This window comes from Strigops habroptila, chromosome 1 (genome assembly GCF_004027225.2).
Source record: "Strigops habroptila isolate Jane chromosome 1, bStrHab1.2.pri, whole genome shotgun sequence".
Classification (NCBI taxonomy): Eukaryota; Metazoa; Chordata; class Aves; order Psittaciformes; family Psittacidae; genus Strigops; species Strigops habroptila.
In genome coordinates, this window is record NC_044277.2 from 82,787,723 (window position 1) to 82,931,901 (window position 144,179).

The window sequence follows — 144,179 nt, forward strand, 5'->3', positions numbered from 1 at the left end:
GTTTCGGGCATGGGAAGAGAAATGTATCAGACTTTCAAAGAGAAAAAGATCCTTAATCCACAGAGTAAGACATCTACTGGATGAGGCATCATTGCCCTACCACAGACCTCTTGAGGCCTAGACCCAAGTGACAATTTTGTCTTTGTTTTTGTCTCTCAGCAATAGAATAAGTAGTCCCTTATTCCCTTCACACAGGTGCTGTGAGGAGCAACTGAATCACATGCTTCAGGCATTTAGATATGATTGTATTGGTAAGTCACAGGTATATAATTTAGATCCTGTTGTGGTTACTATTCATGAAAGATTTTAGAATCCTTTTGAGGAATGCAGTGAGAATTTAGACAAAGGGAAATATACCTAATTAGTGAGGTTTTGGGTGTAATTTGGTTCTCCCTTTGTTATCTGTAGCAAGCAGGTGAAGAAAAGGGCCCCTGAGGTAAACCCGCTCCCCACTGGATAGGGAAACCCAAATGGCTGGAGCACTATTTCATCTTAGGATCCCAGAAATAACCTGTGAAATTTCAGGGTACCTGAAAAACCAGGCGTGGAAACAGTTGGAGAAGACTATCACTCTCTGTCTTTGAGCAGCCCTTCTCTTTGGACTTTTTAAAAATCGGGGAGGTATTTCCTTTAATTTCTCTTCACAGACTCAGCATACCTGTTCTGGCCAATACACTCAGCTGCAGCTGCAGGGTCAGCCTCTCTGACTGCACTGCTTTCATGACTCTCTGACAGATCTTCCAGCATGTTGATACCAATGCACTCGTCAGCAACGCTCCTTACTGCCTGCTTGTGACCTTTCACATCAAGAATGTGCCTCTGAGCAGAAAGCACAGATGCAAGAACCAGGGACGACGTTCTCTTCCGCAAGCTTTGGAGCACTGCAACAGCAAAAAGGTAGGCTACCATGAAGATTAAAAAACAAGGAAAATGAAACAAGTCCAGTGCAAAGTTACTGACTTTTACTTCCTTCTACAGACACAGAACTGTTTCAAAAGGGGAATCCAGAGAAACGCTAAGCAGATGTGATAGATAGTCTTACCTAATGTTTCATTGCTAGGTAGGTATAGTATATCCATAAACATGAACAATTTGCTAAGAAACACACCATATAGGAACACATATCAGAATATGAGGGAAGAAAAAGTAACAAAATACTTTAAAAAGGCCATTCTCACTAAAATAAAAATCTCCAGCTTGCCTATAATTTGAAGTGATCAGTACACCTCCAGATTTGCAATCCCTTTTAATTGGCATCTTTACATGAAGATAAATTATGTCTTCAAAATACAAGGAACTAACCTATTTTCCAGTGGTAGATGGCCTATTGAGCACCTCTGCAATAATAATAAATGGTACTGAGATGTGTCCATGGCAGATGAGAGATCTGATTCCCTGCTCCACCCGCCATATTGTTATGGCAACTTTTTTTTGTTATTCTAATAAGTAAGTGCAAGTTCATTACGCGACCACCAGTTTATTTAGCAGCTCCTCTTCAGGTTATTCACTGTATTTGCTTAAATATGAAAAAACAGATAACAGAAACCAGAACACCTGTCCCCTGACACCATGGCTTACTGGCCAAGAATCATTACCAGCAACCAATGATGAGATGTGTTACATTTCATTTCTGAGCCTATTCGCAGTAAGACACCAACCATTCCAAGAGCTAAACATTTAGGCTCGCAGGCAACAGAAGACAGCAGAGCACCCTTCAACTGCAAGTTTTCACTACACTTCAAAATAGGAACCATTTTCTGGTTATTATTCCCCATTTAGGCAAAACTATTTCAAATGCTCAGTAACAATTATATAACCCAGGCAGGGGTGGTAAGGGAGAGAAGCAGGGTGGGATGTATGAGTCACAGAAATTTCTATCCCCATCAAAGTCCATGCACAAGTACAATGTATACAACCAACTCCCTAAGCTCTTACAGTGCTTTACAAGCTACCACCAAATAGAAACTTTTTACATAGCTTGTATAATCAGAGTCTTTGAAGTAGGGAGACAGATGATCAGGATTTGCCTTTTGATTTTTCCAAATTGTTTTAGCAAGTAACAACTATGCCTGGAGTCTTTTCTGGAAAACTTTATTAGCAACAGTGTTTACAGCAGTCATGGAGACCAAGGTTATCTTAGTATCACTGTTAAAATAATCTTCCAGAAACTGAAATCTTACAAAGCAAACTTAGGCTCTGCAAATAACAATGATGAATTTTATGTAAATTCAATAAAAATTCCTAATCAAAAGACCTACAATTCAATGTTCTGTACATACACACATTTAGAAGAAAAAAAAAAAAAGGAAAAAATAAATACATGCTTTCACAGGGTCTGCTGGATCCACACAGATCTTGGTCTTATTCTTCATTCATCTACTTGTACCCAAATCAAGAATCTTGCATGAAAACTTCTAGATGAGAACAGAGCACACTCTGGAGCAATCAAAAAAGGACCTTACAGCCCTTAAGCCAGACACACCTTCACATTTCCAAAAAAGCAGCCGAAATTGCCTAGTTATGAACTACAGCTGTTCCACTGATTAGCATGAGCTCAGTAATAATTTTTGCAAAATTTAAGGCAACTTATAAAAACTTTTCTCTCCTTAGTGTGTATTCTGAAGTACTGTACTCACATTATACATTCTCTGCATCTCCTCAAATTATCAGAAACATTGACACTCACTGTTTTTAGACAGTGCATACACAGAAAGACAACTCAGTTTTGACATAGAAAAGGAAATACGACTTTCTTTGCCTGAAGAAATTTTGTTCTCCTTTTCTTGAGGGCAGAAAACAAAATAAAAGGGAATCTTCCTAGCCCATGCTTATACAGTGAAAAAAAAAAAAGGGAAAATAGCCTACTCATGAAAAAATGGTTATAATCTACATTTTATTGAGAAAGACCTAAAATTCATTAACTGTAGTAGTGGAATGCAGAAATAATTTTAAGTTTTTTCATTTTCAAGCAATTCCTGGGTCAAAGAAGAAAAGAGAACAGTTCTGGATTCCTCCCCCCAAACAACATATCTGATAAATTCAATCTATTTTTATGCAAATGTTTATGAATAAGCTCACAGTTGTCTTAAGGCTGAAAAGTGAAATGATGTATAGGAAGCATTAAAGAAATGTTAAACTGTGAGCTAACAACTCCACTGGAGTACTCCGGTGATATACGACATGATGAGAGAAATTTGCACAGCAACCATACACCTGAAAATGGAGTCACTGCAAGTTCTACTTGTTAAACACACGAATCTGCTCTCAGTTAAGAGGGAAAAGTAAAATAATGATGTACACATTTACCCTTAATCCTCTGCCAATGCACCATTTCAACTTATTGCTAGGAGCAGATGGGCAATTATACAAAAAAATTTGAAATACAAAAGCCTTGAGGGCAGGGGAGTTGTTACTGGTTGCTTTTCAAGCCTGCTGCTGTTCAGAGGCATTTCCGCATTTTATTTACAGACTGAAGCTATAAGGAGTTACAATCACTTTTCAAAAGTCAAAGAACAGCAGCATCCAACAGAGAGCAGCTCCTTGCCTTTATCTTGTTGTTGTTTTAAATTCCCTCCTTTATGTTTTAATGGTTTATTATCACTTTCTAAATTACAGAATTTGTTTGTTGTTTTGTTTTTTTTTTTTTTCCCCTCTCATCCTCAGAAACGGATTTAAAAAGCATCAAACCACTAAGAAAAGGCAATCATAGAAGCTGGAAGAAGTGAGGTAGTGCTGTGGGGTCAAGGTTTAAAAAAAACATATTTAAGTGCATCTCACATTGCATGCGTACAAAAATGTGCTTATGAAAATACACTTGATTAGCTCAGAAGTGAAACTTTGGGAAGACATTGGGGTAGTCTGAACTTTTCAGCTACACTTGTGTCTACTTTGGCACCTGCAATAAAGTGCTTTCATGGATGCCCATCGCACACCTACAGAGAGGTGTTTCAGACAACCATTAAACTAGTTGCTCAGTGCAGTGTGGCCATTGGGCAAAAGTTTTCTTTCAGGAGTCTGCACGAATTCTTTGGGCTAGACCCATGTATCCAAGCTCATGAAGCTGCCTGGTATTTTACCACATACATCTTTTTTGCTTACGTCAGAAAAGACGCATAAATGACTCACCAAAAAGGATATGAAGCAGGAAGAAAATGTGCAGTTAAGGAAAATAAGAGTTGTATCTGTTTCATTTATCAGAAAAGAGAGAGAAATTACTATACCATATGTACTAAGGGATTGTTTTAACTCAGAACTCAGCATAACCGAAATGAATGGCTTGAAGCAGGCAAATTAAAAGTACAAACACCAACATCTACACTGAAACTGGTAGTCAGTGGGAAACACCACCAACAGACACAGTGGATGCTCCACTTCTGGTACCATTATGAGCTTTTATAGAAGTAACATCTGTCTGTAATACAAGCCACAGATATCAAAAATCAAGGAAACTAGGTGACTTAAAACTATGCCACCTTTGAACTATACATTGGGACAAATTCTGCCCTCCTTTGGATACAAACAGTTTTCAGTGAACCTATCTGGAACAGCACCTGTATAGAGTTTCTAATACACCATTTGACTATTATGGTCGTAGTTGTATCTTCTGGACAAAGACACCAGTTTGATAAAGCAAGAAGTTAAGAATAAAACTAAATTTGTAAACTCAGTACATTCTCTATGAAAACAGTTGTCATTTTCTTGCTTCTAATTACTTTTTTTTTTTCTCCTTAAGAGTTTCATAATACTTAAAGACAAAAAAACCCTAACCTTCCACACACACCTGTGTCACATTCCAGATGTGGTCCATTGTTTAAAACAAAAATGAGTATCTCCTTTGCTTAAATTACTGTACCAGTTTCTATAAAGGGCCAGAAGTTTATGGCTCTGGTTTAACAGATTCAAGAAGTACATTTAGCTGCAAAACTTAAGGTAGGTACATGCTTAAGTGCTCTGCTGAATTAGTTTCTCGTAACACTTTCCTCTTTCACAGCAGAGTTTATGCATTAACTTTGCTGGTCACTGGCAAAACAGTATTTGGACATAGAAGACAGTAGTTAATCAGGTTTTCCTCCTACAGGCTTTTGAAATTAATACTTTATTACTTCATACAAGACAGTAAAAATAATAAAAATAATCCCACAACTTCTCATAAAAATTGAAAGGATTTAAAACCATATCTTATTAAAAAGCCAAACATACTTTGCACTTAAAACTAAACTAAAGAAATACTATATATATACACACATTTTTTTAGAGATTATGATTTTCTATTTGATATCAACAGGCACTCTTCATTTATCATCTGCAAGAAACTAGGTTAGGTCTCCATAGGCCACAGTCAGAGTTATTAAGTAAGTAAATATGCCACTGCTTCTGTGCCCTCCTTTTATTTCCTTGCTTCTTCAGTCTCCTCTGGCTCTCTTTCTTGATGCTCTTTTTCCCACCTCATTTCTTTCAACTCTTGTCTGTACTTTCGTTCAATGAACCGTTTCTGGTGGGCCATCTGAGGAAAGTTATCTGACACAAGAAGAAAGATTTTACATTAATAAACAAACTGGTAACACAGAAATCCTTAGGTTTTTTTTTGGGTTTTTTTTTCTTTTTTTTTTTTTAACCTTTGATAAGATTAGGGGTAGGGGTGAATAATGTTATTACCATTTTTACTCTTTTATATCTAAAAATCCACAGTAAACCAGGGCTGTGTGTCATAAGACTTTGATTTCTTTACTATTTCCACATCTGTTTTTCCTGCTACAAAGCACTGATAAATCTAATACACTCACAAAAATAAAATATAAAATCCTGGTATAGCAACATGGGCAGGTATTACCTGGATTTTACATTCTGTTCCCTTAGCAACAGGTGGTCGATACTGAAAAATGAATGTGAGACTACTGTCAATGCTGTCAGGGTTTTTGTCTTGTTCTCACTCCAAAAAATATAAACCACTGGTTCCAAGCATTGTACAGATGTTTCCATAATTATTACTTTAGACCACACAGAATCCACTAGATACGCCATATTATGGCAGGGTTCCTAATGGGAAAGTAATAGTGTTGCAAAATGGAATGCAGTAAAATCTGTTCCTGAGAAAGCTAATGATTGGCTATGTACCAGAATACAGCCTTAAGAGTAGTCTAAGAGCATGGATGAGTGAAGGACTGGCTAAAACAGACTGGATGAGGCTTTAGTGATGGAGAAATAGCTAGAGGGACAGATGCTTCTGATTTCAGTCATTTTTCCACTGGCTGGTACATCTATACACTAGTTAGAACTGAAGCTATAAAACCAGCTTATGTAATCGATCAGAATTGCTCTCAATTTAGTGCACAGCTGACAAGAGTATGACATTTTCTGCATGACCAAGGTGCTGACATTCATCTGTGTGTCTGTGCTGCAGACCTACACCCTCCAGAAAACAAAGAGGTGGTGGAGTACATGGCAGCCTGCAGTTGGTGGTAAATCCTGCTGGGATCACAGAGAGCTCTGGGATCAGCACTGGCTACCTATCTGTGTCTGAGATGAATGCAAAAGGTTACTACACTGACCTTTAAAGACATAAAAAAAAATTGGAAGATGTCTCGGCAAAGGACTACTGTCTCTCTAGTTGGCTACCGAGAGAGAATTCAGCTGAGGCTCCTCAGGGAGGAGGCCCTTGGCACACCAAGCATTCTCCTCCTCTTTCTGGGTCCCTGAGAACAGATTTGTTCAGCCAGACAACACTGTGCAGAACACCCATAATCTGCAGGAGTTTGTGGTAGAGCAGAATGACTTTCTACTGCTTTGCATTATTGGCCAGTGAAATTTGTGCTTTCCATTATATACTACAGGAATAAAAGGTTTATTCATCAGTTATTTACAACTCAGGCACAGATGGGCATATTTATTTAAACCAGAAAGCAATCTAAACAAAACAAAAATGTTTTTAAATTGTTCTTGTTTTTTAAAAACACTAGTTCTTTGTTTAATGCAGTTCTGACATATCTTGTTGCTTATGTGCACCATACAATGAAAATCTGGTTTTCAGCACTGTGCCTGTAACATGATTCTTTAAGAACTCTGAAGAACTCAGCTTAGTAGCAATCTGTTTGTTTACAATGTGTTTAAGATGTTGAGAAAGACATTTATGTAATAAAGTCATCATGGCTATCATATACATAAACAAGTACATGAAAATTATTTGTAGTTAACTATTTATGCATTAAAAAAACCTCAACTAAACCAAAAAAATTCCACAAACATATACATAATAGAACAGGTGCCCATAGGGACTGCGGAGCCTCCATCCTTAAAGACAGTCAAAACTTGACTGGTAAGGCACTGAGAAACAGGACCTAACTTGAAAGTTGGCTCTGTTTTGAGGGTGGTTGGAGCAAAGACCTCTAGAGATCTGTGGTGTTCAAACAAATACGCCATGGATGTTAACTGTACATTATTTTCTTTGTTGCCCAATTATCTTACATTTTTCAAGTGCGTCCATTGCAGCTCCCATTTCCGCTTGCTGAATACTGTGAAAATCAAAACAAAACCTTGTTACATGAGATCTGTGTTGTACAGTATAAACTAAAGTTCCTGACAAAGTGAAACACTAGCTACTTTTTTTTTGTAATAAAACTCTTTGGATAACCAGTAGCTAGTAATTCCCAGAGTGTATGATATATAAGCCTTTCCATAAATATGCGAGCAATAGCACTACAGCTCCTGTAGAATATTTTTAAACTTAGATCAATAACACTAACAGAATATTCTAGTCCATTCTTCACTGAAGCATTTGCTTTTTCTTGAGACAAAAAGAAGGGAACAAAATCACAGAGGTGTGAACGCTATAAAACCAATGATATTTTAATAATCACCATCAGATTTGACAGCAGAAAGTAAGATGAGGTCTTTGTGGTTCATGGTCGAAGTCTCTGCAACTTTAGAAACCATTCTAAAATGCCAAGAACTAATAACATCAGAAAAAACCCCTGAGAGCCTTGCATCCTTAACTTGCCAGGTTAAGCTGGACTGTAATTCAGTAGCACAGCCAATGATAAAGTCGCTATTTACTAGAAGCTGTTCTGCAGTTTCTAGTCTGAGAGCCACAAAATGGTTAGCACTGCTAGCCACATTGTAGGCAAGTTCACCAAAAAAGCTTAAGACCCAAAACTATACAGATATTAAACCCTTCAGGTATTCCTGAGGCAGAAACTCAGAATAGCTTGAAAAAGGCTCTATAACTTTTCTTTTCTAAGGCCAATCACACACTTGTCTATCTCCACGGCTAGTCATTTTGGACACTGCCATACTCAAACTTTAAAACCACATGATTAATTTTTCACTATACCTTGGGCCTTTACCGCATCCTATTCTTTCTCCTTTGAAGTAAACAGCTACTGTGTATGTCCTAGCATGAGATGGTCCTACTGTCTGCAAAGTCCTGAAATAAGAAGATATGATTTATTCAAGCAGGAAGTATTAAAAACCAGAATCTGCTTGTGGCACATACATCACCAAGCTTTCAGTCTGGTCAATACATATATTTGAATTAGTGCAAAGCATAGAGCAAGGGTTGAAAGACATCTGCATAAATCACATTAACCCAGAGACTACCAGTGCGCAATAAGAAAGAGAAATTTACATAAAACACACCTAAATTTTAATGGATATATATATTCCTCCAAGTTCATTCAGGAGCACCACACGAAAATTAAAACTTTAACCTTAAACACTGTGAAAACACTCGTAAAAAAGTCATATAAACTGTGCACAGCTATGCAATTGCAACTAATCACACCAATATGACTATTGGGTGCACAAAAATTTTAGTCCCTGAGAGTTGTACAGTTACCAAGGTTTTAAAAGGATTTTATATTGGACATGATAGCTCTCTATATACTGAATGATCACAGCACAAAGAAATTTTCCATCAGCTTTGAAAAGTTACAGTATGTCACAAAAAAAAACTTTCCATTTGGGATAAAGTCTAGGACATGCATCAACAACTACCTGAAGGGGGAAAAGAAGGTAATTCCCTAGACATGTAATGAATTGCTGCTTCTGCTGTTTCTTCTTGCTGTCCCAAATCTCTCCCCACTGTCAGCTTGAGTTCTGTACACTTCCTTGCTTCTTTTTGGAAGGAGCACCAATCTCACATAAATTTTTAAAGTATCTAACTATAGTGCTCCGTCTCCATGTGCTATGACAAGCGCAAATAAAACCCACTCCAAATTTAAAAGCAACAGTACTGACTGCAGGGAAACAGATAACCCCAAGAAAAGGAATTTAACAAGTAATAGGAAGATAACAGCATATCACTAGCTCTAAGCTGTACTATAAAAATCAATTTATCATCACAGCAAAACAAAACAAACATTTGGTACTTGATACTCAGTGGGTTTTACAAGAATCAGGAATTGGTTTTATTGTGTTCATCTCCCTCACACAAGACGAAGCTGCGAGCCCTTGTATGAGACACTGAGGAGTCAGATTTGCAGAACATCAGTTGCAGTGTTAAAGCAACCATATCTCTGAAGTGCACTGTTTGTCACTGTAACTGAACTGCTACATTTCATTGAAAACTTCACTTCAGTAAATGTGACGAATGCACTTAGACTTTCATTCTTCATACCTTTTTGATATAATAATCCCAACAAGATGAGCCCTCAACTTTCATAGCCTTTATCTCTTCTTTTGGGGGCTAATATTGCACCGATTCCCACCTTAATGGAATGGATATAGATACAATATACAATTTTAAGTTTACTACAGACTCTTTGAAGCAGCTATTACGCTATTTTACAACTGAGAGAAGGGAGATCCTTCCCATCCAGCTTCAGGTATCTAACTGAGGTGTACAAGTTAAGAGGTTCATTGCCCTGAATTCTTCTATGACTAAACAGGAGGACACACATGGGCTGAATTGCGCAGCAAAAATGTCCAAAACTTGTGTTGCCCTCCAGTGCCTGGCTCTGTGGATTAGAAAAGGAGCCTACAATCAAGATGTGTAATACAAAGCATTTAGTATGTCTGAATAATAATGTAGAATGTAGAGAAGCTTTATACTATTACTGAAAATAGATGGGAAGTATGTTGACTTCATACCCAAACAGCCACTGTTCCATTCACTTCATTTATAATAAAATGAGAATAAATATAGAATTATGCCAATTTCATACTCCATGCAGACATAAAAATTTTATTTTCTCTTACAAGGTAAAATGCTTGCTAATTCTTCCATGTGATGGCTTAACACACCTAAAGCTTGGAAAACACTGGTTCAACATTTTCCATCTTCAAAGAGAGTCTGGAGGGCTTGCATAACTACAGCAAAATTAAACTACGGTAAAAATTTAAGATGTCAGATCACATCTTCCTCCATATACAGGACAGGCTGATAATTAGATCATACTATGCCAGTTCTTACTTGTAAAGAGGAATGTCTGGCTCTTTTCCTTCTGTCCTGAGAGTCAAGCAGCACTGTTGAAGCTGAGATTTAGGATCATTCCAATCTTGATTTAAAATAAACTCCTGTAAGAAGTTCACAAAGATGCTTGTATGATTGAGAGAGTGTTGTAAGAGTCTAAAACACAATAAATTGGTAAGATTCCCAAATGCATGAATGTATTAAAACATAGTGGCAGGAAAGTAGGAACCTGACTAATCTTACCTTTAGCCGTGGAAAAAAGCATACATTCATGAAAGTGTGAACATATTCCAAATCTTTATCAATGTACAGGGCAGCAATAAAGGCTGGGGAAACAAACAAACAAACAAAAAAAGGTGCTGTCGCTCATCCAAGGAGAATGTTAATGGCTTGCACATTTAGAAACAAGTACCCCCGAGTACTCTAAAGCCATATTCAATTATATTTCACAGCAGTGATCTGATGAGGGTATTATTACCCTGCATACACAGGAAAAAATGAAGTCGATCAAGAGATTAAGTGATTTACCAAAATCCACTCATTTAAAGAGCTAGAAACCACATTCATCTCCTAATCTCACATTTTAACCAGGAGATGATGGATACTTACCAATAAATCACTACCGGGTACCATAAAAAAAAAAATTTTTATATAAATCAGTCTGGTTTGTGTGCTATTCCCATTTGTTTAGAGGATTTGGCAAAAGCCAAGGGATCTAAAAGGCTCACAAAATATACCAAAATATACAAGATACAGATTAACTCTTTGCAGAATATTTATCACTGTTTCCACTTTATTCGGAAATAAATTAGCACAAACTTCCATAAATGGACCAAAAATAATTTCATTTTCATGTAGCTTTCCCTCTTGTGGAATGGCCATTTTGAAACCTCCTAAGAAACAGTCAAATGAACCCTAGAAATAGTCACCTGTTGAAGGAACTACTTTATCTTCCAACAGTAACAAGAACATATTAATGAAACACTGAAACTGCTGCTAAATAGCTCAGATTACAAACCTTAGCTTTCTGTCATGCTTTTGACCCTGGTCATGGTGACCCCCTCAATTTCTAAGCCTCTACAACTGTTGCAACTTTGTATCTGCAACTAGACTTCCTTTCATGCTTTCATACAGACTTCAAAAACGTAGGCTAGCATTCAAAAATCTGGCTTTCTGGCTTTCAGAGGTACATGCATAATTCATCTGAAAACCTGGACATACATTTTTAATAGTTATTTGGGGGATTTCTAATGGCTTTCTTAAACAAGCCCTGAGGAAAAAGAAATTGCATAAATTGCATAAGTTGGCTGTTACAACCAAATTAACTCACATTCCAAGAGATCAGCCAAAGTCTTAGTTCGAAGAGCTACAGGTCTTTTTGTCTTGTCATTAGTGATGGCAAATTCTTGCATACCCAGCTCTTCAGCCACCTTGGCCTGTGTCCTGTTGTTCACCAAAGAACTTCTCAACAACTGCAACAGAAAAACGTTCCACTCAATGGTAACGATTAGCAATACCAAACTATGCAAGGTTGGGAGAGACAGGGAGAAAAAATTGCTTTTATCCCTGTAGCCTCTCATTTCTCAGCTTATTGACATTTTGTTTCAGCCCACCTCAAGCAATTTACATAAATACACAACACACTTCTTTCTACTGTTGATTTTTCCTTCTGTTTCAATTCTTCTCACCAAATGTCATTTATTTTATGGACACATCACTTCCGTAGATGTGTCTTGCATTTAAAATGCTTGTTTGTGAGCTTCTTTGTAATCCTACACCATGGCTTAATCAGTCCTGTACTTTTTCAGCTAATCTGCATTTTTCTAGTTTAAGTAACACACAGTTACAGACATTTTTCCACAGGAAGTATAAACATACAACATTCTGGAGTCAGTAGAGCAGTCCCTAGTAAGAAATACATAGGCAGTTATTAAAAAAAATGCGCATTAAAGCAAGACAGTCTAGTGTTTCAGAACAAGCAGATGAGGAAGCTGCTCCATTCATTTTTGGCCAGAGAAGAAAATGCATAGCTGGGCAGCCTGTATGTACTTTTTGCTCTATGAAGGCAGTATAGCTGAGCCATTGCATCCCTGACAAAGACTTGGCTCTAACATTTTCAGTGTATGACAATGTCCAGGACACTTGGTTCTCCAGCAGAGTTCTCCAAAATGCTTAACCCTGGCTCTAGGCAGATTACTTAAATAAACATAGAGCTCTATCAACAATACAATCGCATACAGTTTAAAGGAGTATTCTGGAATTTTACAGTTCCATACAATTTTCTGAACCACTGGCTAAGGTGAGAATTTTTTCCTGTTCCTTTTTGCTTTAAATAAAACAACATTAATCTAAGAAGTCAGGGATATTATAGGAGGTGGGGGTGGGAGGTAAAGAATGTCCCTCCTTCCCACTGTTTATGTGTAATCTAGACTTGAGAAGCTGCATGCACATTTTTTCTCTGTCTTCCATATCACATTTGCTCAGCTTATTAGATACAAGTTATATGCTACCTGGCTCCAGCATGTCAACCGAGCTTATGAAAAATCAAGATTTATTCGCTGCACTTGATACTTCATCTCTGACAACAGATAAATAAAGAACAATATGTTCATAATTTGTTTGGCAATGATGTATGAAGCCAATAGTCACAACTTGATCTTCATAAACTAGGCAGACTGCAGATAGGATTATTACCTGCCTCCCTAAGCTCTGGTTAAACTCATTTTCTACTTGTTCCTTTCCAAAACTCTTCCCTTTTATGTCCTTAAGATAAAAAAAACAACACCTTCCCCAACAAAATCCTAACCAGATATGCAACCTATGAGACATAAGTGCAGTATCACATGACAAAAATCAGTTATTTGTAACAGGAGAAGAAGGATCTCTTCTGAGGTGTTGTTTGCAGAGTATTCATTCTGACGGGACCCCCAATCATGATTAGTAGTATCATAAAACAAAGAGCAATGTAAACACTACACAGTGAATTAAAGATGGAAAGAAAAAAACTCCACCAAACCAGCTATATTTATAGTACTGTGGTTATCAAGTTGATATCAATTTGACTCCCCTACAAGTGTGTTCTCTACTGCGGGAAACTCAGTTCCCCTTACTGATACATTGAAGACACAGTATGTATGCCTTTCCAGCAACCTAGTCTCCATTCTGACAACACACAGCCTGCATCACTGCAGATGCTATAACGTGAAGGATGCTCAACTGGAACTTAAAACTAATTACAACACAATTTTTTTTTTTTTTTTAAATTATTCTTCCATCATCACACAACTTACTACTACCCATGACTGTAGCATAAGCCAGTACTGGGGATGCTGTATCTTCCAACAGCTAACAAAATTTCATCCTCTTTTTTAGCAGATTACTTGACTATCTCAAAATGTGTAGGCAAGACTACATTCTCCTTTCTTTTTTTAAAATACACTTAGTTTACAGGCATTTCTCAACATGTAATCACAGCACACTGGTAAGCCACTGCATTGCTAGTCAAATCTTCCTATCCTTAGCCAAAATTGTCCTCAATACTACCGATACCATTCAGGTGATGCTCTGTTACCACTTCAAATGTAACTACATTCCCAGATGACAGGAGAAAAAGAGCTCAGTGTTTACTGTTTCTCTTCAGATCCCACATCATTGGTCTCCTCTATCACAAATGTCTTTTAATTTAAAAACATTCTATGACAATTTTCTTTTTCACTGCATGCACATCCCCAGAATTGAACTGGTTTTTTTCTAGGCATTGCCTACTGCCTAAATTAGTATCTTTACGTGTTTTCAGCATTCATTCCACTGTAGCTTTGTAGTTTCCCCTAAGAACGTGGACTGTGCAACTCGTTCTACATGCCCTAATCATTAAATTCAGCAAAACGGAGATGATCTGCTCATTGTTCTGAGTATTTGCACCCATTAATAGCAACACTTCATATCTTTCCTGCCTAATAGTTCTTGAAAGATTACCTTAGTGTAACAACATTGATGCCTAGATTCTTAAAAGGACCCTATAAAACAAAAAACCCCACTAGTCTTGGATTTCTGCCTTATGCTTTTGTTCCTGTGAAGAATACGACAAGGTTCTTCCCCTGTTAACTTTTACTTCAAAAGCTCAGGCTTTATCTACTCTATCTCCTGAATGGTGTAGAAGAATCCATACAAAGCTAAATTAAATTTAAGAACTGGTGAAGAAAAATTAAAATTACTTTTAGTCAGAGCATGTACCTTTCTCTTGTAAACAGCTTTACCCCAAACAACCCAAGCAGCATATTCTTGAAAACACATTGCCTACTAGAGACTTGGCATCACCATCCCTTTATTGATTTGAGAAAAACATTCCAAATAGCTAAGAAACCTCCAGTGCTACTTCCTAATTTTAACTAGGAGACGATTCATATTCCTGATACCTGCATTAGTTTTTTATTTTAGTCAAGACTTGATAACTAAGGAAAATTTAGTAAAGCTAAGAAAAATTTCTAACTCACAAAGCCACAGCTGTCTAGCTGGAGTACTAAATGAATCAATCAGGAAAAAAACTACATATAATACCACCCTATGTTTGAAGTACTGTAAATTGCTGAAAGATCCCCAAACTGGGTTTTTCAGAGTCCAGATAAGAGAGGCAGAAAGGCTACAGTAATCAACAGTAAAATTAAATTCAAAAGCTACCAGAGGAGCTCCAGATTGAAGACAACAGGAAAAAAAGACTAAAATAGATTGCAAAAGCTTCTTAATCAGGAAACATAACCCTGCCTGGTTGCAGGTTCAACAGACTAGAACTCATGAACAAAAAAATGGCATGTCATGTGCCTATTTTAAATAAATGGTTTAAGACACCCATCTTTAAACAAGAACTAGTCTTCTCTCCCAATTTAATCACTGATACCCTTAAAATTATTGATCCATTTCACAGACAGAACAAAAATTATTGCACTGGGCTCATAAGTCACTGTTTCCTATTCATTGCAGTGCTCATGACTTAAAATTAACAAAGCCTTATTAAGAGCAGTGGTTGCTGAGGCTTCTTTTGTTAATCAAATCCAGAATAATTCACTAGCAGCTCCCATAATTTCAGTCTCCATCCCACTCATGCTCTTCTGGAAAGCATGATTGATGGCAGTCTCACCGTTAAGTGCCCTTCATGATGATCGGGGAAATGTATGAATAAATATTCTGTGGCTACCAACTGCATTATGGAGTCACCCAGGAATTCCATCCTCTGGTTGTGGCCTCTGAAAAATGAGACATCAATGCAGCAAAATCGATAAGCACTCAGGGAGGAAAAAACAAAACCAGCATGCACACGCAAATTAAAATAGTGATGTGAAAGTGAGTATAGCTCATTTCCAAATGCATTTAAGACAATTTTCCAGTGTTAACCAGGTGAGATGAAAACACAGTTCATTACTGTTGTAACACCAACTTCCAAGGAGAAAGCAAATCAGGGTAGCTACACATAAACACAATTATTAGATCACAGATCTGGGACTAACTGAAGGAAAAGAGCAGCTGACATCAAGTTTGTAATTAGATAAGATCTCTACCTGCAGCTTAGAAAAATGCAATAACTTCAAAAGAGAAAAATGTCTGTCCATTCACGAGAAATAACAGGATCAGGGTTTAAACTCATGTGAGATCCTGAACTGGGTAACCACTGGTATGGCTCTACTGTTTGCTTTAAAATGGGGCCTGGCAGCTCTACACACCACAGAACACAAGGGCTGCACTTGGACCAAAGGGCATGATTTTACTTATTTCCCCTATCCAAATGTACCTCCAAGTATGTTTTGCTAGTGTCTCAGGAGTGATGTGCAAATATCAATGATGCAGGAAGCTCAGAAGAAACAACAGGATGGCTCTCTAACATTCTCTATAGTCTTTCCCAAGGTATCCACTACTGACTACTGTCAGAGATGGGATACTGAGCTAGGCAGGCTCTACTGAGCCATAGCTGCTCTATTCTCTATATAATCTACAGTTTGTTTACAAATAAAGCCATTTGGGATATTAACAGAAGGACCAACAGAGCTACATGAGGACTCTTGCTGCAAACTCACAGAGTCAGATGGTTAAAGCCTACTGTCCTCAGAGTGAACGCACGTGCTAGAAGCCGAACATGAGTAAAGATGACTCCAATTGCGTCCTCAAACTCTGTAAGCTTTTGAAGAACTGGAGACGTCTCAATGAGTTGCCTGTCAGTGTTGGACTCCTGCAGCTGCAAATAAAACGAAGTGCAAATAATTACAAACTGACACTGTTTCAGAACTTTTCAGAGAAGAGCAAGCCTTCTGTAAACCAAGGGCAAAGAATACAGTGAACATATCATTCTGTGGACAGGAAACTGAGTTTCCTTTGAGTTTCCAAGTTTCCTTTGGCTTTCTGTCTTGGATAATTACTACTCAAATATATTACTACTCAAATATGTTACTACTCTGATATATGCTTTTTTAACATTTAAGACATTTATAACGTATGGCTTATATGGCCCTGTCTCTACATGTGGATAGCAAGGGCTACTTACTTTCACAAAACATGTACAATTGTATGTGTCTGAGTTTTCTAATATTATCACATTGCTGGCAACTGAGCAAGATTCAAAAATTTTAAGAATAGGGCTGGCAGACTGACAGTATGTCAAGATGAGACAGAACTCAAATCTATTTCTCCCACTTTCCTTTAGTATCAAAAAATCAAGAATAAATACTTATTATATGAAATTCAAAAGGGCACAATAACATGAGAAAATTAAACTTGTCGCTTTGGGTCAGTATCTTATCAGTTTCTTGTCTGATGCCCTTGATGTGGTGACACTTAAATGGCTTTCTGGATCTGGGAAATGGCTTAAGCATTTCCTCCAGCCACTCTGGGCATCTCTCTTTTATAGCAATGCGTTATAGGAGCAATCATCCAGATGAGGATGCCTAAAGGAAAAATAAGAATAGCCACAGCTTTTTCAAGTGGCATTAAGATCTATTTTCGTTTGTTGTCTGCCCCTTTTCTATTAATTGATTATGTTCAATTTGTCTTTTTCCTTAGAAACCACTGAGCTTTCAGCTGATGTTTTCACAGAATTACATATCCCGGTGTCTTGGGTTCAGCATCAAAATCCCACGCTTGGGTCAGTTTGGAGTTCAGTTGTATGTGGAGCTGAGACTGCTTTTTTGCTTCCTCGTGCAGTCGTTTATGTTTACCTACATAGAATTTCATATGTTTTTTTACTCCACAGTTAGGCACTCCTGCATTCTTGCAATCAGACTGCAATTCTTCAGCCTGCTACTGTCCCTGCTAGCCTGAATAATTTGGTATTGTCAATAAACTGCTACCTCATTGTTCATCCTCCTCCCTAAGCTGTTGATGCGAACAGCCTGCACTTCAGCAGAGATCCCTGGGGAAATCTGCCAGTGACCTCCATCCCTTGTAAGATGTGTCATTTCACTCCTGTTCTCCATTTCTTATGTTTCAGCCATTCCTTTAAATCTTGTAAGCACTGACAGTATTAGCTAGGGTTGCTTCTTTTTAATTATTCTTTGCTTTTTAAAAAAAAAAAACAAACCACATTTTTTAAAAGCTTTTTGTGAGTGCCTTTCCAACAGCCTCTTAGGAAACCCAGCACACAGTATCACCTGCAACATTACATGCGTTTTTGTATCCTCTAAAATCTCCTATTCATTTGTGAGGTAGGACTTGTCTTTGCATGCAGGATAGCTAGTGCCGAATCTCAGAAGTTTATTTTCCCATTAAGACTCTTTTCTATTTACACTCAAGAGAGTTGGTCATAAAAATGCTTCATGTGCACTGATTTGTGGCTGAAGATTTGGTCTATGTAGCCATTGCAAAATTCATACAAATATATACGACATTTCAGATGGAGGCCTCAAAGTGTCCTTCTGCTGAAAGGGTGTGCTCATAAAAAGTTTCAGAGTGAAACTGACTGAACAAAATATTAGAGATTTGGTTGTACAAAAGAAACCTCTCAGATGTTCATATGACCCTAAAAACCTTACTGACTGGATGACGATTTGAATACAGCTATTCTTGCAGCAGCCCTGCACACCTGGAAAATACTACCATGTTTGCTGTGAAAACAAGGAGCTACAGTGCAGAGGGCCTCTGTGATTTACTCTGGGTCTACCCCAGAATTCAGTCAGGCAAAAAGGACTGGAAAACCACCCTCTCAACTTCTAGCCTTGTAAACTTGCATCCTTCAATACATGGAGCACAAATCAGCCTTCAGATACCTTCATAATTTCAGTGTTTGCTTGGTAATAAAGCTACTGGAATCACCAAAACCATGCTATCATAGGACACACACTCAAAAATAAAAATCAGAATCACACTCTTATTCCATTCAACTAATGTGCCTTCCTACTATTAAGATTTTAGTCTTAATTTCAGGTTAAAAAAAATACATGTGCAGACTGATTTTGTACTCATTTCCCCAAACTTCAAGAAGATGAAGAAGCCAACAAGAAGCCACCAAAACATTACCTCTCACTAGATTTGTTGCATAAGTACAGTTATATATCAAACACGAGTCAAGAGAAGGTGAATGATTAATCCTCAGAGAGGCACACACTCATGACTTATAACACTACCCCCCTCCCAGAAAAAAACAAAACACAAAGGCAAATATATATATATTCCTTTGGCTACTTTTTAGCAAAATTTCTGAGATGTCATTACAATGGAAACCTATGGAAAAGCATCCCAGAAAATAAAACTGAGCTATAAAATTTGCTACAAAAAAGGATACACTTACTTGGAGTGGATGTAGTGGATAATTAAGCCATACATCCCGCAGGTCCTGCAAACACAGAGAAATGCCTTCAATGCTCAAGGGAGTCATTTAACAAATTCCACAGTACTAAATAAAATGTCATTACTTGAAATACTGAACTATTTCAGATGCTGACTCTGCTTATTGCAAATTCAATAGTGCTGGCAAACTAATTTTTAAAATCGTGTATTTGCTGTTCAAATCGCCTGTAGTTTTCCCAATTAGCTTGTGTCAAAGAGGTGGAAAAAACCTTGAACCAAATAAAAAGTGGTTAAAGGAAGAAAAAGATCTGTTTAAGCCTCAGGACTAACTTTATTTGCAAGTACTCTTCAGTAGCAAGTTAGACTTCACCAAAGGCAAGGACTAAAAGAGAAAAAAATCCCCACTCATTTTCTTCTATTTCACATAGGCTTTTTCACTACACTGAGCAGCAAATAAGCATAGAGTTACAATAGGCTTCAAAATGTTTTCATCTCTAATAAGGTTTGTCATTTCACTGACTCTCAGACTTTCAAGAGGAAAATACTGTATAATTCATCCTATCACCACTGTCACGTGTATTGTCCCAGCAATATGTACTGGTTACTTCCCTTAGGTTAAATTCCAACTAACAGTGATCTAAGATAGAGGATGCAAGAATGGATCAGACTTTAATTACGCAAGAATAAACTGGATGAAATCCCCTGCATTTTTTTTTTCAAAGATATGTTTAAAACTTTTAGTGGTGGGATGATTTAACTGATGAAACAAGAACAGTTGCTCTACATGCGCACCCTTTCCCAAAGCATGCCTCCTGGATGCACAGTACCCATCTCTGTTGTTAGATCAGAATGTTGAATGGAAGCCTGCAGGTTTCCCATGCCACCCGTCCACTCCTACCTAAGCCAACCAATAAACAACACACCTGAGGAAACACTAATATTTTTGCCTGAACTAGTGCAGCTTGCTGTCCCAAGCATGTTATGCTACATTCAGTTTCCAGGAACTAAGTACAAAAGGTTTATGTATACCTGTTTATTTGTGATTCTCAAGTAAAACAACAGACAAGAAAGCATGTCTTCAGTTATTTTTTAAATGGAAATAAAATCATATAAATACATAAATACCTTGTCATTGAAGAGTAAACGTCCAAATAATTGTTTTGCTTCTTCTAGGCTCCCCTCTAGATAAACAGCTCCTGCATGAGGGGACCAATACATCAAAGGTCAATAAGGAATTAATACTTAGAAAATTATTAAGTGCAAGGAAGTCAAAGATCTCTGCCTTCTTCGTCTCCAATACATTTCTTTTTTAAAAGCATACTTTCTGTAGTATAACCTGATTTTTTGAGAAATTTAAAGCATGTTAAATACTGACATAAATCAATGGTCATAAGGTGCACAGAAAAAACTGAAATAGTTGAATTGGTGATAGAAAATGATACATCCAAAGGGTGAAGTTAACAAATTGGGCTAGAAGTAATCTGTTTCTAAAAGTAGTTCCTAGTAATCAGCTAACTATATCATATATATAGACAGTAAAAGCCATGAAATACATGTTGATAGCTAGCAAATAATTTCCATTTATTCTGTGCTTTCAACATTATATTTTGCATACAAATGATGTGTCAGGACTATTCCAAACCTCAATGTCTTCACAATATCACAATAATATATTGTCTGATGATGTGTCAGGACTATTCCAGACCTCAATGTCTGCCCAATATCACAAGAATACATTGTCTGAAGTGGAAACTCTGCCTCTCAAGAGGCACCTTACTGCTGCCTTGTTTGGTAACTGTGGTCAGGCAGTCCTGGTTTCTCCTCCAACATAAATTTATCAACTAGCACAGCCAGTCACTAATCAGCATCTTCATGTCCAACAGCAAATTTGACACAACTCCCCTTCATCCTCAGCTAGAGAGTTTCGGTAGCTTTATTACACCAGCTGTGGTGTACTGCCTTACTTTTTGTTTGTAAGGAGAATGCAAAGTATTCACTTGGCAAATGTCACATTTGACTCACAGGAGGTTAGCAGGGCAGAGAGGAAGCAGGTTGGTGACTTGGTTGGGAGTGCCTGGTGCATTCAGAAAGCAAGCTGCAGTTTAAAATGCAGGGCTCAAATGCGACTCTGCATTTTGGAGTTCTGTGCAAGTACTATTGGAAGCAGTGAACCTGCCCTTTTCTTGCCAGGCCATGGTGACTGAACTACTCCCCTCAGACAACTGCGGGCGGCAGGCCATGGTGGCGCATGAGAGGTGGAGTTCTGTGGTGGTGGACAGCAGTGCTGCACCACAACTGCATGAAATTGGCACATCTTCAGTGCATGGGAGGCAGGGTTTGGAAGATGAGATTTCCTTAGTAATACTTCACACTTATGTTACACACTCAGCATATGTGCATGAAAGAGACAAAAAAGATTTAAGAAACTTTACTATTGCCTCTCCTTACTAACACTACTCAACACAGACCCATGTCTCCTCCACCACAGTCAACATGGCATGTAAAGATATTAAAACAATAACTCTGCACACACAAATACACATGCTTTACCTATTAGGGCTTCAAAGCAGTTGGCCATAGCATGGCGGAGATCTGATTCCCTGCAAAGGTCTGGCCCATGAGCATAAAGCATAAATCGATCTAGCTCCAGCTTCTGCAGAATATGTGGAAAGAGTTAAAACCATGGTTTTAGAAGTACAAGAGTACCAGTTCTAGTCACCAGAGTTCATTACTCTATTATGCAGCTACTGGGTTTGAGGGAACTTTGAAGCTTTTCTTCATAGTTTCAATTCAGACATACACTAAAATTAGAAGACTTCATACCTATCAGAGACAAGCAACTAGACTGTGATAGCATGGGAACACTAGGAATTATCAAACCAAATTGTCAAGGGAAGCTAGATCAAAACACTTTACTAGTGAGATTTAGGAATGAGTTCAAGAAGAGCGCTGAAGGTGTGACAGGAAAATAGGCTGATACCAACTGGGTGGTACAATGCGCTTTGTTTCTTGCTGGTAGTTTGCCCTCATGTAATTTCCCTTCATAAATACCAAAGGGACATTCAAAGGGAGGGGAGTTAACACCGAGGAAAAAGATTTTGCCTACAAGAATAAGATAAAGTAGAATAGTGAGGAACAAGAACTCTGCTGGACACAATCCACTGAACATCTGGCTTTTCCTTTAAGAGTGTCAACAGGTGGCAGTAACAAAGGCCTCTGGGCACTGCAAGCAGAAGACTTGATATTTTAATCCACAGTGCCACCTAGCTTCCTTACCTCTTTCAAATGCGTATCAGTAACATTCATCTGTTGCCTACATCATAGTAGTTCTTGCCAGTCAGAATATCAGGTAGTGAGTCAGATATCCTACATATTATATGATAATTCTGCTACAGAAATGCAGGCAAGAGCTACTAGATTCTCTTTACACAGTCATCTTTTTAACACAAAATCATTATTGAGATTTTTAATGAAGAGATTTGTCCATCTTGCAAAGTTTTAAAGGTTCTTCCCAACTGGGTGTAAGTTTCTACTGACTAATTTCTCATTAACTTTCAACTGCATCCTCCTGGAGTATATTTAAGAAGTAAAAAGGAAGATTAAGTTGTTTGAGGTGCATGGTTCAGACACGCTGCAATTGGAAAAAAGGAGTCTTCCATTTTCAATGAATGAGAGCCTATTCACTGCTCCAGAACACAGGACATTACTTCTTACTCTGTTCCACTGCACTTTACATAGAGTGAGGAGCACTCATTAGAGTCAACATGAAAATGGAACATTAACTGGTTTATATCAAATTTAAATTTCTCACAGATTATTGTCATTTGTTCATGTTAACAGGTGTTGTTTGGGAGTTGGTTTGTCTCCCCCACCTCCAGTGACTTATTTCTATTTTCAGAGTTTCCATTCAGCTTTTTTTGCTTCTCATTTTTTGATCACAACATGTTTCAGATTACTTTTAAAATTTCTGCTACAATGCCCCTTAGAAGCTACAGAAATGTATCATTTGATCCTCAGTTAAAACAGCATTCCACACACAAGAGAAGTTGAGGAGTTGAGGATTATACTGAGTAAGTAAACCGAACACAGCATGATACTGCAGGGAATAATTAAAGGGGATGAAACCAGGAACATTGTATAAGATATACAAGAGGAAAAAGGGTAAGTTGAGAAATCAGGAATATACGGATATCTAATATTTATAGTTGCATCTAATGTAAATAAATACAATTTAAAAAATGTTGCAAAAAATTTCAAGAATTGTCCATGTACAATGATAAAAGCTGTGAACAGACCAAGAATATATGAGCTTTCCGGATGCAGGTTTTTCAATAGTAGCATGAATTCAAATGTCAGGTGGTTCAGTATCATATTTGTAGGCAAAACCTCAATTTGAAAATTTTAATCGATTCATGCTTATCTAAAAGAAAGCTTTGGAAGAAAATTATTGTGTTCGCTCCCCTACCCTGTGCCTCTCCTGAGAATTAAGCAAAGAGATGACATGTTAGAAATCGTGCAGTTTTTTCCCCAAAATCTCAAGATTGGATATGCTTGTTTAAATTACTGAGTGAACATGAACAGAGAAGATTAAAAGAGCACTTGAAAACTATTAGCAGTGGACATGTGTACGTGCATGCACAGCTTAATACATGACATGAGTAAGTCTCAGACTTTTTTTTTTTAAAAACACGCCAACAAAATCAAGTACGAATGAGGGAATACCAGATTATCTACAAATAGAGACTTAATAAACTTTCTACATCATACTCACACCCCCCTGTATCAAGTAGAAATGAAAAAAGTTCCATCATTCACAGAATTAAATGAAATAAAATTCTGAGGCATCTCAATTTTCCCCATGAGATAATACAAGTTTTCACCGAAAGCCTAACATATTTCTCTTTCGTAGTTCACAGTGAATCTGAAAATGACTGTGGTTAGGGAGCAGGCAAAATTATTATTTCCCTACTTTCTCTACCAACTGCTGCCATGTTTTCCCTGTGTTTTCTAGCAGGAAGTCCTTTTATAGAACAACCAGCTTGGTTCTTTTTCTTCACTAAATTTCTACTATCAGCTTCATTACCTGTGCAATATGAAGGTAAATATAGACACACTTTCAACATAAGCATCCTAAAAACTTATCCTTCTGCCTTTGAAGAAAACTCTAAGTCCTACTTCGTCTTTAGAATCTACTTTCAAAAGGAAAAGAGTTCCCATATCCCATATCTTGTACACAAAACATGCTAAAGACTCTGATGTTCAAAGCAGATAGATCCCTAGTGCAATCCATAGTATCCTACGTCTGGGTGTCAAATACAGAGACATATAAAACTGTACCTTAGCCAACATGGCCAGGTGTTGGTTCTGTACGATGGCAGTGCGGTATGTTGCTAATCCTCCTTCCTCCAGAGTGGGAAACAGGTAGTACAAATGGACACTGGCAAAACAAAAATCAGATCAGGTGCTGTCAGCATTTGGTTAAATATGCATCATGTGTGCTTCTAGTGAACAGTGCTTTTCCCTCAGATCCTAGTTGGTATCACAGGTCCCTTCCTAAGGTGGCAACTCAGCTTCTAAGAAGGTAAATGAACAAACATTAAAACAATGCTCAAGAATATTTGACCGGATAGCACTGGCAGCAGGGGAGGAAGAGTGCTGTTTCTCTACTGGCCAGCACATATTCTCCAAATCCCTGCAATAACAATGCAGTTCCCTCATTAGAAAGCATCTACACAGCAGCAGCAGTGGGTTCAGCAAGAATTCAGCAAGAAGCAGGTGGGTTCATTCACCTAGGGAATGCTGAAGAATAAAGCACAAGAGAACCATCAGCCTTGAGAAACTCCTTGTTGCAGGTACACAATGCTTTAAGATGATACTACTGATTCAGGCTGAATGGAGTGAAAAGAACAGAACTCAACAACCTCCTGTATTTATCAAATGTGTGAAGTCATTAATACCACGGGAGGTGGGGAAGGAAGGGCGGGAGTAAAAATCACAGGCCTTTTACTGCCTTTAATGATATTTGTCATCATGCAAGTAAGATACTTCATAAAACAGAAACGAACCAAAAAAAGTAATTCAGTGACCCAAATAAGATCTGAGTAACAGATAAATGATTCTGAATATCTTCGTATATGACTATCTAATCTACGTCAAAAAGAAGTTAACACAGAGAAGGTTTTCAACATCCCACAAGTAAGGCAGTAGATGGCACTAATAATTAAAATATTATATTAACGCAGTACACAGGAAGAAAAGTGCAGATAAATGCAAGATTATTTAAGGACAAAAACTGCTATAAAACTTGGAGGCAATCTATTCAAATATCACAATTCACAAAAGCAGAGACCTGAAGACTTAAATAGGTGCTTACATGCTCTACTGAATAGAAATGTAGCTCAGGGTTTTTTCTGAATTGAGACAAAAGTTAGCTCAGAAAGTCAACTGATGGTTGATGAACAATGAAAAATGCAAGACATTTTAATCAGCAAGTCTTCTATCTTATCAGCCTGTACTGTTGTATGAGAGAAAAGGCCATGGGTTTTAAGGGCAGTGGAGACCTTTCTAGACTAATAGCTTTTAATAATGAGCAGCTAATGGCTAACAAAGGCTAGTAGAGAATCGAGATATAAGGGCAGTTCATACAACAAACTTGCTTTAAGAGAAGATTTACAGTAAACAAGACTACTCCCCTATTAAAAACAGTAGAACAAGCAGCTCAAAATGGATTAGAATCTTTTTTTGTGTAAACTGCCTGCCTCCAGTACTGGGGTAAAAGAGGCCCATGGAGGTAACTGATAATATCCCTGTATTTTTCATCAATTTCAGAATACTCAAACCAGATCAAAACTGGAACAATTTTTGACGAACTATAGCTTTTTGTTATTACTTCTAAATAAATTACATTTGTGTTTAACTATTTTCTTTACATACAGACATTACAGCCTGCTTATAGACTACAGCTCTAATAACTGGAAATATAAGAACTCCAACACATTCAATATTACCACTAACTGCTTTTTACTTGCAACTAGGGAAAAAGAACCCATGGAGACAAAATGGCATGCCAGGAAAAATATCTTTCCTTTAAAAAAAAAAGGGTACAAAGTTCAACTTGTCTGTAGCCGAATAATCTCTAACTCCAATCAACTTAAAATTGCACTCCATGAAACAAACTCTAGATTTTTCGTTTGTAATCTTCCTTGTACCGTCAGCAGTGAAGTAATTTTGAAGAGAGCTATGTGCAGCTCCAACCATCAGGCAGGATTGCAAACATACACAGTCATAAAGCAGACCCTGCAAAGCTTAATAAGCCCAGTGATATGACAATACCACACAAAGGTGAAAACTGTTAAAGAATTCCCTATTTACCTTGTTAAGAACTCCACCACAGCATCTCCCAGAAATTCTAAACGCTCGTTGTGGTTAATCCTGAAAAAGGCATTTCAAGGTTTACTATCAGCTAAGTAACACATGCTGGTTATTTACACAATACAATTAAAAGAGACCAAATCAGAGCTGATTGCTAATCAGGCATGATAGACATTCTTGCAGCCTCCCCCACCCTCTCTGGATTACAATCCTTTCCAAAACAGAACAACCACTACATAAATCTTGAAACTCAGGACTGACATCACCACCTTTCAAATTTCCATATGTTCTTTTCTGAGCTGTTGTCAAAGCTTAAATGAAGAAAGGAAACAGTACCGTTGACTGGCACTGAGGTCGGGTTTCTTTTGTCCATCCGAGGGCATCAGGTGATTGAAACAAACAGCTTGGCTTCAGTCTTGTACATGCAAATAGGGTGGTGTATGCAATTAATATCAACATCTACAGAGTGTGATGACTCTGCAACTGATTCATTGGTATGGCAAAGCTAAAAAGGAGTATTTTCATTTTTCAGCATAGCACCTTTAAATGCCCTGTTTTCTGCAACTTCCTTTGAGATCAAAAGCAAAAAATGGCTGTACAAGAAGATGCATTCAAAGATGCCATTAAGCTAATAGAATTGTGTATTTCCTTTGTTTTCCTTTTCTTCTATCACTGCTCCTGATTTTCCTTTGTTTTGCATAAAGTTTCATTTCCTCCAAGCTGTCTGCTTACCTAACAAAGGACTAACAGGACACAGCAGCTGAAAAAGAACGTGAGTTTGTCTTCGAATATATGCAAATCTCTGCTCTACACATCAAAGCATTTAAGTAGAAACATTTTGACTTCACACCTGATTGTAAAAGAACCAAGGCCATTGCAACAAGATTTTTTATTTTTTTTTTTTATATTCAGAAGATCCTTCTCAAGTGTTTGACAGCTTTTATTTTAATATGCAGTCCCCCAGCACTTATACAGTAAATCTAATTTCTGAAATAGCAGGCCTTTGTAAGGGGCTGAAAGAATTCAAGTACCTCTGCTGTGTAAAACAATAAAGTGTGAGCAAAACTACAGCTCCTACACAGATCTCAGAAGCGGGATTTTATATTTTTGTGTTATTTTGTGAGAATTGATGCAATTTAGCATTATCTCATGTTATCTTAAGAGGGCTGAAATAAGCTTGAAGCTGACTCTTGAAGAAAAGGACATCGTCTACCTCAAACAGCATTTGGGGAACACTGCAACAATAATTTATTCAGAATTAAAGTTCTCCCCTTCCCAAGCTTCCTTCAAAATGATCACTTAAAAGGCCCAGTTACAACACTAGTTAACTGAAATACACTCTGCCCTCCAGTTCATGCATTGAGATTTCACATACAACTCCTTCCTGCATTAGTCCTATGAGCTTTGTTTATTCGCTTTGGATAAATATGGTGCCTGTGGCTATAAACCACATCTTAAACATTATTTATTCACAAGAATTCTTAGTGGTCATTTAAGGATTATTACATTACATCATTAATGGTTTTTGCATGTGTCTCTAAACTGGACCAGTAAATCAGCGAAGCTCACATTCAGTATCACACTCATGTTAACAAGATGCCATGCCAGGAAGGTACTACAATGAGGAAACATGATGGACAATCCAATTTATAGCAATGATAACAATAACAAAAAAAAATGTATTTTTTATTCTGCAGAAAGCTAAAAGGTAGCTTTTTAGTCCTCCTCATTTCAAGCATAAACAAAAATGATAGAATTATCTGTGAAATCCTTCCTCAGGAGTTTTCTGCAGGCATGACTAAACATTTACTATGTCACTGCTAATGGAGGTTCAGCACATCTTCATAACATAAAGTCAATTCAAAATGACTTTTCATTTCAACTATTTGCAAAAGCTATTGCTGACAGTAAGTTGGTTATTTCTATTAAACATCTCTCTCTGCAACAGCTTCCGTACTTGCAAACATTATTTTCATTACCTGGAAGGAGCTGGATCATCCTGTCCCAAACGGGACATAATATTTATCAGGGTGTTTATCCCTAGAAATATAAACAATACACTATTAAACAAACAACCTAAATCAATTTGAATAGGCTTAGAAAATAATTACTCAAAATGTTACTTTGTAACTGCTGTACACAGATCATCCTGTTTTTCACAGGGTTTACTTAAAGCAAGTATAATCCTTACAGATGATCTCTGCCTAACTGATAGTAGTCCCATTACTATTGTATTTTTGCATTCAAAGAACCAGATAAAAATACCCCCTTTGCATAAAAACAGACATTCCAAACATTACATAAACAATAAAAAAAAGAATGAAAAAAAATTACTTCATTACAGCTGAGAATACTTTTAAGGAATATATTCTGGGAATCAAGGTGAATATTCTGCAGCAGACAGACCACATTAATAAGACATTTTTACAAAATACCCTCAAGTTTGGTCACCATGCCAAGCACCAAATTAAGAAAACAATATTTGCCAAAAATCAAAGAAAATACATCCTCCCATTTATTACCCTTGCTTTTTCTCAGCTTTTTACTTATTGATTCATTTGCAAAATAAATTTTTTCTCTTTAGAAGGGTCTCACTGGTGTCTGTGCATAATCATTGAAATCTTCCACTGAGGAGATCTCTCAGAAGAAGAATGGCCAAATAAATAATAATGAACAAAGGTTTTCTTACTGATTAAGTGCTAGGTGAGAGAAAAACAGTAGTGGTGTAATAGCATACCTTTTTTCCTCATGTGCATGTGGTGAACTTTTCTATCTCCATACTTTGGCTGTCGAATCCCACAGTTGGATAAAGAATTTCTGGCATGATCCGGATTCATTCCAAAGTTTAAGTGATGGCTTGGATGAGTCATGGCAAGCTATAATGAGGCACAAACAGGAAAAAGAAGTCTTAGATATATTTTTGCAAATAAAAGGAAAAAAAAAAATCTTACACTGGTAGATATTAATTGTTATTTTTTAGTTTGAAGTGATGTCGTCAATCAATAGCTTGGTTCCAGCAATTTAAATGTAGGATGTACTATTTCAGATGTCAGAAAGAAGCAATAGTTATGCTCAATCATCAGTTTAACTAATTAACTTTCAACAAGTTTTCTTCTTTAAAGAAAAATTAGTTTGGAAGAGAAAAAGCATGAACTGTCAATTTGCCCTAAGAGTTTTGCTTACCAGCTTTGCTGACCTGATTTTAATACATTTGCTTATTTAAACATATATTCGCTCTAACATTGCAGCATAAATATTCATATTAAAACTATGAACAACTAAGAGATTCTCAATCATTCATATACTTGATTTAGGTTACTTAAATATCTATAAAACTTCCCTACTGCAAACAAACAAACAACAGACAAGTATGTCTAGCATGGTTATTCACAGAAGAACTTTCATGACTGTACATGACCACTCTTCAACTGAACCGAACAGAAATGGCAGGACTGATCTTCTGTTTTGTAGAATCATAGAACGGTTTGGGTTGGAAGGGACCTTTAAAGCTCATCTAGTTCCAATCCCCTGCCATGGACAGGGACACCTTCCACTAGACCAGGTTGCTCAAAGCCCCATCCCTGGTCTTGAACACTTCCAGGGATGGGACATTCACAACTTCTCTGGGCAACCTGTTCCCATTTGTATCATTCTTCCATTTGTTTCCATTTGTACCATCTAGCATTACCGAAGCTAACTCTGATGCTGACTCCACCACTACAAAAATGGCAGCAGTAGACACAACTACAGCTAGCTTTTATGACTCCATCCTGCAAACTCATGCATTTTCTCTTTTACACATACACACCTAAAAATAACATGCATCTATAAATGTGTACACACACCTTATATATAAAACAAGAGATACACTGGCAAATTCAAGCTCCAGAAAGTTACTTCTGAAACAACTGAAGGACTAGTGATCCTGGCTGTGAGCAAAGACACTCCAATAGTTCATTCAAACATTGTCTATGGCTTTCCAAACACAATACTTAGGGAAACTTATTTTAATTTTGTTAGAGAGTAAAATTATATTTAATCAACAATAAGAACTTTCTTCAAGTCCTTTTTAATTTCTTGCTAATATTAATAAGTTTGTCATAATTGTACATTCTCAGCTTCTGCTTCATCTGAAGTGGATGATACATTACGTTTCCCTGAATAGTTAAGTGTTATCTTTGTTGCTCAGTCTGTACTTTAGAAAGCATATATCATGATGAAACTGTAAAGGTAAAAAGGTAAAGGTAAAAATCAATGCAAAATTATCAAATAATCTAATATTGCCTATGCTTAAGTAGGTGACTTGTGCTATATACATTTTAAAAGGTTCATTCTCTTCTTGAACATGTTTCTAGGTTTTAAATAAATTTGCACAGGGATCAAGCATTAAAAACTACTTTTGTTATAACTAAATATTAATATTACTAACACTGGCACACTTGATTTTATGCTTTCTTCCATTTTCGATTGCAATTTGCTTTTTGGTTTGTATGTTTGGTCTCAATTTCCACCATTGCATTTTTATCTTTCACATTAAAACTATGACAGCCTGCAGACAACCAAATCCTACTAGATGCTCAATGTTTAATGTAATTTGCAGTAGGACAAACCCTGTAAACCAACTTCTAGAAAACAGAGAAGCTATGAGAACACATTTTCCCCTAAACTTCTGCTCAATGTAGCTCAGGAGTAAAGTTTCCATATATAGAAACTGCATGTTTTTAACTTAGAGAAAATTCACCTTTCTCAGCCCCAGTCAGCAGAGAGATCTGATGCTTAGTTGAGAGGGAAATCCTGAAAAGAAGTCTCCATTTTCCTTCAGTAATTCCAGAAAAACACATAAGGGAAAGTGGCCACTATGCCAAGAGTCAGCCTTTAGAGCTGATCATTTACAAATAAGCACTTAGATAAATGACTGATCGTGGAACATGGATGCATTTAAACAAGAAATTCTCCCCTCTCCGGTTCCTGCCCTTGTTTGTAAATGCAAAAATTTCATCACATACTTGTAGAAATCAAGAGCTGAAGTTTGCAAATTCCTTTTCACTAGCTATACATGCAAAATAAAAGACAATGATAAAGTTATTCTTTTTTTGAAACAGCAGATTGTACCTGACAATCTTTTCAGTAAGCATACTTTTGTCTTTCTACACATTACAAGCAAATCCAGACCTGCCAGTGGAGCAAAGCTAGTTGTATGCCTACGTGCACAACAGATGTCTCTAAATAGAAGTCTCTTGGGATAACTGAAACTATTGAAAAATTGCAATGCAATCAAGTACATCCAAGCTGTGGCAATGCAATGCATTTCTTAAGTTTGCACAGCAGTCAGGATTATGGATAAACTTTATAATATTAGGAGGACAAACCAGCAAGTAGTTTCTTTTTTTGTATCTTACCTGCAGCAAGCACCTATCTCGAAAAGTATAGCCTATCAATTTGTCCAAATGCATCAGACACTGATGGTAGCGGACATGGTGGGTGAGGACAGGAAGCATCATCGCGTGCTAAAAAGAAAATAGCAATAAGGAAAAAGCATTCAACTTTACTATACAGAGTAGTCAGTTTTGCCTAACCTACAAACATTCTCCGTTTGTCACAACACTAAGATTTACTGGCTTGTTTAAATGAGAAAACCTCCACACACCATTTCCCAACCTTCATCATCAGAGCACTTAATCAAATCACGTTTGTCCATCTGCATAATCATAATGGTGACACCACCCCACTCAGTCTAAATAAATAAATAGAATCACAAAACAGTTTATGGAAGGGACCTTAAAGATCACCTAGTTCCAATCCTGCTGCCATGGGCAGGGACACCCTCCACTAGACCAGACTGCCCAAAGCCCCATCCAAATAGATAAAATCCAATACATAAAGCCCCATCCAAATACATAAAACCAGTCCTCTACTGAAGTATTTTGAAAGAGGTAAAAAATATCTGGTCACCACTAACGTCAAAGTTCAATAAGCCACGACTGACATCAATGCTATACGTTTGTACCTTCTCATTTAACGCCCTGTGGTTTTAGGTTAGTACCAAAGATGAAGAATGAACATTTCCCCTCTGCCTCATAACATTAGGGAAGAAGCATTACTTTAACCAGCTTTCACCAAACAACAGTAGCTACTTGATTTTCAAGCACAGTTATTAGTGCCTTGCTTCATTTCCTTCTGAGGAAGAATTAAGGGCTTTCTGAAATGCTGTAGTCTGGCATTTCCAAGCTTAATGTGCAAAAAAAAAAAAAAAAATATCAGAAAGGTTGCTGTTTGATCATCTAGGAAACAGATAATGTTTTCCTGTTCGGGAAATTTTCATAAAAATTTAACTAAGTCTATGTTGCAACAACAAAAGTCTCCCTTTTTCTGTGTTTTAAAGCAGGAATATTACACTAATATTGACTTCAAATGCATCTGGGTTGAAATAAGCAAGTACTACAGTTTATCAGTACAGCAGTACAGCAAGTATGATATCAACATCAAAAATATTGCATAAGAGTGAAAAGTAAGAGCTACAGGAAAAATGTCAGTATTTAAACAATTTCATGCATGTGACCATTTTTGTGATATTGACATCAAGTTGAAGTTCTTCTTATTGATCCTACTAGTGACATGACAGGAATATATTGAAAAGAATGACATGTCCTAAGGCAATCAAAATCTGAGGGCTATCACTATTAATTGCAGAAAAAAGAATGTGTATGATTACAGAAGATGAATGTCCATTGTGGACAGAATCAAGAAAAGCAAGCATACAATGCAGATTATGTATAATTTACGGAATAAATGATGTTGCTGATTTCTGCATGTCATTAAAGAAAATACAATCTGGTGATTGTTACAGGATTGAGAAATTAAGAATAAACAATGGCAATACTTTCTGCTTAAGGACTGCAAAATTCTTGAGAACTGAACGCATAGTTGGAAAGTAATCACAGAATCGTTTATGTTGGAAAAGACCTTTTTGAGAAAAGATTTGAGTCCAACCATTAACCTAATACTGCCAACTTCACTACTATACCATGTCCCCACGTGCCACATTTACATGTCTTTTAAATATCTCCAAGGATGGTGACTCCGCCACTTCCCTGGGCAGCCTGGTCCAGTGCTTGACAACCCTCTCCAATCTAAACTTCCCCTAGCACAGCTTGAGGCTCCTCTTCTCCTATCACTTGCTACCTGGGAGAAGAGGCTAACCCCCAGCTCACTACAACATCTTTTCAGGTAGTTGTAGAGAGCAACAAGGACCCACCGCTGAGTTTTCTCTTCTCCAGACTAAACAACCTCAGTTCCCTCAGCTGTTCCTCATAAGACTTGTTCTCCAGACCTTTCACCAGCTTCATTGCCCTTCTCTGGACCTGCTCCAGCACCTCAATGTCTTTCTTGTAGTGAGGGGCCCAGAACTGAACACAGTATTCGAGGTACAGCCTCACCAGTGCCCAGTACAGGGGGATGATCATTTCCCTTGCCCTGCTAGCCACACTATTGCTGATACAGGCCAGGATGCTGTTGGCCTTCTTGACCACCTGGCACACTTGCTGGCTCATACTCAGCTGGCTGTCAGCCAGCACCCCAGGTCCTTTTCTGCCAGATGGAACTAACTAATGAGCAGCAAGACAAAAAAAAAACCAAAAAACTAAACAAAACAAAACACTTTTCTGGATCTCTGAATGGCAGAAAAAATGCAAAAACACTCCAAGCAAAGAAATTTTATTGTGTTACCATGTCACTCATTTAGAGTTTTCTTGGAGTAATTTATAAGCTAGGGAACATTCCTCTTAACTCCATATAAACTATACAGGTATGCTTCCTATGCTTTCCTTCATTGAAGCAATTCAGGAGGCTGGAGATGGGACACAGCCAACAAAAAAGCCAACCCAAAACTTGTTTCATGGGACAACTCTGCTTCTCTGCCTGTTTGTATGTTCCACTACACTAGGCAGAAAGTGTCCCTCAAGCAAAATTTAATATTATTTATACCAATACATGTGGCCCTAAATTTGATGATTGAAACACAAAGTTTTAGATTTTTATCAGCTGTCGTGTATTGAATGAAGAATTGACATGTCTCTGGGAGCACACAAAGGGCCTTTAATTTGGTTATTGCAGTTATATTGACCAAGTGCTGCTTTCATGGCACTAAATACTTTGATTGAGTCAATTAATGTGCATCAAATTTGATTACAACTATTTGATGTTTCTGATGTTTTATTTATTTATCACTTTATAAGAAAACAAAATACATGCTTTAAAATTCCAATAGGCTAAAGAATGGCTAGTGATTAAAAAAAAAGTCTCCTGAAACCATATGGCCACATCCCATACCCTTAGTACTTGCATTTGGTTATAAACATACAAGTAACTTCTTTCTTTTGTTGTTGTTTTTAAACATATGTAATTTTAACTATTCTGCATGTTCTTTTCTTGCTGCAGCTGGCATGGCAAGGCAGGGATTCTCTCAGGTGCCCCAGCTAATACCACCATCCCCCTGGGCTGGCAGACAATCCTGACCTGAAGCTACTAAGAACCAGGTGAGCTGAAATATTTTGAAATGCATAATTTCTCTCCTCACTTGAACACTTAACACTGCTGTTGAGAGCACACCAGCAACAATACTGGCAACAACGGGTATGGGGGGATGTGTGTGTGCGTGTGTGTGTGTGTGTGAAGTTTATCTTCTCAACATTGCCCTATCCTGCCAGACTGCATAGTAAGTGATGCCCAGCTTAGTGGCCAAGTAGTGCACTTCATCTGCTGGATAACTTCAAGTGAGCCTGGCAGATAACAATGATTTTACATTTTTGGAACATTTCACTCACCCTGTTTCCTCACCCTGCAAGTGGTTCACTTCTGAGACTGCAAAGACCAATGTCATTACTGCTATGTGGAACTTAGAGTAACTATAAGCTGTTAGAGTGACTTGAAAGAGTTTCAATCTTCTAAACTGCAATGCTTTTGAAAAGCATTAATTTTAAATTACTGCGCTTTAGCTCTGCCCACAGAGTTGATTTATGCGTATTTAGTTTTCTTTAATCTGGAAGAAAGCATGTAGCAACAGCAGCAATCTTTAATTTTACAGATACATAGTTTGCCTACTCTTGGTCTCTCTAAGAAATCAAATCAAAGAACCTTCATACCAGAACTGGCTGATTTAGATGTTATGCTGCAGATGGGCACAAAAATGTGAAATAGCTTCACTTTCATTGTTCTTTCATGTTTTGCTGTCCTTCAACAACAAAACGAATCGAAGAAGACATTAAGAGATGAATCACGGAAGATATTATGAATAACACAGAACTGTTTCAAAGCTTCTAAATTAGAAATTTACACTGCTTACTTAACCTGTAAAAAAAGATAGAGTTCATGATAAAAATTAGCAAAGGGCTGTAATTTTCCTCAGCAATGTGAGAAGATACTGTTCCACTATTCTCTTTCTTCAACTTCAGAAGCAATAGCAGAATCACAAGAAATGTTTCAGATAGAAGAAATGCAATTTTAGTTATTAGCATTTCTCTCCTGTAAGAATTTCCCCTTGGCCTTACCAGATTTTGAAGTTAACTGTTGTAACTACTTGAATTTTATTAATAAAATATAATGTTAAAAATGGACTTATTTTTATCATATCACAAAGCTGGTGGCTGTCAACTGCTTCACAATATGATCTGCCAGAGATCTGTACCTTGGAGATGTCATGCATATGAGGAGTATCTGAAAGGTGACCTTCCTACTGATGGTCACCTGTTTTAATCCAGAAGTTAGTTATTGTGGAGTTTTTTCTTTCTTTTCTTTCAAGTAAAAAGATACTTCTTCATGTTTCAATGGAAAATTTGTTTTTTAAAAAACATCTAAATATAAAAATATATTAAAATAAAAATATTTAAAACTAACCCAACTGATGGATGAAGACGCCCCAGGAGCTCCACATAAGACTCAACATTTGGCTAATGCCCAGCATCCAGCTGGCCATTCCTATCCTCTCTTCCTTGTTCTGATCAACCAGTGGCAAGAAATCTAATATTTTTAAATAATTTTTTCTGTGCATGGCAGGGGTGGATAGAAGACTAGAATAGTTCCTTAAATTAACACATCTTGAGGCAAAGGCATTAATTCCATTCTTCAGCCTAGAATCATAGCAAACCCTTTTAAGAGGTAAATAGCTATCAAGAACGAAAATACATCACACATCTCTGTGGTTTAGTCACCTGGCAGACGTCAGAACGTATCCCTGTTTTCCAGAACCCCTGGCTACTCAACTCAACGGTCACTTCACGTCTCATTGTGTTCTTCTGACGAATTTTCTGCAGTGCTTCCTAAACAGGGAGAGAACGGAGCTTTTGTGAAGGACTTTCTACAACAAAGCAGTATCAGCACACACGAGTGCACCCACAATATCCCTTTAAGGTTCGATTTTGGTGAGCAGTTTCTAAGACTAGTCCAAGTCTTGTAATTGCTAGCCACAGACTGTGGTGGATGTGCTGGAACACAGCGTAGACAGCAGTTTTGGTAGACCAAGAAGTGAACAGAAGTGACTAGTTTTTTTACCGCACATGACAGAACAAACCAGCCCAACTCATACATCCAAGATGAAACGTAAGGTAACAAATTAAGGTCCTTATAATGAAAGCACTTTCTTTACCCCTGTGTACAAACCAACCTCCTCATTCAAGTCCATCACCATGAGTACTCCTGGTTTGAAGAATTCAATAGGAGTAAAACAGACTAAGAAATGCTTTGCTTTGTGATCTCAGCTACTTCATAATAGTTCCCATTCAACATTGACAGTACTCCCAGTCTGGAAAAGGGGTCAGCATTCACTAGTCCTGGAGCCTATAACGATGAAATCTACTAATCTTATTTCAATTCAAAAAATAAAATAAAAATCTGTTTTGCCTTGACCGCTGGCTGTTTGGTATTGTGTAAAAAGTTTATTTGCCTCTAGAAATTACGAAAGGGACAGAATCATTAAAAGATTTTAACAGAATTATTAAAAGAAAATATTTTCTGTAAAAATGGAATGAAAGAAAAACAGCTAAAATAAATCATCCCTGGATCATGATCTGGTTCCAATACTATAAAGCCTCCCGGGTATGCAAGCTCCCCACACAGCATGCACTAATGGTAAAGACTCCCTTAGAGCTCTTCCTTCTTCAGAACACAAAACTTTTCAAAGCTGAATCCTTCCTCTCCTCCTCCTTTTCACCACAGGTCATTTGCTCAAAGCTGTCCCTTCCAAGCTTAAAATCTGAAGCCTGTGAGCACCTCTGGGCAGGAACGGGCTCTGTCTTCTGTTCTGTAGAGACTCAGAGTGGTTCCAGGAGGCGCATCTATCCAGATGCAGACTCATCAAATCTCAGACACCTCAATACTAAGACATCTAGGGTAGGACACTAGTTAGCCGTGGCTCCTTTTATATTCAATTAGGGGGTAAATGGCTTTAAAAAAAAAATGCATTTCTCTTCATTGACTTCAAAGTGAGCCTTCAGATCCCGATTTATGCACCTGCTGTAAATGCTCAAAGTTAGGTTAGAGGAACAAAGCCCCCAGCACGACCCTGTCACAAATAATAACATCATACAATCTCACAGTAATGAATGACTGATGGCAGAGGGAACAGAGATGCTTACAACTCTGCAGCCCTAGTGCACTGTCTAAAATTTGCATTTCAAGGCTGTGTCACTGGGTATTTTCTGAGACATATACTACAATGTTTGCTAAGACATAGCTGTACTTTCGGGCTGACCAGCTCAGGAGCACTCCAGTTACTCATAATATATGATTCATAATCTTTAAAAGCCCATATACCAGTCAGGTGCAGCCCTACAGCTCCTTCTAAGTTACTGGCACCTCCACTAGCAAAATGCATAGGTTATCTTCACATAAAGCTTCTGCTTCAGGCTGATACGACTGATCACAAACTACTTGATAAACTCATTATCCTAGACAATATGGTCTAGAAACAAAAATCAACACACCACACAGTAAGTGATAAATACCAAAGCAGCATGTTATCTTTTGAACCAAAACATCATCACCCTCCTACATCCAATCCACTACAATTTTACAAATAGCCATTAGTCCCCTAATGAAAAGATGTCCATAAAACAATGGTTTTCCCTTCTACTTGCTCTGAGTGTAGAAAGCTGTAGCAGACAAAATAGTCTCCTATGTGGATAAAATTTTTTTTTGTTACAACTGTGGCACAGTTACGTCACACCAGTGTGCTTTTTCCCTTGCTTACAAGTAAGGAAGCTAATGGCTTATTTAATATCAGCATAAATAAAATGTTAACTAAGATGCTTGCTCATGCAACAGCATACTATGCTTTGCAGTAGTAATAAAAATCAGGTGCAATGCCAAATGTATCAAACTTTTGCTGCAACCAAAGCTACACAATTAGCAAACAGGGGAAGACTCAATGATCCTCATGGGTCCCTTCCAACTCAGAATATTCTATGATTCTATGAATCATCAGGGTTTCTAATCATTAGATGAATATACACCACCATTTAATTTAATTCCGTTCGGTACTAAAGAAGTTCATTTCTCTTCTATGTATTCTTTATGTAAGTTGTCCAATTAAGAGTGCCCGGTAGATAAGCACGAGACAAATTCAAAGTTTCAGTCCAAATAGATACCCAAGAGCAGGCTGCTTTATTCTATATTTAGATTATTTTTCTGATTTTAATTCCCAATTGGTTGAGCATCTGCACTTCAGAAATGCTTTTTGCTCATCACTTTGGGGAAGGGAAGGGAAGTAGAGGGGAGAGAGGTATGAAAGAAATTCAACAAATACCTCATTTTTCATTAAACACTGTTGAACATAACAACAACCAGATGATTTTTCCTCAAAGATCTTAAGGAATGTCACTAAGATTGCCTAATAATTTACAGTTTAAAACCATGCACAAGCATGGCAGTTTTTATCTCAGCAGAGAAATGTTTAAAATTATGAGCCAGTTAAAAGTGCACTCAGAAATAAGTGCTTCTTATTTCTGTGCTTCTCTGTGCTAATTCTTGAAACCATTAACGGCAATGGCTATAAAGAAGTTACGGTTCTATAATGATCATTTCTATAATAGGGTAAAAAACTTGCAGTAGTTTGACAACTAAAAAAGGGAAATGAAAAAAATTCATTCACTAACAAGAAAAGATAAAAATAAAATCAGTGTTAACAGCCTGAAAAGGAAATCTTTTGTGAAGGATTTCTATTGTTTCCATAAACAGGGCAGTCATATGGCTTTATTCCATCTTGAATTACCGTGCTTCATTATCAGTTATAGGAAGGCCCACCATACCTCTCTTTGTGACAATTTCTGTTTATCAGCCTGTTTGACTTTGGGACTATTAGCCAGCAGGTGACGCAGCTTCACATAACTCTTCCACAGCTTTTGGTACCTGAAGGACAAAACCAGAAAACAAATACTTTGGTCAATAAGACAGTCTCTCACTGTTTGTCCTTATGAACACACCAGCTGTTAATAACGCACCCATATACATTGCCTACAAGTAACTTTTTGCTCCAGAAAAAAATCTCAAAGCATTTGCCAAGAAAATTGGCAGTGTCTCTGCAGTTGTTCCAGTGGGGCAGACACAGAAGCAGACAGGAGGCATTAGTGTGCAGTGAGGTGAACAGCAAAACTCAGAGCACTACCTAGGTCTCCTAGACACCCACTCATCCTCTCCAAAGGGCCACCTCTACATGTTAATAAGACTTGCCCATGTTCCAGGTGAAATCTCTCTCTTCTCTAAACAAGGTTTACTTATCATTCATTGAAAAGCAGTAGTAACCTTTCCCAGGAAGCGTCTGTCTGTACACTAGCTGAAACATTTCAGTGAAGCACATGAGGAAGAGCTCTACAAGTCACGTGCAACACGAAGTAATTCTGTGAACTGTGAAATAAAAGCTTCATCCCCTATTGGTTTGTGCTAAATGGAAACAGCGAGTCAAGTTTCCTCTGTGGTTAGAATATACTTAAGGTTTCTGGTTTTCTCCAACTGTCTAGCCTTTTCTTATTTTGTGGGTATCTAATTACACATGAATCCCAGTAACAGAACTTTTTCCTCGGCAGTAGTTTCTCTGTGATCTAGCACGGATTGTCACAAAACTTGTAAGAACTTACTCCATTGTAATTATACACAACATCCCACCTTTACATTCAGCTGCAAATAACCAACAGGTTCAAAGGTTGTTATGGGAGGAGCAACCAAGAGGATCATGACATTCCCAAGGACTTTGTGTCCTTTGGAAACAGTGCTATCTTCAAAATACTATAACCTCTGTAGAGTTTTTTCGAGAAACCACATAAACCCAGACTTTTAAGAGGAAGCAGGGAATTAGAGGACAGAGGGAGTAAGTTTACCCAAGTAACTTATTTTCCATTTACATTGTACAAGATGATCCTCCTCAGCACCACCTTAGAGCAGTGGTTTTAGTAGGAAGTTACAACTGCAAAGCAGTAAATGAAGGAGCAGCTCTCTTATTTCATAATCTTCTCAGCATCCCACATTCTCAGGCACACAAACAGATCTTTTCTTATTGGCATTTTTTCCATAGCTATTTCTCTGAAGCATTATTAAATGCATACTCTCTGCCTCCAGAGATTCTGGTATTTTTTTAGTCTATAGACACATCTGAAATGATCAAGCAATAGATTTTTCTTATGCTCTGTTCTCCACATTTCTGCAATGTGCAGAACAGCACATCTATTTCTGACAAATTACCATCCAAAGAAGAAAAATGAGTTAATGAACGAATCAACTACACAGAAGACAAATAAATGCCATGAGGAGGTTTCAACCCAAACCAAAAAACCTGAAATTATTATCTACAATCTATGTTTTACTACTAGTACTAATGTGGGTAGAACAAACTCTGTTATTACAGTTAAATTTGAGAATTAATAATCAGATTATAATAACAAAAACTTTGTCTTTGAACTTCATAAAAAAATACACACTGGAGGAATATCTTTTCTTGGTACTACCTATTTCATATATACACCAGAGTTCAGCCTGAGATTTACGATAGCACCACAGAGGTCTTTCACAAAAACTACTTTGTTACTTTGATAGAAAGCAGCACACCTAAATTATGTAAGCAGCTCTGGGGAAAAAAAAAAAAAAAGGAAATTTTAAAGAAAGTTAAAATAAAGTGTGGGAAGAATAATTCTTGTTTTTTGATACTGTTTTCAATGCAAGGCACTACAAGTTTACCGGTATTGAGAAATTTAGCATCAAAATAGAGGTGGTTCTTATGTTCTTTAATTATTTTCTTTTTATGGATAAGACAAGTAAAAGATGAGGAGGATTAAAAGTCATTATCAAAACCAAAAGAAAATATGTTGTTTTCTGGATAAGTACTCACTCTTCTCACTTCCCACAATATTAAGCTTAAAATTCTCAGCAAGCAGTTGTAGAAGAATATGTCTGTCATACATGCACATTATAACTGTTAGGGCCTCAAAACTACAGGTGAAATTCAATGTCCTTGAAAGACACTGGAGGAAGATACATGAGGAAAAAAAGACAACCTTAACTATACATGCATGAGAGAGAAGTTCTATACTGTTATTCAGATCTCCAAATCACTGGAAAAGTCCTCTGAAATGCTAGAAACTAAGAAAAGAATTGCGAACAAAATCCAGCAATCACTTTTATGCCACTACACAAATCCACAGTGAAACAGTATTTCTTGCTCTGCCTGAAGTTTCGATTCCATTTTCACCCCTTCACTACATTCCTCCCAATCTCTATATATGATCGGTACAGAGAAAAGCAGAATGGATGTAACAGCTTCCAAGCTAGGAAACAGTTACATAGACTCAATTGTTCAAGGCATAAGAAGAGACACCCAAATAAGATATGGCAGGGTGCAAGAAACAAATTTCATTAAGAAAGCAAACATTTTCTTCCTTAGTAGATGTAAGACCTGAAAAGCATTGAATTAAATGATCAAGTAGCAGCTCTGAAACAAAAATGAGTCCTTTTTCATATGATTCACAATGGTACTGGGAAAGTGATTACCCTGTCAGTAGCATAAAAAGATTCAAACAGTGATTTGTGAAATTTTGAAAAGGAAGGTCCATTCAGGGCTGTTAAAATGACCTAAATACATCCTCTAGCACAGAAGCCCATATATTTTGGAAGCCTGGGTAAGTATTTCTCCCCCTCTGCCTTCCTGTTACACTATTCTATTTGAGCAACTAGCCTTTCAGAGAAATAACAGGGAGCTTGAGGAACCTTTGGTCTGACTTAGAAAAGCTTTTTTCTGGTTAGGAAATATCATACTGCACATGCATGCATTTACTTCAGCAGATCCTAAATGATGCCAGGAAAAAAGAAGTTATACCTTATATTCTCTAATTTACAAGAGCTTGTGTCCAATGTCATAAGCACTAAGCTGTATATTGGACTCAATTAGGCACACAAACAAGCCCTATTTAAGCCACAAATGACAGCAGTAATGAGCTTCTGAATGAAAGATGGAAGGAAAAGCATCTTACTGAGGATCTCCAGCATAACTGAGTTGAGCAGGTCGTATCCCGAAGTGGACAATAATGGGGAAAGTAATTACATCAGAATTGAACTGTTCGCGGTCCAGTTGATCAATACGAACTGAGCTGGGTTTCTAGGAGAAAAAACAAAACACACCTAATTGACAATAGCTCCATGGAAAATGTATTGCCTCTAGCTGACACCATCCAGGAACCACGAAGCAACAATATTCCAAGCTTATTAAAATACACATAAAACTAATCATTAATATTATATGTTTGGCAATGACAATGTCTGAAATGAAGTTAATCAACTTAACACTTTCAGTGAAAAAAGGAAGTATTTTTATTTTACAAGTCAGGAAATTTACAGTTAGATTATTTCCAAGAACTTAAAGCAACTTTCTTCAGTCAAATATCACACAGGAAATAAAATCAGGATTAGCATTCTGGCATCCAAGCTCCCACATGCCTAAGTAGTTCACTAAGATCAGGTTGATCAGGTTACCCTCTAATTTTAGTTCTGTTCCTGATTTCCAGAGCAAGTGAAGCCATTATTAGATCCATTCAATCACACCAACTAAACAGAATTTAACAAATCTGTCATGCTACTCTTAGAAAGGGTTCTTGGCTAATTTGTACAAAGAGGAATACAGTCTTGTATGATGAGGAGACTTCTGTCCTTTTTGCACTTCAAAACAAAAGTTCTTTTTTTATAGCAAGAAAGGACAGTGTAGGAGGTAGTAACTTTTGCTTCACCTCTAAACATGCAGAAAATGAGTAACTGCACATCACTGTAGAAGACATGCTCCTTATAGAGCTCTTGATCATTTATCTAACATTTTTTAGAACTCAGCTGAAGCTGCACGGTTTGTCTCCAAGTAAACATTATCTCCATTACCTGGCAAGCTGCTTTGTTATGTGCCTGCTTACTCCTCACTTTGCAATCAGCTAGATGAGGCCATTATTTTCTGCTTGCCTAAAGTTTCAGAAAAAGGCCATTACTTCTAGTTACCTGAATCTCAAAACTTCTAATTTAGCATTGTGAATTTCTCAAAGATGAGTTTCAGAGTTACAGAAACAGCTCCCACCATTCTCTTCACAAAACAATAAGAACTGTGTCAGGAACAAAGCTTTCACCTTTCAAACCATCTTGGTAGAATTGTTCACAGGAATAATTTTCTGCATGGATAAGCAAAGCCAATTCTATAAACAAAAGTAAGCCTCATCAGGTGGCCACATTTCCAATATATTCTAGAAAAACAAAAACTTACTTAAAACTTTGACATTCAGATAGAGAAACATTTTCCAAGGGAAAAATGCATATTAGCTTCCCTCTGGACATGATGACTGAACATAAAGTTATATCTTCCCAGCCAAAAAACAAGAGAGGGGAGGAAAAAAAAAAAGTTAGTTAACTCATGCTGCCAGGTTTAAAAAACATATAAAAAAAGAAAATGCTTTCCCCACAGCATTTCCAATAAAAGGGATTGGGACAACAAAATTTAATGAAACACATGGGGAGGATTTTGTACCAAGCGGAATGATGTTCTCTAAACCAGAGCTTAAAGTCCTGAAATTTAAGTTTATCTGGTTTTGTGGGGTTTGCACAAAGCCAATTTCAGAAATTTTTATCTTCACAAAAGTTGTTCATTGGTTCTCCCCTCTTTTAACATTAACAATGAGGAACTTCTCCCATCCCTGCTCCCCTCAAAAGAGAAGCCTTCCTACACAACTACTCTATGAAACAAGGTGGCAAAATATAATTAGCAGAATATGAAACAATAATTATACTCAATATATCAATTACATATTTTTTAAAAATACAGGCAATATTCTCCTATTCAAATGTTTTATATTTTAGATACTTAAATAGAAGTAAACTGATCCTCAAGAGTGTGAAACGGAGAAGAGCTTTCAATATGCCTATAGCAGGGTCTGTGTGAAATATGTGGCTTCAGGATCACTCAAAACCAGACTATTTATGACACTGCCTTGGAGTTTTGCCACCCACAGATACCTGATAACAACCAGGAAAAAGAACTCCTTTAAAACTTAATCACAATTGTTCCTTCGCTGATGATTAAGACAGCGGTGTAGCTAGGCTATGCTTTTTTCCTTTAGCAGGGTGAACACTAGCTTCCTGTCTGGTGTTGCTTCTGCAGCTGCTTAAATGAACAAACAGCACCATACAGAAACATACAGTATAAATCACGCACCAGCAAAGAGGATGCAAGGAAATTTACCCCTGCATTCTTTTAAATGTGCTGTGAGAGACCATCTAGTAATTACAACCTTGCTTTTAAAAATCTCATCAAAATCAAAGAAATTCTAACAGAACAGAGGCCCATTACCTTTCTTTCCTACTCTAAACCTCATCAATCAAGGCTTTGCTGATATTAGAAGACATGATGAGATTGCATGCAGATGTAGTACAAAAGATTATAAAATACCTATGTATTTGAACCACTGAGAAAAGCAGCAATATTTTAGAAAGAGTGAAGTATTAAAGAGGATTAAAATTTGTGAATCTTTAAATCTATTCCAACACAGGTTTCATGGAACTAATGAAACACCATGAGTAACTTAAATAATGCTGAACTATTGTTAGTTGTTTAAGCACATGAGATTTATATGCCTACAAAAGTTTTTTTCCCTTCTCCATCATGCATATATACACCTTGTTGGTTTGGCTGTTTTGCTTTTTCTTTTAACTAAAATACATATATAAAGCCGAGATCTGCTCACAAGAGGAATTATTATTTCTGAAGCGATGTTGTGGAGGAAAGCAGCAAAATAAAATTTAGTTGGTTTACTTTGTTGTGTCAAGTGGATGAAATTGAATTGAAGAGCTGTCATTTTCTCACAGTTTCACATTGTCTCTATAACAGAACTGTTTTATCTTCTAACACTGTAAAATGCACAGAAAATGCTTTCATACTGAGTAGAATATGCTGCAACGAACAAAAAAATCCACAAACTAAGAAGTCATTGCAATCTTCTTGAGAAAAAACATGTTCTAATGATGGCATTATAACATGACAATGCTTCAAAGTGCTGTAGATTTCTTTTATGCTTACATATTTTGATGTCCACACGCATCTCTAAAAACATTGTCTTGTAGAATGCAAAGTTTGTCAGTAAAAATACACAAAATCTCAAAATTAACACTACCACTCACAAATTGCACAGCCTTGTGCATACAGACATTTACGGCTCAGTGACACAAGGAACAAGCACTTATGTGTTGCTTCATAGAATCATAGAATAGTTAGGATTGGAAAGGACCTTAAGATCATCTAGCTCCAACCCCCTGCTATAAGCAGCAACACACTAAACCGTGTTACCCTTAGACTCCATCCAGCCTGGCCTTGAACACTGCCAGGGACCGAGCATCCAATGCTAAACAAAAAAAGCAAGTTTTCAGCTAGATGAAATCAGCCTATCTTCAGCAAGATCACTGAAGTTATGTCAGCATATACCGTTTATATGCTGACAACTGGTGCACTAGCATGTACCTTGAATCACAGAAACCATAGGCAATGTTAAACAGTTAAGGCTGTCTAACAATTTCTATTATGAGATTCTGGTTTAGCCCTCAGTTTTAATCAGCTCAGATAGAACTTTCCATAGCAAGAGTTCATGTATATTCTGTATTTCATGTTCCAGCAGATGATCTTGTTTTCCTTTTGGTTTAGGAAGTTTTAGCCAGTGCAAAACTGCTCAGAATCAAATAAAGAGAAAAATAAATTATCCCACCGAAGTTATGATCAGCTTATAAAGCAGTTTACTGAACATAATGTTGCCATACTTAAAAATACGAACTTGAAAAATATATTTAGGAAGTCATCATGGCTGCAGTTTGGGGACAGATTTATCAGTCAGCAAGCTATATTTCCCCATAGGCATGATACCAAGTCACACTTCTTCTGCTGGAGCTAAGAAGTTAAGCTATAAGCAAAGAAGGAAAATTAAGTCAAAGGAAGAAATGCGTTACAACAAAGAAAGCAGCCTAAAATATAAGGTCCAAAACATGCCTCTAGTGCTGAGATACCACTGCAATACTGATGAAACCACACAGAGAGAACCCTGCAGCTTTTGGTGGACATCATCTATTCTTGTGACCCACATTTCTTAAGTGTGAAAGTTAGAAAAATGGGCTAAATTCACATAACACTGGAGTTGAAAGGAGCTGTGTTCAGACAATTTATGTTTTAAAATACTAATTTTAATTGTTTCACAAATAATAAGGCCATAGGGGTTTCAAGCTTGGCACTGAAAATTAATGGATGCATTCATTAACGTACACATAATTTCTCAGTGCGAGCGAGAACAACATAGAAATAATGTGGAAAAAAACCACATAGGCAGAAAACACCTTTTCCATATTCAGGGCAAAGTCTGGATAGAGTACTCTATCTAAATCTAGAGGGTCAAAAGAGAAAGATGAAAGAGAATAACAAATAGTTACTAATTCTCCAGTTCTGTGTCAAGAAAAAGAAAATGAGATCACACAAGCAAAGGCAGTCTGAGAAAATAAGACAGCAGAGGAGAAAACTACAGTTTGAAATACATAAAATTCCACCATTCCTTTTAACATGCACGTTGAAACAGTGCTCATCTGGAAATCTGCCCTTCAGCAGAGCGTGCAATTTTTCCCAGGGTTGGAACAAGTCAATGGAGTGTTCCTATAGCAATCTGCAACTGTCACTGGTCATCTTTTCCCTTTCCAATCCAGCCTGCAGGAATCTCTCTGAAACAAGACATGTACATGTCATCGGGCTGGTCACAAAACAGAATTATTTGCTCTACCATGCCAGGGCTGGTAACAATCATCCCTTTGCATTCTTCTGCGTATTTCTGCCATTCCAGTTCTTCCCACTGAAGCATGTTGGCAATCTCCTCTTCAGGCACCAGAGCTTTACTGCATCGTAACAAGTAGAGAAGAATCTGATGCATTGAGAGTACTTCTTTCCCTCCATCTTAAAAACATAAAAAAAACCAAAACAAAACAACCCACATTTCAGGTATTTACTTCTAAAGCATGAGCAAAAGAGAAAATATGCAGAACACATGAAATATTTGGATGAGCAAAATAAAATGCAAAATGCTTAAGCAATTTGACAAATATGAAGGCAAATGTTTTATTGATGAATACCACACATGCATAAACACTTAGCTAAACTGGAAGCAGTAATGGTAATGGTAGCGAAAGTAACAGTTTCATCATACCGTAAAGCTGAAGTTTCTAACTTGCCTGAAAAAACTTTAAAATGAGTAGGCAGAACAATCAGTTACACTGTCCAGTTATATCTTCCTTTTCACACTTTTATCATTCTTTTTACAACAATAGTTAAAAAGCCTTTAGGCATTTCTGCAGCTTTTTTAAAGAACACTCAAAATTTTATGGGATACTTCTGGATTGATGTAAGAAGTTATCCTTACATTTTAAACTCATCTGTAGTGCTTACATGCTGTACCTGCAGTAATGAAGACTAAAGAGCCACATGCTGTCTTCTGTCACTAAATGAATCAAGGGCATGTGAAAACTACTAAATATGTCTGAGACCCCAGGAAACATGCACAGCAAATGGTGCTTGTAACAAAGGAAGACAGTATAATAAACATCTCACTGGCTCCAGGTAGCCAATTACAGATATGAAAATGCAAACAGGGAAGATGAGTGACAGTCCTGACAGACCGCCACTCACTGACTATTCGAATTCAGTATGTCTGCTCATATGAGTAAAAAGATAGACACGTTACTGCAGTGCTTTAATTCTGACACACATCTCTCTGACCCCCACCTTCACCAACAGGATATTAATCTGTAGGTATGGAGGCATCTTGAAGTTTCATCCCCACCGAGCACAAATGTTGATTTCCCTACCCCAGGAAGCAGGAGCAATCTGATCCCTGTCCCCGAGAACATTCTATCACTACATACACAAAAAAAGTAACGGAGGAAAAAGACAGAAGTAAAGACTTAGAGCAATATTGAAGATGATGCCACAGCACAGGGAATGTGACCACAGGCACATAGGAAAAGCCTCACAGAACTGCTGCGTAACGGCTGTGCTGTGTAAGGTGATGTCCTCTACAAGACACGCAAGGGAACAAGCACTTCTCTTATTTCAGCTGGGATTACAGCACTATGGTACAGAAAAGATGAAAGGGAATGATATAACTTGGCCTCTCAGAACAATTAACCTCATTCAAATTCCAAGAGGCAATCTTAAATGGGGAAAACACATCCCAAACCTCACAGGAAACAGAAAATACTTCTAAATAGCTACAGGGGCAAATTTTTAAATACGCAAAGTTTTCCTTCAGATTAAAGGGGGACTCAGTTTACAAGACCTTTGTCTTTGTCAACAGCAAAATCATACTGTTACACAAGAGGTAACCCATCTCCACCAATCACACACACACACACACACAAAAAAAAGTGTAGCCTTACTGAAGGCCATGTACAGGAAGGGTACAGGTCACTACAGATAGTGTGCTAAATAGCAGTTAGAGACCTGACCTTTCGTGGGTCAGAACATGCAGTGTTTGGGACCTCAGATTTATTATTTTTTTTTCCTAGTCTTTTACTCTCAGTATATTTATCATCATAAAAGTCTACAACTATGAATACAACACATCAACTATTCTGCGTGCTACACATCTCTGACACTCAGTAAACCTGGTATGATTAGCTCAAAGCTCAGAGCTACCGCAAGGCCTGTCTCTAAGTAATCCACATAGAAAACCTGACATCCCAAACCTCTTATTTTCAGACCACATTAGAAAAATAAGAAAGAAAAGCAAAGGGGATAGGAAAACAGCAATTCATTTTTATCTTTAAATAGACAGTTGATGGATGTGTGGAGACCTATTGCACCAATGTCTCCTTTGATTAGACATAGATAGTGTCTGTAAACATACCTGAAAGTAATAGATTCCCACTCTCTGGAAATTAAAAATCTCTAAGGATATCTCAAAAAATAATCAATACAAAATGCAAACTTGATTAAAAAAAAAAAATCTGTAAATAAATATGCTAAAAGGCAACTATATATGCAGTAATATATTAAAAAAAAGACATTTTTACAAAGAGTTAGAAGGCTGGGAACTCAAAGTGAAAGCACACAGGAATACAGAGACTCATCTCTCCCTACAACAATCCAAAAGCACAGAAAGAGCTGACTTCTAAACTAAACTAAACTAAATCCTAGTATAAAACCCTCAAACTAACAGGAAAACACCCTCAAGCTACACAAACCAGGCAGGTCAAACTTGTTCTCCTTTTGTGATGAGGTCAAGTTAATCAGCCACATGTGGCTTGATGGCTTATTTTGTAAATTGCTTCAGCAGGAGCAAATCAATGTTTGCTAGCAAGCCTCAGAGCTCTGCTTCTGATTGAACAGTGTTGTGTATCCAGGAAGCAACAACAATTAGAAATATAGTCATCTAGCTATCAGTGCTCTCCACAGTAACGAGCCAAACCTCATTTAGCTACAGCTATAATTAATATCTCAACTAAGTTTCAAAGCCCAGAGCAGAGAGCACCTCCAGGCCACAGCCCTCTTGACAAAGACTGTTCCATGTCTCATCTGCACCCTCAGTCCAGCAGCTGAAATGCATCCTCCTGCCCACACAACACAGTGCAATCACTGGCAAGATCTCAGCAGGACACATTTTCAACGGAGCCATGACATTTGTATCAACTGAATGACTGCCCTAGTATCTTAGGGATGTGTTAAACGCCTGTGTAAGCTGTTCACTCAAAATAAGCGTAATGCTCCACACTAAAGTTTGTCCTTGGCTGGCAGGCTAGGGTTGAATTGCACTGAATGGTGTTTTTATGTCTTTCACCATTTGCTGCAAGGTCTCAGTTTGCATTAAGAAACAAACAAACAGAACATGTGCTCAGGAACATCAATCATGCTGACCCCCAAAACTGCACATCAAGAATTTTTATATAATCACATGGTATCCTGAAGAGCTGAGGGGACATGAAAATCAGTGTCATGTGACTTTAGGCAATAGCACTCCTCAAACGTCACAGCTCCATTGCAAGGCAAGTCAAGGATGACTCAGCACTGCCTAAAATTACCATTTAGGTAATTTTAAGACAAAAGCTGAGACTTGGCCTGCCCGTCTGATCCTAGTTCTGAGTAAACTATCCACACTGCCCGCAAGCACTACAGACTTCAGGTGAAAGCACTAGATCTCTCACTGACTGAACCATTTGCAGTAAGTTGTTTGGGGGATTTTTTGGGGAGTAGGGAGGTAGGGTGTGCTTTGGGAGGGATTTGTGGTTTGGGTTGTTTTGGGGTTTTTTTTGTGTTTATTTTTAGATCTAATTACCATAAAGCTACATAATACAAACGTTACCTGGAAGAAATCTCACAAATCGTGGCATGAAGTGAAATCTGGGACAGGAAACAGAATCATTTTCAAGTAAAGGACCTTAAATATGAAAAAAAAAAAAAAGGAAAATTTATGAACAGCAAAATATTTGCAAAAGAAGAAAAAAAAAGAATGCAACCCTGCATAAACAGAATCAGAAAACGGTGATTACATTTGAAAGGGGCTACATTTCAATCAGAAAAATAACAAAATGCACAGTAGAGAGGAACAGAATAACAACTTCTAGTGAAAGCTTTTACATGCACGATTTCAAAGAAAGCTACAATAACTTAAAAATAAAAAGAATCTAACAAAAACACAGCAGTTTTAATTAAAACAGCGATAAAACACTTTTATATAATTTGCTTACTCTTTACAGACACAAGCAGTAGTTTATTAGTCCCTCCCTATTAGGGGGGTGTCTTTTGGTTACATTAACAAAATATAACATCATAGAAATTTCCTTGTTATTTCATGATTTTTTTTTTTTTTTTTGTTTCCTATTTCATCATACAAAGCTTTTCATGAAAAGAAAAACAAAACCAGTAAGTACCTGGTGTTAAAAAAGAAAGAACAATCGGAATCAGTGATACAAAAGACAATACTGATATTAGTATCAAACCAAAGAAGGCTACACAAGATGTATGTAACCTGTATGCTGCTTAGTTTAACTGCACTAAGTGCAGAGTACATCTCCATAGACAAAGTCAAGACACCAAAACACACCTACAGATTCTGAAATGAAATTCCTTTGATATTCTCTGTTTTCTTTTAGACCAAGGGAAGTATCATCCCTGAAATTCCTTTGTTGCAGTCTTCACAGAAACATGTATTTTCATCTTGTCAAGTCAAAACCATGCAGCTATAATGACACGTTATCCCTCTACAGCTGTCTGTATGACACTGCCTTGTATGTTGACTGTAGAGAAATAGTGTACAAGTAACTTGTTTGTTAGCTCATAAAACCAGAAAGAATAGTCTACCTGACACCTTGGCTTTCAAAAGACCATGCACAGGATACTATGCAATATTAACATACAATAATATTTACTGTTTGATTAAAAATATCAGGCTTGGATTAAGAAAGAAATTTAGTTTATATGCAAGAATACAGTGCTAAGTTTGCGTGTTTTAATTGCTCCAGCCCACACTAATGAACTCTAAAAGTTTTCATCTTCTTGGAGAAGAAAGGGGAAGTTTGTCCCTCTCTTATAAAACAGCATATGACTTTTTTCTTTTGAGGCCTCTCTCCACTTTTTTTACTTTTTACACCAAAGAACCTAATAAAGCAATCTTATTTACAACAGCTACAATTAATTGGGGTTTGGGTATGTTGGTTTGTTGGGTTTTTTTCCCCTAAATAAGTTACCGTTAAGATTCCAGTCATACAGCTCCAAAATATCTTTGAATAGATATGAAGAGAACAGCTCAAGACCTCTCACACAAAAATTCTGGGGAAAGAAATAAACCAGAATTATAATTATATAATACTATAATACATATAGTGCCACTCACATATGAAATGAAAAAAAGAATGAATGAAAATGAAATGAAAAAAAAAAAAAAGAGGGGGAGAAAAAAAAAGAAAAAAGAAAATTAAAACCCCTGGCATCTTCTTAGTTGCCAACACTAGACACTGGGCTTTGGAAACAATATTGAGATATCTGTAATCATCTACTGCAACATAACACAGTGGTCTCTTCAGAAAGCACTGTAATTAAGACTCTTTATTCAATGTCCAAATCAACATATTATAGGCAGGAGGGAGATTCTCATCAAGTGGCAAAGCAGCTCCTCCAAAGCAAGGAGCTTTCATTCAGCAATGAAGTAATTTAAAAAGCTTTCCTGAACAACAACAACAACAACAACAACAAAGTCAGGATATAAATTCTACATGTATTATACTGGCCACGTATAACCCAAAACACAATCTCCTTTGCAATCCATCACTAGTAAAGACAGTCTGCAAATAACACTGTAGCCAACTGCTGTAGCCATTTAACCAGAAGTCCAAAAAATGTCCTGTTTCCTATTTTGCTTGATGGCCATTTGTTGTTTTAGAACAAGATTTGGAGTCAACGCAGTAGATTCACTAACAAGCAATGAATTGCTTTGATCACATTAAAGTTGCTGAGGAATTTCAGGGCTTTTGCATATGTTTAGATGCTGTTGAGTCACAAAAGAGAGATAGCTAGAAAGAAAAATGCAAATATATGTGACTAAATTAAACACTGATCCTATCTTTGTAGTTAATATGCAGGGGTGTTTCTGTACCTACACATGCTGTTCCACTGCAACAATTTACTTCACAAGCTGGTTTCACCAGGGATTAATTTCTATTATTAACTGAATGGGCTTTTTTTGTATCCACAGGAAATTTGTTTTGGCAACAGCTTATATTAAGTACTGATAAGCAATCTTCAGACCTTCAAATTTATCATTAAGTTTCAGCTCTGCCATTGACTTATGTGGTCCTGGCAAACAAGTACCTCCATTTGCCTTTTTTTTGTCATCCGTAAGAGAAGGATAATCCCTAACTCAGCAGTAGCGATAAGAGTACCTGATATATATTGTATATAACTTAAAATGAAAAGAAGCTATGGACATAAGCACTTCTTACTATTTGATTTTAATATATAATAACATAGAGTAAGGGCCACAAAAATTATCAGAGCGGTGGAGCACCTCTCCTGTGACGAAAGGCTGAGTGAGTTGGGGTTGTTTGGCCTGAAGAAGAGCAGGCTCCAGGGAGACCTTACTGCTGCCTTTCAGTTCTTAAATGGGCCTATAAGAAAGACAGGGAGACACTTCTCAGCAGGGCCTGCTGCAATAGGATGAGGCGTGATGGTTTTAAACTAAAAGAGGGGAGATTCAGGCTGGACATGAGAAAAAAAATCTTTACAATGAGGGTGGTAAAATACTGACACAGGTTGCCCAGAGAGGTGGTGGATGCACTATCCCTAGAGACATTCAAGGCCAGGCTGGATGTGGTTCTGGGCAACCTTATCTAGTTGAAGATGTCCCTGCTCATTGCAGGGGGGTTGGACTAGATGACCTTTGAAGGTCCCTTCCTACCCAATCTACTCTATGATTCTATCATTCTATAATATTAATATAATACTATATTAATAATCTAGGTAGATGGAGTACCTGTGAGTGCAAGTTCCTATTCAGCTATTCATTCAGAACACAGCCTGTCTCTCTTAGAGATTTCACAAGACGGGATTCTAAAGAGTTTAATCCATAAAGCATATTAACAACTCATAACCCACCCTGACTTTTTGACTAACTATCCTTCTTACCTCAGGCATCATCTCCTCAATGAAATGAATTGTATAGTCAATGTTAAATCTGATTACTTTACATAGCGGAATCTGAAAGGAAAATAGAAATTCAGCATGAAAAACTATACTGCATAAAATGTATAGTTAATACAATATTGTATGCAAGGGTATTACTGTCTAGTGAAAAGGGCACTTAATAAAACAGCTGCTCTGGGGAATCATGCAAAGATGGGGGAACACAAGCACATGCAACAGAAGCAATGGTTCTAACCTCCACCTCTGTAATAACACAGGGCTGACAGGAGGGATGGTAAAGGAAGATTAAATAATGCCATCTACTGGAGATAAAATTTTCTTTAGAAGAAAAAGAGAAGCTTAGGAAACCTGTATCTTCTCTCCCTTGTATATTTGGAAGTGAATTTATTGTTGGTGACATATGTCAGATTGATACTGTGACCTGAAGGCAAGGTGTTTTTGGCACACTGCCAATTCTGTTAGCTATACTATCTTAAAAAAACAGTTTTAAGCCATAGCAGCACAACCTAAGAACATCAGGATAAATCTATAGCTTTATACTAATTTCATCCAATAAATGTTCTCAGAAGTTCACTCAACTAACTAGTAAGACAAACATCCAATTCCCTTTTTTCTCCTTAGGGAAAAGGTCCCTTCATTTGCAAAGCCCACATACTGCTGAAGGTGTGTATGTTTGTTCAAATGGTATGTTTTAAAGCAAAAAAGCTAAATTTCTAATAGACTACAGAAACGTCTCTCAAACAGCAGGTTTTATGCTGCCAAAAATCATCTCAGGACACCAAGAGATTCCAAAGGGCTTTATACACGTTAGTAACAGGAACTGACAATACAGCATTGCTTTCTATTTCCAACTCTGTAAAAATTATGCTGATCGCTTCCCCAATTTGGAATGAGAAGAAACATATGTACTTTACAGTAAGAGTAAGCTCAATGGCTTCACTAACTATTTGTGTCAGACAAGAAGAGTTTTCTTTGTTTTCTGTATATTAAAAATTTCCATACCTCTCTGCCTTCCTGTCATGCAGCAGACACACAGATTATAAAGTGTTCCCTCTGTCCTTTTAATGGGAGTAAGCCAAAACTGTTCCTTTTCACTCATTTGCACAGCAAAAATGTAAAGCCTTGAGACAAACCTGCCTTGAATCCCAAGGCTGAGTTAATGCTACTGGACAGGAGTGCTTCACACTGCCATGCCACAGGCTGAATTCCATTCTCTCCCTGACTTTCTGTCAACAAAAGACCCTTCCCCTGCTCTCCAAAAATAAACTGTTGTCATATACACTATGTAGGCAAACTTTCAGGGGAAAAAAAATATTTTCTTCTCAGTGCCTCTCAGTTCCAGTATTCTTACTTCCCAGTCCTGTACTAATAGCCATTCTTGTACCAGGTTTTGGTATGGGTAGTATAGACAGTAATAGAAATAAAACTAAAGGAAACAAACAAATACTACGGCATCTGAAAAAACACTTCTTGAAATATTAAGATAACAAAAAAATCTTCAAGTGTACAGAAATTGAGCATTTGCATATTTTTTATTCAGATATGGCTAACAGCTTATATTGGAAAAGAAGGGCAGTCAAGTACCAATCATGTCCTTTTCTTGTTATATTTTCTTTCAAAACAAAACTAATTGCCTCTAAATGCCTACAGATTTTAATATTTGTCAAGACAAAACCTGAGACTCATTAGCACAAATGTCTTTACCCTGTCCACAGTGCTGGCAAGAGGTTTGCAATACACGTCATCAGTTTAGAGAAGTTCTACTTCAGGGCACAAACAGCTTACCTTCCAAACAAATCCCACATATACAATAATGAACATACTTACGTTTGTTAGTGGGGCATGTGCAAACATTGAGAACCCTTCAAAGATATATTCATGGTCATCATACTCAATAACAGTAGGTCTGTCTGTCTTAAAAAAGCAAACAAAACCACCACAGAGTAAGCAAGAAGGAGTACTACTTCCATCACTGAAAACAAAATTAGAGTCCTAGTTAGAATTATTTATAAAGTACTTACTAAGAAGTTTGTGGGAGGCGACACAGTAATTCGATAGTGGTATAGTCTTCCAGCATTGTTGGTCATGGGGCGACATGGTTTAATGGGCTTAAAGAAAGAGATAAGTAGAATTATATGTAGAGTCAAGGCAAATTTAGATTAAAAGAGAGAATAAAGCATTTATAATAGCCATGAAATAGGCATTAAGAAAAATCAAATAAAATATAAAATCTGGGAAGATTAAAAATATAAAAAATAAAATTTGTGAAGAAGTGAGGCCTTATCTGTGTTTTCACTTTCATACATATTTTTAAAGCTATTCAAAAGGAAAACAAAAGTGAAAAACTGCTGTATTTTTTTCATTTTCCATTTGACTCTCAATCTTTCTTACACACAGCAGCTAGTTGCTTACATACCAGACTAATTTCCTCTTTTATATAAATCTGTTTCAAGAAACTGATTTTAAAAGCTTACAAAAAGGAACTTGGACCTCATATAAGATCTCAAAGTATGTCATCAAGACAGACAAGTATCGGCTCATCTGCCTGGGGCAAATCTGGGGCCTGAAGAGAACAGATTAGCCTACCACCACAGAGACAGCTCTGGTAACCCTGCTCTGCCTGCCTGAGAGGTCCAAAGGCAGCCAGCCCCCTGTTCAATCTGATACAACACCAACCGCCCGGAAGTCATGTTTTCCTCCAGCTTGTTCTGAAGCATCCAGTTTAAAGACCTAAAAATCCTCAGCAGTCAGACAAGAAAGAGTTTCTCATATGCCTTACATCCAATTTGCTGCAGTTCAGACACTGACACCAGCCTGTTTGGAATACATCTGTCTTCGTGAGGAAAAAAAAAAGAAATCACTGCAGCAAATGGGGTACTACTCTAAACAGTATTACAAAAGGTGGCCTGGTTGTGATGGCAAGACAGTGACACTGCTACGCAGCAATGCACACTTCGCACATCCAGCAAGTAGGGTAATTACTCTGGCTGTTCAGCTGCAAATTAAGCTTCTCACTGCTGCAAAAAGACAGTTACAACCCAGCTAGTTTAAAGCTAAGCAGTTTTATCTACAGGACACTCTAAAAACTAGTACATCCTGGGGTTTCAGAAAATCTCAGAAAATTTCCCAACTGGCCATGCTTCAGGGAGCACCTGCCTTCATGCAGCAAGTTTCATACATCAATTTTCTCCTCCTAATTTTCCCTCTTTCTTCTTCACAAAAAAAACACTACAGACAATGTGGGGTGGAACTGATCCTGAACTGAAGTGATTTATAATAAGCTTCAAATTAAAGCCAATTTTCTGAACTAGAATAATTCACAGAAGCATTCATAAATCCTTAACTGCAGAGAAATAAAAGAATGTTTCAGTAAGTATATGTGAGAAGGCATACTGAAAAATAAAATTATTCAAGAAAAATTACAAGGGTAAATTATAAACCCTACATATTAATGTTCTCCAATTCTGAACAAGAACAAACTTTTTTTTAGAATAAAAATGCTTGAGGTCATCCAAGCACCGTTTTTATTTCCAGAAATGGTACTGATCATAAAGCATACACTGTACAAATGAATATTTCTAAGGAAAATATTCCAACACCATTTTTCAAAACCCTAGAACTAAACAAATGCAGGCAAAAGTTTTCCATAGTTTTCAGGTGGATTTCATTACCAGTACTGCATTTTAAATATGAGCTTATATAACTAAGTGATTTAAAGTCACACAGGATTTTTTACTCAGCCTGTAAATCACGTAAAAAAAAATAACCTGTCTTAAATCAACCCAAGTATGAGTTTACAGCAGCAAGTTTGTATTCATAATTGCTATTCTCAGAATTACTTACCTCTTCACCAGGATAAATGCCATGTCTTATTCCTGTTCGCCGGGCTTTAGCACTGCACTTGCACAAAGGACCATCATTCATCTGTCAAAACCAAAACAGGATTTTGTTTTATTGAAAAATGGGTTTGGAAAAGTATGTTGGTTTTAATGCCTGGAGTGCTGATGCTTCTAAAAGCCTGTCATGCTTAGATTAAGTGGATGTTCTTAAGCCAATAAAATTTAAAACAGTATAGCCTAGTGTAAGAAAACTGCACAACAGCACTCAACTTCACTGCTCTTTCAGAAGCACAAGATGGAAAAACACTCTCAGCAGAATTGTACCACTCTACTATCATATACATCTTTTTCATTTCTTACACATACAGATAGCACACTGTCTGCCTAAAACAAAATTCAGGCCCTAAACAGGCATGTGCAAATATTTAACTGCTGAAATCTTCATGTTCAAACAGTTTCGCTAAGTTCACTGAAATCCCATCCCTGACTAACCCCTCTGCCATGTGGCAGGGCTATCGCCTGAAGTATGCAAAGCAGACCATTTGAAGATTTTTACTTGGTACTTTAAAGAGCTAATGCGAACACTTCAAATCCACCCTGTGAACAGATCAGTAAAAAAAGAGGAAGGGAGTGGGGGGGAAATATCCACTTCAGTATTCTGTATGGGTGCATCAAGTAGCTATATCGAAAAGGGCCACTGCACACGGTATAAAGCTAGTGTCTTTCTTTTCACTTTCATGACCAAGTTCAATGCAGACTATCAAGTTCAATGCAGACTACCAATTACTGCAATACTCTACAGCTTTCTGCTTTTAACATCATGCTCATTGCAGAAACCCAACAAAACCAGAACCAAACCAGAGAAACAAATTAAGTTCCCAACCCCAGGCTTTAACGGAGTTTTTTGAAGTCTGAATCCAAGAACTGAAACATCATTTTAGACTCGGAAAAAAAACCCACCACCTTGCAATGCAATAGAAAAAGCAGGAGAACTTTCCATGCTACTACAAGCTCTCTGAAAATATAAACAGCGCCAGCAGTGGGGCTAAATAGCACGATCACACAATAGATATAATGGGAAGATACCTCAGAAAGCAAGAACCACCAAACTGCTGTTAATGTAGTCATTAGACAGTTGGGAGAGGGACACAACTTTTTACTTTTTATGTTAATTCTCTGAATATTCATCTTGATTTAATTTCTTCAGACTGGCACAAAGCATATGCGCAAAGGAACACAAGAAATAGGGCACTTCTCAACTTTTTTTGGAACTTAGTCATGCAATCTTAACAACAGAGTGACATGACAGCTTTTTGTTCATGCTTTTTTTTCTCCCCCCCCACAATCTGAGACCCTGGAGGAAAGTACAGGCTCAATGAAAGTGAATCATGGTCATAGGTAAAAGCATGCTTCCTCACTGGCTTATGCAGCCATAAAACAGAAGAGAGTTAAAAAATGGAGTCAATGTCAAATTGCTCTTCATTCCCCCCAAAATAATGGCTTAATGAGGCTAATAAAATAATAATCACTTATTTTTTAAAATCTCACCCTTAATTCTTAGAACAGTTTAGCAGTAACACTGCTTCTGTTTACATCAAATGCGCAAATCAAAACAGAGATGTGAAGTACCTGTAAAAGCCCAAGACATGAGACGCAAGTCAGATACCTGTCTATCTTGACCCTAATGACACTGCTCACGGAAAAGAACCACAGAAGAGCAATTCTGAAGTGATGATAAAATAATGTTGAAAGATCACAATTTTACATAAGCAATGACTTCTAACTTTCTCTGACCAACAGGGCAACACAAACAAGCACATAACACTTGCAAGAAAAGGGCCACTGCAGTGGCATCGACTTTATTTTCTGGCAACTGCTAGCACTGTTGGAGATTATTCAAAGTAACAAGCACACTGCTCAGATTAAAGGGTTGGGAAGATCCATCCTAAAAAGCTGGTTCGATGTCAAATGGTGTACTTGTATGTGCTAGTGTGCACAGCAATCATTCCTATTTTACGTAGTGATAGTTAGAAAGCATTTTGGCATACCAGATAAATATCTAGGATAACTTCAAATGTTTTCAAATAAAATCTACTCAGAAGTAGTAGAGCACTGACAAGCTCACGATGATCAGATTTCATCCCCATCAGGAAAGACGAAGAGTCAATGTCAAGAAAGTTTTGGGGAAAGAAAGTTTTTCAGTAGGAAACTCATAAGCCATGCATTCCTGAAACTATTCATGCTACAGTTATTCCACTTCTTTTTATTTAGCTAATATTCTGGCCTAGAGCATTACTTTGAAGTGTGCCCAAGAGCTGCACATTTTTTTTCAGTTAAATATCTAAACTGTTCACTAATGTTGCTTTCCATACAAACAGCTAGCAATGCTCAGTCAAATTATTTTTTTTTTTTTAACTAGAAGGATAAATATGAGTCTGTAATAGAATATTCAACAGACCTTTGAATTACCACTGAGGCAATAAGCATCACAGTATCTTTTCGCATTATGATTTGTTGTATGCTAAACTCCTGCATCACACAAAGTGCCTGAAAAATAAATTTACTGAGGCGCCATGTGACAATGAGATAGAATAGACTGTAAAATATTCAAGAAAGATGAAGATGGCAAATTTGCAAACAAAAACTAGTCTTCTGTGCAACGTATGCATTCAAAACAGTACTTCATGAGCTTAGCAATTACATTTAATGAGAACTATAATCTCCATGCAATTACAAAAGAACCATTAGACAAGAAATTAGAAGCATTAACTGCATATTTAAAACATTATTTATCATTATGAGCTGAGAACTTTTCGGTGGAAAATTTGTAAAGGAGGTAAACCTGTTGTGTTTGCTCCATCCCAGAATTTATTTCAGGGCCATGAGAACAGCATTAGTACACTGTTAGCAATTCAGGTTTTATTAACACTGTCAGACACGATTCCAGCAGAATAATCCCCAGGATTCATGAGCTGGAACCACAGTCTTGAAATCAAAAAGTAAAGTGCTTTGAAGAAGATCAGAGAGAGAAGGGAAAAGGGGGGTAAAAACTGCATACCGAAATAGATATCACTCAGCATGTTTGACAATGCAGAATTTTTGGTCTTCAGGGGAAAATAACTTACAAGCACACAGTACTTTTTCCTCTCACCATACCTGTCCTGGATCATTGTACCACAGTTCTTCATGAAGACGATCAGGGTGTGCTTTTTTACGCTTAATTTCTCCAATGACATCAAAAACATCTGAATCTGAACTGCTAGAACAGCTGCTGTCTTCTTCAGAGTCACAGTCCGACTCACTGGAGCTCTCTAATTCACACAGGAAAAATAAAGTCAGCTGAAAAACACTAGCACTCTCTTTTCCAAAAGTAATGCATTCTTTGACATGACATAGCTAACCATGGCATACTGAAAGTTACTAACAAAAAAGAGAGAGAGCAACTGTATTTTTAATTAAAAATGGCAGCAAATGCTATGGATATTAAACACTTCTAACAACTGCACCACCTGTTTGCACACATGAGAGAAGAATACACATAGTGTCGCTAGCATGAGTGAACAGAACCTCTTGTTGAAAAGTCGATCGTTTGCTATGAGCAAAGTGCTTATATCTAGTTTCATTTTACCTAAAAATGCTCCTGTCTGTCGCAAGATATTGTCTTGTTTTGAAACAGCACATATGTATAGAATTATTATACATGTACTGTTAGACTCATTTTTCAAAATCAATTATTTCTCATAAATCCATTATCGCATATTAGAAACCAGAGACATGGAAAAAAAAAAAAAAAATTCAGTCATAAGTTTTTTGGAAGCCCTATTCTGTGAGTTTTCCTCCTTACTTTTTTTTTTTTTTTAAAGACATTTTTCTTTGTTTTAACTGAAGGAACAGAAGGTGGTCTTAGACTGGTTAAAATGTCTCCTTTGTGGTGTTGTCAAAGTAATAAGTGTCTGGACTTAAAATACGAAACAAAAGAACACCTAGAGCCTGATCTCACATCTCTCTAACCTCCTGTGCTACATACAAGTGACTCTCTCTCTTATGCATGTAATGTCACTCATTTCCACAGATCCCCTCAGCTCCAATTTAAATGCCTTCATAGCCATGATATATACCATGATACAACTAAGGTTTATTATTCCTGAAAGGGGGCAACATTTCTTCCATTGTTAAGTTTTGACTTAAGAGAAAACAGTGCTTTTCTTCTCTTAAGTTTTGACTTAAGAGAAAAAATTGACAGTGCTTTGAAATACCGTGAAACTATGGTTAAAAATATGTGTATTTATTGAATACAAGACTCTCCTTAGACAAAAGAGAAGGAGAGAGACAATGAGAGAACATTACTAGTAAAAAGTTTCTTTCTAAAAAAAAACAAACAAACAAACAAAAAAAACCAAACAAAAAAAAAAAACAAACCCCAAAAAACAATCAAGATGTATTTCTACACAGTCCATAATTCAGCCTAAGGTGTTATTAAAATACGCACTTGGCACTATGATTTACATAGGTCATATATGCTCGGCTGAAATCAAGTTTTGTCTAGATGCGCTACAAATGTTCACAAACGCTTGAGTTTTAGAAGTTCTCTGACAACCATTAATCAGTTACGTAAGCCTAATTTTAGGTGCAAAAGAAGCGTGGGACCTGTGAGAGTCAGCTGGAGTTCTAAAAGACCAGCGCAGAACTGTCAGATTTCATGCATTGAAATCAGCCTTTCATGATCTAAAAGTGCTCTCAAAGTGCATTACTATCTCACTAAAACACACAATTACGGCTAACAAAGGCAGAACAGAGACAGCATTTACTTAAATACAAAATAAAACAAGCTATTAGACACTATCAGCTATTAGAAGCATAGCTGTAGGAGAACCTGGCACAGACACCAAGTCAGCCCAGGGGACTAATGTAGATGCAGAGCCTTTGAGTCCTCCATAAAGAGTGGAAAAAAAAACCCAGAGAAGTTGCTCTTGGCTCTACCATATTTTAGCCTGGAGCAACAAAGGAGCTCTTTCTGCAGAGATCTGAGGAAGTAAAGCTTTACACAGGTATGTTAACTGTAGCAATTTTGTCCTTGCCTCATCCACATGAAAATATATCTCTTCAAAAACCCTGTAGTTAACTTTGGTAGTAATTCTTGTGAATTCACATTTTATTTAATGTGTTTGGTTTTTCTTTTATTATATCTTTTTATATTGCCAGCATGTAGCTGACCAAGTCATTATATACCTGTATTTTAACTTCAGTATTTTTATTATATGATTTTTAAGAGTAACTAAGCTGAGATGTGAGTCTGAAGCAGCTCAGCAGGTAAAAATGAAGCATAAGTTAAAAAGCAATCCCAACAGAGTATCTAAATTAATGTAATATGCCTAAGAATTTCTTGAACTAATGTAACTGAAATGAAACACTGAAAGTATAAAAAGAACAGCTAACACTTCTCACAAAACAATCAGAAAAATAGCCTTGTAACTTCTGAGTAGACAAATTCTTATCAAAAAGTATGCTCTGCTAATTCAACCAGTATTTACCCCTGAATTGATATGGCTAGTAGACTTACTTCACTGCAAGAAGATCCATATGGGCAGTGCTGCTTGTTACTGCACAGACTTCATCATTCATTTTAGGTTGTGCAGCTCTGCTTACTATCATCTTGTGTGGAAGTATCAGGTTTCAAAACATAAGTTTATCACCACTACTCTTGCTTCCTTTTTAGAAATGTAAGTCCAGGAGCTCCTAAAAGCCTCTTGTGTGCCATGCTTTGGCTTATCTGATCATGCTCAGCATACCTTCATGTCATGGAAGAGACTTTAGCCCAAGAGACTTTAGCCCAAAACACAAAAACCCAATGCTGTATAGTCTCCATTCTCCCTTAGGCTTTCCGGGTAAAGAAGCTAGTTGTTCTGCAGTCAAAAGCAATAGCAAAACTCCCATGGATGTGCAATACAAAGGAAGGATTTAAGAAACACAGATTAACCTACCAACATTATTAATTACACACAACTGCCAAAACCAGGTTAACTATGGATTATTCCATTTCAGATCTTCATTATCATTTCTGCCTACCTAAATCTTCATCCAGCTTCGTCTTCGGTGGCTCCCACGGTGGCCTGGCTGCTTTGGCCTTCGCCTGTCGCTTTCCTAACTCATCATCAAACTTTTCATACAGATCTCGGAGCTTGCTTGTTCCTACCACAGTAGAGTCCCCCTGTTAATTAAAAACCAGAACGACAACAAAAAAAAGACAGAGTTAAAATAGCATATGAACACCACATGTACCAGCTTTTCACAACGAAAAGCAAGAGGGGAAAAAAAACAGATCCGTATAGTTCAATGAAACATGGAAATACTAGCTAGGCTCTAGCATATCATCACATTGAGTAATTTCTCTGCTAATTCACCCGGTGAACAATTTGCTGATGCATTATCATCAAACCTTTGACCTAACGATGCAGAACTGTGGCTTAGCATATTTAGTACAGCTCAGCATTGATTTTTAACGGGTTTAGAAGAAACGGGAAACCTGTAAAAGCATTTGTAATTAAAAAGAATTTTATCAGATACATGAAACACAAAACCCAGCTCATTTTGTTGCCTGGTTTGAATCACCATGAATTCACTCTCCATGTCATTCTCAAAAAAAACCCCAAAACCACTAAACAAAACCAAAACCCACCACAAACACAAAAAACAAACAAACAAACAAAAAACCCAAAAGAAAAAACCCAGCTCTATCACTACTCCACGTAGTTATTGTAAAGTACAAAGAATCCTGACTTCCTGCTTCTGTACAAAATTTCTCCAAGGTTGTGGGGATATATGTGGTGCTTGAGGTATCCTTACTCAAGTACAGGTATAATGGAAAAAAAACACCCTTGCCTCCTGGAGACAAAAAGTACCCCTTATCCATGTACCGCTAACCTGAATGTAAACAGACAGAAGAAACTAAAGAAAATAGAGAATACTAAGAAATAATGCCTTTAACAGGGTAAAGGGAATGAGATGGCATGGAGGAGAGAAGGATTAAATGACACAAGACATGATCCTGCTGAAGGGTTCCCATTAATCAAGTAACAAATAATAAAAGGACTGTGTACAGTAATTTTAGAGTTCTTTCACAAACATACCACTTGATCCATAGGGTCATTGGAGTAATAGCTTTCAGAATGGGTACAGCGAACCCAGACTGGCTTAAGTAATTCCTCATCTTCCTCTTCATTTTTTTCAGATGTATTCTCCTCTGATTCTTTGTCTTTGATAGCAGCATAATTTTTCTCCTTGCTGGAGCCCTGGTTCTCAGACCACCTTTCTCTGTCTTCCTCCCATCGGGGTCTCTTTCTCTCTCTGCTTGGAGACCGGCTTAATGTGAGAAACAAAACAAAAGCAACTCTTATTATTTCAACAGCGGCAATTTTATAATGAAAAACAAATAGTTTGCTTCAGATCAGTACATACTCTATCATATAAATTACAGCAAAACCCAATTGCCTCTTCCTCCTTTTAACTTGCATGTAAAGAGTACAGTACTTTGTAGTTCTGACTTACTATTAAAAAAATGACTTGAAATTGAAAGTTTTGTATTTTAAACCTTATTCAAGAATTAAAATGTAAAAAATATACACTATTTTAGATTAAAATTCCTACTTGCATTCTAGGTGACTTTCAATTTTGTTCCAAATTTGGAAACTTGTCACAAAAAAATGAGTCACATCACTCACAACTAAAAGTTACAATACAAAGAAGTTCTCATATATAGCTCACAAACTATCTGCATGATAAAAGAGGGTTTTATTAGAAGGATTATACAGAAGCCACACTGCTTGTGTTACTCTAGCTCTGGCACTCCTTTGAAACACTCAACCTGTGATATTCCTTATGTACTGCAAGAGTAATGTTTTCAAAAGCTGAATGTAGGAAAACTACTAAAACTACTTTTATTTTTTTGACTTCCTCTGTCTACAGAGCCAATAATGTTGCACTGTTTTCAACTACCCAGGATTCAGAAGGAAATGAGCATCAATACAAGAAAAGATCCTAAAAGATGAGCTAAACATACAACAACTTCAAACAATCTTGGCACTTTACAGACTGGAAGCAGATGTAAGAGGAGGTCTTTAGCACACAGCAGTGAAGCCCATTCTCCAGAGATTAATCCTGTTTTTAACTTGACACTTGCATGTATAAGAACACTGCACAACATAAATTTAAGACACTCATCTTTTCTGAGTTTCAAACCAGGCACATATACACATATACAAAACACAAAAACCCACATGCATGAATGCACAGAGACCCAAATACACTAAAGACTGAATGTAACCTTCATTACCTTCCTGGTCTCTTGTAATCTTTTTTGTAGGATCTGTCCGGTGATGTTGATCTTCTGCTGTCACGGTGCCTATGCCGTTCCCTCTCCCGCTCCCTTGGAGAGTTCAAAAAATAAGTTAAATAAGTAAACTGGCATTTCATATATTCACGACATATCCCAAAACAAGCAGTCCACACTCACCCATCTGAATCATGTCAACATAGCCTACAACTTCCCTACTTCTTTTAACTGGTATATGCTAATTTTTACTGTGGTCCTCTTTTGAGATCACAGGCTGGTCTTCATCCTGAACAGAATCACACACGCAGGTCTAAGCACCCAGTAGGAGGTCCTGTGAACCCTGTACATATCTGCACTGGTCTTCCATGAGAATGAGGACAGAAGAGGATGAAGACAGAAGAGGATGAAGAACACTGCACAACATTCTTTTCACTAAAACACCTCACTGCAGGGATTAGATATATGCCCCTATCAGGCTACAACTCCCTCAAGCGCTGGGCTTACTCAAAGAAAGACCAAATTCAAGTAACACTTGGAACCCTAACTCTGGTATCTAAATCGTTAAATTTGAAGTGCTGGCACTTAACCATTTGCAAGGCTCAGCTTTGATCCCAATCTTTTGCACAAACTTGTGACAACTCTACTTTCAAGCCACATGTGTAAGTTTCTATGGTAAATACCCATGAGACTTGAGCACTACTCAACAATCCTCTCAGTTTTCAAACAAGAGTTTCTTTGCTTCCAACTATCTCCATGGATAAGGGCAACAAACCTGTCAGCTTGCAAAGATGAGGCAGAAGCAGCATACCTCAAAGGCATCGAAACAGTAGCTCTTTCCATGACACCTGAGTACTGGCGACCTCCCCATATAGAGGGGAAAACAAGGGTGGAGGAAGAACATTGAATTGATGCCAAGTAGTACTGTGGGAAAATTATGACAGCTTTCCCTTTGCAAGCAGAAAATACCCCAAGTTACCTGTTACGCTCGTAACTTCTGTGATGAGGCGATATCCTTCCTCTGTCATAATCTGTTCGGTGCCGACTGCTTTCCTGCCTCCTCCTATCTGGACTCCGTCCACGATCCCGACGATCCCCATGGTTAGTGGACCGATGCCTGTCACCATGGATGTGACCGTGCTCACGATGTCTGTGCTCATCGTAGTGCTTGCTCCTGTCCGGAGACCGTCGATCACTTTGTGACTTCTCTCCCTGGTACTGACCCGTGTGCCGAAAATGACTGCTGCCACCACTGCTGTTGGTAGTGCTGTTCTGAAAGGAACCGGAGTTGTGCTGATAGCTGTTGAAGTTAGGTGGTGGGAATGACTGCTGTGAATACCCTGTGGAGTACACAGGCTGGTAGCTGACCTGCTGTGGCATGACTGGTGGAGGGGGAGGATGCGGTACTGTGGGAGGAGGCATCATGTAAGGAAAGGTGCTTTGCCCAGCAGGAGTTCCTGGCACGGGAGTATTGCTAGGATTTGGCACTGGTGGAGGAGCAGGAGGGAAGCACGGAGGCACCGGGAAGCTCTGTCTCATCTGGTGGTTTGGAAACGGTGGCCTCATGGGACACTGGCTGATGGGATTTTGTGTGGAAGGCGGCACTGGAGGAGGATAGGGCACAAAGTCTGGCCTGGGAGGCATGTAACCAGTGGTTGGAGGGTTTGAATAGGTTGTTGGAGGGGCAGTCTGCTGGTCATACTGGTATTGTACGGAGGGCTGTTGTGGGTGAAGCTGCCGTAGGTTCTGAGGGCGGTAGGTCTGTGTTGAAGCTCTTGCTCCTGGTCCCCCCTGGCCACGGGGACATCCTCGCCCGGAATGGAAAGACATGGCTCACCTTTAATGAGGAAAATAAAAGTCCAGTGTCACACAATTTTTGTAGAATGCCCTTAATGCATTTGCAGGAACTACTCCCAGAGTGCTAAAACTACAGTTCCTGCAGCTTCCTTTAACGGAAGCAGTGAACAACGTCCACCGATTTTCACTGGGAGCTTTGTGCTACTCAGACCTCTAGTAAAGGTCATATATGCCCCTTTGATTCCTTTAAACCTCTAAGCCATGAAAGCACTCCACTGTCTTTAATCTAGAACCCAAACTGAAGCATTCTCTCTCACTTAGGGCAAAACTAGGCACTTTTGATACAAAGCCTTTAGGCACCCCACACCAAAGAAACCACTCATTTCAACAACTGCAATTGTCACCAAAAGCCCTAAAACAAGGAGTCCTTTCTAGAACAGATTCTAAACTTCAGACAGAACTACTTTACTAACACCTCATTGCAAGTTACCTGGTCCAACAAATCTTGTAAATTTTAAATGAGATAATAGCAATCTATATTCACAATTGAGACCCAATTTAGTAAAGGACTGAATTCCACAGATATGTCAAAGTATTTTACACTAGGTAGGTATATTTTTGTGGAATAATCTTACAGGTTACAGAAATAAAAATAATGCAGACTGTGCTGCTGCTTCAATTCCATTGAAATAAATAGTTCCCAAAAAAACCCTCAGCTGCCTGCTTGGTCCTGCTACCTTTCCAGCAATTGCCACTGCTTCAAGTAGGCTTAAGTCTTGCTCAAAACTATGCATGTATTTATTGCATTGTATTAATGTTTATAAATGAAAACCACTGTGCTTCATTAAAGTTAAAAGTCAATTCTTTAATTACAATGTTAAGTTTCAAAAACTGGAAAAAGGCAAAAAAATCAAAATTAAATTAAGAAATCATTCATGGTGTCTCGGCTGGAATGAAGGAAGAGGAAAAAATATTAGTTAAGTAGTGACACAAGTCAAATCCTGTTTTTCTTAAGGGGGAGGGAGAGAAGGAAGGGAGATAGACACACATAACTGGAAAGATCACCAGATAAAGAAAACAAAGCCTCCCTTTTACTGAGGCTTTGCTGATGCTGAAGTTCACATACAGAATATTCTCCCTCCTGCTACCATGCAACACAGCCTACCCAGACTGCTCAGAGCACTACTTTCAGCTGCATTCTTGTGCCATTGCTGCAAAAGATGGAGCTTTCTGAGAGAGAGCAGACAACTTCTGGAACCAGAGGGAGACAGGAAAAGAAATGAAGGGAGAAAGGACTGACATCAACGAGCAGGAACCAAGAGGACCTACGGCCCTCAGACATGCAGGGCTCAGTGGAAGCCACTGGAATTGGTGGCAGTGACATTCATTCCCTCTCCAGAACAGCCAAAGGCCAAAGTAAGTGAGAATCCTGAGTTTTTAGGAGGCAGCAGCCACAATGGTAAAAAGTCACTTGCTCCTTCCAGTCAGTCGGTGCCTTCTCTGTACTCGCCAACCTTGTAAAGGCTCTCAAAAAGAAACAACAAGGGGTAGAGGGGAAGTCTATTTCCATTATTTTGGCTGGCAACTGTCACTATCAATCCTACTCCATCAGATGCTGAATCAATTTTACTTTAGTTTTCCAGTCATGAGAGACTCAGCTCTGCCTTTTAACAGAAAACTGTTTTATTCTTCGCCAACATTTACATACATGTTTTATTTAAATAGGCTGAGCTAAACTCTTACTACCTTAAACAAATTAAAGCAAAGGCCACTGTACCACGGTGCCTTGCATTAAAGCACATGTCATAGCATTCCTCTTAAACAGAGCTCCAAAACTTCCCCAACACCAGAGAACTGCTCTGGCTCTACTCTCTGCATTTCACTGCTTCAGAATGCAGATTCACGGCTCCAAAAAGATACAAAAAAGCTACATGGAATGACTGTAAACGCCCAAATTATTTTAAAGCTCCCTCCGCTGCAAACTTTGGTCACACTCGATTTTCATTTAAATTTAAGGAAGTTCAAAAACACTGGAAGGGACAAACCTAGGAGAGGAAATGTACTGTGCTGGTGGAAGCCGCCACACACAAAAGTAACACAGGTTCCTTAAAAAGGCCTCATCCAACCACTACCTCCCAGCGGTCTGTCACGGCCTCCAACGGCCACCGAAGGAAAATAGAGCGGAGACAAACCGGGCGATGAGTCCGGCACCCGGCGGGGCTCTGCCGCGCTGCCTTCCCGCCTCGCGGCTCTACTCTCCGCACGGAGACGGCTCCTCACCCGCAGGCCGGCCAGGCGGCCGCCGCGGGATGCACTGCGGGCAGGGGCCGCCTGGGCCCCGCCACCCTGAACCCCACCAGCACCGAGCAGCCCGCCAGCACCAACACCGCCGCGCCGCCTCCCCGCCGGGACCTTTCCCCGCGTGCTGGCACCAGGCCCCCACACCGCGCGGAGAACCGCGGCACCACGGGCAGAGCGGAGCGGCCCAAGGGAAGCCCCCGCAAGCCCCGCGGCCCCCCGCCCAGGTAGCCAGGCACGCCGAGCCCACCTGGCGCCCCACCGCCGAGGCCACCCGGGCCTGCAGCGCCCCGGCTCCGGAAGAGGAAAGTGGTGGGAGGGAGCTGCGGGCGGAAGCACCACCCGCCAGGAGGGAGGGAAGGAAAGAGAGGGAGAGCGGGGCGTGGAACTTGGGCCTTGCCGGGTCAGGCCCGCCGCCGCCGCCGCGGCATGAACAGCGGGGGCCCGGTGGCCGGCAGCGGGGCCCGGCCCCAAGGGGGCTGTCTGCGGGCCTACCCGGCGCTGCCGGTGTGGGTGGTGGAGGACCACCAGGACGTGAGTTCCCGGCGCTGGGCGGCGGGGCCGGGCGGCGGATACGGGGCGTCCCTCGGGGGATGTGTAGGAAGTAACTTCGTTTGTTTCTTTTCCTTTCTTTCCTTTCTTTCCTTTCTGCGCGGAGGCTTAGTCTGGTAGGTGGAAGCGAAGGGAGGTGTCCGGTGTATTGGTTCCCTGTGCTCTCGCTGGCAGTCTCCCGGGAGGATGCGTCTTCCTGCCATGTAGCCGGGTTCTCCCGGCTCCGGGTGCTTCCTTGGGAACCAGAACAGTCCCCACCTCCACAGCCGCGCACAGACCTTAAACCTTATTTCGCTGTCACTCCTGAAACATAAATGAACTTCAGTGCCCAGCTGGCCTGAATTCCTTCCCGGTTCAGTGGTTAAGCTAATTAATCCCATGAAGGCATTTTTGCTGCTTTTTAAACGATCGTTGCTGACTTTTTATTTTTTTTTTTATTATTCTTTGGGTTGTGATTGCTATAGTTAAAAGGAAATAATACCTATATTACACTGCTCTTAAAATTAGGTAAGCATTAGTGCAGTACTTGGAAACTCAGCTTTTCAGTGTATGACATCTTGACAGCAAATTGGTAAATATAATCACATCCTAACAGGCAGATTGACTGCTACTTCATGAGAAATTTTGAATTTGAAACTTTTTTAGTTAAGTCACTGAAAAGGGAAGTGAAGAAGGAATTGCTTTTGAACTGCTGTTTCTATTTTCCCATATGGTTTGTTTATAGGCATAAGCTGAGGCCTTATAGGCATAAGCTGAGGCCTGAGTAAGCAGATTCTTTACTAGATTCTTTGCAAACAGAAAATTTCAGTGTAATGAAACTTATTCAAGAAAAGTTAAAGAAAATAATGTTCCGAATTTGCAAGTAGGTAGCTTAACACAGATAATTTTTTCTAAGACTCAGCAAAATATATGATGCTGTGATAGCTGATTTTTCGTGGTAACCAATGACTTAGAGTGTCACTGTGGCAGGAATACTGAGATAATGACTACTAATGATTCTTCTTTGTTTTACTCTCTGTACTAATGTTTTCAATTAGCTTAAAGTCCACTGGTACTAAATGTATGTGCTCTGTTTTCAGTATATGTGTGTCTATCTTGCATAAAACATAAATGGCTGTTCATCCCAAACTGTAAGAATGTCACAGAAACTTCATATAGTCCCTTGCTGACTCTGGTGTTCCTTTTCTCCAAAAGAAATCCCATGGGTGGGTTTGCCTTTGCCTGAGGCAGGAATAACCCAGACTGTCTTCCCCAGCAAGTTCTTTATGTGCTGCACAGGAACTTTGTGCCCCTCTACAGTACGTAAAAGTTCTGATTGGGCTGGGCCAGCCCTGTTGGCAGATCCCCTACTGTTGACCAACCAGGTGGCTTTTGGTAAATGTATATCCCAGTGTTTGAAAGTCCCACCACCCATTGCTCTCAGTATAGTATTTAACAGCCCATTGTACCATTTGAGTTTCCCAGAGGCTGGTGCATGATAGGAGATGCGATATACCCACTCAATGCCATGTTCTTTGGTCCAAATGTCTATGAGATTATTCTGGAAATTAAGTCCCAATGTCTGACTCAGTTCTCTCTGGGGTGCCGTGTCGCCACAAAACTTGTTTCTCAAGGCCCAGGATAGTGTTCTGGGCAGTGGCATGGGACACAGCATATGTTTCCAGCCAGCCGGTGGTTGCTTCCACCATGGTAAGCACATAGCGCTTGACTTGGCAGGTCAGTCAGAGTGTGATATAGTCAGTCTGCCAGGCCTCCCCATATCTGTACTTCAGCCATCGTCCTCCATACCAGAGAGGCTTTAACCACTTGGCTTGCTTAATTGCAGCACATGTTTCACATTCATGAATAACCTGGGCAATAGTGTCTATGGTCAAGTCCATCCCTTGATCACAGGCCCATCTATACATTGCATCTCTGCCTTGATTGCCTGGGGTGTCATGGGCCCATCAGGCTATATCAAATATACCCTTATGTTGCCGATCTAAATCTACCTGAGCCACTTCAATCTTAGCAGCTTTTTCCACTTGCTGGTTGGTCTGGTGTTCCTCAGTGGCCCAACTCTTGGGTACATGAGCATCTACGTGGCGTACCTTCACCACCAGGTTCTGCACCCGGGCAGCATTATCTTGCCACAATACAGCAGCCCAGATGGGTTTACCTCTGAGCTGCCAATTGTTTTGCTTCCATTGCTGCAACCACCCCCTAGGGTGTTTGCCACCATCTGTGAATCAGTATAAATTACTAGCTATTTTTCTCATTCAGCAATGTCCAAGGCCAGCTGGATGGCTTCTACCTCTGCAAACTGACTTGATTCACCCTCTCCTTCAGCAGTTTCTGCAACTTGTTGTAGGGGACTCCGTACAGCTGCCTTCCATCTCCGATGCTTTCCCACAATATGGCAAGACCCATCAGGCATATTGCTTCTCACTGTCTGGGAGTTTGTTGTACAGTGGGGCCTCCTCAGCATGTCACATCCTCCTCTGGTGACATTCCAAAATCTTTGCCCTCTGGCCAGTCCATGATGACTTCTAGAATTCCTGGACGACTGGGATTTCCTATTCGAGCTCGTTGTGTAATTAGTGCGGCCCACTTACTCCATGTAGCATCAGTTGCGTGATGTGTAGAGGAGACCCTGCCTTTGAACATCCAGCCCAGCACAGGCAACCGGGGTGCCAGGAGGAGCTGTGCTTCGGTGCCAGTCACTTCTGAAGCAGCTCGAACCCCTTTACAGGCTGCCAGTATCTCTTTTTCAGTGGGAGTATAGCTGGCCTCCGATCCTCTGTATCCCCGACTCCAAAAGCCGAGGGGTCAATCTCGAGTCTCCCCTGAAGCTTTCTGCCAGAGACTACAGGTAGGGCCATTCTCCCTGGCTGCGGTGTAAAGCACATTTTTCACATCTTGCCCAGACTGGTCCAAGGGCTACTGCATGAACTATCTCTCGTTTAATTTGTTCAAAGGCTTGTTGTTGCTCAGGGCCCCATTTAAAATCATTCTTCTTCTGAGTCACGTGATAGAGAGGGCTTACAATCGAACTGTAATTTGGGATGTGCATTCTCCAGAACCCCACAACACCTAAGAAAGCTCGTGTTTCTTATTAGTTGGTGGAGACATTGCTGTTATCTTGTTGATCACATCTGTGGGGATCTGGCGACGTCCATCTTGCCATTTTATTCCTAAAAACTCAATATCCTTGGCAGGTCCCCTCTTGACCTTACTCTTTTTTATGTCAAAACTGGCATTCAGAAAGATTTGGATTATTTTCTTCCCTTTCTCAAAAACTTCTTCCGCTATATTGCCTCACACGACAATGTCATCAAAGTATTGCAGGTGTTCTGGAGCTTGCCCCTGTTCCAGTGCAGTCTGGATCAATCCATGGCAGATGGTAGGGCTGTGTTTCCACCCCTGGGGCAGTCGGTTCCAAGTGTACTGGATGCCCCTCCAAGTAAAAGCGAACTGTGGCCTGCACTCTGCTGCCAAAGGGATTGAGAAAAATGCATTGGCAATGTCAATTGTGGCATCCCACTTGGCTGCCTTTGACTCCAGTTCATATTGAAGTTCTAGCCTGTCCACTACGGCAGCACTCAATGGTGGTGTGACTTCATTCAGGCCACGATAGTCTGCTGTTAGTCTCCACTCTCTGTTAGACTTTTGCACTGGCCATATGGGGCTATTAGTGGGTGAGTGGGTCCTGCTAATGACTCCTTGGCTCTCCAATCCAGCATTCACTAGAAAGGGATCCCACCACCTATTTGGCTTCCTTACCCCCTAATTCCAGGCTACTGGTCCCATTAGTCCAACACTGGAGCAGCCAGGTGACAATGTGCCTGCCTGGACAATGGTTGAAATCTTTTTGCGTATCTCACAGCTCGCTCAGGGATAGAGATCAGGTGGTTACTATTCATTTATGAGTTATAACTCTTACTCCTCCCCAAGCAGCAGCTATCTTACTCCTCCTATTTTTGTGAAGGTCCTACTTCAGAGAAGTCCGCACTTCCTCCTGCTCCCTCTTAGAAGAAGCTCCTTTATCCCTTACCACATGGGCTGACTTCTTCCAGTATTTCTTCTTGTGTATAGAGGCAACTGATACTGCTGGTTCTTTGGTTCAGCTGCAGTGCCTGTCCTTTTGTTGTCAGACCCAGAGACTTTCTCTTCCCCTTGAGAGTACTGAGAAGTGTTGAGCAGGGCTCGGTAGGCATGGGCCAGGCCCCAGCATGCTGCAGTGATTTGTGTCTCTCTGGAATTGCTAGGGTAACAACATACTTTTTCCAAATATTTTACTGTTTTTTCCAGATTCTGCTCTTGTTCAGGAGTGAAATTCCAAAACACTGGAGGTGCCTACTGTCCTAGGTACTTGCCCATACTATCCCATGCACCCTGCTACTCATAACTATCCAGTCTCTGGGCAGATCCCTGGGTGGTATTCTTAAATAGCTGTTTAACCCTAAACAAGACCTAAAACACATTCAGGAGACATACCAACAGGAACATGCTGGTTTCAGCATTCTGAGGATATTCAAAATTCTCAAGAGCAATTGTAATTAGCCTGGAGGAGAAGGGGAAGATGGAGGAAGGTATCTCCCTCATTGATTGACTCTCCGGAAAAGGTGGAAGGTGTAATTATTGACAGTTTCCAATAGATGGCTCCCGAAGTACGGAGATGATGGCAATGCTGAGTACAAATACTAGATCAGCCTCAGGACCAGCAATTTAATTGTATCATAAACCAGTGTTACAAAGTGCAACCAAATTATAACCTTACCCCAGCCCCCAGAAGTGATAAAAGCACACAACAGGGTACATATACAGCAGGTAAAGTGTTACAGAACACAAATCTGAGATCATGCACAGCAACTCTGAGAGAAAATAAATCGACATTGTGTCTAGTGACAAACTAATACAATGAATGCTTATAACAATTTTTTTTTTACATGCTCTGGTCAGATGTGTCATTATCTCAGTGCTTCGTATCCCACATTGGGCACCAAAAAGGACTGTCATGATTTAACCTGGCAGGCAGCTAAAAGCCACACAGCTGTTCACTCACTCCCACCCACAGTGGAATGAGAGAATGGAGAAAAAAATGTAAAATTTGTGGGCTGAGATAAAGACAGTTTAATAGGACAGAAACAAAGGGAAAATAATAATCATAATGATAAGAGAATTATAATGTCTAGAATAAGCAATGCACAATGCAATTGCTCACCATCTGCCAACTGACACCTACCCAGTTCCCGAGCAGTGCCCCCTGGCCAGATATTCCCCTACTTTATATACAGAGCGTGACATCATATGGTATGGGATATCTCTTTGGTCAGTTGGGGTCAGATGTCCCAGCTGTTTCCCCTCCCAACTTCTTGTGCACCCCCAGCCTTCTCACTGGTGGGGTCATGGGAGAAGCAGGAGAGTCCTTAACTTAGCGTAAACACTACTTAGCAACAACTAAAACATCAGTGTGTTATCAACATTATTCTCATCCTAAATCCTAAACACAGCACTGTGCCAGCTGCTAGGAAGAAGATTAACTCCATCCCAGCCAAAATCAGGACATCAGCACTGGTGAGGCTACACCTTGAATACTGTGTTCAGTTTCGGGCCCCTCACTACAAGAAAGACATTGAGGTGCTGGAGCAGGTCCAAAGAGCAACGAAGCAGGTGAAGGATCTGGAGCATGAGTCTGATGAGGAGTAGCTGAGAGAACTGGGGTTGTTCAGCCTGGAGAAAAGGAGACTCGAAAGACCTTGTCGTTCTCTACAACTACCTGAAATGAGGCAGCAGCGAAGTCTCACAATCTGTAATAACACTTACCTGAGATGAAACTAATTTTAATTGCAAAGGTTGTAGATTGTTCAGGTAGCCCAGATTACTTCCTTTTTCTGAAGAAGTGAAAGTCATGGATGAGGGAACACTTGTTATTTTTAATCTTGTGTTAGCTACTATTACAGCAGTATACGTATTACTGCACATGTAGTGGGTAGAAGGCGGAATTTATTCCTAGGCAGATGGAATACAGTCACATTTCAGCTGGCAGTCATGTTTAAAGTTATGCCCATGCAGTATCATGGATTTGTCATGATTTGTCATCTCAATCAGTTTTCTGCCAAAAAACCATAGCTCCATTTCTGTTGTAATGTAGAGATCATGTGTAAGTTTTATTGCCCAGTACCTTTCCCTGGTCTTCGCTTTCCCTGTATAATAGGGCTGTGATGCACAATCCTTGCTGGATTTGCTCTGGCAGCTAAGGCAGTTACTGTCCTGTTACTGGGGGAAACATTCCATCTGCTGCAGTCCAGTGTAAGAGATACCAGGAATCAGCCATCAGTTTTTGCAGTTTTACCACCCTACATTATTGCACTTCAGTGGTTTGCTATGCTATTGATTGATGAGTTATCTCCTGGGTTTTCACCTTTGAGTGAAGACCTTCAGTAGGGAATGGTGTTGGGCAGTTGAGAAAAGTAGCCTCTTTATTGCAGCCACTAAGTCGTGTAGGGATTAGGAATTAAGCCCTTTCTTCAAGGGGGATAGGTTTAAAGATCAGCTGAAGTTTAAATCGTGGTGGGGTCAGTTTTCACTCCTATGTCAGTTAACTTGTAAAACACAAGTAATGATATGTTTGTATCTCCACAGCACCTTTCTGCATGGTGAGGAAACTTGATAGCATGGATAAGGCAATGCAGGGGCAATGTTCTGCAGAGGAGGAAAGGAATTCCTGGAGTTCCGTTGTAAATGAAAAAAAATCCTAGGAATTAGGTTGAATGATTAGTGAGAAGAGCTGCTGCAAACAAGACTTTCTATAAAGAGGGAAAGAGGGAGTAAAGTGGTGATTCTTCAGCAGCTTCTTGTGTGAAACACTTGGGCTCATAATGATTACAGTTCATGAGCTGTCTTGCCACTGGAGTTGTTTCCCCTTTGTATTGTTTTCTGTCTCCTCCTCCCTCTAATACGAATTCTAAAGAAATAAGAGTGGGACTGGTGTTTTTGCTGTCAAAGTTGTTGGATTTTTCAGGCCACTGGTTATAACTGAAGTATTTTTACTTGTGTTGTTTCAGGTGCTGCCTTTCATCTATCGTGCCATTGGTTCAAAGCATCTTCCTGGCAGTAACATCACCTTTGTTCATCTTGATTCCCATCCAGACCTTCTTATTCCTGTGAATATGCCTGCAGACACCGTATTTGACAAAGAAGCTCTTTTTAGGTAAGTCCCAGGTACTGCATTAGAGTACTTGTAAGTCCACTTCTTGCTGCATTTGATTTACAGAGAATATTGGTATAACTGCATAGGAAATATGAACCAAACAGGCATAAATCAGGTTCAGGTTGTATCTTCTACCTTTTCACTTATGCCTAAAACTTTTTTAAAATGGAAAAAGTTGTGTTTTATGAACGCAGTGAAATGTTTATGTTGCATATCAAGCAATTTAAGATGTATGAATTTCCTTTTTTTAGTTGTTCGGTAGTATATCATGTTATTAGCCCAAGTTGTTCCTCTTCATAACAGAAGATCACTCAGTGTATGCTTTGGCTGAAGAGCTGTAATTTTAAAATAGCCTTTCTCTCTTCACACTGAAAAATTGACTTTGAAATTGAAATAGTATATCCTCTGTTGACATGGTGAGTATGGGAAGTTGAACAAGATTTTCCTGCTAAGATCAGTATTTCTCCCTGACTACTTAGGCAGGTAGGTAACAAGCCACAGAGTGATCCCTGCTATTGTCTTTGTCTTCCTGTTTTAAAATAAATGTTGATTGCTTCAGTGTTAAGGTGATTTACAGCAGTGACAAGCTGATGCAATTGGTGTGTAAGTACCTATGTCATCCTACCCATAGTCAGGATTTAGTTCTCTTTGTAGGATGCGTAAGAAGTTTTGTGGGCCATATTGTACACCTAAAAAAAAAAAAAGGGTGTTGATAATGAGGAAAGATGCTAATCTGCAGACACTAATTGACTCTCTTTAATTACTGAGATTGTATTTAAATCTCCTCAGATCAGTTTAAAATAAAACTGACTCATGAGGTCAGTTTGAAGTTATTTAGAATAGTGTTGATGATGCTCCTTGCACTTTCCTCTGTCTGACGTATCAAGAGAAAAAGGACAACAAAGCTATGTAGTTTATAATCAAAGTGCCATGCTAAGAGTGAAGCTGATTGCACTCTATAATCCTAACTTTTAAAAATCTGCTGTAGACATTGTTGGTCTGTTTTATGAATAAAGATTTCCTTCTTTTTCTTTCATTGGTGATGTGATCCTTACAGATGAGTACTAATTTCAGATGATTTGCATGGGTGCTTTCAAGATGTTGAAGATGTTTGTGGTGTTCTTGACCATGTTTTACACGGAAGGTAACTGTTGTTTCCTGTTTTTCTCCATTCATTACAGTGAATTAAGTATTGAGAACTGGATTATGCCTGCTGTTTATGCTGGCCATATTTCTCAAGTAGTTTGGCTTCACCCACCCTGGGCTCAGCAGATCTCAGAAGGAAAACACAATTTTTTAATTGGGAAAGACATATCAACAACTACAATCAGGTGAATTTTCTGCTAACTTATACTTGCAATATAAAAGCTATCTCTATAGCTTTTCATGGGCTGGTTTTTTTCTTTTATATTCTTGGATAAAGATAAAAATTTCATTTGTATTTGTGATCTCCTTAGGACCTAATGTGACTATTTGTGTGAATGGGCACACTGAAAATTGTGCCTTTTCTTTTTTTAATAGGTAATTCTAGCTATTCACATTTCATTTCAGCTACCCAGGTTTTAAATTAGGTCTCCTTAAAGTAAAAAAAAAATCTCAGAAAGCAGTCATTTTTAAGAGAGGATTTGGGTAACAGAGGGCAGCAATTAGATCTTCTTCAGCCTTCCTTTATCAGGACAAAACAAGCCCAGTTCCCTCAGCTTCGCCTTGTTCATCATGTGTTCTGGCCTTCTAATCACCTTAGCAGCCCTGTTAGATCTTCAGCTTATTGATGTCTCTCTTGTCCTGGGGGCCCAAACCTGGGCAGATTATTTCAAGTGTGACCTCATTGGTGCCAAATAAGAGGAGAAATCTCTTCTCTTGACCTTTTTGCTATGCCTTTGCTTATACAATGAAATTTTGTGATTAGTCTTCATCACTGCAGGGGTGTATTGTTCACGCAGGCTCAAGTTGCTTTTTGCTGGGACTACCAGTTCTGGTTCTTCAGGTTTTTGCTTGTCTTGCCAACCCTGTACTTCTGCATGGAGTTATTCTGTCCCAGGTGCAGGACCTTGTATGTATATTATTTTAACTTGATAAGATGCCTGTAGGCTGTTCCTCTAGGCTGTGTAGGTCATTCAGGAGGCCAACCTATCTTCTAGTGTATTAGCTACTCCCCAAGGTTCCGTGCTTCCTGTAAACTTCCTAAGAGTGCATTGCTGAGGGCATTAATGAAGATGTCAAAACAGTAACAATCCCTGAGGAACACTACTGGTAACTAGCTGCTGGTGAGACTTCAAACCATTGATCACCACCATGGAACTTGGTCCGGCCAGTTTTTCACCCACCTTGTACTGCACCCAATGAGTACATATCAAGGTTTATAAACAGAGGATCATATGATAATAGATATTAAATATTTTTAAACATCAGGAAAACGTAATTTTTCAGTGCATCCATTATTTCCTCTACCAGTTAGAATTATTAATGGGATATCCTTCTTGCTTCACCATTCAATCATAGAATGCCAAATTCTAACCTAACTCATAGTACAGTATAAAAATAAGATCTAATTAAGTAAATGAGATCAGTTTGATAAAACTGGCCTGAAATAAAAGGAGATACTACTATTTTAGCAAATGTTATAAAATTCATAATTACTTTTTGCGCAATTGCATATCATAGTAACATACTTAAGAAAACTGGTTTAAGACAAACTGGTTTTTACTGTTTGTGATAAAAACAGGCAGAGGAGTCACATTTGGGCTATGTGGGAAAAAAATCACTTGGTCTGCTTTTATTCTGTACTCAGATCCAGCTATTTTCGTCTAGTTCCTTTGATAAGTTTCCCTTCAGGGTGTGCTTATATGGTTAAATGCAGTAGGACTGACTGACCCTTGAAGTTCAGAGATTTGTGTTCAGCAGAGTTATAACAAAAAACTGGACAGAAGATGAAAGGCAGCTTTTATTTTATTTTCTAAATAGAACCTAAATGTACCAGTCAGGATGAAGTTTGGCATCTTCATTGTGACAAAACTGGGCATCTGGGCATTTAATGCACATAAAGCTTTCCCTTGTTTGGGTTTTTTTTTTCTTTTTTTCTTTCAGGGGTTGGGGGGATGGGACAAAGCAGTTCAGCTTCATCTGTTTAGTCTTTGGTCTTGCTAGTAAAATTTTTCTTTGGTGTCAGCCATGATTCTATTTTTCTGGTGAAGGCTTTTTTTGTTTGTTTTCTGGTGTTTTGTTTTTTGGTTTTGAAGTTAGTCTACTAGTTAAGCACTGAAACATGTACACAGGCAGGTGGTGAATTCTCCATTCTTTGATAAAGTCAAAGCTCTACTGGACAAGGCCCTCGCTAGCCTCATGTAACTTTGAAGTTGGTTCTGCTTTGATCAGATGATTGACTAGAGACTTTCAAATGTCTCTTCCAGTCTTAATCAGTCTGTGATTCAAGTGCAGATCAGAGACTCTCATCATCCTGTGGGATTCATGCAGTCCATTACAATTTTGCATGCGCCATATTCACTGCATTATGATTTTGTACAGCTTGAATGGGCATGTACAGGTAGTGTGTTTTGCCAGTGTATCAGAATAAACCTTTTGATGCAAGTTTAACAGAAGAAAGCAGAAAAATGCTTTGGTTTACCACCTTAAATAAAACACTAAAGCTCCACAATTCTGAATCTGAGGCCTAAAGTAAACATAAATAATAGGACAAAAACTGGTGCTTTCAGTTACATTTAACCATGAGAACTAGCACACATGTAGAAATAATTCATGATGGCCGAATAGCTCTCCCACAGATCCTCTGGTCATCTTAGCAGTATTGAAAACAACATTTCAAGCTGCCTTTTGAAGATGGTCAGGTACCTCTTCTTTAGGTTCTAGGCTTACTAAAATCACGAAGGAAGAAAGGGAAAGAGTCCTCAGAAATACTAACTTCCTAAAAGTTTCATTGACAACACGTGGCTGGATAGGCAATAGATGTTCTCATCTTAGCAAGCTCAGGATAATCCAGCCACGAGACATGGGGGAACTAAGCTTCAAATTTCTGATACTTATGAAATTATTTGTCTCTGTTGATTGATGGTGATACCTCGTAATCAAATGAGGCCTTAACACAAGTGGGCAGAAGTTCACATTTCTTCTTAAGCTTATTTTCAAATCTGAATTTATGATGCTTAAAGCTTAATGCACTGAAATGTGGCTTGAAAATTAAATTCTTTTAATTTTCAGTGTAAGCAGAATTTTTCAGCATTGTTGCTTTTGTTTGGTTGATTGGTTGTTTTTTAATTATGTAGATTCCATTGATATGTATCTATTCATCCTTGAGTTACCAGCTCTCCCCCACTTAGAATAGGGGATCTATATTGGTGGTAAAAAAATGTTAAGTGCTACCTATAAATTCAAAATTCACAATGTTTTACTAAATCATTATTCATGGACTTCAGGGCATGCCTCAAACACAACTAACAGATTTTTCCTTACAAATTAGGCAATCCAAGACAAAATATCATAGCTTTGAAATTTTATATGCTGTATATTGACAGTATCTTGTTAAATTCTGGATCATGTCTTTAAAATGCAATTCAATGGCAAATTAATCGTAGCAGCACATAATGTAGAATCTTATTCATTAAAACCTTGGAGGGCTATCATAAAAAATGAGTGATTTTTAATATATTTATTCAGCAATAAAGAAGTGGAAGTAGAAAATCCTTCAATTTAAAAACCTGCAGATTAAAATAAATAATTTTGTGTACACAGTTTTATTGCTTTTGTTACCCATTAAACATCTGTTCATTCTTCTCAGCCCTACAGCCCTAGCATGTAGCCCTAAAGTGTACATGCTTTTTTCCAAGCTCTTTGCAAAGATGTATATTAACTCTGAGTTATTGTCGATTGTAGGGTTACAGGTACAGATAATTACTTTTTAAGTGATGGTCTTTATGTCCCTGCTGATCAGCTAGAAAACCAGAAGCCTTTGAATTTACACGTCATTCTCATCAATCCTACTGAAGCATCAAACAACTGGGAAGAAAATGGCAAAGCAGCATCTGCTAAGAGACTGAAGCTAAATACGGATGACACAGCAAGCACTGCTTCTGCCTCTTCATCAGTGGCTCCTGACCTTGATTACAACACCCCAAATGTGAAGAAAAAGGATGTGCAAAATACAGGTGCCCTGAACAGGACAGAAACCTTGTCAGAGTGCTCAGCTTCAAGCTCTCTAAGAAACAGTGAATGCCCAGTAAGGGATGTTGTTAAAGATGTCTGCCAAGTACTGCAGAAAGGGGATGCATATGTTTTAGACATTGACTTAGATTTTTTTTCAGTTAAAAATCCATTCAAAGAAATGTACACACAGGTAAGCCTGACAATGGAGAGGCCTCACCATTCACAAAAGAGTGGATTCACATAGCATTTGTGTCCATGGGGAAATTTTCATCTAAGCTAAATTAGCGGATCTGCTGATTATGATTCTGTAGTATTCATTATTCATGGTAGTATTTGAAGGAGAGGCATTCTAAAAGAGTGTACGCTGCAAGAATTACAACAACCTAATAGGGGTAGATCCTTACATTTGAAATCAGTATCAAGTGCATATTCAAGCTCAGAGGTATATGGCTCATTTCTGCTTGTTGCTTAGGACATAAATTATGCTTGGGTTTCCAAAGGTAATGTTCCAAATACCCACAAGATTTATCAGAGAGGGATGACAGATTGTATCATTTTTTAACCCCTACAGCATGCTATTGGCAAGCTGCTGTGTTTCAAAAGGGATGGTGGTGTTGATTATCTAAAGAGTACTAGCTTCTCCTGATAAGAGGCTGTTAATGCTCATTTCCTTTGTCTGGAGTGCTGACTATAAGGATGGGCAAGCAGCTGTTGTCTCTGATGCCATCACTTAGATCTTAAGACTCTGCCTTCTATTTCATTTATAACTTGGCTGCTCAGCAAAGGTAGCTCATCTGTATAGGGTCATAAATATATAGATCCTCAAAGGAGCAAAGCAGTTAGTAGGTTTTATAGAATCGTAGAATGGTTTGGGTTGGAAAGGACCTTAAGATCACCCAGTTCCAGCCCCCCTGCCATGGGCAGGGACACCTTCCACCAGACCAGGTTGCTCAAAGCCCTGTCCAACCTGGCTTTGAACGCTGCCGGGGATCGAGCATTCAGAACTTCCTTGGGCAGCCTGTTCCAGTGCCTCACAGTAAAGAACTTTCCTTATGTCTAACCTGAACTTCCCCTGTTTAAGTTTTCTTGACATGAACAGGATTTTTAGGAACTAACTAATCTGCCCTGAAAGTTGGCTGTGGCATTTAGGTTTACAAATTCTTCTGCAATATCCTTACTGGTTTTACCATTTAAATATAGTTTTCAACATTGTTTTAACTTCAGCCTGTGCTAGAGAACATATGGCATCTTTGAGTTTCAGCTAGGCTACTGTTTCCTTGTTCACCAGAAAAAGAAAATACAGTTTCCCTTGACTTCTGTTGGCTTCTGATATTCAGTATGTATGACTACAGTATCTTCAGACATTGTGCGGTGCCAGTTGTTCTGAATCACATAGAGAAGTGTACAGGGAAATCACCATGGGGTCTTGCAATGTAAGAATAGAATTTGATACCTCTCTTAGGGCTTGAAATACATTCTGAATGAAATAATGGAGGAGTTTTGGGAGGGGGGGTTGGTTGGTTGTTTTTTTAGGGGGATGAGTGTTTTGTTTCTCATACCTTTTTTTGTTTGTTTGTTTTGTGCTATGATAGGTTCTCAGTCCTAGGAACTACTTTTGGAAGTGGGCTTGCACAGAGCACCCAGTGTATCTTTTTTGATATAATGATTTCATTTGCAGTTAATATTTCTTAACTATTTTCCTCCTATTTTAAGTTGCAATCATTCCATCCTTGAAATATCTCCCAAGTTAACACTTGAAATGTGAGAATCCAAGGAAAAGCTAAAAAACAAATATAGTTCACCGTTTCAGAAGAGTATTGTCTTCCCTACCAAAGAAGTCTAAAATCTAAAACTTTGCCCTAAAGATTACCTTCGTATTTCTATAAATATTGAATAGCCTACCCTTTTCTACCTCTGCTCTGAAAAATTCATGTGTTCACCTTTTTAATGCTGTTAAATAACAAGATCCGTTTATCTTTGATTAATTAAACCTGAATATGATCAAGGAGTAGGGCTGACAACCACCTGTAATAGTTTAGATGTGCACTTGTTGGCCAACTACCCTGAAGCCTTTACCTGTCCTGTTTTCCTTTACGATCATACTCTCCTGTTGGTTTTGTCTGCCTGAATCTGCCATCTCAGTTTTACTCAGCATCTCATTGGGACCTTAGTTCAGCAGCATGTATGATTAATTTCAACGACTTTTTAACTAACAGACTGTAAATACTTACATCTTAAAGCTGTGTTTTTGAAGTCAGGTTTAAAGTTAAACAATTGCAAAATGTTTGGCTGAGGTCATGAAGTATTCTCAAGCCTTACCACCTCTTCCTCACCTGCATTTATGGAGAGCTATCTGCAGTACTAGAGTAGAGGAATGATCTTGGTGATCAAATTCTTTTTTTGAAGAAGGAAAGTTTTGAGGATTTTGTTTCTTATTTGAAGAGTCTAATTTTTTTCCTCTTTTTTCTTTCTCAAAGACAGAATATGAGCTTTTGCAAGAGTTGTACAGTTTCAAGAAGCCTCACAGAAATGCAACAGAGGTATGGTATTTCCTTGTGGGATGTTTGAGAGTATGATTTTTTTTTTTACTTATCCAATAAAAATGAGTTACAAGAAGGAAGTAACCTATGAAAGGTGCTTAGAAGTGGTCTTGAATTAAGCCATGCAGGCAGGCTGAATGCTAATCATCAGCAGCTTAGGAATTCTTTCCTGTTAAACATTTTGGTTAAACATGTGAATTGCATATTTAGCATGAGTGTGAAAATTAATTTCTGTAAACAAGTGGTAATTGACGAGGAAGAAATGAAAACAAAGTAAGTCATCTGCAGTCTTGTTCTTTTTATGGCTCAACAGAGCTTTGGTTTGGTGAGGCTTTTGGTTTTTTGGTTTTGGTGGTTTGTTTTTTTCCTGATTGTTTCCCCCATGTACCCCCCACTCCCCCCAGCTTTCCCCTTCCCTGCCCTAGTTGCTCTTCTTTGATAGTCAGAGCTGTGCTCAATGTCTAACAATGTCTAGTATTGTTATAGATATATATATAGTATATCGATACATATACACAAACTAGTATTTTTATAGAATCATAGAATAGTTTCATAGGATCATGGAATTTAGTTCCAACCCCCCCGCCATGGGCAGGGACACCTTCCACTAGACCATGTTGCTCAAAGCCCCATCCAGCCCAGCCTTTTTGGTTTTTGGTTTGTTGGTTGGTTGGTTGGGGGCTTTTTGTTTGTGTTTGTTTTGGTTTATTTTATTTTCAAATCTATTTATTTATATGTGGAAAGGAAGGTGTTACACTCTGGAATGTATTATTAATTTTATGTGTTGTGTGCTTCTGAATCATGGAAATGTAAGTCTGCTGTAGCTGCCAAAATAGTCATTTAGCCCTGAATTCAGATCATGGAGACAGCCATATTAATGATCATTACACTAAGTAGTTTCTAAACAAGATCTTGTCTTTGCTTTCATAATCTCATCCAAACATTATCACAGGGAGATTCAACACACGTAATTATCACAGATTAATGAAACTTAATTAATATGTGTGTATAAAGAAATTGAGATATATGGAAGATTGTCAAATTGATTTTCATATTTCTTAGTCACTCAGCAATAAAACCTATTTAAAAGGTAGTTAAAGGTATAAAGGGTAAACGCTTGTGGTTTAAGTGCCCACTATGATTTCAGGACATAAGTTATTTACAAAAACCAACAAATTTATAGGAGACAGCTGAAATGGTTAGCAGACAATGAGTAATGGATAGGTATAGAACTGAGCAAGTCAAGGCTAGATTCATGGATGGGTTTATAGTGAAACAGTCAATTTAAAGGGTTTGAAGGTAGAAAGCGTCTGAGCTTTGTGTTTTTCAAAGGTTCAGAAAATATCCTAGATGTCTAGTTTCTTAAAATCTGGTTTTGTAGTTAGATGTACATTTCTATCATACTATAAGATAATAATGTGTAGTTTGGTTTTGGTTGGTTGGTTGGTTTTGGGTTTTATGTAGTATAGAGAGGGATCAGACATCTCTATAAGGTTAGTTACTGGTGCTGTGTAGAAAAGTATTATTCATACCCCAGGATAGGATCATAAATCTGTAGTTCATGAATGGTCGATACCCTCAACTCTTCTTAAAAATTAGCCCAAAGTTGACATCACTGGCGAAAAGAAACAGCATCTGTTATATGGTATAGCCAGCAGAATCTGAAGAGGCAATTATGTTTTTAATTGTTACCCATCTATTCCAGTGTGCTTTTTAATAATTTTTACACCCTGCTGCATTTTTAATACCAAATATGCTAAGCATTGCTTTTCATTTGATATGTTATGTAGGATCTTTTTCTGCAAATGTTTGCTTGTACAACTGTATTCATGTATGTAGCTTCACTCCAAGAAGACTGTCTCTTTATATGTTCTGAACTTTTTAAGAAAGGTCATAAACCTTTGCAGGATCAGAGCAATAACTGACATTAATTTAATTCCATGTATTTTCAGGCACACAGAGTTGAAACAACCTCAAAGCATCAAATAATTCATTTTGTTGTGTTTTTCTTTTTTTTTCCCACCTGAAAATGCATTTGATTTAATTTTTTTTTTTTTTTTACTTAAAAAATTAAATCCTCCTTTCATTATAAAAATGTAAAGGTTGTACTCATCTGAGCATTTCAGTGCTATAGAAACAAATTCAGTAATTACTTACATACAGTTTCTTAGCTTTCCTTGTTGTATTCTGGCAGAATTTAGCTGTGGGTTTTATTGGGGTTTTTTTATTTATTTTTGTGGGAAAGACAGAGCAAAGATGGATGATTTATTCTGAAGGTATAACAGCTTCTTCAGGTATTCATTCTTATTCTCTTGAAAAGATGTTCTGTAGTAATGAATCTGTTGTTTCTAATGCCCCACTTCCAGCAGATCAGTCATTTCAGAATTTAAATCATAGGGTAAGCTATGACATTCTTACCTCTTTTTTTCCTACCATACTTTTATATGTGCTTACTTAAAGGAGGGCTTGCTGGATTGTGTTGAAAACCGTGTTCATCAGCTAGAAGATCTGGAAGCAGCATTTGCAGATTTGTGTGACAGTGATGATGAAGAGACCCTACAGAAGTGGGCTTCATATCCTGCGTAAGAGATTTCTAAATGTCTTAAAATGCAAACAGTACTTTGGGAACTGATTAGCCCAGCACTTTGCTAACAGAAAAGGAGAGAGGCTGGATAGGATCTATGCAAGGCTACTGTTTTTCCTTTAGTTTAAAGGAGAAAGAGCCAAACAAAACAGAAGGAAAGGCAGTCCATTTTCTTCAGTACCATAGCAAGCTTTCCAAGATCAGCCTTATAAAGCTTCATGCAGGTTCTATTTCCTGTGGAGGGAGGCATGCTTGGTGACTAAAAATTTAGTGATTTGTGTGAAGCAGAGCTCTCAAAAAAGCACCAAACTACAGAGGACACAGTGAAACACTTCTGTGGGGTTCACAAAGGTTCTGCTTTGTGAATGAAAGGCTGTACCTGAGTAACAGTGTCCACAAAATGTCTCAGAAGCATCCAGTGTGCTTTTAAACTAAATGTTTTCAGCTTAAAAGAAACAACAAAAGTCCAAGCTTTCCTTTGATAGGAAAATAACTCATTTTCCCCATCTAATGCAGCTGTTACTGCCAGACCTGTGTTACATTGACCATAAGCATTTCATGTCAAGTTCATATGACTTTGAGTTACGACAGCTTCTCTCCAGGTCTGCCCTAAAAGAAGTGCAAAGAGGCGTTGCCAGAGGCAGATATGAGTATAGGGGCTTTCCAAAAAAAAAAAAAAAACCCAAACTGGTGAAACAGTACAATAGTACTGATAATTTCCAGTTTTCTCAGGTGCAAGATGACAGAGGGGCAAATTTCATTTTCATATCCTAGGCCCAATCCTTTCCTCCTTTTTTTGACTCTCTCTTTTTTACACTTAAGGTAAATGTATGTTTCCAACTGTATCTCTAAGAAGTTTTATTTTTGTTTTAACTCCAGAATGAAGCCACTTGTTCAACTAGTTCACAGTTTGAAAACCAGGATGGAAAGCCCAGACTATGAAATGGTAGGTGATTAGGTAAAAGAGTAGAAAGACATGCTTCAAAAGCATAGCTTCAACAGGGAGGGAGAAGATCATGCTTCATTTGAGACTTGCTTCTTGATAAATTTTCACATTGAATTTGTGAGATTTTGGTAGTTTTCCTTTTCTTTGTGTCTTGTTACTTAGGCCAACTTTTCTATTTCACGCTTCTAAAATTCTAGCACTCTTGTTTATATTTAGAGAACATTAATGTGATCTTTCAGGACTATGACGTCTCAGGCTGCTTCCTGTGAAGAGGGTTTCATTTTACCAGGGTCTGTTGATATACGTTATAGAACTTAAGTTACTTGTTTGTAAAAGATCAGACCTATCATTTTCAAGGACTGCAGCATACTCTGAATTCATAGGAGAGGTACAGTATATTGAAGATAATGAAACAATCCATATAACCTCTGAATTTTGTTCTTTTTGTTTAAAGAACAAGTTGGGGAAAAAAACAACTCTTACTGCCTGGAGGGAGGTGTAAGTTACCTACTGGGCTAGGGATGGTATTTTAGAGGCTTTCTGCACAGATAAGCTGTATCAATAATTCATCATCAGAAATTAGATCTCTGTTTAATTTACATGTAGGTCCATCAGGCTGGTCTGACCTGTGACTATATGGAGCTTCCTCACCATGTTAGCACTGAAGAGGAGATCGAAGGCCTCATAAAATCTGTTAAAGTTCTACTAAAAGATATGCCTAAGCCCACGCTTGTGACAATTGCTCGGTAAGACTGTGTAGACACTTCTACTTTAAAACTCTCAGACTATGCTTATGTAGCTAACTGATTTTATCAATATAGCACTGGTTGGCACATCTTATATTCTGTCTTAAAATGGAAACCTTACAGTGTAGTGAAAATTGATAACTGAAAAAGTTGTCAATTTGATCATAAAGCATTGACAGTATCTGCACAGCTAAGGGAAGGTTCTGTGCTGACGGCCAGTTTTTCTGGGCTTTAGAATAGCTGGTACAGATTGCAAAAGCAGTGAAAACATGATGGCTTAATCAGCTTCAGCACAGGCTGTACAAAGCCTGTGATGAGGCCTTGAGTGTGCTGAGATTGATAGCTGTCACTGAGGTTCATACTTTCCTACTTGTATTACTTGTGCTAGTTAGAGCAAAGCTAGCTTGGGTAAGCCTGCATGGGCTGAAATCACATCTTCCTTATTCTATTGCTTGAGGGCTTATTGTACTACAGATAGGATTTTTGGTTTTGGCACAACTTCCGATGGAAGTGGCTTTCATCTATTAGGCTGGAAGAAATTTATGTTCTAGAAAGCTGTAGTAAAGCTTTGTATGGGGTAAAAGTTATTTTATTTGGGAGAACAGGATGGAGTTTGAGGCCGGGGACCTGGGATAACTAGGGGTTTGACCTGGGAAAACTTAATTTGAAGACAACAGTGTATCTGCTGACAAATTGTTGTAATTTAATCACTTCAGAAATACTAAGTGTGCCCTTAAAGGGAAGGCAACAATAGCAGAAGCTGACATGAAATTGTTCTTGTCAACAAGATTCAGTATGGCTAACATCTGCAATAAAAGAAAGCTGTATTTCCTGTGCCAGCTGCAGGGTTATGATCCAATCTTGCAGAGAAAACAGAATAATTTATGTAGATCTTGATAGATAGAAAATCCAAGAAGCATCAGCTCTGCTTTTTTGCTGTTTGCAGTTCATTAATAGATACTGTAAATAATGTTATATCCCAAGGATTGTGAAGATTTTTTTTTCCAAGTTTTCCTACCTAGTTTACTAATAGCATTTGAGTTTTTCCATCTTAACTTTCCACCAGTCCTTTAATAGATCATTTGCTTGAACTTTGACTGCCAACATGTTCTGTGTCAGAGTGAGGAAGAGAGTAGAATTGGAAGGATGAATAGGTCACATTCCTGATCTGCCACAGGCTTTATATTAAGCTTGTAAACTGTTACCGTTGAAAGTATTGAGAAGGAGCTCTATGCTTTGCAGGGATACTGGGATACAGAGCTCACCACAGTTTGAAAGTAGCTTCAGCCTAGATGCAGAGCATTAGAAGAATACAAAATGTGGTCATGATGGTGATACCTGTACTCTCTCATGCTTTTTTCAATTCCTTGTTACAGATCAAGTTTGGATGACTATTGCCCTTCAGAGCAGGTTGACATCATTCAAGAGAAGGTTCTCAATTTACTAGGTTCAGTGTATGGCACTCTTGATGTGCACTTGGATTACTCAAGCATCTCATCTTCTTTGTGACCTTTCTTCATGTATTGCTGTCTAATGCAGTGGATTAATTTAAATTGCATATTACCTGTGGTTGCAAGTGTGGTTGCAAGAAAATGCTGTTATTTCAGCAGGTGGCACTAGAACCTAAGCTGACCCAGAGTCAGGTTTGAGTCACATCGCTTTCTCCAAGTTAGCTGCATCTGAACTGCCTTCGTTCAGATTAGTTCTGTGGTTATTATTTTTACTGTCTTGCTGCTTAAAATTGGTGCAGGAGAAACTATTTTTGTCCATAAAATGTATTTTTTCACCTGATTTCTTTAAGTGTCTGTAAAAAAAAAAAAAAGGTACTATATATAACTTCTTAAAATAATTTATTTTCTGTAATTAAAATTTTTTGGTGGAGTTTGGTGAGTAACAGACATGTTCCTGCTGCACTGTACCTTTTAAAACATTGCCTCAATAATGCCGTTAAGACATCAGGCTTGCACAGTGATATTTTTTAACTGCTGTGCCTGAGAGGATCAGGCATCTGCCTCTCATTTCTCTAGAGCAGCTTATGGCTTTTGCCCCTTCTACAGCATTTTATTTATATTTGTACTCTGTTGCATTAATATTGTCTTATTTTGCCTTAGAGTATTCCACTGGTGACTCAGATAATGTACAGACATGGGCTTGGTGTTTTCATTTTTACATATTTTTGAGGATAAAAAGTATGGGTGCACGTGCATGCTTTTATCTGTTGAATCCTGTAAGGAGTTAAATTGATGGTTTCTTCAGAAACAAAGATTTAACTTCATTGAAGTCAGCAGTAAAACCTTCTGTAGCAGGTTCTAGAGAAAACTGCCACTTGCAGAGGAAAAAAAAAAACCCATACAGGATTTATTTGGGAATGATAACTGAAATTGGAAAGACAAAAAACCACCGAAATTATTCACTATTATGAATAAATTTTGCTTGTAATTTCTTCTGAAGTAGTTAAGTTCATTTGCTAACAAAAACTTCATGCACTTTTACAATTTTTTAAAACTTCTGCTGTAGATATGACTATATTATAGATTGTAAATATATAATTATTTTAAAATATTTCTCTCAGTAGAATAAATTCCATGACCATGGACCCATTTTCTTCGTGCTTATGTATTCCTTTGTGCTTATGTATTCCTTCCAAGGCATGGCTACCCTTGGATCCAAGATCCTTAATACTTCATTAACAGGCATACACTGCATACAGAAACTAAGTGGAGTCAGATCACGTACTGCTTGTGTACATTTTGTTTTCTTTAAAGTAAAAGATGCTTTGCTGGAGTTTGAGAGAGGTTGTAGAAAACAGAAAAAACACCATTGGATCAAAGGTGTGAGACATACTCCTATGCTGTGGAGAATTTCAAGGCCAGACTGGATGGGGATCTGAGCAACCTGGTCTAGTGGAAGGTGTCCCTGCCCATGGCAGGGGGTTGAAACCTGATGAGCTTTTTAAGGTCTCTTCCAACCCAAACCATTCTGTGATTCTATGAATGAAGTTAGCCCCAGGAGGAGAGTGCGGGGTGTGATGGCACAGTTCTGCCTGGCTCACTGATACCCTGCTTTCCTGTCACAAACCAGAGCACCTGTAGCACATCAGCATATACCGGGTGCAGGCGCCCATGTGCTGTCAGCACCAGCAGCAGTGAGGCGCTGCCTGGGCGTCCCCTGTGCGGAGCGGCTGGTGCTGGACACAGCCGGTCCCAGCCGGCTCCACCGACCCCAGCGCAGGGCAGAGCTGAGCCCCTCAGCCACAGGCGGGCACCTCGGGGAAAGCCTGGGTAAGGAAGGGCAAAACACTGCCTGGCAGCCAGGGCTGAGGGATCCAACTGGGGGATCCCCTAGCATGGACTGGGCTGCATCTCCTGCCTGTGTGCCTCTGCCCGCCTGCTGCTGCGGGGATCGCCTGGTTGGCAAGTTACGAAAATAAATTTACTCTTTGCTTTTCATTCGTGGTGTTGTCATTGTTCCTGACTCACACACACACATTCACTATGGTTCTGCACAATTAAAGTAGCATCAAGAATTGTCTATGTGTTCGCCAAATTATTTAAGAAATCTTCCTTTCAGGCACAGTTTTTGTTCATGAATGCCGAATTGGTATCATCTGAAATCTATGACTAACACAGAGTGTGCAGTATGTTCCAGAAAATGTCATCTTACAAAATTACAAAGATATTAATTTCTGCAGTGAGAGGACATTTGCAAGGTTGTTTTCCACCTTGGCAAAGGTAATCAAAGAAAACCAGTAACAGATCTCTCTGTTTATTGCTTCTGCTGGATAGGGCTTATTTATTGACCGCAGGTACAAATCCTCCATTACTTGTGTCTGCCTCAATTTCCTCTCAGCTTATTTCAACACCTATTATGCAGAGCAAGATAACGAAATTGTAATGCATAACACCTCTAATCAGTGCTGTAAGGATGGGACATGAAGGCCCATTAGAAATAAAAACACTTGGGGATATTGGCATGGCAGCGTCATGTAAGATGGCAGCTCTGCATTGTTGCTTGTAGCTAGATGTCCCTGCCAGCTCTGCTGCTCCCTGTGGCAATGCTGGGGAGTAAGGATACCCACTTTGGAGGGTATTTAGAAATATTCCTCAGCAGCAGAGGTATGCAGAGCTATTTGAATTGTGGCTCAGGTTCCAAGATGGACTATCAGCCTAAGTATTTTGGTACAAACTAAAACTGTCATGCATTTGTGTGCAATAGAAAATAGTGTCTTGCACAAGATACGTACTGAGAAGCTGCTATCTTCCCTGTGCATTACCAGCTCTCCACCCCAGCCACACTGGAGTTTTCCTGCTTGTCATAGTGGAATGAAAATAGGTTTTTTTTGAGAAAAATGGTCAGGGATGAGTCAGATGACTGAGGTTACTGCACCTTCTGTTACCATTTCTTCCCCTCATTGTAGGCTTCCTGTCTCTGGTAGCTCTGTCTTCTCCTGCACTAGGAGTTGAGCTCCCTAGGCATGGACAGAGCTGGAATGCGGAGGTTGAAGAGTCAACTGCATAAACATTTTCCCTCTGCTGCTGCTGTTGAGGAAGAAAATTGCTCTCCACAAGGTCAGTCTTGTGGGAGGAGACCTATTTCTAGGAGACTCAGAATAAAGGTCCTGTCTCCTTACGTCTCCAGAGGGCTGCACCTGGAAGGGCCCCTCCTGGCCTGCTTTATTGCCCATCCTAGCCCCATAAGTGCCACAAGCCCTTTGCGTGTCCCATCCCCTCTCAGCGGGGAAGATGAAAGACATCAGTTTTCTGCCTGCAGCTTTCACAGTCTTTTGCAAGAGAAACTTTCTGTCCCCGCAGTGGGGATGCACTTCCCACGCCCCAGTGCAGATGGGGAGTCAGGGACCCAGCAAGCCCAGTCCCAGCTCCTGCCTTGGCACAGACCTCCTCCCTCACCCTCGTCAGCTTCAGCCACAGATCCATCTCAGGAGAGAGGCAGTCTGGCCACATACACGGTGACCATAGGTGAGTATCCTGACACCATCGCAAAGGCAGATTAAGTCTTTGCATTTCTTTAAGTCTTTGAGCTCCTGGCTGCCCCACTTCTCTATCACAAGCACAGCTCATGAGGGTCCTGAATCCCTCCACTGGTGCTCAGTTCCTTGCAGCCTTACAGCAACTCCCACCTCCATCCTCACTCAGATAACAGAACTCTCTTCTGCAAGGAAAAGCTGCTGCTCACCATCTTCCCAAACATTCAAGGAATGGCTTCGGTCTGAATTTTCATCTAGTTGTTTTCACAGTTTAATTGCAATTCACTTTGGGCATATATCATTTCAAATAGGGATATTTAGCCCTCTCAAGGAAGGAGCCACCACACTGGAGAGAGACCAATCATTCCAACCCTCCCTCACTAAATGCTAGTTGCGTATTTTCAGCAGTTTCCATAAATGTCTTAATGGTTTTCCACATCTTCTGCCACAGCTGACTGCATCGTCTGCTAGGGAGCTTTCTTATGGATTTCTTGCCTTTAGCTGAATCATTAGCCTATAATTTTACTCAAGACCCTTGGCAAAACAAAGGAAAATAATACTACATTTGTGTTTGTTTTTCACTACATTACAGAATGGGGCCCATTATGTGCAAACTTAGGGCTGGACCTCGTAAAACAGGCCTAACATATCCCTTCCACACACACACACTTGCTCTAATTGATGTTAAATCTTAGATTTATTCCATGTACAATGCCATTCAAGAAACATCTCACAGCAGTGTTACAAGTATGAAGCTGAGATAATGTGCTGAATCTCACTGTACTATGCTCTGTTCTAACATTCATGCCCTTTGTACTCTGCTTGCTGCCCAGCAGCTCTTCCAGCCATTCTTGTTATTGCCATAAACATGTTTGGGAAAACACAAATTTATCAACACTCCAAGGTGTACGAAAGCTTTCTGGAACACTCTGCCCCGCACAAGGTGATCTTTCCCTGCCGCTTGATTTTGCTGAGCTCTGAACGCTAATGTCCAAAGTAATTAAAATGCCTTGAATTGATGCATTGATGACTTCAATGCTTCAAAATCTGCCTTCGGGCTTACTTCTTTTTACTTCAGCTTTATTTATTTTTTCACTTAATGTAGTACAGGTCACCAGCTATCCAATTCCTGTTAACATTGAATTTCTGTTCTCATCTGTGTAATTCCAATTGCCCAAAATCAAATGCCTCCTTGCTCCTGGCAGCCTACTGCTTCTCCGAGTCCCTTCCTCCCTTGGCTTCAGGCTAGCCATTAAACTGGGAGGTGGCTGGTCCTCCTCAGTCACCACACAGGGCTAATTCTTCATGTAAACAGGGCTAATTCTTCATGTAAAAGAAACTCTGATGTAATAAATCTCTGTCCTTCCTCACACCTTGAACACTGAAAAATAAAGACAACTTGTTTTGTTTTTTGGTTTTTTTGTTTGTTTGTTTGTTTTTTTGGTTTTTTTTTTCAAGTATGGCATTTTGCAAATTCCTGTAACTAAAACCAGATTTTGGGTGGATTCTGTTTCCATGCCTCTAAGTGCTATTTCATTTCAAGTAGATAGGGGACTGCTCCCAATTAGCTCATTAAAACTCCCGAGAAGTGCAAATCAGAAGTTGATGCATTAGTGACATCTATTTCCCAGATAGTCCAAAAGTTTAAATGCAGGCAACAATATCATGTCAGGCAGAAACACTTCACCTACAGGATTTTTTGTTTTCCATAAATTGCAAGAAGAACAGAAATGTGTTGGTAAAATATATATGATACACTACAATTTTCATAGGGTGCTTGACAAAAGCAAATTCCTCAGTCCCTAGGAAAGAGATACTGTTCTTTGATAGAATAAAATCTATGGATCAAAATTCCTGCCTTTGGAGAGGATGCTATTCCTTCTTTTCTAACAAGTCACTTCATGTATCGTTAGCGCAGAAGAATAGCAGTAGTTCCCTTTTTTTGCTTTGTAGCTTGGATTTCAAGGAGGCAAGCAACCCCAGCAACAAAACCTCTGTTCCTTCTCCTCTTGCCTGCTTATCCTTTTTTCACTTCCTTCCCATTGGTTCTCTTCTCTTTGCTTCTAAGCCTTTAATTCAGTTGATATTTTCTGACTCTAGATGAGTCATTCATGCCTCACTCTGGAAAACACCTTTCTTACTTATCTGCCTTTGTATTAATCAATTACACAGCTCCTTTCATTCAATTTGCGCAAAAGAAGCTGCTCCTACTGCCCTGAACTTCCAGGCGCTTTCTTTTGCCTGGGTTCCGTGTTACAGCAGGAAAGGCTGGTGTGCTGCGGCTGAGAACTGCCCCCAACATTCAGCCTTAAAAAAGCACAAGGCACAAGACAACTTTGAGCCCTGAATGCCATAGTATTAAATATCCTACTTTAAGTCACAACCCTGAGCACAATGCAGGCTAAGTAAGACTAAAATCATCCAACTAGACATCTTCTTAAAGGAAGGGTAACCAGTTATACAGTCGTGCTGCTCAAGCCCTTTGCCAAAATGTCCTCATAATTAGGTCCAACAGCTGGAAAGGAGGACTGGTCACTCAACAAAATGCCTGGGACTGGCTCCATGGAGAAGGAACACTTGAAGCACTAAAACATTTCACTGGGGACAACCTCCCACTAGTATATTTATTTTTGGTGCTGCTTGTGATTCTTCAGGTTTCTGAGGAAACCCTGATAAATACCCAACACATTTCAATAATCTCTTAAACAGTGACAGGAAATGGAAGAGAAGCTACTCACTTAAAGATATTTTTAGGAGGAATTTTCAAATATAAATGTGCTGTATTATCCCCTTCTTTTGTGTCCTATGTCCTTCCCTACCCTGCCAAAGATGCTTCCACAATTTCCATTTCTCCCATTTGTGTTTGGATGTCTGAATTTTGACACCTAGTTTTATAACTCACAGTTAGTAAATATTGGTTTGATCATTAAAAAAAAATCCACCTCTCTTTTGATTCACTGGCAATAATGAAACTTCAGCATTTTTATCTGTAATTTTACTAGTTTGTAAAAATTTTGCATACTGAGCTGTTAAAAATTGTTAATGTTTTTAATTTGTTTGCTTCAGTATGAAAAATGAAGTTTAAAAAAAATGAAAAGGCTTAATAAAAATACCCTAACTTACACATTTGAAAAGAAAATACATTTTTCTAATACAAAAAAAAAAATTTACTAACTCTAGCTAAAACTAAGAAAAATACTGTCAACCAGGATGTTAAAATACTGTCTATAGCAATTATGGGTTGGTGATTTATTGTACCTAATTTCTTCTGTAGTTTTTCTTTCAGAAGCAGTCCTTGTCATATTTTATGTCATATTATCTAATGTGAAACAGAAAAAGTTCATTTAAAAAAACCATCACAGTAGTCTGCAAGTCATGGCAACTTGCAAGTCTGCTTCCAAGACCCTCCTTTTAGTGACGTCAATAGTTCCACAGGAGTAATCAATAAAATTGATGAAAGGGCTTTAGCAGATAGATTATTTATTGTAAATAATTTATTTACTACATTTAGCTTTCTCCTCTCTTAGTAAAAAACATGACCTACTTCTGGATTTTACAAATTGGTTTGCTATGTGCAATAATTCGCTTTTTTGCATGAATGAAAGATAGCTTTCCAGAATGTTTGGGTTACACACCAAAGAGTTTATTTATTCCTGATAATATTTGTGCTTTTTTTTTCTTGAAAGATTTGTTCCTTTGCCTGTGCACATTTCTTAGCTTTGATGATTTTCAAATTAAGCCAGTATTTTTTTGTTACCAACAGAAAGTTATTTTATCATGTGACTATAAGCATCCTATGTTCGGTTTCCTACACAGACATAAAAACAAAGTGATCATTGTATTGGTCACACTTTGAAATATGGCATATTAAGAATCACTTTAGTTAATACGTGATTTAATTTGTAAATATAAGACGTGTATAAACAGTATATGTCATCAAGGACTTTTGAGATTTACCCATAGAAAGCATTACAGAGAGTTACAAACAGCTTTTTGGTATCTGGTCTTCAAGAACCTGTAGCTAAATTCTGTAGCTGGAATATGTACAGTACAATCCTGTATATGTTCATTAGTGCATGCCTACAACCGTACACACAACCTGTAATTATGCAGTGTGTAGCAGTTCATCTTTTATTGAGACTTTAGACATATATCGTTCTAATAAACCTACACTTTACTAAGCCTTCTCAACCATGAGTTTTCCACTGAGTAAGGAGAAGGAAATTTTTTCCATCATTTGTCATATTTCTTACTGCAGAATTTTTATCTTCCTGATTCTATGTGTATTTCTGATTGACCAGTGAAAACAGGAATTAGTAAGTTGTTATTGAAAGGGTGACTGTTAGTATATGAAGTACCTTTGACATTATCTCAAATATGTTTGTTCTCTGAGAGTTCTCTCTGTGGCCAGCAGGACTAATACTGTGGCTATCTTTTGAAGATATAGTTTTGATTTTCAGAATTATGTATTTCCTAAGGATGGGACAGCATTAGATATGAGCTGTCTGCTGGTAAAGATCAAGTTGTACATATTGTTTTCAAACAGTGATAGCTAGAGAAACGGAAAAACTTTTTTCTTCTTTAAAAACAAGAATGTAACATACAAGGAAAATAATGTATTGTTTGTATTTGCCACATTTGGAAAATTGATCTTCCAGTTGCAAACCATAAACCTGAGAAGAAATTTATGGACAAAACAGTTTTCTTACCAGCACTTTGTAACAAGCTATCAAGCAAAAGGAGCTAAATTACCACTTTATACCCTAACCTTTATGTAGATGGAGGACAGAGAAACAATTTAGTCAAGAGTAGAGGTGGAGAAGTTCTAAAATGTGTAAACTCCTAAAGAAATGAGACATCTATCACCACAGCATAGAAGTGAGTGTTACTGTTGTCCTCCATCTTCACTTTCCGCCAAATAAGTCCCAATTCTGTTGATCTTAAAGCAAACTCTACAGACAATTAGCATCTCAAACTTGCCAGCTTCACCCTCCCACAAGATCTGTCTAAAGAGCAAACCAGGAACTGGAAGGAGACATGAGGGGTTGGAACTAGATGATCTTAAGGTCCTTTCCAACCCTAACTATTCTATGATTCTATGATTCTAGGAAAAATGCTCCCAGTGAGGCAGCAGCATGAGCCCACTCTATTAGATTCTAGAGAGTGCACATGCTCACACACACAACCTTTCTGGACCACCCAATGATGGAGAGAGGCCTGATTGATAGCTTCTCAGTCTCTCTAACACAATGGCATCACACAGAAGACATCACTGCACAAAGAAAGAAGCCTCCTTAGTTCTGGTTGATCTGAGTCTCTCTGAACTTCATCCAGCCTGCCACGGTCCGGGCTAAAGCTGTCTACCCCAGGAGTCTCCTCTCGTGCGTCTAGGGTCAAACACATCAAGTATGGACACAACCATGAGAAACAATGCAGTAGTCAGAGATAAAGAGAAAACTGATGGTTCAGCAAACCAGAGGTTTCTTGGGACCAAAGACAGCTCCAGAACAGCTGCAGCAGAAAAACACAGTTAAAATCAAGTTCAGTAACTCAGGGTGCAATAGATACAGCTGTTCTTTGTGCCACAGTTTGCCCAAGATAAGAAACCTCTGTGCAACACTGAGCCTGGGAGAAAGACAGAGACTCTGACAACTTCTACTAGTTTTGGAGGTTTTTCTAACAATAGGATAGGGGGATGCTAGAAGGAAATGTAGGCTCTTACACAGTGTTTTCCAGGTAATCTGAAACTGATGAGTTTCATGTTGCTGGGAATTGCCTGACAGTCCAAGGAGAATCAGGAAAGCAACAACAGCATCAAAGACAAAAATATCTGAATCAACCATTTACTGCAGACTGTAGTTATTCCCTTTTCTATGGGTTAAAGGAAAGTTATAACAATTTTGGCCCTTTTGAAAGTGGAGCCCTTTTCATACTTTAGAAGGCTTTTTTTATTGGAAAATAAAACAGCTGCTAAAGGTTGTCTCACTTCCTCATTTTGAAAAGTGAAACCTGGGACCTCAAGACATTTAACAAGTCTGGACATTACCTCCTATAAAAATTAAGTAATCAGTAATATATGTGTACAGCAGATTTCATTCCTGCTACTCTTTTAACTGCACACTCAGACATGAGACTCAGGAAATAATCACAAAAATTATATACTCCTTTTTTAAATTAGGTTTTTTTTTTTTCTCTTGGAGTATTTAATTGTTGTAGCAGCTTATCATAGGTCTTTACTGAGAGGTGTTCTTTCAGTCATCTGGAAGGTTCTAGATCTGTCAATAAAATTACTTCGTTCGGTATTACACAGTCAAATAATTCTTTGTTGTGAGAAAATGAAAGGCTTTTGTGGGTAGCTTAATGCTTCGTTTACTTTTACTTGCAGAGCTCAGTGTGCCATTTAGAGATGTCAAGTTACTTGGTAATTCTAATCTTTAAATTACCTGCTGTAAGGGTAACAGTCGGAGACCTTCAGTTTCCCCCAACTCGGTGTAACTAGTTATAAATCTCTTACATAAAGGAGATATATAGAAAGAATGTTGAGAATGATGACAGACATTTAAAAGGAGATGCTACAAGCTCTACTTCTACTAGGGACATGATATAATTTGAGAAGCCAGTGAGTTCAGAGGGTGAATCAGTAGCTGTAATGAGGCAGAAGTGGTGTTTAGTGGCTGTGGCAGATGGTAGCTCATAAAGAGAATGTATGACATGGTGAGAAAAGAGAAGCAGAAGAGGGTGAAGAAGCTATGGGGTGGGTCTGGAGAGCTGTTTGAAAGTCAGGCTGTGTTGGAAAGCGGTCTGCGATGTGCATATTTATAACAAATAGGGACTAGGGACTACTGGATTTATTCTCTTTAATCAGCTAGTGGGTGGGAGAAGACCTGAAACTAGAGAGGTTAACTGGAGGCTGACTTTGGGAAGCATACCTGGGGTTGGTTGTGTGTACATGGGGAACAGTGCTTCCTGAAAACTTGGATCATTCAAAACGCTGGTAGTATAGAGTGAGACATGGAGTTAGCCCTCTGCTTATGAAAAGAACCCTACTCTATCAATTAAATTAGCTGCCCCACTCCCAGCTGTTTGCTGGATTATACAGCTGAAACCAGAAGTGCTGCCAAAATAACCAGAAGCAGTGCATACTGTTTAATCTCAGTAGCTTTAGGTAAACAGCATTGGTTCACAAATGGATTTAGGCCAGTATCTCATTTCTTGGTGTGCCCTCATAACGAAAAGGTCACCCAGGGATTTCTCTTATTGCTGAAGATGGGAACTGTGTAATATTGTCATGTGTGTAGAAAAGTGGAAAAGTAGGATCTCCCTGCCTTCCTCCACCCCCCAGCACAAATGCTGCAACAGTGGGATGTTTTCATCTTGTATCTTTACTTAATCACTTCAAAGTCGCATCCTCCAACAACAACCAAAAAGTGCAGCTGGCATCATCATGGGTCCTATAATTGGACGTAATTTAGGCTAGGGAAAACTTTAACATTAAGAAACTTCAAGTCTCTCATGTATGCAGCCCAAAGAAGTGCTGTCCTGTTTGCAGACATCTTTGATCTGTGAGCTCTTGAATATAAATATATTCCCTTTCTTAGGGGACATACTCAGTGAGTCACTGAGAACAAAAGGGCTGTAGTGAATGAGAAGTGGGTTTCATAATAAATATGAAGAAAGTTTTAATTAAAATAAATTAACTTCACAGTGATCTGTTACACATATTTTGTGTAATAAAGATGCCTATTGAAATTGTGTGTCAGCATAACTTAAAATAACATTTTATTCTGATACTTCTGCATAACTGCCTATAAAAGGTGTAAATATAATTTTTTTTTTTCACATAGTTACTGAATAATATTTCCTCCTCATTTTGTACTTGAAATAGTAATTGTTTCTCTGACTAAACGTCGTTCTTTTCAGACTAACTTATAAATGCTTGCGAGAAATGTGCTGAACTAAACTAAACACATTCACTCCTATGAAGGTAGGCCTGTCTATGCAGGTACTATCAAGTGGAAGTATATGCTGCTGCTGCCACTTTTTCTTTGCCCATGCATCCTCCTCCCTCCCCCCTAGCTATTGAGAAAATTGATCTTCATCTGGAAAAGTACCTTCCTTCAGGCCACTTGTCTCTGTAGTTGTGCTTCTTTGTCTAACAACTCAGCGTAGACAGAGGACCCCAGCTAGATAGGGAGATGACTGTTTCCTTGCATCTGATGCATGTGGTCCTGAGCTTTTCTTAGACCAAGCAAGCTCTGGTGCTGCCTGGAACATCTTGATCCATGCTTTCTATTGGCTGGCCACAGAAATGGGTCTTCATCACTTTTCCATCTCATGTTTTGCAACAAAGAATGCCTTACTGGGAGGAGGAGTACTTCAGCTTTCTCATGAATAATTAAAAGACTCAGGGAAGTACATTTTCAAGATGTCACAGGTGTTACATGAAAGTGGTGAAAACAAAATTGCCCAAAGAGTGCGTGATGTTCTACTCTGAATGAAGCTACTTACCTGGGATCTTTACTGCGTTTGAACAGTGAGACTCAAAGAAGGGTCGGAGGGCCTGACTGCTTGAATCTTCAGCCTGCAGACTTCACGAAAGCAATCAAATCCTAAGCCTTGTGAAATGCTGATTGATTTAAGTTTCCATAGAAAGACATTAGCAAACCATATTTTTAAATATGTAAGTAAAACTTCAGTAAAAGTTTGGACTTTTTGTAACTTCAAATAGGAATAGCTCAAAGAAGTTATTGACTCCAACCAGACCCTTCAGAAACAAATGGTGAGGTAAAATTTCTCTTTTGCTGCTTACCAAGCCTTCAGGATTTAAGCCTGTCTTTTACAGAAAAGTAAGTATTTATTCTTTTATGCCCTGAACCCTGGAGTTTGGAAGTGCTAAAACTGGAAAATTACAGGCTTTTATCTTCTGCATAAAGTTTTAGGATTTAGGAATGGAAGTCACGTTGCCTCCAGGTGAATTACAGGCATAGGACCTACCCCAGAAATAGTAAAAACAGAATCACAGAATGGCTGAGGTTGGAAGGGACCTCTGGAGGTCACTAGATCTGACCCTCTTGCTCAGCTGGCCACCTAGAGCCAGTTGCCCAATGCCCTGGTTTCAGCTGTAACAGCTATTTTTCTCCTTCCTAGTAGCTGGTGCAGTGCTGTGTTTAGGCTTTAGTCTGAAAACAATGCTGGTAACACACCAATGTTTTAGTCATTGCTAAGTAGCACTTACTCTGATCAAGGACTTATCAGTCTCATGCTCTGCCAGGGAGGAGGGGAAGCTGGGAGGAAGCAGAGACAGGACACCTGACCCAAACTGGCCAACTGGTATTCCATACCACAGCACGTCATGTCCAGTATATAAACTGGGGAGAGTTACCTGGAAGGGATTGATCACTGCTCGTTGTTGGGCCAGGTATCAGTGGGTGGTGAGCAATTGTATTGTGCATCACTTGTGTTTATTGTTTTTTTCTAACTTTCCCCTTTTAGTTTTATATTCTCTTGCCTTGTTATTTCCCTTATCATTATTATTAGTAGTATTAGTTTTGTATTATACTTTAGTTATTGGACTGTTGTTATCTCAAGCCATGGGGTTTACATTCCTTTGTTTCCCCTCCCCATCCTGCCCAGCAGGGGGGCGGGGGGGGTGAGCGAATGGCTGCTTGGTTCTGAGTTACCAGCTCGGCTTTAACTGTGACACCCAGTACCATGTCCAGACAGTTTTTGAATGTCTTCAAGGATGTGGACTCCACCACCCCTCTGGGCAACCTGTGCCAGTGCTTGGTCATCCTCACAGCAGAAAAAGTGTCTCCTGATGTTCAGACGGATCCCCCTGTATTTCAGTTTGTACACAGTGCCTCTTGTCCTGTCAAAAACTCCTCTCTGGGGACTTGGAAGGAGTGCACATAGACTGATACACTGTGTGAAATACCTTGGTCTTTTTTCTTAAAAGGACCTAAAATTTCTTTGAGGAAAAGCCTGATTCCATGATGTCACCTGCTAAAGGCTCTTCCTAATACTAGACTTTAATGAACTGTACAATGCTTTGTTCAGGGAACGTCCCAAATAAGTCCTGTATCTTACTCTGCTGACTGCTGTCCAGGAGGTGCTCCTAAGCTGTGGATGGAAATGCCAGTAATGTGGCAGGGGTGGGATTAATATCTATTTCAAAGCAGACACCTCTACAGATTTACAAAGATATATCGCTCTGTCAAGTCTTTACTTACTAGGTCTTATAATCTAGACTTGTTAATTGGGTTTGGAATTTCTTTAATTTCGTGAACGTTAAGACTCTTTGCTTGAGACAATGACTATTCCTCCTGTTTTCTTACATTGCTCAAGTTTCCTTCTGGATGTGAATGGCAGCATAAAGCATTCAAGGGAGATTATTCTGAGTGAAACTTCAAAATGTTTTTGGAAAGCATTTTCTCATATAATGTAGACCAGAGATCTTTAAAGATCCCAGGAGGTGCTTAATTATCTTAAAGAAATTTTATCTTGTACTACTCCATCCTGGTCTATCTTGTATAAAATGATGATACTTTGAGAAAAAGAAAAACCCACGAAAATGGACAAGGAAACTCACCAGGAAAGATGGTAGACTCATTTTTGTAAAATACATGTAAGTCCTTGTTCAGACTTTGCTCAGCTGAAATAGCTCAAGAATTGGGAAAGAACTAGCATGATGTAAAAACATTTTTGCTGGGAAACATCTCTCATGGTTCCTACTTTTTGAGGCAGCTGTCTCCTCAGGAGGTAATGGCTTCAGATATAATTTTAGTATTCCAGGTTAAACAGCTTCTGCTATCTTCATTCACTCCTCAAGAGGTTGTGATCTTAGTTCTTAAGAAAATTGAATATGCTAGAATAATAGCAGCAAATTGCATTCACATAGGAATGTGAAGAGTGTAGTAGCTTGAGATTGCATATAGGAAGTGAATTGCTCTTTAACATTAATTTTATTTTCACTGTTGTTTTGAAATCCATCTGTACTGAATCTCTCCTGTAGAGACAGGTTGAATGAAACTGGCATTTCAGAATACTACAGTTATTGTACCATCTTATTCTCTTCCCTGAAATAAATCATTCTTCAAGATGAAGATGAATCTGCTTTTAATGCTTACTGATTCTTATTCAGCTTCAAGTAAACGGAATTTAAAACTCTTTTTGCATTCTGATCTGACACAGAAAAGATATAAAAATGCAAGCATAATCTATAATCCTTAGAGAGTAGGATTAGACTTTCACAAGAGAAGCAGAAATGCAGGCCTCTATTGCTTGCTTGAAGGGACATGGCAACCAATGAGAAGTTATAGCAATTAAATGTTGGAATAAAAATAGATTTTTCTTCAGAAATAGGTACAGAAGGGAATAACATTTTGAACATGTGTAGAAATAGAGAGGAGTGTACTGCAGAGAAAAAAGGAAAATGGGCTATTGCCCTTTTTTCCCCTTTCTTTCTTTTTGTAAAAGCTGGTATGTAAATTGTCAAGTTATTGGCATTACATTCAACAATGAACTTGGATTTCTCCGAGGCATAAATTAACATGGCTCCTGTCCTGGACAAAATATCTTCATGGGTTCTGCTCTCTCTATATATGGTTGCGCATGCAATCTCAAAATGTGATTTGCTTTCTGAGGTTTGGGGCAAGATAGTGAGTAGGAGCAATTCTGTCTAAATTAGAATTCACTGCTACATGGATAGAAGTTGACTCTAGGTATAGTGTGATTAGCTTCAGAGGAAAAGCAGTTAAACATGCTGGAGCAGGGGGCTATTTCCCAGGCTAGATACAGCTCATCATGCTTGAGTGTTAAATCCTCAGGGTGGCCTGATCTGGATCTTTGCACCTCGAGCGAGGTTGGGAATTTCTGATCTGGGGCTTCTCATTCCATGAAAGTGGAATTCTCAGGAATCACTTGCACGAAAGCAAAACTTCTTTAATAACACTAAAAATGAAGCTAAAGAGGATGAAAACAAGATCTTCTGAAGTTGATTCAGTCTTCCTGTGCCTGAGGAAAGTTGTTAAACAGAATTCCTGTTCAGGCTCATATCTGCCTGCATCTCACCTCTCCGGAGGGTTATGATAACTGGCTGCAGTTTTCTTTGATGAACAGGGTTTTCTTCGTTACTTTCTGCTTAAGAAGTTTTTTTCAAAATATATCTGTCCATTGTTGCATATCCATGAAACACCTGTGATAAACATTATCTTGGTTTAAAAACTAAGCAGTAGCTGTTGCTCTTGAAGATCACATGGTATACATATATATGGAATCGGAACATTTCTGTGAACTCCCTGTCCTTAGTGCAAATATCTTCCTCCCTCAAATCTATAGAGTTTCCATCTTCACTATGTCTTTTTGATTAAAGTTAATATCTCTTCTTTTATAATTGAGAGAAATGATGGAGTATGGAAAACTGACTCTGCAAACTCAGTCTCTGAACTTGGCTGTGTAGATCTCTAGCATACAGTTAGATACAGCGTTACGTCACTTCATCTAATTTTACCCTACTTCCTGCTTTGTAGTGGTTCATCTGGGCTGAAACTCCATGCATTGTACCTTTCTGTTTAAAAGCTTCTTTGCAAACTATCAATCATCTCCTTATTCATACTTCTGGGAATTTCTTTTTTCCTGAGTAACTTGTAGAAATTTTTTTTCTGCCATCTCTAATGCTCTCCTTAGAGTGAAGCGTATGGTTTGGCAAAATAAAAAACATTCTGTACTTCAAGCTGCAGCTCAACCTGTGGTTCTTTTCCCCAAGTACACTTTTTTTAATGTGTGGACTCTGTGCATGTTAAGATGTCCTTAAGAACATAAAAAATCAAGGCAAACTGCAACATGTGTACCAACTGCAGTATGCATGACTGGAAATAGTAAGCAATGGATAAAAGCAGTGAATGGTAAAATTGCTTATATGAAAGTGAAAGGAAATATAGCCTTGGCTGTCTGTAACCATCACTGTCACTATTGCAGTATAATCATTGTTTTGGTTACTGCACAGAACTTAAACTTCAAATGCAGACAGTACAATGCAGACAGTACATATGCTGAATTTGTGAATGTAATATTTGTCATTAAAAGTGTCCTGTAATTGGGCTCATTTAAACAATTACTAAGTCTGAAAGGGATTGTTTGTTCTCTCTTAGGTATAATACTCAATTAATAAAGTTCTATTAACATTCATGTTGGAGAACAAGACAGGACTCAAAAGTTAATTGACTGTTTAGTAGCCTGTTGCATTTGAAAATCTGAAATGATCTTTCCTTCACACTTAATGAGCTAGAGCTTTTTAAATTGGAAAAATATTTATTATAGTGCTCCAGCTGTTAACATTATAAATGCCTAGGGACTCCTCTCGTTTAATTTGTTATGTTCTCATTTAAACTTTGCCACAATTTATTTTAAATGGTAATGTGAACCAGGGGAAAAATTGGTCACCTCTTACAGAAGATTCTTCAAAGGCTGAACAAAACCATGCTGCAAGCCCTGTCAAAGCTGTAAGACAGGCATTGAGACTATTGTTTATGGTGGGTGACAGGCCTCATGTCGGAGACAAACACCAGTTTAGAAAAGCTTATTTACGCTCTACAGAATCCATCTGAGTAGGGGTCTTCTTGCAATAGAGAACATACCTTTGGGATGATGCATTTTTTATCAGGTTGGAAGGGGCAAGGAAAGAAAGAAGTCAATGTATTTTGGTTATAATTCTAAAATGTGTCCTTGCTTCTGTTGCTCTCATAAAATAATGTGCAAAGTTTCTTTTTTTCATTATCTTAAATAGGCAAATGATCAATCAGGGTCTAAACCTGAGGGTAGCTAAAATATATGTGAAACAGTGTTGGGAGAAACTGATTGTTACCACTTAACTTCCCATTCTTTCCATACATTGGGAAATGATGTACAAGCACACCTCAAAAGTTCTATTGCCTAGGAGAGGCACCTATGATTGAAAGTTATTTCACATTTTTGGCTCTGCATAAAAAATAGTGGTATAACTAGAGAAATTATCAAAGTAATCAAAACTCATGTTCATATCAATTTAAAAATAGAGTATTATGAATTCTGCTTCATAACTAGAAATTACAGACCAGAATTTCTCAATATCATCAGGGGATTTTCTTGATCAGAAAGAGCATAAAAAATGCATGGTTTTATCTAAATATTAATGATGTAGTTCAATTCACATGCTTACAGCAGTTGAGAAAACATCTAAATCTTGAAGGTTCTGTATCTTGGTTTATGCCTACATGTGCTTTTAAGGGAAAGAAAAGCATTAATCATGGTGTACATTAAGGATGTTTAGTCTCTTGAGTAGAACTCCCAAGACAATTTAGTCCAAGATTGTTACAGGAATTTGATCCTATAACTGAGATATTATAGATCAAGGACTGTCATTGGTTCCAAAATTGTCATAGCCAAGGAATAAAAGTAGTTTTCTGTGCTTCTTGTGATGGAGAAAAGAGAGGGTTAGGCTACTGCCACAACAACTCAAGGCTTCAAGGGCAAGCAGGTGATACTACTTCTTTACTACTACTGTAACAGAGTGACTGTGATTATTGAGGGCTGGCTGCTACACTGGGAATATAAGGGAACTCCAGGACTGGAGAGAGGAAAAAGTATCTGGGGAAGCGACTGTATTGTCAAGTGTTGGGCTAATAAGGGTCCAAGTACGTCAGCCTTACAAATTCCCTTCCCACAGGTCCTTGAGAGAGAAGTTGGGGACGGGATTGATGGCTTGTGGGGAGGTGAGGGAGGTTTCAAGACACATAATCTGGAGGTACTGAGGGAGAGGAGTCCAAGTAGGAAAACTGCAGAAGGGAGCATTGGAGTAAAACATGCTTTTTTGTTCAAAGAAAGTCTGTTGGCTGTAGTGCGTGCAAGGCCAGCACAGAAGTGAAGCTATATAATGTTTTGCTTTAAGTTGTGCAGTTGCAGATTTAGCATTGTTAGCTACTTTGGAGGGAATAGAACTCCAGCCTCCAAGTCTGCCTGAGGCTGATTTAATCAAGTGGCACTTCAAATCTCCAGGCAGAAGAGATTCCATTACATGGCCAGTGCATTCCCTTGAAATGTACAGATCATCTTCCATTTGTCATGCAGTACTGTCACCTGATTTATAGCAGAACCACATATACCCATCAGAAACAAAATCAGCAATAATCCTCAAAGGCAGCTGAGTACCAACATGAACTTTTTTTCCTAGAAGATGGCAGTATAGGTTCAAGAGCCTCTTTTAGAAAATAATAAATCGATTGAGCTACTCATGCATAATAGAACCTAATTTTTCAGCCATTGTCCTTGACAGAAAGAGTTCTGTTGTCTTTACCAGGTCGGATGTCACAAGCCTAGAGCAAGAGATTTTCATCTACATCAGTACAATTGGTTCATTCAGAAGTAAGAATTTATGTTATAGTACTTCAGTGTGAAGAGACTGAGAAAGGTCATGTCATTGATTTTTGTTTTTAATGGAGAAGTAATAACTGTAGGTCAATATATTTGGGTAATGGATGCACTGAGTTTTACTGAAAGAAACCCCTTGGGAATAAAAATCTGAGACTTACTGAGTTGATGAATCTGCAACCTATTTATTATTCCTGCAGGAGAATATAGGGTCCCAGCAGCTGCATTGAATGTTCTGCTATGCAGTGATTTGTCAGTGCTGTGGCAATTGCATAACTATTTAGGGATCATCAAATGCAATATATATTTCATCATTGTACACAATCTACACCAAAAAAGAAAATTGTGTTATTACAATGCATAGAGCATGTCTAATTTCAGACAAAAGAAATTATTCTGAACATACTTGCTTCCAGTTGTAATGCATTTTTACAGCTACCTCTGGGAATATACCGCAAAGTGTCACTAAGAGAAAAGGGAAGAAACTGTTCAGTTTTAACCAAATTCTCACATTTCAAACTGGCTGTTCCAAGAACAGAGGGAAGGCTTGTGATACATTGTTGAACTGAAAAAAAACAACAAAAAACCACTCATCTTGCCAAGATTCCTTAAATAAATAATAAATTGTAAATATTTTCTGACATATACTGCTTGGTATAAAAATAAAGAAAACTGCAGCACAGAACAGATAGATGCCAAAGCTATGAACAGATGTAAAACATAGCAGAAATCACAACTGATATCTAAAATGCAAATTGCCAGATATAATATTTAGATACGTTAGAGCTTCTTTTTCATTGTCATATGGTACTTGGAGCTAATAGTATCCCTCATTGGTCTCTAAGAATCTGAAATGAAAACAATTGTGCTACAGGTCCTGTGGCAGTACTATAAATGCTGCAGATGACATATTAAAAGGAACATGTAACCAGAAGAAATTATTATTATTTTCAAGATGTAATAATGGAGTTTAAAATTTATTGTCTTAAATGGAGATACATCAGGCTTGAAAAGGTAAGGGGTTTTTTGACTGAGAGCTTAACAGCTCAGTTACCTAATATTTTTAATATTAAAATATTGTTGCAACCTTTTCTAAATGGCAGGTTCTGGTCAGCAAGGCACAAAAGCTCACCCCAAAAGATCAGTTCCCCAAATATCTCAAATTTATTGAGACAGTGGATCTTAGTTATTGTAATAAGCCTTCTAACTTCCTTCCTGAACTTCTGAGATATGTGGCGGTCTGTCAAATGAATAAACAAATGCTACAATTTGACTCATGTTGTCACCATAACATTCAAAAGCACTAGGAATTTCTAGAACCTCATGGAACAGAGAAAAATCCCATGTTGATATCTCCTTGACAAACACTTAGGTCTAATGATCCTCCTACCTGAGCTGAAACTCCCTTCTGAAGCTAGGGAACAAGAGTATAACCCTATCACACATTAAACATGGAAAGGTCCATCATCCTGTCCTTTGTATTCACCTATTTCTGAGCAGAAATGATAGAAATGAAGCCATACCTGGCTGTTTTATTCTCTCTCATCAACAGCTTCAGAATAAAGCCTTTAAGACCAATTATCACCATTTTAAAAGTAAGTCTTACTGTTACCATCTTTGGTAAGTTGTCCTCTTAAAGTGTAGCTGTTCATACCATACTTTCAAAGGTTCAGGGTCAAAACCTGATTGCAGTGGAGTTTTGCAGTGAGGGAGGAGGCTATATTTGGCCACTACAAGGAATAACCTCTAAGGGGCTGAAAGGAGAAGAGAGCTACTTCTCATACACCCTGGCAACCTTCACAAGTAGTATTAATTCCACTTTTGTGTAGGACTGTGAAAGAAGTACACTACTAGAAGACAGCCGTGTTGCTTGTGTTTGTAGTTCTGCACTTTTTGAAAGACTGGGATTTTTTTCCTGTATGAGGAAGAATCACAAACTTCTGATAAATCAAGGCTAAATAACCTAGGCTCTTGCACCCTCGTGACTAGACTTCTCTCAAACTGGTATCTGAGGAAAAGCACCATGATATGATTAAACTATCATCTGAGGCATGAATTGCTGTAAAAGGCAGCCTTTGGCAAGTCATCAAAGCTGCTCCTCTGCTTTCTTTGCATTTCTAAGGATATAGTTGTAATGATGAGGAATGGAGATTCTGAAGGCTCACTTTCCCTCTGCATATTCCCCTTGCAGGTCTGAAAGCTGGAAGTAAAATACTCTCTCTTAACATCTCACTTCATCAGTTCCACTAATGAACAGACTGTCTACTTCACAAATAATGGCCACTTAAGAATCAATTGATTGTGCTTCATAGTGAAGCGTTGTGCTACTGCAAGTTCTACCAGCCAGGATATTTTTAGCAGCTCTAGTCTGCAAATCTAGATATCTTTGTGGGTCTTTCTTGACAGTTCAGAGCATTTTTTGAAAGGTAACAAGCTCTTAAGTAGTGTTTAAATGTCACACCTCTGTACAGGAAGATAGAAGCCCAATGAAGCTGATTATAGATCTGCCAATTTACCACAAGAGGTAGCTTCTATTAAGATTTGCTTTTGCTCTTAAGACCCAGCTCAGCTATAGACTTCAAACCACAATTTAACACAATGGGTTCAAATTTGCCTGATTCAGTTTGCTGATACATTTGAATACACTTTTTGGACAGCTGTAAGAACCTATTTTCTTGGGTTTGGGATAATTAAGATGAAGTTATCATTTTTCATTTTTGTGTACAGATTTGCCTTTATGATTGTGTGTTAGGTAGATTTTAAGAAGCTCCTCTAATATTACTTCGCTCACAAAAGATGGATGCGTAATGATCCTAACAAATCAGTAAATGCTTCACAGTTAATGTCCTGTAACTGTGAAACCCCGATGTCTTCAGTTCAAAAAGAGTTTGTATTAATACATGAAGCTAACCCATACTGAGAAGACAATGCAAAGACTGTTAGATTAGTGACCTAACATACCTAACATCAATTAAAGGAACTGTTAGTGTTAATTCTTATGAAAATATATTTTTGACTGCTGAACGATATGATAACAAGGAAAGTGATGAACTCTCTAGTTTAATATTAAATACCACTTTAGTTAAATGCTCAAGTGGTGACAATAATGCAGAAGATAAGAGTTGGCAAAGAAGATGAACAATGGCGTGCAGTGCAAACTAGATTAACATATATTGAAGATTTGTGGCTTTCATTAAATATTATTTCTCAAGGATAGAGGCTCTCAGGCACATGGTAACAGAACAAATTACTTTCAGGACTCTGCTATAGGCTGTGCATGTGTCAACACCGTTGTGGTTCAACCCCAGCAAGAAACTAAGCATCACATCACCGCTTGCTCATTTCTACCCTGCTGGGACAGGGGAGAGAATTGGGAGGGTAAACATGAGAAAACTGAAGGGTTGAAATAAAGACAGTTTAACAGGTAAAGCAAAAGCCACACATGCAAGCAAAGAAAAATAAAGAATTCATTCACTACTTCTCATTGACAGGCTGGCATTAACCCACCTGAAGGAAAGCAGGGCTCCATCATGCCTAACAGTTACTAGGGAAGACAAATGCCATCACTTCAAACATGCTCCCCTTCCTGCTTCTTCTCTCAGATTGATATTCTGAGCATGACATTGTATAGTATGGGATACCCATTTGGTCAGTTGGGGTCAGCTGTCCCAGCTGTGTCCCCTCCCAAGCTCTTGCACATCCCCAACCTACCCACTGGTGGGGTGGTATGAGGAGCAGAAAAGGCCTTGGATATGTGTAAGCACTGCTCAGCAATAACGAAAACATCCCTGTGTTATCAGCACTGTTTTCAGCAAAAGTCCAAAACATAGCCCCATACCAGGTACTACGAAGAAAATTAATTTTGCCCCAGCACAAACACCCACTGCATAAATACTTTCCCTGAGTTCTTGCACTGGATGTACATGTCTCAGATTAATCCGGGTAATCTGTATCAGAAACCTACACATTAATAAATGAGAAAGTTATGATGTTCCTTGTCATTATCAGCTCCTAGCTGTCTGCCTGCTCACACTCCAAAGGCACAGACATATGGATCAGAAAAGTATTCTATAGGAAACCTAGCTGTTTGATATCTGAAACTAACTTAAACTAAAATCAGTTCTCCAAGTCTCCAAGTCATAATCTTTCGGCACTCTAAACCACATAGTCATAGCCAACATATGGACTACTTCATAACTTAAAAAATCTGTAAATTTACTCTGACTTATCTATACATCCATGTTCCATGTAAACCTCAGCATTTGACAAGGTCCTACAACTTTTGATATAAATGATTAATCTCGGCCTATTATCTGGGGTTTTTGTAGAGCTAAAACTTACATGCATTTGAATAAATGTAGCTTATAACTGTCTGACACAGCTAGTAATGCCAAGTAGTTGGGTTTGAGTTTCTTTCCTTTTTTTTTTTTTCATTTTAAAAGACCTTGCATTGTTCAAAGAAAGCTTTGTATCAATTTCTCAGGAAAAAGAATTTTCATTGTTATTCTTTTCTTGTAGAGTTTGATGACTGCTAGCCCAGGGGAGAGGAAAATACTTTCTACTCAAACTTCAAACACCACTCTGAATGCAAAGCTATGAGAATTTTCTTCAAATGTCTACAAAATTGGGGCTAGTCAGATGTCTAATATTTTCAAAAGAATTGCCTAGCAATGGCTTGAACATGCTGAGCTGAGATAGCAAGTATCTCATCCCTCTCAGAATGGATAAGGAATATATTTGTGAGTTTTTCAAGCCTGTGAAGCAGATTTTGACAAAAGCAGTTTCTTTCACAATGAATAAACATTAAGCTGGATAGTCACAGAGCAGTTCTGGAAATGCAACTGTATCTGGGAAGGTATAAAACCAGAAAGGCTGTATTGTGGGCGGAAAGAAATGATGTGCAGTAAGATGGGTATAACTTTAAAATTTTGTGATCAAAGGTACAAAATTGGTATTCGTTCTCCAAGTTAGAGCTACATATTTAACTTGAATAGATGTTCCAGGTGAACCTCGGTAAATTCAGCTTGGGGGTTAGTCTAAATAGAGAACTGAAACCCAGACTGTAGTTCACCTTTCAGTCTCTGCAAAATGTGTGTTATCTCTTGGGTGCATTGCAGTGACCTGATAGTAAACATGAAGCTCTAGGAGCAAAAACTGCCTTTACTAACCGTGGATGATATCAGCTTTGTTAATGTGCACCTTCATTGCACTGCAGCATGGGTGATTCCAACTACTTCTTTTCATTCTGGCAGTCAAAATTAATGTGACTGCTGTTGACAAACTGTAGTGATGGTAGTGAACTCTCGTTGAGACCAACGTTTGCTGGAGTTCAGTTCTACAAGCTAAATCCTCTTGCCTGCATAATAGTTTGAATCTATATACCTGCTCACATGGCAACACACGTCAGTTCACAAAAGCTAATTATTTCAGGTTCAGTGGCTCCAAGGTGTCAATTGTCATTCAGGGCTATGGATGATTTACTCCTTACCACATAGGTCAAAAGCAGGAGGGGAGATTAAAAGGAACCCTTTGGCAACTGAATTGATATGTTCTTCTGAAGTGTCACCCAAAAGCTACAATTAAATTTATGAAATTTTAATCTTCCTGTGAGACTCCTATACTTTGCATGTTCTTCCTGCACCAAGCACATCAATGGGGTTGTGGCATCCTTCACACAAGTCACTTGCCCAGTGGCTGCTGAGACTCAGTCCAAGCCCAGGCTGCCCAGATCTCCGATGGTTCTCCCCTCCATGGCAGGACCTAGGCTGTGGCTGCCAGACAGGAGCCAGCTGAGGAGCAGCCAGGAAAGGCTTTGTTGGGGGCCTCACCTCAGGCTTGGGAGTTGCCTTGGCCACTATCCTCCCCGACTGCCCAGCCTGCCCTGGCACCTGCTGTGCTGTCACCTTGCCTGGACATTGCCAGCCCATGGTCCCCTGCACCCCTCATACAGTAAAGTTCACCATGAGGGTTGTGTGAGAAAAGGTGCTGAACTGCATCCCACTGGAAAGGATTTTAAGGAGAAAGAAGCTCTGCTTTTATCTGGTGACTGGAGTCTGGTAAATCTTCCTAAGTCAGCTGTTCTAGCTCACCATCTCTTCTCTTCTCCTGCCTGGGTAATACTCACAAGGTCCACGATACACTACTTGTTATTCCACTGGAAACACACTCTGGCTGTGGTTGGCTGATGTTTTCCCACTTTCTTAGAGTGGGAATGGGTGTGTTTTCTCCTTATATGTAAGAGAGAAACTGTCCACAATCAGGGGGAAAATGCCATCCTAACTTCTTTCCATGCCAGCTTGGGGAATGAGAGGGACTAGTCTCCAGCACATCTGGGCTGCTGCTCTGATTTCTGACATAGGAAGTAGACGAGTTGCTTGATCTGGAAGAGGTATCTGACACATGATTTTATGGCTGTGATTTAAAAATCAGGATGAGAGAACTGGTTCCTGTTGTTTCCTTGTCAATGACTTCAATGAGTGACCATTGCCTGTGCATGTGAGTTGCCTTTTCAACTGAATTGCAGTCACTCAGCTCGTGCAAGTCAACAACTTAAAAAAAAAAAATTATTTTTTCAACTACCAGCTGAAGAAGAATGGAAATACTGTGGCTGATGCATTCTGACACAAGCTGAAAAAACAGTTTCCCTGCAGTGGAAGAAAAAGGCCAGTAATTACACTTCCTAAATGAAGTGCTGTCAGCCCACGTCACAACTTTGCAACTCTTCCTAAAGTTTCAGGCTCAAATTTCCAGATACAATTGCCCCTTTGACACTATGAACCTGCATTTCGGAATGCCTGAACTGCTGGAGAGCAATTGTTCTGCTTTTGAACTGTGTCACCCCTGAACTGACTGCAAAAAAGAAAGCCCACTAATAAAACCTTTGCTGCTAGTATTTGGTGTCATCAGTTAGCTCAAATGAGAAAACAGCCAGAGGATGGCTATTAAACAGCTACTACTTTGCAGAGCAACACTGAAAAATACTGATATGAAATTCTATCCATTTTATGTTCCACTATGAGAAAAAGATGCCTTGTTGCTTTCCTCCTAAAAGTTTTGAGGGTCTCTTAAAAGACTGATTTTTTCAAACCTAGCGATCAGAAAGTCAAGAATCATTTCCTATAGCAAATAAGTAGAAAACTGATGGATCATGTCTCTGATGAGTAAGTAAGTATTCTTCAGAAAACCTCGTGGGTATTTTTAAGTCTCCTAAAAAAATTTTGTAAAAGAGCTGCTTGAAGACACAGATCTGTTGGAGATGTTCCTTAAAGGACTATTGCATATTGAAAGTTGACTATTAAATAGAATATGGATACTTGGAATACCTCAGTCTGGCTGAACAAAATGAACCTCTTCAAAGTGATTACGAGCACCCACTAATGTTATTTTTGTCATTTATAGAATCATAGAATCATGGAATGGTTTTGTTGACACATTCCTTTTGCTTTTAGAATGGTAGACATAATTAAGAACGCTGCACTGCCACAATGACATTGTGTATGAGAAAATCTAGAACTTTCAACTCCTGTTACTGATAAGGCTCCAAGCTTCTGCTATGAGACTTTGCTGCTCAGATCTGTGTTAAATTGCATGCTTCTTTTCTTATTCCATCCACTTTTGCTTGTTATGTCAAATGGTTCTGGAAAATGCACTGTCTTCTCTTGGGCCTGAAATGTATTTTGGAGTGCTCCTGCTGGGAGAAAGGGTGAGAAGGAGGAAAGAAGGAAGCAAAAGGGGAGAAATTATTTAGTTTTTTTCCTTACTGGAATTCATAGTAACTTCAGAAAGATTATTTTGCTCTCTTTTATTAAGCACTTTCATACAGCTGACACAGATTTAACTACGGTAAATGGATATATCCTTTTTTTACATAAGCATGCAATTTTAAGTGACCAAATAAATGGAGAGGCAGGGAGAAGGTTTAACCAAAGCTGTAAAAATGAAAAGAGCATGTGTGTAATGCATTTTTGTTCATTTTTAGGTAGTTATTCTTGGATATGGTTATTACAGTTCTAAATTGTACTGGGAAATTCAATTCTACCTAAGAACATGAAAATCCATTAGTAGTATAATGTAACAAGAGCCTAAAAACTGCTTTTCTGCTTAGCTGTTAAATATGGTTGAAATGAGCTACCTTTTATAATCGTAATGCTCGATCTCAGATTGTTCAAGAAAGCCATGTAAGGTCAACTGAAGTGAGGGGATGGGAGGAGAATAATTCTTTAAATAAATGGACTTCACCATTTACTAGTGGTTTATATGACTGCATGTAGAAAACCTGTTGACTGTACAGCCTCTGTTAGTGTTATATAGTTACAACTGTTCATAGAAAAAATTACTATCATGTGCACAGCTGATGTGTAGTCACTTCACAGCATTTTTTTTCAATGATGCTGAAATATGGAAATCTAGAAAAAGATCACTTGCTGATAAAAACACAGGTTCCATTTTCTGAAACTTTGGGAAAATAATGTCCCATGTGCTTGATTACCAGCATTTGATCTTTTCTGAATTCAATGTAACAGATATTTTAAAGGTACAGATGCTTCTGTTAACCAGCCTGGAGTCTTTCATAATCTTCTTCGTTGTTAATTTCTGTCCTTTTTCAGTTATGTTTTTAAAAAAAAGGACCAAGATACCATATTTAGAAGGACTGTAAATACCCATTTCTAACAGTTTTAAACTGAAGTTAGATCAATAACAACTTTTATTTATTTCTATATGCTAGGTCAGGAATAAAATTTTCTTTTTTATGCAAGCTTTTTACCATCTAAAGCTGAACTGATCCTATGTGGTACTACAGGTCTTACATTTTAGTCTGAATTTTTTCATTATTTTTGTTCATCAAAATATACCTTTAATAACCTTCTGTATTGTATTGAAGGCTATCACATCAGTTCAGCCTGTTTACAAAGCATTTTCACTAACAAACATAATGGTGAAGGATGACTTCAGGCTGAGCACATCAACATTGTACTATAAACAAAGACTCTCAAAGGGCTCTACAGTTCCACTTTCTCAACCATGGGAGCAGAGCACCTGACTCCCCTAGTCCTTTAAGGCATTTGCAGACAACAAAGGACATGAACAACAGTACAAATGTCAATAACTTAATTCACATCTGATTCTAGTTGCTGTCAATGGGAAGTTGGACATAATAAAGCATCAGTGGTTTTTATCTGTTAGTATACACAGTATTTAATTCAGAATCTCTGTTTGGTGAGGAAAATGTGCTGGAAATTTCCTAGCATTTGCTCATTTGGCTTGCTACACATGCAATTGTCTAATGCACACTCAAACTGCCTGCAAACAGAAGTGGTTGTTTAAGTGCATCTCTCATCTGTTTGCAAATGTGACCCTTAGCTGTGATTTTACTTGTAGGTTGATGCCACACTGATGTAATGGAAAACATACATGCAGCCCAAAGCTGAGCTCTTCAGATTAAGATAAAATAGCAGCTGTTCATGTTTGGAAGGCTACCTTTGCAACCAAAACAGTCAAGTGGTTTTCTCTCTCATACTTACATTTTAAGAAGTGACAACTTTTATGTAACATAAGGCATTTATAAGTTAAGAGTAACAGAAAAAAAAGATTGTCTATTGAAATCCAATGGATCCTTATTTACAGTTCTTAAAATAAACTGGTCATATCCTGCTTTCAATAGGACCACAGGCTTGTTGTGCACCTGTTTAGAATATGAAAAAGAGAGTTTCAGTGAAAAAGATCTGTCAGTTGCAGTTCCCCTTTGATGCTTATTTTGGAATCCATCTACAGTAAGGCAAGAAGGAAAAATTTTTTTGTTAAAAATACTGGTAAATGTCCTTCTGGAGATTCACATTCTGCAGCAGAGCTCCTATAAGGTGTTGGGAAATTTCCTCAATAATGTTTTTTGTGAAAATTCACTAATAGCATATTCCCTGTATTCTACATGACTAAACTGATCTAACTACATTGATGCTAACCTAAGATTCTCCAGAATTAGAAAGCTTTTGAACAAACCAAAACCACATTTTGCATAATGCAAGTGTTCATTTATGCTAGTGCTGGAAGTGTAGTCCCTTAGCTGGAAAGCAGTTGCAATCAATCATAGGCTCCACCTAGAAGGCCTGTAAAATAAATAAAATATGCAAATAATCTAACAGATTAGATTTTTCTAATTTGTTAGACTGACAGTTATAAAACATCTCCAATGCTTTTAATAAGCATTATCCCATCCAGTTATTTCTGGATGTTCTACATCAACACTGATGGATGCTCAAGGAGGGACCTCGCATGATATTCTGTTTTCAATAGTAAAATCATATAGCTCAGTTATTACCAAAGCTATTTAGCAAAGAACTTGTGGAAGTCCTCCCCATAAAAAAGAATTACTTTGATGTGAGTAATAAGGTGTTGGTTGAAATTTTCCACAAATGCCGATATCAGAACATGCTTTAACGTCTGACTGTGCACAGCCTTTCTTTTTTCAAGATACTATCCACCTATTGTAACTCAACTGCTGTCCCTCCGCTGCTATTAAATTTATGTGGTGCATTAACTATAAAGTATGATTTAATCCAATTTCCCTTATTTACCTTTAAGTTTATATTCATTAGAAAGCTGTTTTTCTCAATACTAGTTTCTTTTGTACAGCAGTCTTTTTTAAAAATGCTACTTGAAACAGAAGATAATTAGAAATAGATCAGAAAGTAAAAGTAACACAAAGACTTCTATTATGTGCTACTAGGATCTCAAATAAGATTCAGTGCAGAAAATTAGCAACTGGAAAGCTAAACTTCTGAGATTAACTTCACTATTGCTGTAGCTAAGTATACGTTACCATGGAAGCATACCTGAGAGGGAAATTCAGCTGCAGAGAGGGAATTAACTCTCTCAATGTAGCTGGAAATAAGTTTTACAATTCTGACCTTCTTCTTATATAAAAATCTTCGCAAGACTGTAAATCCAGACCATTAACCATTTCGTGATTATCCCCCGTAGCAGGATAGTGGCAATAATCTACCAGCTGTCTACAGAATTGAGCTCCTTCTATATAATGGACCCCAGGAACAGGCTCACATTTAGGCCAAATAGGAAAAACCGCTCAGCAGAAAAGCGCAATGCCAAATCACATAGACAAAGCAACATGAAATGCCAATATAATTGGCCAAATATTCAGAGCAGGGGCAGGTGGACAACATATGTTCAAGAGAAGAGGAAAAGGTTGTTTTGCCATTTAATTCTCTCTCTTTGTGATTTCAGTCAGCTTTGATCTTGGAAGTGTGTATTTCAGTATTGTCTTAATGTTCTGGGAACCTAATACTTGAGTTAAATTAAATTTAAGCTGAAAGTGACCAGAGTATTATATAGCTAATTGTGCAAAAGTATGCTTGGCATGTTTTCTTGAAAAACACAGTAAATGTTAGGCTTCTAGATGCTCTGAGATAACTCCAGTCCCAGTTTAAAGGAATTTAAAAAATGATTAAAACAGTAATTTGTAAAAATGTTGCTAAAAAAGACAGATTCAATTGGTGCTGGCGTATCACATTTCTCATGTGTTTAGAAATTTTACTCACATTTGCTTTTCATTGGAAGGTGTTGAGTATCTCTACTTTAGCATTGCTATCTTAGCTGGTAGACCAGACCATTGCTAATCTTTTGACATATACTCCACTCTTTGAGCACTTACTTGTGGGGCTTGAAAATTACCCTTACTTACTGAAAATTCTTACACAGTGTTATCTAATACAGTCCTGTTGTTAGGAGGATGCAAAGGCAGTCAATTTTTTATTTGCTCTTGTATTGGGTTTGCAGGCAAGGTTTTGGTAACAGGGGGAGCTACAGTGGTGCTTTCTGTGAGAAGCTACTAGAAGCTTCCCCCATGTCCAATAGACCCAATGCCAGCCAGATCCAAGATGGACCCGCTCCTGGCCAAGGGCAAGCCCATTAACAATGGTGGTAGCACCACTGGGATAATGTATTTAAGGAGGGGAAAAAACTTAATGTGAAAGAGCAATTGCAGATGGAGAGAGGAGTGAGAATATGTGAGAGAAACTGCTCTGCAGACACCAAGGTCAGTGAAGGAGGGCAGGAGATGCTCCAGGCACCAAAGCAGAGATTCCCGTGCAGCCCACGGTGCAGCCCATGATGCAGCCCATGGTGCAGCCCATGGTGAGGCAGGCTGTCCTCCTGCAGCCCCTGAAGGTCCACAGTGGAGCAGGTATCCACCTGCAGCCCATGGAAGACCCCACGCTGGAGCAGGGGGATGCCTGAAGGAGGCTGTGACCTTGTGGGAAGCCTGTGCTAGAGCAGGCTCCTGGCAGAAGCTGTGGCCCCATGGGAATAGGAGCCCACACTTGAGCTGGTTTGCTGGCAGGACTTGTGACTCACACAGGTGGGATCACAATTTTGTAGACTGGTGGATTATTGCCACTATACTGCTACAGGGGATAACCCATGCTGGAGCAGTCTGTTCCTGAAGGATGCACCCCTTGGATGGGACCCAAACTGGAGCGGTTCATGAAGAACTGAAGCCTGTGGGAAAGACTCACAGTGGAGAAGTTCTTGGAGGACTGCGTCCCATGGGAGGGACCCCACGGTGGAGCAGGGAAAGAGTGTGCGAGTCCTCCCTTGAGGAGGAAGGAGCAGCAGAGGCAACGTGATGAACTGACCACAACCCTCATTCCCCATTCCCCTGTGCCACTGTGGGGGAGGAGGTAGAGAAAATCAGGAGTGAAGTTGAGCCCAGGGAGAAGGGAGGGGTGGGGGAAGGTGTTTTAAGATTTGGGGGGATTTGTCATTATCCTACTTTGATTTGATTGGTAATAAATTATTGAATCTTTTTTATTTTTCTCCCAAGACAAGTCTGTTTTGCCTGTGAGGGTAATTGGTGAGTGATCTCTCCCTCTCCATATCTCAACCCATGAGCCTTTCTTTATGTTTTGTCTCTCTTGTTCAGCTAAGGAGGGGAGGAATAGAGCAGCTTTGGTGGGTACCTGGTGTCCAGCCAGGGTCAACCCACCACAACTGTGTCTTTTAACCGATAGAATGAGTTGAACATGTTCTAATTTGGTTTACTGCTCCAGTGTTGATCTAGCTGCTTGCATTCTCCTGTTTTGTCTGGCTGGTGACTGAATTTCATCTGACATCAGTGAGATGAAGGTTGTATGTCAGGGCTGAAAGCTCAAGAATTTATTGGAAAGGACCGAAGTGTAATACTCGATTTCCATCAAATAATCCAGAGTATATACTGTATTCTTAGCCTGAGGAAATGGAGACAGAGGAAGAAGATTTTACCCAGTAAATCCAGCCTATAAAAAAAGGATGTGTGGCTATTACTGTCCTGGTTTCAGCTGGGATAGAGTTGATTTTCTTCCTAGTGTCTGGTGCAGTGCTGTGTTTTGGCTTTAGTGTGAGAATACTGCTGATAACACACCGACGTTTTAGTTGTTGCTAAGTAGCACTTACTCTGATCAAGGACTTTTCAGTCTCATGCTCTGCCAGGGAGAAGGGGCACAAGAAGCCGGGAGGAAGCACATGCAGGAAACCTGACCCAGACTGGCCAAAGTGGTATTCCATACCACAGCACATCATGCCCAGTATATAAACTGGGGGAAGTCACCCAGAAGACCAAATCACTACTCGGGTTGGGCTGGGTATTGGTTGGCGGGTGGTGAGCAATTGTACTGAGCATCACTTGTGGGGTTTGTGGTGGTTTTTTTTGAGAGGGATGTATTCTCTTTTGGTTTTGGTTTAGTGTTTGGGGTTTTTTTCTCTCACTATTCACGAGTATTATTATTGCTGTTGTTGTTATATTATTATTATATTTTACTTTCTTTTAATTATTAAACTGTTCTTATCTCAGCCCGTGGGTTTTTACCTTTTTCCAATTCTCTCCCCGATTCCACTGGATGCAGCAAGCTGCTGCATGGTATTTTGTTGCTGGCTGGGCTTAAAACATGACAATTACTTATACCACAATGTGTTAGCTTGCCTGATCTGAAAACAAAACAGAGCTTAAATTACCACAAAGAAGTATTTAATCACCCTAATATCTTCATCAAAAGGAACTGAGCAAGGCAGCCTGCTGGCAAAGAAGTCATGAGTCAAAACTTTAAAGAATTGGAACAAGGAATTCAAAAAAGAAGAAAAGAAAAAGATAAATTTCTCTCCCTTTCTATAACAAAAATGAAAGTAAATAGCTGATGAAGTGTTGAGGTGTTTGTTAACGCCATGAATATTTTTTGACCTTAATTGTCTCTGTTCCACTGTTTCATTCCATGGACTTGGAGTCTATCACTAAAGCTGAGCTGGGGGGGTCTTTGTGGCTCACAGCATTATCTGCTTCCTAGGAGTTGAAACAAACTTTCTAGCTGACTGATGGCTGAGGCTGGCATAGATTATTCAAATCACAGGTCATAAATAGATGCACTGGATCATCTAAAGCAATCTCCTGCTTAAAGCCAGGAACACTGCTGACTTTGGATCAGCTGTGGCAGTGTCTAGACAGGTCTTCAAAGCCTCCAACAAAGGAGATGCCACAGTCTCTCTGCATAACCTTTTCTTGTGCTGCACTACTCTGTTAGTTAAAAAGTTTCTTCAAAACTGAACCTCTGAAGGAACAGTTTGTGACTGACTCTTCCTGTTGTGCTATTTGTCACTACTAGAGGCATTTGGCCCCATAATCTTGGCCCTGCTTTTTAAGTTGCTGGCTGGGCATGCCCCTCAGTCTCCTCTCAACAAATTTAACTAGCCCAGATCACTCCACCTGTCCCTACAGAGTACCTGCCCACAGCCTCTATCATTGTTGTACTCTGCAAGACCTTTTCCCATTTCTCCACATGCCTTTCCAACTGGGAGGCACAGTACTAGGCTCAGTACCCCAGGGCAGCCTCACTACTGCTGAACAGAGTGGGGTAATAGTTTTCCTAAGTATGCTGGCCATCTTTCTCCTAATGCAGCCCAGTATTTGGTTTGCCTAATTTAATAGATAGTAGGTTGAATAGATTCAGAAAAAAATTGGGTATGGATAACAAGAAAAGAACTCTAAGCAGCTGAATGAACAATAACTGGATGCCAGTCTGGGGTCAAGAGATGGGTCTGGCAGGAGTTTTTGGCTAGATGAAGGAAGAGTGGCATCCGTGGTCAGAAGGTTACAGGGACAGAGAAGGCATGAATCAGAAGTGAGGAGACTGAAGAATTCACTAAGGTAGGTTATTAGTGCTCCTTTGGTCAAAATTTGCACAAGGCTGCTTTTTAACTTCAAAGACTTCTGTTTGTATAATGAAAGTATGAACAAAAGAAACTGGATTAGCCAAAGCATTCTTACACTGACAAGTCATTATGGGAGGTTCAGTTTGAAGACAAATCATTGCAATAAATGACTTTAATATTATGCGTTTCTGTAAGGCCACCAACTGCATGATAAGCTGCTTTTAGGTACATCTCTATTTTTGATGCCTTCTACTTGTGCATTCTCCTTTGAAGTTTATGGAAATGATAGCAAATTCAACTCGTGATTGGGTAATGTAAATCTGTAAGAAGAGGAGTATGTCAAAGGCTAAGGTGCTGGTGCAGGAGCATGTGATGTCATGGCTGTAGTCCTGGTGACATCTCTCCAGATAATCTGTTTCCCATACCATGGAGTTTCAATATCTGTGGTGAAACATTTAAGATGTAAGATCACACATCTGAGTCAGAAATCTGTGTTTTTTCCATTTAATATTGAGAGATCCAATTCTCACTGGTAATGACAGCTGAGAAATTATAGTTCTGATAAGGAAAATCTGTTTCTTGCGAGCTAAGGGCTGTAAAGCAAGAGTGAGGCATAATGTGTTGCTTTATGTAGGTGGCAGGTTGACCCTGTCTGGACACCAAGTGCCCAGCAAAGGTACTCTATCCCTCCCCTCCTCAGATGGACAGGAGAGAAAAAACATAAAGAAAGGCTTATGGATTGAGAAAAGGTCATGGAGAGATCACTCACCAATTACTGTCATAGGCAAAACAGACTCACTCGGCTAAATTAATTTAGTTTATTACCAATCAAATTGGAGTAGGATGATGAGAAATAAAAGCAAATCGTAAAACACCTTCCTCCACCCCTCCCTTCTCCCTGTGCTCAACTTCACTCCCAGTTTTCTCTACCTCCTCTCCTATAGTTGCAAAGGGGAATGGAAAATGGGGGTTGTGATCAGTTCATCACACGTTGTCTCTGCTGCTCTTTCCTCCTCAGGGGAGGACTCCTCACACTCTTCGCCTGCTCCACCGTGGGGTCCCTCCCATGGCAGACAGTCCTCCATGAACTTCTCCAACATGAATCCTTCCCACGGGCTGCAGTTCTTCATGAACTGATCCAGGTTGGGTCCCTTCCATGGGTGCTGTCCTTCAGGAACAGACTGCTCCAGTATGGGTCCTCCATAGGGTTACAAGTCCTGCCAGAAAACCTGCTCCTCTCTCCATGAGGCCACAAGGTCCTGCCAGGTGCCTGCTCCAGTGTGGGCTTCCAATGGGATCACTTTTGGTGCATCCACCTGCTCCATCACGGACCTCCATGGGCTACTGGGAACAACCTGCCTCACCATGGTCTTCACTCAGGGCTGCAGGGGAATCTCTGCTCTGGCACCTGGAGCACCATCTCCCCCTCCTTCACTGACCAAAGATGAAATGAGCAATGTAGAGACTAATAGCAATCTGGAAAATGGGAGAAGGACAAATCTGAACCCTTGAGATCTGGATGTGGGATGATTGTTTTTTTATAGATCCTGTTCAGCATTATGCCTAAGGTTTGTTTCAGCTAGGAACCCACTCAGGTCAGTGGGGGACACAGGTACTGGCAGGATGCATGTGTTCTGTTTAACTGTACTGAAGGGTCAAGGGTTCTTGTAACAGACATGTATGGAAGATTTTTTCTGGTTTATAGTTCCTCACACACCCATACTCTCTTGACAGATCCAGATTTACAGAACTAGTTATCCCATAGAAGAAAAATGTCTGAATAAGCAACCCTTGATACCATGAGTAGCCTGGTCCCACTGGGTGCTGGAATCAGCGAGGGAGTTGTTAATACAAAAGTGTTTCCATTTTTGCTTTGTTATTTCAGTTTTGCTTGTTGTTGTTATACTAGTCTCTTACCCCACTTGAAGCCTTCTGAATATTAATCAGGCACTTTTGCTTGATAAATCAGTGTATTGAGCTGTTTGAGCTTGGTATACAGAACATGATTAATCTCCATTCACATCTAGCCAAGAACTGCAGCTAATAGTGAATGTGGCATTGAGCTTATTAATTCATGTTTACAATATGTGAACCAAATATCCAGATTTGTCTAACAAATCTCATACTTTGGAGCTAAAGAGTTATCCTATACTGACAACAGCTAGAGTCACTCAGGTAGAGATGTTTTTCTTTTGCCTCCTCTTATTGGGATTTTTTTTTTCTTTTGGTATTGTCTACATCTTCATCATAAGGCATCTGTATGCAAAAGGCCATCCAAATAAACAAATGCCAGTTGAAAATTCATGTATAGAGACTAAGACAAGATAACAAATAAACACTTTGAAAGAGGTTACCTGGGAGAAGTGAGATAACAGTAGACAAGGCAACAGCTTGTGTATGGAAGGGCCATTGCTTCCAAGGAGAATGATGAGGCAGGATTTGAGGGAGGCAAGTGAGGTGGGATTAGAGGCTTAGAGAGCTCCTGCACTTCCATGGGGCCAGTACAAAGCACCAAGAGATAGACAATTGAAAATGAAGCAAATTTGTTGACAACAATCTTCCTGGTGGAACAGAAGACTCTGTGATTTTTAATCTTTTTCTGTCTAGTGAGACTATATAGCATTGTATCCACTTTGATTAGCCTGTGTCTTTGGGCTATTATATAAAATATAACAGTGTGTTTATCTGAGTCAGACCTTATGAAGTTCAATAGTTCTTTTTCAATAGAAGAACACCGCGTAAGTGGATAGCAATGTATCACTACTGAAAATGAAGCAAGAACAAGGACAAAAATGAATGTATAGAAGAACAGGAACAGCAAGTGAGTTTCATCTAAATGGCACACACTGAGGGTATGTTCTAATGAGTTGTAATTCAGCAGAGGCTTACTGCAAGTGAAACAACACTCAGTCCTTTACAGTCTCATACTGTCTTCTTTTCCAGAGAGTAATACTGTTCCAGGACAGGATCTCATCTGTAATTTCACAAAGATTATGGCCTGCATGCAAGAGGTATGGAAATACATGCCTGAGCGTTGCTGACAAACCAGACGCTGTAACTAAAACTGTAAATGTTGTATAGAGTCCAAATTGATTTTGGTACTTCCAGTTTTCAGGACTTTGTGCTAACTGAATTGATTTGAAAAGGAAACTCCTTTTTACCTTGATAGAGCTTGCAGAGGAGGCACTGGGGATGAGGTTTGGGTAAAGAAGCAAAGCCTATTAAAAATCATTAAAAAAAACAGGCTTGATGAGGAACATATTGCTTCTGTGAGCTGATGGGAATTCACTGTGTGGGAAGAAGTCTGCAATAAAGCAGTAGATAACGTGCTCTTAAACGTCAGATCAAGAGTCTGTCTAGTGGAACAGACAATCAGCAAAAATCGGCTATTAATCTTTGAAACTCTTCTCACTCGAAGAACAATTTTCCATACGTGAAAATGTTCCTCTACATACCCTATCAAGGTAGAAGTTAAATCTTCACTCCTCACTGTTACAGGGAACACTGTAAGTTTCTCACCTTGCTTCCTAATAGAGGGTTCAACCTGGGGGAGAATTTACTAGGGAGGAGCACATTTGAGCAAAGGAAATCTAGTCTGTAATGGATCCTCCTGCATGGCAGAGCCCTTTTGCCTTCTGCTTACCCATCAGAGGGCTCTAACAAGAGAAAGACATGTTTCCATTAGGCCGTATCTTCTTGGCAAGGCAGGCCAGGTTAGTTCAAGACTTGGGATTTGACCACAGCCAGTTCTTCTTGTAGCTATGCCAGCAGAAAGAACTACTCTCATTGCTGCCTGTCAGCAGCCCTTCCCCAAGCTTTGTTGCAGGTACATTGTGCCCTGCATTTGCATTGTTGACCCCGACTTCGTCTTGCCCTTGTAATTTCCCAGCCTGCCTTGAGAACTCTCTTACGGCTGCAGATTTGCCTAGTGATCGTTGGACTCTGACCAACCCTGGGTGCCAGCCATGGTACCAGCCCTCCTTAAGCTTGGCTTTCTGGCGGGTGGTGGGACTGCGCCTCTTGGGAGAGGAGAGTAGAAGGTATGGTCCTGCCGGCTTGTGAGAACCTGCTGCCCTACCTGGCCTGTGCCCAGTGGCTTGCACTGACCCCTGAGACCTACCTGTTTGTGTGAGCCTGTCCTAATCCACCTAAGCAAAAACTGGCAGGAATGGTTCAAATGAGAGGTCTCTGGTGACTTGGTTCTTTTTGACTGGGCTGATTTAGGGAAGCGATGAGCTCAGCCTGTGGAGAGTAATGATCTCTTGGGTGGGGAAACTGGTGAGCGGCTGGTGGCACACAGAGTTGAATCTGTCTTCACTGGCACAGTCTTGACAGGAAGAGGATGTATCTAAGCTTTTATATCCAAACTGGCAGAAAGTGTCTTCTCAACTGCTCCCTACCCAGAGAACCCAAAGCCAGCTGCTTGGAGTTGTTCCCTGGGTACAAAAGTCCTTGTAAGCATTTCCAGAGCTGTCTCACTGAGGGAGGAATTTCCATTCTTTACCCCCCCAAAAGTGATATACAAAGACTGGGTAACTGTGGTTTACTACTTACATTTGAGTATTAAGATGAAGCTACTTGTTTGCTGTCACCTTACTAAACCAAGTAAGACTTGCTCTTCAGTCTTGCAGAACTGAAAGTAGGCTATGTTTCCTGGTATTGTGAAAGAGTTTCAGAGGCTCTCAAACAGGAATAGACAGAGTGCTTATTCTTACTGAAGGAAACAAGATATGAAGTATGAGAATTGGGCTTATATTCTCAAAGGAGTGTGTGTGAAGTGACCCTCTCTACAAACATCCTGCAGCAGAGTTTGTGATGTATCATTTACCGGTGAACAGTAAAAATCACTGTTTTCATTTAAGCTTCGTCTCACAATAGAGATGTAACAGTCCTCCAGTGTATATTCCGAAGGAAACATGCTGAGAAATTTCATTTTTTCAGGGGTGAGACTCATGTGCTACTTTATTTTGAATACCTAATCAAAATAGTATGCTCCCACTTTCTGCCGATTTAATTTCTCTCAAACATTTTGCATTATTTCTCATTCTGCCACTGAATTTCCAGCCAAGTTTCAAAATAAAATTCAAGCCAGAATGAAATATTTCTCCAGATAAGTAGTGGAATTGAAAACAAGGCTGCTTTGTTGCAAAAGTACTGCACTCCATCATAGGTGAAATGATTATGTTTAATTGTAGAATCATAGAATAGCAGGTTGGAAAAGACCTCAAGGATCATCTGGTCCAACCTTTCTTAGCAAAGCATGACCTAGATGTCCCAGCACCCTGTCCAGCCAGATCTTAAAAGTGTCAGATGTTGAGGAATCCACCACTTCCCTGGGGAGATAATTCCAGTGACTGATTGTTCTCATCATGAAAAAGTTTCCTCTTGTGTCCAGTTGAGATCTCCCCAGGAGTAACTTGTACCCATTACTCCTCATCTTTTTCATGTGATTCTTTGTAAAAAGGGAGTCTCCATCTTCTTCGTAGCCACTCTTTAAATATTGGAACATGGTGATAAGGTCTCCCCTAAGCCTTCTTTTCTCAAGGCTGAACAAAACCAGTTCTTGCAGCCTTTCTTATACAGCAGACTTCAAGGTACTTGGATCATCTTTGTAGAACTTCTTTCAACCATCTGCAGCCTGTCCATAATGGTTTTGTATAACAGCGACCAAAACTGAACACAGGATTCCTAGTGTGGCTTAATAAGTGCTGAGTAGTGGGATAATGACATCTTTACCTCTGCTGGTGATGCCCTTTTTGATGTAACACAGCATCCTGTTGTCTTTCTTTGCCACAGCTGCACACTGTTCGCTCATACTGAGCTTGTTGTTCACCAGGACCCCCAGGTCCCTTTCCCCAGAGCTGCTCCCCAGCCTGTGCTACCCTCCTGCATTGGGTTTTCCCAGATGCAAGACCTTTCACTTGTCCTGGTTGAACTTCATAAGGTTCTTGTTAACTCACTCTTCTGGCTTATCCAGCTTATTCTGCAGAGTGGCTCTGCCTTCTGAAGTGTCCAGTTCCTCACTCAGTTTAGTATTGTCAGCAAATTTGGTCAAGGTACAATTTATCCCAGATCAGTTGTGAAGATATTAAAAGCATTGGGCCCAATACGGATCCCTGGGGGATCCCACTAGTGACAGGTCACCTGTTGGAAAAGGAGCTGTTTACCACCATCCTCTGAATGTGGCTGGTCAGCCAGTTCCCCAACCACCACACACACCACTTGTCTAGACCATAATGCACCAGTTTCTCTAGGAAGTGGCTGTGGGAAACCATATTGGAAGCCTTTGAGAAATCCAGGTGGACAATGTCCGCCACTTGCCCCACATACACTGAGCAGCCTCACAGCAATGTCAGCCAGCTTTCTTAACACCCTCAGGTGGATAGTGTCAAGGCCCATTGATTTGTAGAGGTCAAGCTCCTGTGGTAGTTTAGATATTCTTCAGTAAGATGAGAATTCTAAAGGGAGTAAAGCAATTTCCATTACTAATCATTTTCATCTGTCCGTAGAACTGCATGAAGTTTTGCAGTTATCCTATCACTAACACGTAAGTTAGCAGTAGAGCTACCTCTGTGAACATAAAACGTAACAAAGCTATACTGAACAGAAGTCAGCCAGGTTTGTGGAAACTGTGCATATAAGTTGGAAGTTTCTGCATTATTAACTCCTACTGTCTTTCATTCTCTGGTGTAACTAAATGCAAACAAATTATTTTTGTTAATAATCATCATGTTCTGTTTTCATCTACTGTATGCAAAAGAACACTTACAAATATATCAACCTTCTTCAGCTTTTTCTAAAGTGTCCTTAACTCTTCAGGTAGTAAACAAGATTATTTTCTTTACAGTCCAGTGAATGAGATATTGCTTTGTGATGGCTGGCCAATGTACAAAGGGATAAACAACATAACAGAGCTCCCCTTCAGCTCACTGGTGTAAATGTTGAGTGTATTGCTATAGCAACAACCCAAAATGAAGAATTTGCTAGTTCCTCCCACTGGCACTTCTTAAATTACTCAGTGTTTTGGAGGGGAAGGAGATGGATTTTGTTGTTCTTGTTCAGCAGCAGGCTCAAAATAATTAGCCCCTTTGATATGATCCAAGATGGGCTTGGGCATGTTAGTGCTACCAGACTTCAAAACGCAGACACCTGCAAAAACAACTGAGAGCCCTGTGACTGCTGACCACCACCTAATCCCAGAGAAACCTAAGGCCTGTTAAAGCCTGTATTCTGTAAATGCACAAATAGATGAAGTTTTGCAGCCCTGAAGAAAAGGACATACCTTCCCCATTGGCACTGTCCAGGGTAATGATGGGTCACATGAGTTATTTATGCATAAATACGCAAATCCCCACCTAGAACAGCAGCCCGTCCTGGTTCTGAGGATGCCTCGGATGCCTTTACACAGAAGTGCCATGGGAAGTTGACTACTGCTTTCTAGAGAGTTCATCTGCCTGGCTCACTGGGAAAATTAAATATTTGAGGTAGTTTGACCATACTCCTGAACACAGTTTTCTCAGTCTAGCGTACTCCCTCAGTGTGACGTTTGAGATCTCCATCAAAATGAGATATAATTGGAAAACACAAGTGCCTGCTGATTAATCAATCATGCCTTTTTCCTCACTTCTATCTCATATGCCCGTCAGCAAGATATTTGTGAGAAGGCACCTTATGTGGAAAGGGGAAAGAGGATGTGTATGTCAGAATTGTTAATCTAGAAAGAAATGAAAAAGAATTAATATTAAAAGTCAGTACTTCTGATTGACTTGTGTCATACCTTTGGTTTTGTATCAGGAAAACAGATGCTAGGCTCTTGAACAAATCTTGACTTTGAAGATGCCTTTGCTAGTTGAAGATATTACCCTCTTTCACCATTCATGACTTCAAGGTGAAATCTAAATCAATAGAGGTAATAGCTAGACCAGAAATTTTGTGTTTCCATCCTCATTCGAGAGGTTTTTAAGACTCCATTAAAAAGCTTTTTTAACAGTACCTGGTTCAAACCTGGACATCAGGTTTTGAAAGAAATGTATTCTTCCAGTTCTAATTTAGTGTAGAAGCACTGACTCCAAAAGCATGATAGCAGTGGGAAAGCAGAAATCCATGTTTGACTAAACCTTGAAGAGTAGTAGCCTGCTAAGTACAACTACAAAGAGTTAAATGAACTGTTGCTAGCATATGTAGTGTCAGCAGTTGATTTGTAAGGAGGCTGTGGCAGCAGGGAGCAAGGTTTTCAATTTCAAAATACGAGGCTCCGTACTTCAGGGGACACCAGGGCCAGACTCTATTTCCTGTTCTGTAGTTGCCTTATGTTTAGATCAAATGAGCTACGTGTTATATCTAAGCTTTCTGTACTTTCTCTCGCACTCTTCTGAAATAATAGCAGTTCTTGAGCTGGCAGAGACATTGGTTCTGTAACTCGTGTCAGGATTCGTCCACCAGTATAGACATAAGAAATATCACCGCGTTCATTGATGCTGTGATAATGAGGTCGCAGCACAGCAGCTACAGGAGGAGACCAGGAAGTGCTTCATTTGTTGTAATATTTTTAGAGAATGGGAAAAGTGGTTTATTTGAGCAGTTCAAAATCTCTAAGACATACCATTTCTGGGGTACAACTGAATGAAGGGACCTCATCTTGAAGTGCTGGTTGGTGGAGTATAATTCATACCAGCCCAGTCATTAGGTTGGTTCCTACCGAATTCAGTAAAAATCTCAGTCTCTAAACCCTGGTTTTACTTCACTTCTCACCTGGTGCAATGCATGAGGAAAGTTAAATGGGAAATCTTGCAGTATGAGCAGCAAATCAAACGACTTTTAATGGGTGATAAAATATCCTAAAATAAAACTATTAAACATATCCATGTAAGCAAAGCTGGAACAGATACTCAGAAAAAGTATTGTTTTCTATGCAGAATGCTCTTCCCCTCTTTCACACCATAAATATTCTAAATTGTCTTCTTCCCACTTCTCAGCTTCTTCACCAGATATGGGCTGGGTTTAATAACAGTTTGCCTGTTTACATTGTTACAATCTGTTACATTGACTGAAGTTCCAGTCAATGTCCAGTTTAAATGTCAGTTTAAATGTCCAGTCAATGTCAGTTTAAAGCAAAAATGGAAACACTTCTTTAGGATTAATTGAGTTAGTGGCTTATTTACTTCAGAGTGCTGAGATTACCAAGGTTTGTGAATACATGAGTGGGAAGACAGATGCTTCCTATTGTCCTCCCCAGCAAACTCACCATACTTGAGAGAGCTGCCTTGCTTGCTCAGCCTTTAATCCATGATATAACCATGGATGTGTAGGCCCAACAGCTCTACTTCTGGAATGACTGACTGCTACTTTCTCTGATGTCCTTGGCTTATGTTATCCACCTAGCATTTACATAACTCCTCCTTGCTCCACTGGAAGAGTGCAGTTTTATTCTAGTTTCAGAAGAACTGTTATGACACCCTGGTTGAGGAGAAAAAAAGCTATTTGTTCAATATAACATAAATGCTGTACGCTTTTCTCTTACCCTAGGCAATCACCTTGCGTAGGGAGGGGGAAGAAATTCTGTTTTCACTTGACAGCTTCTGTAAAGTAAGTTTTATTAGGTTATCACATAGGTCAGGATATTGTAAATTCAACTGTTTATCTGCAGTAAGGCATGAGGAAAAAACTTGATATGCTGTTATTTATAGAGAGAATTTCTCTTGTATTTGTAAGAGCTTTAGAACAAGGATAAACTGATTTTCAGTAGTGTAATTGTAGTGAGGGTAGACATTTTGAAGCTAACTCTAGTCTTGCTAACATGAGTTAACTGCAAATCTTACAGTACCTGCTACGCAAATCTGCCAATGATCCTGGCAGCACGCCCTGCTGCCTGTCTTGTGCAGAACTCTGTGCCACCACTCTTTAATACATGAATTCACTGCATAAAGTAACCACCCAAACTTGCTTGTGGGTATGTCTATTTTTGCTGTCAACAGCACCTTTTAGCTGAGCTGAAGATACTCTCTGAGTGGGGGTGGGCAAAGTGCGTGAAATAAGGTGTTCTGGTATCTTCATCAGACTTTTTTCTAACAACTGAATTCCACAAAACCACTTACTGTTTTACAGACTTTGCAGGATCGTGACTGGTGAACGAGTCTCACTGAATTACAGAAGATTACATTACATGGAGGAAACAGCATGTCCTAGGTTCACTGTATATTCAAACAATGGTTACCCAGCTGAACCAATGTCAAGCTCATTTCTCTTTTGAGAGAAGAGGCTGATTTTGTTTCAAATTTGTTTGCTTTCTAAAGACTAATAGATGTAGAAATTAGGAATTGGTTTGACATTACTGGTTCACTTCAGAGATAGACTACCAGGGCTACAAACATCACAGATTTATAAGGCTACTGATAACTTTTGTATCTTTGCCATGTGGCTAATATTGGTCATCCTCTTTTTCCAGTGGGTGGGGATTTCATTGCAACAGCTGTTGCTTCCTCTTCTCATTTCTTTCTCATTTTCTCTCCATGACGTTCTGTTTCTCAATGAGAGCAAAGTGTTTTTTCCAAGTGAGCAAGCATTACAGGAAAAACTCTTATTGGGCAGTTATTTTTCATTTTGAAGAATCTTTCCTTTAAATAAAGCAACTGAAATCTTGATATATTCTGCCTGAATTAACAGTGTTTGTCACAAACACTAAAACTCTTGTCTGTCCTCTTGTATCATGTCTCAATTACTGCAATATCACCTGATTCAGTGTCAAAACCCTAACATCCTTACAAAAAAAAGATAGTCTTATTTCATGGATACCTAACTAACACTTTTGCAAAGATATTTTTCCAGACAGTTACTCAGCACACTTCCTTTGAGATGTCTGAAATAGTTTCTTCAGAACAATAGCCTATAATTTGACCCTGAACTTCCACCATCTGACTGGAACTACTTGAATTATTTTAATCAATAGCTGAAGGCTCCTAAAGATACTGACAAGCTTTCCAAGTTGTCTATTTCTCTTCATCTTTTGCTAGCATAGGAGAGTCCTGGCGCATATGAAGGGGCTTTTTGGTGTTGGTGATTCCATTATCCCTGCAACAATATACCAGGTTTTGCTATCGCAAAATAGCATTTTTGGCCAAACTTACTGGAATTCTCCTTCAAGCTGCTCTTTTAAATCTAAGAGTTTGAATTTTTGAGGTGTTTGATACTGCCCTTGTTGTTCCTTTAATTCACTAATTTTAATATCAAGGAGCCAGTGGATTGTTTTGTGAATGTTTTCCTTAAAATTCATGAGTTCTACCAAATTTCATCTCATCATGTTTTACTCACCCACAGGGGTTCAAAGACTGGAGTCTGACTGTAAAAGAACTTCTCTTTGTACATATTCTACTTATGTTTTGTAGCATCTCCCTTGGTGTACTATGAAAATTCACTATTCAAAGTAAATTGGTGGACCTAGAACTGTATGAGAAAATGAAAGACTTATGAAGAAGAGATATATAATACTGAATCGACTGTGCTTATCGTTGGTTCTTTGCAACTTTTCTTCCAGTGTGACATTCTACACAAGTTTGGTGCTTTATCAAAATTAACCAAAGATTATGTTTGATTTAGCTGCAGAAGAAAAAGGTGATGTTTCACAGACACTGAAAGACAGAGAGTGTTAGTTAAAAGGGAAAATTAATTAATTGGGATCTTGGCCTAGGGTAACACTTTCAGGAGGAAATAAAATCTTCCAAATAGGGTGATCAGTCACTGTTCAGTATTGATGGGAACTCCCCTAGCAAGGTTTCTTGTAGAAAGAAGGAGGCCAGAAGGGACTTCCTGAGGTACTGTTCTGCTCAATTTTGATAATCCAGGCAGCAGTAGCCATCTCTGACCAACCCAGCACATGCATAATTTATCACTGTTGCTGTATCTTAACTATTAAGCGCAAAACACCTCGAATATCATACCTATATGCAAAAGACTGTCCTATGTGATCATTTCTGCAGGAACAGTTTCCATTGATGATTTATAAATGTCTTATCTATGTACTATTTGATCAACATTTCAACAGAACCATGTAGGAGAGTCTTTGGGAAACTCCACCTGGGTTGTTAACACATTTAACCATACAAACTGGACTAGATGCAGCAGGAACTGCTAGGGGGAGCTTCTAATACTACCCGAAATTTCCAGCTCTGAGGTCCTGTAACAATTGGTGAAATACTTGATTGTGAAGTTTCAGTGACCTAGTTTGGAGACAGTCAGTTGCCTCAAGTCAGCCCAGTATTGCATCTATGCAGAGAAGTGGCTGGGGCATCACTGAACCACCCACAGAATTAAGGGCTGAAGTATGTTTGACCTGCATACAGTCACGGCTGTGATACTCAGCAACACTGCAGGTATAACTAAGGAGCCGACCTGATTTTACTACTTGCTGTACACTTTTAAATTAAGTTGCATAGTTTTTTACAGAATTTTCAAAACTGAAAGGCAAAGGATGCATCTACTTTGTGATCACATAAATATGATTGAAACACACTGGGGCTAGCTGAAACACTATTAAATGTGGTGCACCTGCTAGGGATAATTACCCAGCTACTACCCTGCTGCTTGAAGAAGTTTTGTAACCCCTTCTAACTTATGGGCTGTAATAGCCAAACTGCTGCTGGAAGAGATAGTTGCTGTAAAAGAGTCTAGTGAGCATGATAACAATTACACAAATCGATCTTATATATTAATATTAGATTCTTAAATACCAAACTTTTCCAGAGATACAGGTAAATCCTATGGACAGGCCCAGAAGGCCTGTATGTCATTGTATATGGTCAAAAAGTCAAACAAACACTATTCTTGATTTGGAGGGGGGAGTATGATAAAAGGACTGTGTCTTCTGTGCCTCAGAGATGTAATGTAATTATTTAACCTTCTGAATTACAAGTTTTATGCTCAGAGCATCTTTTAAGTCATTTATTAAGACAAATATGCTGAGGAGAGGGAAAGACAACATTTTGCTGTGTTTCAACTTCGGAGACAGGTAGGTACTGTTAACGGACAGATTCATTACTCTGGAAAATAAGAAAATGTTAGTGAAGAAAGAACTAAACAACTGAAGAGTGGCAAAAGAAGGCATTCAAGAAGTTGTAAATGAGTTGCTAGGCCTTTTAACTTCAGATCAGTGATTATAATCCAGGCTAGCTCTGTATTGATAAGAAAGTAATTACTCTTTGACACATCTGAGGGGTCTAGATTGATATGAATAAAAGATCTGGGCCAAAACCTAATGAAACCCTCCACATGTTACAAAACCCAAATACAATCAATTTAAACAAAAAGCTGAGAATATCTATTAGAATGTGCAAAATTGATTTTATGGAGAGAAAATAACAAATCTGGTACACGTTCTGGGCCTGTCAGGAACCCAGGTGTTAATTCCTGTGACACAGACCCTTAACCAGAAGGACTTGGTTCAATACCTCCAAAAAGGTAACAGGGATGAAAAACAAATTCACAATCACCAATTTTGTTGAGTGAGTCACTTGCCAGATTAGAACTTCCCCCTTGACTTAAAACTTTTAATCACTAACACACTAGCAGAGAGCCACAGAAGCATGACTGCTGAATATACCCTCTGCATGTCCCACTCCTTTTTGGTTTCTTCCTCTTAGTCTTCCCAGGTTTTCTTCCAACAGAAGCTCTCCTACAAAACTCTGACTAATAGCACAGAAACTGGAGGAGCTTTACATATCCTTTGTGCTTTACTTAAAGATACTTCTTCCTCCCCCTACTTTGATAGAAAAATTGAGAAAACTGATAGCAAGATAAGCCAGAGTTACAGAAATCAATGATGAACTGTGAGATAATCGACTGTGTTTTACAATCAGTCATTTAGACCAGTCAATAAATATTTAATGATATTTTTTAGGTCAAAATAATGTGGCACAGGAGAAGGAAGGAAAACTGATGCTTTTGATATTTGTTATGTACTGTATGATTATGCCTTTACATAAAGTGGAAAGAAATTTTCAAAGAAAATGTGTTTCTTTTCTTTAGCATTTGTCAGGGTAGTAACAACACTTTGAAATACTGTACAAAGGTATAACAAGAATGCACTCATTCTTAACGTATGGAGCAGATTTCTTTGTCTTTGTTAAAAAAAAAAGTATAACTACCTTCCTAAAATCTGAAGGTAAATTGCCATCCTTATTCTGCAATGTAAGTTTGGGTTGCAAGCTAAAGAGATATACCTTGATGCAAGAGAATAACACATCTAAGGCAATCCACCTGTGATGTTCTGCTCCTGAGTTTATATCCTATTCTCTAGTCTTATTATACTACAGTTAAAGTCTGTTTGTATGTTTTGACAGAGCATGTACCTAAGAGTATCCTTTAGATCAGTTGCAGCAGTACCAGCAACCCAGCAAGGCTGAATCATGAGCCACTGAAATCACTGAGCTGGAGAGTTGCTAAGCTGACTGAGTGAAATCACTGAGATGATAGACAGAAAACTCAACATCTTGCCTCTCAGAATCTTGTTGGAAAGGTGTGTTTTGGATTGTTTTATTTGTAGATCAGTTGTGGAGGTTTTTTTTTTTTATTTATTTTTGATTTCTTTCCATAAATTCAAAATAAATATCTTTTTATGAGAGTCATTGAATCTGAAACTCTTGTAGTTCAGACCAATTTGAAGAGAACTATTTCAGTCTTCAAAGGTACAGATACCAGTAAGTAATGTGAATCCTAAAGATGTGCCATTAAATCTCTGGTACTGATTACATTATGGTAAATATTGCTAGATGAGTGACTGATTAAGAGGAAAATGTAGCTACATAAACTGTAATTTGATAGGAATCCATCTAATCCTTTAGCAGTTAGTTACATTATTGGGGTGTCTCATCCGAGGTGAAAGGAAACAGTTGTTTTCTTGAGGCTGCAGAATTTTGAAGTTTTGCATTAAGAGAACTAAACTGGTAGGAAGTACTTGGTTTCAGTTAATTGTCCTAAAGGATACCTTCTAGCCAAAAGAAAAACTAATAAAAAATATTTGAGTAGGCAGAGAAGAAATGAGGAGGAATGAGAGGGAAAATGAAGGGGGAAATTATTTTCTAAGCACAGCTACTCAGGAAGAATAGAAAAGTCTGAAAATGCTGACCTAGTGAGTGGGACAGGAATAGAAGCTGTGAAGAGCTTCCCATCAACTCCACTGTTCAATGGGCATGTTTGGGAAATAAGTCCTTAAAAACCAGCTCCTTCCAATAAGGAACTGCTTTTTCCTTATTCACAGAGCTACTATTTGTCTTTGCAAAAGATGATGTCAGTTATGAACACACCAATATTTTACAGTGGAAGATGGTATGCTAAGCTTCAGTCCCCTTGATTAAATAGAATTGCCTAGAGCCCATATTTAAGTTGTGTGAGAAGAGGAATATAACTGAAAATGCTTACATATATATACATATATGAAAACCCCCTCTTAAAGTGTCTTAGCTTGTGTATGGGTTCCCCAATGATACCATGGATGGTTCTACAGACACTTTGTATTTTGTTCTCCAGGCAGATTCCCTCCCTTCCCAATCACCATAAGTGCCTGGCATAACCTAGCACAAACAGATCTGGAGCTCTTCACATATTCACAGACCAGAGTGGGATTCATACTGGGTCACTTGGTCCACTTTAAGACAAACTGGAACACTTCAGCAATGTGCTTTTTCCAGAATCATAGAATCATAGAATCATAGAACCATAAGGGTTAGAAAGGACCTTAAGATCATCTAGTTCCAACCCCCCTGCCATGGGCAGGGACACCTTGCCCTAAACCACGTGGTTCAAGGCTCTGTCCAACCTGGCCTTGAACACCACCAGGGATGGAGCATCCACAACCTCCCTGGGCAACCCATTCCAGTGATTCACCACCCTCACTGTAAAGAACTTCTTCCTTATATCTAATCTAAACTTCCCCTGTTTAAGTTTGAACCCATTACCCCTTGTCCTACCACTACAGTCCCTAAGGAAGAGTCCCTTCCCAGCATCCTTGTAGACCCCCTTCAGATACTGGAAGGCTGCTATGAGGTCACCACGCAGCCTTCTCTTCTCCAGGCTGAACAGCCCCAACTCTCTCAGCCTGTCTTCATACGGGAGGTGCTCCAGCCCTCTTATCATCCTCGTGGCCCTCCTCTGGACTCGCTCCAACAGCTCCATGTCCTTTTTATGTTGAGGACACCAGAACTGTACACAGTACTCCAAGTGAGGTCTCACGAGAGCAGAGTAGAGGGGCAGGATCACCTCCTTTGACCTGCTGGTCACGCTTCTTTTGATGCAGCCCAGGATACGGTTGGCTTTCTGGGCTGCAAGCGCACACTGCCGGCTCATGTTAAGCTTCTCGTCAACCAACACCTCCAAGTCCTTTTCTGCAGGGCTGCTCTGAATCTCTTCTCTGCCCAACCTGTAGCAGTGCCTGGGGTTGCCCCGACCCAGGTGTAGGACCTTACACTTAGCTTGGTTAAACTTCATAAGGTTGGCATCGGCCCACCTCAGAAGCGTGTCAAGGTCCCTCTGGATGGCATCCCTTCCCTCCAGCGTATCAACCGAACCACACAGCTTGGTGTCATCGGCAAACTTGCTGAGGGCGCACTCAATCCCACTGTCCATGTTGCCGACAAAGATGTTGAACAGGACCGGTCCCAACACCGATCCCTGAGGGACACCACTCCTTACAGGTTTCCAACTGGACATCGAGCCATTTACCACAACTCTTTGCGTGCGGCCATCGAGCCAGTTTTTTATCCACCGAGTGGTCCATCTATCAAATTGATGTCTCTCCAATTTAGAGACAAGGATGTCGTGCGGGACAGTGTCGAATGCTTTGCACAAGTCCAGGTAGATGACGTCAACTGCTCTGCCGCTGTCCATCAGTTCCGTGGCTCCATCATAGAAGGCCACCAAATTGGTCAGGCAGGATTTCCCCTTAGTGAAGCCATGTTGGCTGTCACCAACCACCTCGTTGTTTTTCATGTGCCTTAGCATGTTTTCCAGGAGAAACTGTTCCAAGATTTTGCCAGGCACAGAGGTGAGACTGACTGGTCTGTAGTTCCCTGGGTCTTCCACCTTCCCCTTCTTGAAAATGGGGTTTATATTACCCTTCTTCCAGTCATCGGGAACTTCACCTGACTGCCAGGATTTTTCGAACTGGAAACACAAAGCAGACACTGCGATTAGCCAGCTACATATAGACCACGAGCAGCCAATGCAGAAGGAACCAAAGCAAGTTATTATTCCAACAGAAATCATCATTTAGAAAGACAAAAGAACTCCAACACTTTGCAGGAACTGCATAAATCAAAGGAAGCCTGAACAGAAAGTAGAGAGAGGAGTAACAGATCCTGGTCTATGAGACAAGCCAATACACTTACCTGACTTCCAAACAACCTGCTTATAGAGCAGAAGAAACTTCTGAAGGTCAACAACATCCTTCAGCTCATAGGAGTCCTCCTAACTTAGGAAAAGCTTTTCAGGAGCTGCAGCTGTGGTCTAGGCCACTGGTTCTTCTTCCTCAAGATAAACATAATTTCTGAAATAGCTAAGTCCCCTGTGACAGAATAATCTCTCCTTATTCAGTTCTGCATTCACCAGAGCTGGTATACTGTTTAATGCCTGAGCTCAAGAGAAAGTAGTTTACTAGTTCCAGCTAGGCATAGAAAGCAAATACAGAGAGATCTGTATTTAAATCAAATCAGACATTGAATTAAATGTTTTGCTCAGTTGTTATGAGTTCAACGTGAATATGCTTTTCCTCCTGAAATTACTCCAGGCTACTGTATAAAGGATGCCTCTTTAGTGGAAAATTATGGCAGGGGAGTAATTTGCTTCTGGTTACCTACTTACAGTGTTTAGTAAAATGAATGCAAGTCTT

At 39.0% G+C, this 144,179-nt stretch overlaps 2 protein-coding genes across 3 annotated transcripts; one reads left to right on the forward strand and one right to left on the reverse strand.

The window, feature by feature from the left end:
* Positions 1 to 2,070: 2,070 nt before the first annotated feature.
* DROSHA (drosha ribonuclease III) lies at positions 2,071 to 71,333 on the reverse strand. The gene is made up of 32 exons (XM_030480812.2): positions 71,266 to 71,333; positions 67,900 to 68,757; positions 66,924 to 67,016; positions 65,722 to 65,953; positions 64,661 to 64,802; positions 61,751 to 61,905; positions 58,599 to 58,679; positions 56,777 to 56,863; positions 56,583 to 56,669; positions 54,738 to 54,809; positions 52,805 to 52,886; positions 51,421 to 51,495; positions 47,851 to 48,020; positions 43,048 to 43,172; positions 39,841 to 39,940; positions 36,748 to 36,855; positions 31,942 to 32,049; positions 29,280 to 29,418; positions 28,522 to 28,582; positions 26,543 to 26,602; positions 24,509 to 24,608; positions 21,722 to 21,824; positions 20,297 to 20,367; positions 19,173 to 19,217; positions 16,471 to 16,628; positions 15,540 to 15,645; positions 11,736 to 11,877; positions 10,649 to 10,731; positions 10,406 to 10,509; positions 8,327 to 8,419; positions 7,462 to 7,508; positions 2,071 to 5,517 (listed from the first exon to the last, which is right to left on the reverse strand). The coding sequence occupies exons 2-32, from the start codon at positions 68,748 to 68,750 to the stop codon at positions 5,387 to 5,389; spliced, it is 4,011 nt and encodes a 1,336-aa protein (XP_030336672.1). The 5' UTR covers positions 68,751 to 68,757; positions 71,266 to 71,333; the 3' UTR covers positions 2,071 to 5,386.
* Positions 71,334 to 71,360: 27 nt separating this feature from the next.
* On the forward strand, positions 71,361 to 93,516 carry C1H5orf22 (chromosome 1 C5orf22 homolog). 2 transcript variants are annotated; one of them, XM_030480821.1, is made up of 9 exons: positions 71,361 to 71,549; positions 78,614 to 78,759; positions 79,941 to 80,090; positions 83,647 to 84,106; positions 86,394 to 86,456; positions 88,917 to 89,038; positions 89,920 to 89,986; positions 90,593 to 90,732; positions 92,109 to 93,516. In XM_030480821.1, the coding sequence occupies exons 1-9, from the start codon at positions 71,445 to 71,447 to the stop codon at positions 92,239 to 92,241; spliced, it is 1,386 nt and encodes a 461-aa protein (XP_030336681.1). In that variant the 5' UTR covers positions 71,361 to 71,444; the 3' UTR covers positions 92,242 to 93,516. The 2 variants fall into 2 exon arrangements, with proteins under 2 accessions (XP_030336681.1, XP_030336683.1); XM_030480823.1 differs by having other exon boundaries at positions 71,389 to 71,619.
* The last annotated feature ends 50,663 nt before the right edge of the window (positions 93,517 to 144,179 follow it).

What these genes read in the sequence shown, in the direction of transcription:
- DROSHA (XM_030480812.2), bottom strand. Translation starts at nt 68,750, where the DNA reads ATGTCTTTCCATTCCGGGCGAGGATGTCCCCGTGGCCAGGGGGGACCA. An exon ending in ATGACCCTATGGATCAAGTG is followed by an intron (nt 64,803 to 65,721) that starts GTATGTTTGTGA and finishes TTTAATTAACAG; the next exon opens with GGGGACTCTACTGTGGTAGG. An exon ending in CACATGCCCCACTAACAAAC is followed by an intron (nt 54,810 to 56,582) that starts GTAAGTATGTTC and finishes TTTTCCTTTCAG; the next exon opens with ATTCCGCTATGTAAAGTAAT.
- C1H5orf22 (XM_030480821.1), top strand. Translation starts at nt 71,445, where the DNA reads ATGAACAGCGGGGGCCCGGTGGCCGGCAGCGGGGCCCGGCCCCAAGGG. An exon ending in GACAAAGAAGCTCTTTTTAG is followed by an intron (nt 78,760 to 79,940) that starts GTAAGTCCCAGG and finishes CATTCATTACAG; the next exon opens with TGAATTAAGTATTGAGAACT. An exon ending in ACGCTTGTGACAATTGCTCG is followed by an intron (nt 90,733 to 92,108) that starts GTAAGACTGTGT and finishes TCCTTGTTACAG; the next exon opens with ATCAAGTTTGGATGACTATT.